The 144,179-nt window shown below is 44.4% G+C and overlaps 3 protein-coding genes and 1 pseudogene across 3 annotated transcripts; 3 read left to right on the forward strand and 1 right to left on the reverse strand.

Moving 5' to 3' along the window:
* Nucleotides 1–31,872: 31,872 nt before the first annotated feature.
* LOC115119694 (polyadenylate-binding protein 1-like) lies at nt 31,873–34,662 on the forward strand (annotated as a pseudogene).
* A 12,685-nt stretch (nt 34,663–47,347) lies between these two features.
* LOC135564695 (small G protein signaling modulator 3-like) lies at nt 47,348–73,106 on the forward strand. The gene is given in 23 exon segments (XM_065010383.1): nt 47,348–47,505; nt 56,966–57,058; nt 57,440–57,525; nt 57,816–57,879; nt 60,421–60,551; nt 60,553–60,590; nt 60,685–60,715; nt 61,831–61,950; nt 62,247–62,396; nt 64,606–64,801; nt 65,147–65,292; nt 65,527–65,790; nt 65,868–66,050; nt 67,099–67,254; nt 67,611–67,665; nt 68,097–68,146; nt 68,276–68,428; nt 68,504–68,574; nt 68,682–68,730; nt 70,271–70,356; nt 70,445–70,567; nt 70,891–70,951; nt 71,413–73,106. Coding segments are annotated over 22 exon segments (2,304 nt in total). The 5' UTR covers nt 47,348–47,505; nt 56,966–57,051; the 3' UTR covers nt 71,497–73,106.
* A 3-nt stretch (nt 73,107–73,109) lies between these two features.
* LOC115125902 (GTP-binding protein 1-like) lies at nt 73,110–85,608 on the reverse strand. The gene is made up of 14 exons (XM_065010384.1): nt 85,148–85,608; nt 80,250–80,361; nt 79,921–80,101; nt 79,415–79,598; nt 79,069–79,233; nt 78,372–78,495; nt 78,019–78,133; nt 77,769–77,913; nt 77,497–77,682; nt 76,769–76,904; nt 76,450–76,628; nt 76,008–76,172; nt 74,745–74,795; nt 73,110–74,465 (listed from the first exon to the last, which is right to left on the reverse strand). Exons 1-14 carry the CDS (start codon nt 85,346–85,348, stop codon nt 74,355–74,357), a joined length of 2,055 nt encoding a protein of 684 aa, XP_064866456.1. The 5' UTR covers nt 85,349–85,608; the 3' UTR covers nt 73,110–74,354.
* A 9,063-nt stretch (nt 85,609–94,671) lies between these two features.
* On the forward strand, nt 94,672–99,556 carry LOC115125848 (beta-galactoside-binding lectin-like). Its single transcript, XM_065010385.1, has 4 exons — nt 94,672–94,778; nt 98,344–98,423; nt 98,689–98,860; nt 99,035–99,556. Exons 1-4 carry the CDS (start codon nt 94,773–94,775, stop codon nt 99,179–99,181), a joined length of 405 nt encoding a protein of 134 aa, XP_064866457.1. The 5' UTR covers nt 94,672–94,772; the 3' UTR covers nt 99,182–99,556.
* Nucleotides 99,557–144,179: the final 44,623 nt, after the last annotated feature.

A 144,179-nucleotide genomic window follows, 5' to 3' on the forward strand; every position in this document is an offset into this window, starting at 1 on the left:
CACACACACACACACACACACACACACACACACACACACACACACACACAGTCATCAGTCATGCTGTCCCTAGAGTGTGTCCGTGTGATAGAGAATGAGTTTAGACAGGCAACCTGACTCACCATGTCTCCCTAGGGAGCCTAACATCAGACCATCACTACATCGCCAACAAACCCCATGAGACCACAGCACATAAAATGAATCTAAAGCTTTCTACTTCAACTGTCAGCACTCATCAGAGTCAGCCTGAAATCTGCTTTCATAGCTTACTCTCATTATTACTATTTTGGTTGTTTTGGTTTTGACCTGTTGTCATAGTGTATTGTTGTACTGCAGCTCTATCACAGTGTTATTGACATTGACAGGTTTGTTGGAGGGTAAATTGCGTGGTGGCAAGAGAGAGTTAATGAGGCATTTGTCATACCTGTCACACCTGTCATATACAGTATGTCACATTAGATCATGTGTGGCTCGTTTCAGGAAACTAGGACATATGTTGTGTGTCACTACTTAACAGGATCTTTTTTAGTTTGATCAAAATGCGTTTTCTTTTGGCAGAAATTCCTTCTGGAATATGTGAACTATCATGTGCCTTAATAACAAATGCGTGTGCCATCTGTAAATGTGAATAAACTTGTTAAATTTCAAGCCTAGTTGGTTTAGCCACAGAAAAAGACAGGGACCTTCCCGCTAGACATGGTTGGCTGAGATAATGGATGGGCTGGACATGCCGAGAGATGAGTTCAGTTTGGTCAGCCATGTAGCTCGCTCTTTAACGTGAGATGCTCAGTATGTGTAGGTAGTCCCTTCTAAAGCAGCGTTGTTGAAAGTTATCACAAAGAACAGCAAAAGTGTTGCTAAGGCTCTCCACCTTCTTGAGGACCAAGTTTTGAAATCAGTTGAATGCCCGGTGGAAGGAGAGTATAATAGCTAAGGAGATGGAGAAAATTCATGCGTTTGATTGCAAATGTGAAAAGAGAACACAGAAGGCTGTTGTATAAAACACCTGTCTCCAAACTAAGGGCAACCATGGCATCCGTGACATTCATCCATGTATACAGGTAAAAGACTCCATTAATGCAAGTAACCATTTCACTGTACCGTTCACACCTTCTGTATCCTGTGCATGGGACAACAAAACAAACATTTTATTTCATATGGTGTGTGTTTACCAGAGATGGTCATTTGAAGAACAACATGACCTGCATCAAAGTCAAATTAGGATGTAACGTTAGGCCAATGAGACAGTGTCCAAGTTCTACAATTATTTTGCCAACCATAAGCTATTTTCTGTAATTAGCTCGCCATTAACTTGTAAATAATGATTTTGTTGTGAGTTTATTTTCCTGTAATAATGAATACAAATGAGCTAAAGTTAAGACATTGTCAGCTATATGATATGGTCATTATTTGAACTGGCTAGCCAGCTAACTTAATGTTAACAAGCTATAAACAAACAAAAACATTGCTTAGAAAGTGGCTTTTTGTTGCCTAGTTTGCTAGACTGACATATACTAAATAAATGTTTAAACAGATGGGTTTATTGGTGTTAAAATACACCAGTTATGCTATTTTGAACCGCCAGGTTGCTGATGTCATGCAGCCTGTCGCTTTATACTTTTTCATAATGACAACAAGTTTGATGTCGGATGACAACAGAATGTTCATGATGTCACTGTGACAACTGTATACAGACCTGTCGATAGACGGAGAATAAACCAGCCTTTAGTCTTGAAATCTTTGGTTGTACATTACTGTACTCATTGTTTAGCACATGGGTGTCAAACTCTGGCCCGTGGGCCAAATTTGGCCCGCGGGGTAATTATATTTGGCCCGCGAGACAATACCAAATTCCTACTAGAGCTGGCCCGCCGGTATTATACAGCGCATTCACCACTAATACTACGAATCCCATAATGCTCTGCTGTTTTCGCGCGCCAATCAGGACAGGACCCAGAAACGCTCTCTCCTCTGTGACAGTAGTCATAGCAACATAGACGCTACAACTGTCAGCGAGCTAACCCTTCCCAAAAATGGCGAAAAGAAAGGCAGAAAACAGGAGCTTTCTGGACAAGTGGGAGGCAGAATATCTGTTTACATTTGTAAAAGACAAATCTGTTTGTCTTGTTTGTGGAGTCAACGTGGCTGTAAGTAAGGAGTACAACATTAGACGACACTATGAAACGAAACACCATGACAAATACAAGGATCTGGACATGACTCAAAGGAGCCAGAAAGTAGAGGAGATGAAAAGAAGTTTGGTTTCACAACAGAATATGTTTAAAAAAGCCACATCACAAAGCGAGGCTGCTGTAAAGGCTAGTTATATAGTGGCAGCAGAGATCGCAAAATCAGCCCGGCCCTTTAATGAGGGAGAGTTCATGAAAAAGTGCATGATGAAGGTTTGTGACCTCGTATGCCCAGAGAAAAAACAAGCATTTTCAAACGTGAGCCTGAGCAGGAACACAGTAGCTGATCGCACATGTGATCTTGCCACCAATCTGTATGACCAGCTGATGGAAAAGGGAAAAGATTTTGTTGCGTTCTCCCTCGCTGTGGATGAGAGCTGCGACGCATCTGATACTGCTCAGCTGTCAGTCTTCATCCGTGGAGTGGACTCAAATCTGTGTGTTACGGAGGAGCTATTAGGATTCAAATCAATGCATGGCACAACCACAGGAAAGGAAATCTTTGAGGAGGTTTCCAAATGTGTAACTGAAATAAAGCTGCCGTGGGATAAACTCGTTGGATTAACGACAGATGGTGCGCCAGCGATGTGCGGTAAAAAGAGTGGACTGGTGGGCATGGTTCGGGAGAAGATGCGGGAAGAGAACTGTGCAGGTGAGCTAACTGTTTACCACTGCATCATACATCAGGAAGCACTGTGTGCCAAAGCCCTAAAGATGGAACATGTTATGACCACAGTAACACAGGTAGTTAACTTTATAAGAGCCAAAGGTCTAAATCACCGCCAGTTTAAATATTTTCTGAAGGAGTTTGGTTCGGAATACGCAGACGTGCCGTATCACACAGAGGTGAGATGGCTAAGCAGAGGAAAAGTACTGAACAGATGTTTCGAGCTGCGTGAGGAAATATGTCAATTCCTGGAAACCAAAGGGAAGGATACAGCAGAGCTCCGGGAGCAAAAGTTCCTGTGTGAGCTGGCCTTTCTCTGTGACATCTCGAGCCATCTCGATGCGCTGAACCTGCAGCTTCAGGGGCGGGGCGCATCATCACAGACATGTACGCTGCAGTGAGGGCCTTCAAAACTAAACTGTGCCTGTGGGAGAATCAGATGCTGCAAGGAAACCCTTGCCATTTTCCCTGCTGCCAATCCATAAAAGCGCAGATCTCTACCGCCGTGTTCCCATGCGCACAGTTTGCTGAAAAACTCAGTGTTCTCGCCGCTGAGTTTAGCCGGCGATTTGCCGACTTCGATGCCCAGAAATGCAAGTTTGAACTGCTTAGTAATCCCTTCGCAGTTGATGTGGAAAATGCACCAACCAACATCCAAATGGAGCTGATTGAACTCCAGTGCAACGACACGCTGAAGTCAAAGTATGATGCTGTGGGCGCCGCACAGTTTCCACGGTTCATCCCTGACACAATGCCTCAGCTCCGCACCCAAGCTGCTCAGATGCTCTCCATGTTCTGCAGCACTTATCTATGCGAGCAACTTTTCTCCTCGATGAAGATGACCAAAACAACTCACAGGAGACGTCTGACTGATGAACATCTTCGCTCGATACTGAGGATTTCTTCAGCTCAGAGCTTGAGCCCAGACATTGATGAACTAGCATCCAATAAGAGATGCCAGGTATCTGGCTTGGGCACATCAGATTAGACCAGTGTGCAATAATTAACGTTTTCTTTATGCACTTTTTCTTGCTACAAGGCATGGACTTGAATGGTTGATTGATTTATTATCATTTTATTTGTAAAATTATTAGCCAGTGGAAAAAGTTTATTTTGGTATTTAAATCAGAAGGCTGCAAATAGAAAAGAGGCATACAATTTTTATTTAAATTTTATTTATTTAATAAATGAATGCCATTGATGTGTTTTTTCATTTGAAATTCGATTTTGCATGTCTCCACTATTTTTATTTTGTATTTTTTTATTTTACCTTTATTTTACTAGGCAAGTCAGTTAAGAACAAATTCTTATTTTCAATGGACGGCCTAGGAACAGTGGGTTAACTGCCTGTTCAGGGGCAGAACGACAGATTTGTACCTTGTCAGCTCGGGGATTTGAACTTGCAACCTTTCGGTTACTAGTCCAACGCTCTAACCACTAGGCTACCCCTTAAATTATATATTGTATGGTAATAAGCGATGCTTGTTCCATATTCAATGTTAAAGCAAAACTTGTTTGGGTCCATATTAAAAGGTTCATTTGTTCAATGTTGGCCCGTGACTTTGTTCAGGTTTTACATTTTGGCCCACTGGGTATTTGAGTTTGACACCCCTGGTTTAGCACATGGCCTTAAAGACATGGGTGGGGCTAAGGCTTAAGAGGGTGTGAACGAAGCTGCATGGGGGTCGACAAAGAAGAGCTCTCCAGTAGGTGTACCAAAACATTCAAGGGCCATTTTCTCAAAAGTGGGCGGCAATAGCTTTACACCAATATTTTATTGATCAACACAGTGTCCATATTAGGACAGCCTCAGTCTTAGGCTGAGTGCCCCTATGTTTTTATATTCCATTGACATGACATCTCTTTGACAACAGAGACCCACAGGGCTTCTAAGTGGAACATGTAATAGCTGCTGTAAAGAAACGCTATAGCCAGGTAATAGTCTAGAGAGCAGGGGATTTCTGGTTTACATATCCCAGGTCAATACAATAGTGGTGGAGATTGGGCAATGTAAGTGGAAGGGTGACTAACTTAATGAAGGAGTAAATAGACGATCAAATAAAGAGAGAGAGTCTGGGCTATAGTCAGGGGAGAGACCATTAGAGACGTAAGGAAAGGGAGAGAGGACTGGGGGAAGAAGGAGAGCAGAAAGAGTGAGGGAAAAAGAGGATTGTTAAAGCAGAGGCAAGATCGGAGAGGAAAGAGGGAGGGAGGGAGGGGGAGATGAAAGATGAGAATGAAAGACATAACATCAGTCACAGCGACTCATGACAGCCAAGTCCCTAGAGCGATGGCATACTGATTAAAGAATACAGGCCCCTCTCACTCTTTCTCCCCTCCCCCCACCTCTCTCTCTTTTGTTCCCTCAGTCTCTACATTGCTCTACAGTAGGTTTTCTCTCTTTTCCTCTCACTCTCTCTCTCTTTCTCTCTTTATCTCGCTCTCTCTGTCTCTCAACGGTCAGTAGAAAACAGGATTTTGAGTATTAATTACACCCCAGAGCAGTCTCTCTGCCATGGTCCCTCTCCTCCCCTCTCCTCCTCTCCCCCTATCATCTCAGCTGTTGACATTCGCCTTGTTCTTCTCTCCCTCTCTTCTCCATTCTTAGCTGAAAACCATTGTCCCTTATCTCCCTTTGTGATTGTGTACACATCTTCTTAAATTCTTCCCTCCCTCTTATCGATATCCCTAGCTCCCTGATCTGTCCACTTCACATCCCCACATTACCATCATCATCCTCTCTCTGTCCCTTACCTCCCTCTGTCCTTTCTGTGTCCCTCCCTCTGTACCAGACCTAGGTTTAAATACCTTGAGCGTTTGCCTGTGTAGAGTGCCAGGGGCTTGTAATTTTGGGACTTTCTATTGGTTCTTGTGCAATAGGAAAGGTCAATCAAGCCCAGCTATTTGTCATATTATATGTTTTTCAAACAGTATTTGAACCCAGGTCTGCTCTGCCTACTCTCTTCCTGTTCTTCCTCTCTCTTTCCTTCAGTATTACATCACTCTTTTCATCTCCACTGGAGTCGTATCTACATAATGATGCCAGATACGGTGAATAAAATATGAAATGCCACTCTGGCAGCACCCCACTGAATCAGTAAAGGTATCATTATGAGGAAGAGTCATTTATCTTGTCACAGAGGAGAGACTGAAACAGCAGCTATTGAGGAGAGCATACTTTCGTTTCAATTGGACACCCATTTCACACACACGTATAAACTGATAATGACGTTTAGTGGCCAGGTCTATATCTATTATAGAAATAAAGCCTTTTAGTTTTCAGAAGAAACTAAAGTGAAAAAGTCTAACGATCCATAGTTCTAAAAGGTAAGGTCAGCCGAGGTTAGCTACCATTACTGAACACTCCATGTTAAAGGAAAGATTTAGACACCCAATCATATTTCTATAATTATGGAGGCGAACAATTCCAAGGCCAATTCTCCCATGAATTCTCTCAACACTCAACCATTCTAAACCAGTCTGCACCTCTCACTCTTAGATTCTGGGATTGTGAAAGGCTTGTGAAGGCATGGTGGGCAGGGACTACAGACAGCCACTGGGTGAGTTTTAAAGGCCAATTGATGTAAAACTCTGTGTATTTTTACAGGTCGAGTGAGGTCATTGGCTAACGATGTGGAAACTGTTGAAAGCAGCCTTGTACGGAGCTCATCATTAGAACAGTGCAGGACCGGGGTGTCTGGTGTTTGTTGCTACGACGGGTCATCAAGTGAAATCCAATCCAGAAGTGATTGGTCAAGCTCATCTTTAAGATGTGAACAGTGAGACAGTGTACAGAGTGGGGCCATTCAAAACATTCCATCACATGTTTTAATGAGATGTTTTTCACACACCAACAAACTTATATTCTCTGTTAATGTTGATGTACAACTTGAAGTCACTCACAGGTTTGATCTGTTTTATGTCCCGTTTAATGAGATGTTTGATATGCTGTCTGTATCCACAGGGAGACGTACAGTAGATAACATCACGCTGTGCGTTTCATTGGCCAATGAGACACAGTGAGAAGATTGAGACACAGTTTGGTACGATCTCAAGCCTTTAGAGAGAGCAGATATTCATGATTGAATAAAGGAGTGCTGGTGTAACAATGTCAGTGTATCTAGCCATTAGCGTAGCATGCATGTGACATGGCGTGTCACACCTAATCATGGCCTACACACCTTACCTATAGTTTACCATGGTTCCGCGGTAACACCCGTCCATTTCTATACAACATCCACTGTTACTGTGTTGTGTGTGAGACCTACCTGTCTGGTAACATCCATTCAGTCAGTCTAGTGTCACATCAGCATCTTCAGCTCATAATCATCCCATTGGGTCATGATGACATGATGGGAATATTGTTTACCTGAAGAACCTCTGAGAGCTTTTTCATTTATTTTCTATTTGCATAAACATGTGGTTTATGAAAAGGACTGTAGACAGATGGGATTGGATTGATTATGCAGCGAGAGTGAAGCATACTTTCGAAGCATACAAAAATCAAACTTTCTGCAACAACAAAAGAAGAGGATTCATTTCCTTCTTCTTCCCCGAGGTGAAACATCTTCTATCAAAAATCAAACTTTCTGCAACAACAAAAGAAGAGGATTTCACAAGGCTGAGGTATGCATGTACATTCACCAGACTGGCTGAGGTATGCATGTACATTCACCAGACTAGGCTGAGGTATGCATGTACATTCACCAGACTGGCTGAGGTATGCATGACTGGCTGACATTCACCAGACTGGCTGAGGTATGCATGTACATTCACCAGACTGGCTGAGGTATGCATGTACATTCACCAGACTGGCTGAGGTATGCATGTACATTCACCAGAAGCGTTTCTCAGATGTGTTTTAATGATTTCACAAGGCTGAGGTATGCATGTACATTCACCAGACTGGCTGAGGTATGCATGTACATTCACCAGACTGGCTGAGGTATGCATGTACATTCACCAGACTGGCTGAGGTATGCATGTACATTCACCAGACTGGCTGAGGTATGCATGTACATTCACCAGAAGCGTTTCTCAGATGTGCTTTAATGATTTTGTCGGAGCAAACGCGCACAGGCAGCACCTTCACAGCTGAAAGTTTCAGGTAGTTCTTCTGATGGAAATATGATATACTTCCTTGTCCATCGAATTTGAGATTCTTCCTGAATTCCCCAACCAATAATATTAAGCCTGACATGAATTCTGGCATTATTCATGGTGCTATCTCGCTGCTTCAGCACTCCTATTGAAAGTGAAGTTTGCCTGGGGTTGTGCACTAGGCCTTATCCCAGACTGCAGTTCTGCTTTAGCAATGTTTTATATCAGGAAATACTCAACAGCATGATGACTCAGGATAAAACACTGATTATTCTAACATGTTGAGGACATTTTCAAGGGGTATGTTTGTGTGGATTAAAGGGGAGGGGGTATTGAGTGTGTGTGTGTCTGTGTGAGCGCGTGTGCGTGTCTGTGTGCTTACAGGGGAGTAGGGGAGAGGAGGAGGAGAAGAGGAGAGGGCTAGGGTGGAACTGTTAGGCATGAGGAGAGGAAGATGGATGGAGGGAGGACAGAAAAGATGACCAGAGAGGACAAAGGGGAGGAGAGAGAGCAGAGGTTGTAAATTGCATTTAAATGGAAATCACAGAGCGGAGGAAAAGAGATGGAAGAGGGGTCTTGTCAAAGAGATGGACAACGAGGGGAGAAAGAACAGGGAGAGCAGGGAGGGAAGAAGGGAGGGAGAAGTCTAATGGGGTGAAGGGGTTTTGTCAAAGAGATGGACAACGAGGGGAGAAAGGACAGGGAGAGCAGGGAGGGAAGAAGGGAGGGAGAAGTCTAATGGGGTGAAGGGGTATTGTGTGAAGTAGTGCGGGACAGCTTGGTTATTAGTTTTATGACACTTAAGTGGAGGCGATGTGGCACACAAACACAGACACTGAGTGCACAAAACATTAGGAACCCCGTCCTAATATTGAGTTGCACCTCTTTTGCCCCCAGAACAGCCTCAATCGGTCAGGGCATGGACTCTATAAGGTGTCAAAAGCGTTCCACAGTGATGCTGGCCCATGTTGACTCCAATGCTTCCCACAGTTGTGTCAAGTTGTCTGGATGTGCTTTGGGTGGTGGACCATTCTTGATACACACAGGAAACTGTTGAACATGAATAACCTGGTACCTACTTACTATATACCCTGTTCAAAGTCACCTACATCTTCTGTCTTGCCCATTCACTCTCTGAATAGTACACCTACACAATCCATGTCTCAATTGTCTCGAAGCTGAAAAATCCTTATTCAACCTGTCTCCTCCCCTTCATCTTTACACTTATACACACAAATACACCCCCCACACACACACACATAAACACACACCCACACACACACACGTGCACACAGACAAATACACATCCCCGTCAACATGCAGACAAACACACAATTGCAAGCCTATAAACACACACACACATCAGCCATAACCTTCAGTGAAGCAGCGATGTGTGTGTTGCCTGCAGTCAGAGACAAGGTGCTGAGGTAGCATGTGGTTAACTTGGCCATTCTGCAGCACACTAAACGTACCAACCTTTAGTTCCCCTAGCATGCCTATAAATTCAAGTGGTAAAACTATTGTGACACTCTCCTGGGTATGTAAATCTAGTCAGAGAAAGCTCAAACATTAATATGGATGATGGAGATCAATTATTTAAAATGACATTAGCATGCTAAGCATGTTTGTTCCTATAATGGCGCCGAAGGAGATGGCTGCCATTTTACGGTCTCCTAACCAATTGTGCTATTGTGTGTGTTTTTTCACGTTATTTGTAACTTATTTTGTACATAATGTTTCTACCACCGTCTCTTATGACCGAAAATAGCTTCTAGATATCAGGACAGCGATTAATCACCTCTATTGGATGAAGACTTTTTCATTAACGAGTCGGACGCCTAGAATTTACTTCAGACAGCCAAAGCAAAGGCCCAAATCCTTGTGATTCACATGAGAAAGAGACAGAGATGTCAAGGAGGTAGGACTGGGTGCCTTGTAAGGATTTGATGGCGAGTGGGTAATCTGCCTCTACCATCAGTCTTATTAGCCAACGTACAATCATTGGATAACAAAATAGACGAACTACGATCACGTATATCCTACCAACTGGACAATTAAAACAGTGATATCTTATGTTTCACCGAGTTGTGGCTGAACAAAGACATGAATAACATACAGCTGGCGGGGTTTACGCTGCATCAGTCTGTGTATATTTGTAAACAACAGCTGGTGCACTAAATCTAATAGTAAGGAAGTCTCTAGGTTTTTCTCGCCTGAGGTAGAGTATTTCACGATAAGCTGAAGAGCATAATATTTACCAAGAGAGTTTTCATCTATATATTTTGTAACTGTCTATTTACCACCACTAAACAGTAGAGCTGCCGCTTTCAAGGAGACGGATTCTAACACGGATGCTTATTTTTATTTTTAAATTTTTTTATTTCACCTTTATTTAAGCAGGTAGGCCAGCTGAGAAAAGTTTTCATTTACAACTGCGACCTGGCCAAGATAAAGCAAAGCAGTGTGACAAAAATAACAACACAGAGTTACACATGGGATAAACAAACGTACAGTCAATAACACAATAGAAAAATCTGTATGCAGTGTGTGCAAATGAAGTAAGGAGTTAAGGCAATAAATAGGCCAATAGTGGCAAAGTAATAACTAATCTAGCTATTTACACTGGTGTGATATATGTGTAGGTGAGGATGTGCAAGTAGAAAAACTGGTGTGCAAAGAGCAGAAAAACAAAAACAAATATGGGGATGAGGTCGGTAGTTGGTTGGATGGGCTATTTACAGATGGGTTGTTCCCTCTGCTCAAACCTTCTCCAACCTATCTCCTGATTCTGCCTCCTCAACCCTCCTCTCCTCCCTTTCTGCATCCCTTGATTCTCTATGTCCCCTATCCTCCAGGCCGGCTCGGTCCTCCCCTCCTGCTCCGTGGCTCGACGACTCATTGCGAGCTCACAGAACAGGGCTCCGGGCAGCCGAGCGGAAATGGAGGAAAACTCGCCTCCCTGCGGACCTGGCATCCTTTCACTCCCTCCTCTCTACATTTTCCTCTTCTGTCTCTGCTTCTAAAGCCACTTTCTACCACTCTAAAGTCCAAGCATCTGCCTCTAACCCTAGGAAGCTCTTTGCCACCTTCTCCTCCCTCCTGAATCCTCCTCCCCCCCCCCCTCCTCCCTCTCTGCAGATGACTTCGTCAACCATTTTGAAAAGAAGGTCGACGACATCCGATCCTCGTTTGCTAAGTCAAACGACACCGCTGGTTCTGCTCACACTGCCCTACCCTGTGCTCTGACCTCTTTCTCCCCTCTCTCTCCAGATGAAATCTCGCGTCTTGTGACGGCCGACCGCCCAACAACCTGCCCGCTTGACCCTATTCCCTCCTCTCTTCTCCAGACCATTTCCGGAGACCTTCTCCCTTACCTCACCTCCCTCATCAACTCATCCCTGACCGCTGGCTACGTCCCTTCTGTCTTCAAGAGAGCGAGAGTTGCACCCCTTCTGAAAAAACCTACACTTGATCCCTCCGATGTCAACAACTACAGACCAGTATCCCTTCTTTCTTTTCTCTCCAAAACTCTTGAACGTGCCGTCCTTGGCCAGCTCTCCCGCTATCTCTCTCAGAATGACCTTCTTGATCCAAATCAGTCAGGTTTCAAGACTAGTCATTCAACTGAGACTGCTCTTCTCTGTATCACGGAGGCCCTCCGCACTGCTAAAGCTAACTCTCTCTCCTCTGCTCTCATCCTTCTAGACCTATCGGCTGCCTTCGATACTGTGAACCATCAGATCCTCCTCTCCACCCTCTCCGAGTTGGGCATCTCCGGCGCGGCCCACGCTTGATTGCGTCCTACCTGACAGGTCGCTCCTACCAGGTGGCGTGGCGAGAATCTGTCTCCTCACCACGCGCTCTCACCACTGGCGTCCCCAGGGCTCTGTTCTAGGCCCTCTCCTATTCTCGCTATACACCAAGTCACTTGGCTCTGTCATAACCTCTCACATGGTCTCTCCTATCATTGCTATGCAGACGACACACAATTAATCTTCTCCTTTCCCCCTTCTGATGACCAGGTGGCGAATCGCATCTCTGCATGTCTGGCAGACATATCAGTGTGGATGACGGATCACCACCTCAAGCTGAACCTCGGCAAGACGGAGCTGCTCTTCCTCCCGGGAAGGACTGCCCGTTCCATGATCTCGCCATCACGGTTGACAACTCCATTGTGTCCTCCTCCCAGAGCGCTAAGAACCTTGGCGTGATCCTGGACAACACCCTGTCGTTCTCAACTAACATCAAGGCGGTGGCCCGTTCCTGTAGGTTCATGCTCTACAACATCCGCAGAGTACGACCCTGCCTCACACAGGAAGCGGCGCAGGTCCTAATCCAGGCACTTGTCATCTCCCGTCTGGATTACTGCAACTCGCTGTTGGCTGGGCTCCTGCCTGTGCCATTAAACCCCTACAACTCATCCAGAACGCCGCAGCCCGTCTGGTGTTCAACCTTCCCAAGTTCTCTCACGTCACCCCGCTCCTCCGCTCTCTCCACTGGCTTCCAGTTGAAGCTCGCATCCGCTACAAGACCATGGTGCTTGCCTACGGAGCTGTGAGGGGAACGGCACCTCAGTACCTCCAGGCTCTGATCAGGCCCTACACCCAAACAAGGGCACTGCGTTCATCCACCTCTGGCCTGCTCGCCTCCCTACCACTGAGGAAGTACAGTTCCCGCGCAGCCCAGTCAAAACTGTTCGCTGCTCTGGCCCCCAATGGTGGAACAAACTCCCTCACGACGCCAGGACAGCGGAGTCAATCACCACCTTCCGGAGACACCTGAAACCCCACCTCTTTCAGGAATACCTAGGATAGGATAAAGTAATCCTTCTCACCCCCTTAAAAGATTTAGATGCACTATTGTAAAGTGGCTGTTCCACTGGATGTCTTAAGGTGAACGCACCAATTTGTAAGTCGCTCTGGATAAGAGCGTCTGCTAAATGACTTAAATGTAAATGTAAATGTAAATTGTGTACAGCTGCAGCGATCGGTAAGCTGCTCTGACAGCTGATGCTTAAAGTTAGTGAGGGAGATATTAGTCTCCAACTTCAATGATTTTTGCAATTCATTCCAGTTATTGGCAGCAGAGAACTGGAAGGAAAGATGGCCAAATGTCATGTTGGCTTTAGGGATGACCAGTAAAATATACATGCTGGAGCGCGTGCTATGGGTGGGTGTTGACCAGTGAGCTGAGATAAGGCGGAGCTATACCTAGCAAAGGCTTATAAATGACCTGGAGACAGTGGGTTTGGCGACGAATATGTAGCGAGGACCAGCCAACGAGAGCATACAGGTCGCAGTGGTGAGTAGTATTTGGGGCTTTGGTGACAAAATGGATGGCACTGTGATAGACTGCATCCAATTTGCTGAGTAGAGTGTTGGAGGCTAATTTGTAAAGGACAGGGACTATTGTAGTCTGCTTACAAGGAATCCCTCCGACAAACCGTCAAACAGGCAAAGCAGGACTAAGACTGAATCGTGCTACACAGACGCTCGTTGGATGTGGCAGGGCATGCAAACTATTACAGACTACCAAGGGAATCACAGCTGCGAGCTGCCCAGTCACACAGGCCGACCAGACAAACTAAATTACTTCTATGCTCGCTTCGAGGCAAGCAACACTGAAGCATGCATGAGAGCACCAGCTCTTCCGGATGACTGTGTGCCCACGCTCTCCGTATCCGATGTGAGGCCCTGGGACAGACAGATTACCAGGAGGTGTACTCTGAGCATGTGCTGACCAACTGGCAAGTGTCTTCACTGACATTTTGAACCTGTCCCTGACTGAGTCTGTAATACCAACATGTTTCAAGCAGACCACAATAGTCCCTGTGCCCAAGAACACTAAGGTAACTTGCCTAAATGACTACCGACCCGTAGCACTCACGTCTGTATCCATGAGGTACTTTGAAAGGCTGGGCATGGCTCACATCAACACCATTATCCCAGAAACCCTAGACCCACTCCAATTTGCATACTGCCCCAAGACATCCACAGATGATGAAATCTCTATTACACTCCACACTGCTCTTTCCCACCTGGACAAAAGGAACACCTATGTGAGAATGCTATTCATTGACTACAGCTCTGCGTTCAACACCATAGTGTCCTCAAAGCTCATCACTAAGCTAAGGACCCTGGGACTAAACACCTCCCTTTGCAGTTGGATCCTGGACTTCCTGATGGGCTGCCCCAAGGTCGTAAAGGTAGGTAACAACACATCTGCTACACTGATCCTCAACACGGTGGCCCCTCAGGGGTGCGTGCTCAGTCCCTTCCTGTCCTCTCTGTTCACTCATGACTGCATGGCCTGGCACAACTCCAACACCATCAATAAATTTGCAGATGACACAAAAGTGGTAGGCCTGATCACAGACAACGATGAGACAGCTTATAGGGAGGAGGTCAGAGACCTGGTCGTGTGGTGCCAGGATAACAATCTCTCCCTCAACGTGATCAAGACAAAGGAGATGATTGTAGACTACAGGAAAAGGAGGACCGAGCACACCCCCATTCTCATCCATGGGGATGTATTGGAGCAGGTTGAGACCTTCACGTTCTTTGGTGTCCACATCACCAACAAACTATCATGGTCCAAACACACCAAGACAGTCATGATGAGGGCACAACAAAGCCTATTCCTCCTCAGAAGTCTGAAAAGATTTGGCATGGGTCCCCAGATCCTCAAACGTTATACAGCTGCACCATTGAGAGCATGCTGACTGGTTGCATCACTGCCTGGTATGGCAACTGCTCGGCCTCCGACCGCAAGGCACTACAGAGGGTAGTCCGTATGGCCTGGGGCAAAGCTTCCTGCCATCTAGGACCTCTATGCCAGGCGGTATCAGAGGAAGGCCGAGATACCCTAGTCATGGAAGGTCTCTCTGCTATCGCACGGGAAGCAGTATTGGAGTGCCAAGTCTAGGTCCAAAAGGCCCCTTACCAGCTTCTACCCCCAAGACTCCTGAACATCTAATCAAATGGCTACCCAGACTCTTTTCATTATCGCCCCCCCCCCTCTCTTTTTACGCTTCTTGCACTTTCTGTTAATTATCTACTTTCACTCTACCTACATGTACTGTACAGTTGTGGCCAAAAGTTTTGAGAATGACACAAATATGAATTTCCACAAAGTTTGCTGCTTCAGTGTCTTTAGATATTTTTGTCATATGTTACTATGGAATACTGAAGTATAATTACAAGCATTTCATAAGTGTCAAAGGCTTTTATTGACAATTACATGAGGTTGATGCAAAGAGTCAACATTTGCAGTGTTGACCCTTCTTTTTCAAGACCTCTACAATCCGTGCTGTCAATTAACTTCTGGGCCACATCCTGACTGATGGCAGCCAATTCTTGCGTAATCAATGCTTGGAGTTTGTCAGAATTTGTGGGGTTTTGTTTGTCCACCCGCCTCTTGAGGATTGACCACAAGTTCTCAATGGAATTAAGGTCTGGGGAGTTTCCTGGCCATGGACCCAAAATATCGATGTTTTGTTCCCCGAGCCACTTAATTATCACTTTTGCCTTATGGCAAGGTTCTCCATCATGCTGGAAAAGGCATTGTTCTTTGCTGCCCTTCTTGACACCTCCAAAAGTCCTTGCCTCACTGTGCGTGCAGATGCACTCACACCTGCCTGCTGCCATTCCTGAGCAAGCTCTGTACTGGTGGTGCCCCGATCCCGCAGCTGAATCAACTTTAGGAGACGGTCCTGGCACTTGCTGGACTTTCTTGGGTACCCTGAAGCCTTCTTCACAACAATTGACCCGCTCTCCTTGAAGTTCTTTATGATCCGATAAATGGTTGATTTAGGTTGCAATCTTACTGGCAGCAATATCCTAGCCTGTGAAGCCTTTTTGTGCAAAGCAATGATGACGGCACGTGTTTCCTTGCAGGTAACCATGGCTGACAGAGGAAGAACAATGATTCCAAGCACCACCCTCCCTTTGAAGCTTCCAGTCTGTTATTCAAACTCGATCAGCATGACAGAGTGATCTCCAGCCTTGTCCTCGTCAACACTCACACCTGTGTTAACGAGAGAATCACTGACATCATGTCAGCTGATCCTTTTGTGGCAGGGCTGTAAATGGAGTGGAAATGTTTTGGGGGATTCAGTTAATTTGCATGGCAATTAATTGCAATTAATCTGATCACTCTTCATAACATTCTGGAGTATATGCAAATTGCCATCATACAAACTGAGGCAGCAGACTTTGTGAAAATTAATATTTGTGTCATTCTCAAAACTTTTGGCCACAACTGTACATATTATCTAAATGACCTGTGCCCCCACACATTGACTCTATACCCCCTGTATTTAGCCTTGTACTGTTATTTACTGCTGTACTTTAATTATTTGTTATTTTGCTTTTTTTACTTATCTATTTTTCACTTAACACTTTTTTTAAAACTGCGTTGTTGGTTAATACTTGTTGTATTTGGCACATGTCACAAATAACATTTGATTTAATACACAGGCTTTCAGTATGTGGTGTTAGCACATGCAGGTTTTTTTTTATTTTACCCCTTTTTCTCCCCAATTTCATGGTATCCAATTGTTTTAGTAGCTACTATCTTGTCTCATCACTACAACTCCCATACAGGCTCGGGAGAGACGAAGGTTGAAAGTCATGCGTCCTCCGATACACAACCCAACCAAGCCGCACTGCTTCTTAACACAGGGCGCATCCAACCCGGTAGCCAGCCGCACCAATGTGTCGGAGGAAACACCGTGCACCTGGCAACCTTGGTTAGCGCGCACTGCGCCCGGCCCGCCACAGGAGTCGCTGTTGCGCGATGAGACAAGGACACCCCTACCTGCCAAGCCCTCCCTAACCCGGACGGCGCTAGGCCAATTGTGCGTCGCCCCACGGACCTCCCGGTCGCGGCCGGTTACGACAGAGCCTGGGCGCGAACCCAGAGTCTCTGATGGCACAGCTGGCGCTGCAGTACAGCTCCCTTAACCACTGCGCCACCCACATGCAGGTTTTGACTTCCAGGTTTCGGAGTGGAGGGAAACAGTGAATGCTCTTTTTATACAAGTCTTTGATTTTGAGTATGGATGAAAGCTGCTATTGGAAGCTTGGGGAGACTTTGAAAGGGGGTTCACTCTCACAACTGGGAAAAATCTTTTGCAGGTGCAATTGATGTACAACATAATACATGCCAACCTTTTAGGTCGCAGTAAGCAGAGGCTCTCATCCCACCCATAGGAGTGTTGAACGTTACAGTATGCAAGCTATTTGTCCCTTGATTTATCCTAAGCTAATGCATAACGCAGTTAACCTAAACAGAAGTGTATCCACTTTCAACTGCATTTATTTGTAATGGGATATTTGATGTATAGTGATTGGATCTTATAGGGTGGCATGTATTTGCAATCAAATCAGTCTTTGTATTAAATCTACAGACTGTACAGATCATACACAAGGCTTTAATATAATGAGCTCAATTCCTGCTGAGCAGAATGATATCAACAATCCCAGTGTGAAGCAAACCTGGGTTCAAATAGTATTTAAAATGCTTTGATAGTTTGCTTTAGCCTGCCTGGAGTGCCTGATGGGTGGGGTTTATACTTCGTAGACATTTCTATTGGTTACATTACAACAGGAAAGCTCAATTAAGCACAGATACAGTGTTTGAAATGATTTCCGAATAGTATTTGAACCCATGTCTGGTGTGAACGAACAAGCAGGGTGAGGCTGGCTATCCTGTGGGACTCTAACCCTCCTGAAAGGTAATGACTTTGACTGTATCGACTGCTGCCAGTGATGCTGTAAGGCTAGATGAATGGATGGACAGACACTCACCAGCACTGTGATCGTTACAGCACTAATCCCCTAATTGCTTTTGGAAATTTGATTTGAAGGCACATACCCAAGCACACACACACACATACACACACACATGGCTGTGTGCATGCACACACACACACACACACACACACACACACACACACACACACACACATAGACACACAAACATATCTTGATTCATATTGTGGAGGTGGGAGGGAATTTGAAGTGGCAGACTGAAGTGGCAGACCCTCATGTTGCTTTTTCAATTAGCGCCCACTCAGTCAAGCGGCTGTGTGGCCGTACATTTTGCACTGCCATACATATGCGTAAGGAGACAGGCTGGGACGCTCTCTGTTTTGTTCAAAAAAGATGAGTAACAGACTAACTGTTGTCTTATTCAATAGCACGGGTGTTAAATACTGTGGCATACATGCAACACACACAGAAACACACACAAATATAAACTCTCTCTCTCTCTTTCTCTCGTCGTCTCTCGACCTCTCTCGCGCTCTCTCTGTCTATTAGTGAATAACATAGACTGTGAGAGCCTCACCCTGAATGAGGAGAAGAAGGAATTGAAGGAGGAGCTGAAGAACGGCCACAAGCACATTCTCCCCTGCAGCTCCATGTTTGTGATTGGACAGATGCACCCATAAGTCAGGCCCTGAAACAAGGAACCTGTTGGCACAAGGAACCTGTTGGCTCTCATTTGTCTTGCTTATATTATATGCAGTATAACAATGCTAGGATTCACCCTCTGTACACTACTGTAACAAGTCTTATCAATTCTGGAGTCTAGAGACATTATGTAAGTGAGTAACATGAATATATGATAACAGCCATATTTGGTGAGGTTGTCCCAGACAGCCAGGGAACTTCACTGACATTAATACCAGAGCCTGTCTTCTCCACAAGTTAGTCAGACAATCTCCCAGGGTCTCTATCTCCCACCATTTGAGGATCCATGAAATCCATGAAATGATTGACTGTCTGTCAAATTTGCCGCTAAGGGCCTTGCTGGCTTCGACTGGTGCTTGTGTGTGTGTGTGTGTGTGTGTGTGTGTGTGTGTGTGTGTGTGTGTGTGTGTGTGTGTGTGTGTGTGTGTGTGTGTGTGTGTGTGTGTGTGTGTGTGTGTGTGTGTGTGTGTGTGTGTGTGTGTGTGTGTGTGTGTGTGTGTGTGTGTGTGTATCATGAGCATCCGTCAGTGTATCTGTTCGGAGGTGTGGTGTGTGTGCATTCATGTGCGTTTATTCAAGCATGGGTGTGTGTTCCCCTGACAGATTGAACTATTGGAAAGTTGGAGAGGTTCCTGTTGCTAGTCAATGGAGCCTGCTGTCAAGACTATTTACTGAAAACCAAGGATTAGGAAAGTCTCAAAGGAACATTGCCTGGTTTAAGCCAATACAGGCATTCACATGGCTGAAAATGTATGCAAGATTTAAAGTGAGAACTTGGATCAGGGGCCATAGCGCTGGGGGGGTAGAAGCCGCTGAACCCAGGAATTAGCACTTGTTCTGGGCATCACAATCGACCACACAGACTGATGAGGTGCTGCAGCCTCAGAGCTCTGAATTAGACTGGAGTCTTTCTTATTCTACAACATACTCCATGAGCAGGGTATTCCATGAGCAAGATACTCCATGAGCAGGGTATTCCATGAGCAGGATACTCCATGAGCAGGATACTCCATGATCAGGATACTCCATGAGCAGGATACTCCATGAGCAGGATATTCCATGAGCAGGATACTCCATGAGCAGGATATTCCATGAGCAGGATACTCCATGAGCAGGATACTCCATGAGCAAGATACTCCATGAGCAGGGTATTCCATGAGCAGGATACTCCATGAGCAGGATATTCCATGAGCAGGATACTCCATGAGCAGGATACTCCATGAGCAGGGTATTCCATGAGCAGGATACTCCATGAGCAGGATATTCCATGAGCAGGATACTCAATGAGCAGGATACTCCATGAGCAGGATACTCCATGAGCAGGATACTCCATGAGCAGGATATTCCATGCTACATTGCATCTTGCAAAATCCCCCACATTCATCAGGAAGCAATATCCCGGTCTGGGACCTCTGTTGTACCTTTTGCCTGGAGAGGTTTCATTCCTTTCATTATGGCTTGGTGACCTTAACACTTTAATTCTTCATTATCTCTCCTTATCTTCCCTCTCTCACCATTCTCTCTCTATTTTTGTCCACTTTTTTGCTAGTTATATTGTTAATTTCTCTCTCTCTCTCTCTCTCTCTCTACCTTATTTGCTCATTATCTTGTCAAGGTTTTTTTAAGGTTTTGATCAGTAACCATGGTCAAATAGTTAGCCACAGTGGACTGTCGATTTAGGGCCAGATAGCACTGCATTTTGCTTTGTGTTTGTGCTTGTGTTTTGCAATAAGCAATGTAGTTTTGTTTTGACTCTGTTGTAATTTGGTTTATTCTGATTGATTGGATGTTCTGGTCCTGAGGCTTCAGTGTGTTATTAGAACAGGTTTGTGAACTCAGCCTCGGGACCAGCTCTTGGCATTACAGGCTCTCCCTCTCTCCCCATTCTCTCCCCATTCTCGCTCTCTCTCTCTGTCCACCTTATTTACTCATTATTTTGCTAATTTCTCCCTCTCTTTATCCCTCTCCTCCCGTTATTCATATATTTCTCCTCTCTCTCTCTGTCCACCTTATTTGCTCATTATCTTGTTAATTTCTCTCTCTCTCCCTCTATCTCAAACTCAATCTCTCTCCCTCTCTCCATTCTTTCTCTCTCTCTCTCTCCCCATTCTCTCTCTCTCTCCCCATTCTCTCTCTCTCTCTCTCTCTCGCGCTGTCCTCGATTTCCACTTGGAGTCACATAATAGCATCATGTCTGATCAATGATATTGATATACTAGTCTTCCTCTAGTCTTCCATTCTCCACTCTCAGGATGCGCTATGGTGTAAATGCACTGAGGTATGCAGTCAAACACCAGCTAATCTCTCTCTGCCTCTACTGAAAATCAAATCAAATCAAATTTTATTTGTCACATACACATGGTTAGCAGATGTTAATGCGAGTGTAGCGAAATGCTTGTGCTTCTAGTTCCGACAATGCAGTGATAACCAACAAGTAATCTAACTAACAATTCCAAAACTACTGTCTTATACACAGTGTAAGGGGATAAGGAATATGTACATAAGGATATATGAATGAGTGATGGTACAGAGCAGCATACAGTAGATGGTATCGAGTACAGTATATACATATGAGATGAGTATGTAGACAAAGTAAACAAAGTGGCATAGTTAAAGTGGCTAGTGACATAAGAATGCAGTCGATGATCTAGAGTACAGTATATACATATGCATATGAGATGAATAATGTAGGGTAAGTAACATTATATAAGGTAGCATTGTTTAAAGTGGCTAGTGATATATTTACATCATTTCCCATTATTAAAGTGGCTGGAGTTGGGTCAGTGTCAATGACAGTGTGTTGGCAGCAGCCACTCAATGTTAGTGGTGGCTGTTTAACAGTCTGATGGCCTTGAGATTAGTGGTGGCTGTTTTTCAGTCTCTCGGTCCCAGCTTTGATGCACCTGTACTGACCTCGCCTTCTGGATGATAGCGGGGTGAACAGGCAGTGGTTCGGGTGGTTGATGTCCTTGATGATCTTTATGGCCTTCCTGTAACATCGGGTGGTGTAGGTGTCCTGGAGGGCAGGTAGTTTGCCCCCGGTGATGCGTTGTGCAGACCTCACTACCCTCTGGAGAGCCTTACGGTTGAGGGCGGAGCAGTTGCCGTACCAGGCGGTGATACAGCCCGCCAGGATGCTCTCGATTGTGCATCTGTAGAAGTTTGTGAGTGCTTTTGGTGACAAGCCGAATTTCTTCAGCCTCCTGAGGTTGAAGAGGCGCTGCTGCGCCTTCTTCACGAACGCTGTCAGTGTGAGTGGACCAATTCAGTTTGTCTGTGATGTGTATGCCGAGGAACTTAAAACTTGCTACCCTCTCCACTACTGATCCATCGATGTGGATAGGGGTGTTCCCTCTGCTGTTTCCTGAAGTCCACAATCATCTCCTTAGTTTTGTTGACGTTGAGTGTGAGGTTATTTTCCTGACACCACACTCCGAGGGCCCTCACCTCCTCCCTGTAGGCCGTCTCGTCGTTGTTGGTAATCAAGCCTACCACTGTTGTGTCGTCCCAAACTTGATGATTGAGTTGGAGCGTGCATGGCCACGCAGTCATGGGTGAACAGGGAGTACAGGAGAGGGCTCAGAACGCACCCTTGTGGGGCCCCGTGTTGAGGATCAGCGGGGAGGAGATGTTGTTGCCTACCCTCACCACCTGGGGTGAGTCAGAACCCAGTTGCACAGGGCGGGGTCGAGACCCAGGGTCTCCTCTGATGAGAGCTTGGAGGGTCACTATGGTGTTGAATGCCGAGCTGTAGTCGATGAACAGCATTCTCACATAGGTATTCCTCTTGTCCAGGTGGGTTAGGGCAGTGTGCAGTGTGGTTGAGATTGCATCGTCTGTGGACCTATTTGGGCGGTAAGCAAATTGGAGTGGGTCTAGGGTGTCAGGTAGGGTGGAGGTGATATGGTCCTTGACTAGTCTCTCAAGCACTTCATGATGACGGAAGTGAGTGCTACGGGCGGTATCGTTTAGCTCAGTTACCTTAGCTTTCTTGGGAACAGGAACAATGGTGGCCCTCTTGAAGCATGTGGGAACAGCAGACTGGTATAGGGATTGATTGAATATGTCCGTAAACACACCGGCCAGCTGGTCTGCGCATGCTCTGAGGGCGCGGCTGGGGATGCCGTGTGGGCCTGCAGCCTTGCGAGGTTAACACGTTTAAATGTCTTACTCACCTCGGCTGCAGTGAAGGAGAGACCGCATGTTTTCGTTGCAGGCCGTGTCAGTGGCAATGTATTGTCCTCAAAGCGGGCAAAAAAGTTATTTAGTCTGCCTGGGAGCAAGACATCCTGGTCCGTGACTGGGCTGGGTTTCTTCTTGTAGTCCGTGATTGACTGTAGACCCTGCCACATGCCTCTTGTGTCTGAGCCATTGAATTGAGATTCCACTTTGTCTCTGTACTGACGCTTAGCTTGTTTAATAGCCTTGCGGAGGGAATAGCTGCATTGTTTATATTCGGACATATTACCAGACACCTTGCCCTGATTAAAAGCAGTGGTTCGCGCTTTCAGTTTCACGCGAATGCTGCCATCAATCCACGGTTTCTGGTTTGGGAATGTTTTTATCGTTGCTATGGGAACGACATCTTCGGCAGGGGTTCTAATGAACTCGCACACCGAATCAGCGTATTCGTCAATATTTCCATCTGACCTTGAGATCGAAACATGTCCCAGTCCACGTGATGGAAGCAGTCTTGGAGTGTGGAGTCAGCTTGGTCTGACCAGCGTTGGACAGACCTCAGCGTGGGAGCCTCTTGTTTTAGTTTCTGCCTGTAGGCAGGGATCAGCAAAATGGAGTCGTGGTCAGCTTTTCCGAAGGGGGGGGGCAGGGCCTTATATGCGTCGCGGAAGTTAGAGTAACAATGATCCAAGGTTTTACCACCCCTGGTTGCGCAATCGATATGCTGGTAAAATTTAGGAGTCTTGTTTTCAGATTAGCTTTGTTAAAATCCCCAGCTACAATGAATGCAGCCTCCGGATAAATGGTTTCCAGTTTGCAAAGAGTTAAATAAAGTTCGTTCAGAGCCATCGATGTGTCTGCTTGGGGGGATATATACGGCTGTGATTATAATCGAGGAGAATTCTCTTGGAAGATAATGCGGTCTACATTTGATTGTGAGGAATTCTAAATCAGGTGAACAGAAGGATTTGAGTTCCTGTATGTTTCCTTCATCACACCATGTCTCGTTAGTCATGAGGCATACGCCCCCGCCACTCTTCTTACCAGAAAGATGTTTGTTTCTGTTGGCGCGATGCGTGGAGAAACCCGTTGGCTGCACCGCGTCGGATAGCGTCTTCCCAGTAAGCCATGTTTCTGTGAAGCAGAGAACGTTGCAGTCTCTGATGTCCCTCTGGAATGCTACCCTTGCTCGGATTTCGTCAACCTTGTTGTCAAGAGACTGGACATTGGCAAGAAGAATGCTGGGGAGTGGTGCGCGATGTGCCCTTTTTCGGAGTCTGACCAGAACACCGCCTCGTTTCCCTCTTTTTCGGAGTCGTTTCCTTGGGTCGCTGCATGCGATCCATTCCGTTGTCCTGTTTGTAAGGCAGAACACCGGATCCGGGTGCTGGAAAACATATTCTTGGTCGTACTGATGGTGAGTTGGTGCTGATCTTATATTCAGTAGTTCTTCTCGACTGTATGTAATGAAACCTAAGATGACCTGGGGTACTAATGTAAGAAATAACACGTAAAAAAACAAAAAACTGCATAGTTTCCTAGGAACGCGAAGCGAGGCGGCCATCTCAGTCGGCGCCGGAAGTCGATGTATTAGCTGGTGTGTGTGTGTGTGTGTGTGTGTGTGTGTGTGTGTGTGTGTGTGTGGATTTCAACAACAAGTGCTTGATATCCTAGCACTCTCATGTCCCTGTTTTTATTGGATAATCTGGGACAGAAGTACAGTGATAAGAAGCAACTGATTGAACATGCAACGCTTTTTAAAAACAAGATTCTAGTGATGACATCACAAACACAACTCTTAAAGGAATAATGGAGCAATTATTTAAAAAGGAAATTGAGTTTACTATAAATAGAGTAATGGTGTCCATTATCCAACATGACTGAAGAGGTTAAAGAAAAGGTTTCCCTGTAGTCATATTCCAGTAATGTCACATTGTTTAATCACAGGAAGGAAGGAAGAATTCTTCCCATCCCTCAGTGCAGTATGACATCTTTATGTATCCATAGAAGCAGACAGACAGTGGGAGTTTGTGTCTTCATTGTGTGACATTAAAAAACATGAGCTGGCGCACACCCAGAATAATAGTTTGTGTGAAGGTGCTGACTAACGGCGAATAAACTATACACTATCAAAATAAAGACAGTAGCACACTCCATGTATAAACTCCCAGCAATGTAATGGGTATTTATTCATGTTTTGGCATCACTGTGCAGGGTGAAGAAGGCACATTGTTGCCGAAACGTTGGTAAATACCCATTACATTTCTGGGAGTTTAGACATGGAGTGTGCTACTTTCTTTATTTTGATAGTTCATTATGTGACATGACACATCTCCTTTGTCTTCCCCTTCTCCCTCTGTAGCTGATGGTCATTAGTCGGGATGTGGGACATGACACATCTCCTTTGTCTTCCCCTTCTCCCTCTGTAGCTGATGGTCATTAGTCGGGATGTGGGACATGACACATCTCCTTTGTCTTCCCCTTCTCCCTCTGTAGCTGATGGTCATTAGTCGGGATGTGGGACATGACACATCTCCTTTGTCTTCCCCTTCTCCCTCTGTAGCTGATGGTCATTAGTCGGGATGTGGGACATGACACATCTCCTTTGTCTTCCCCTTCTCCCTCTGTAGCTGATGGTCATTAGTCGGGATGTGGGACATGACACATCTCCTTTGTCTTCCCCTTCTCCCTCTGTAGCTGATGGTCATTAGTCGGGATGTGGGACATGACACATCTCCTTTGTCTTCCCCTTCTCCCTCAGTAGCTGATGGTCATTAGTCGGGATGTGGGACATGACACATCTCCTTTGTCTTCCCCTTCTCCCTCAGTAGCTGATGGTCATTAGTCGGGATGTGGGACATGACACATCTCCTTTGTCTTCCCCTTCTCCCTCAGTAGCTGATGGTCATTAGTCGGGATGTGGGACATGAAACATCTTCCCTCTCTCTCAATCTCTCTTATCTCTCCCCATCCCTTTGTTTTTAACGTTCGTTAGCTGATGCCATGACGGGTCGTTAGCAATGTCGGCTAACGGTTACAGCTCTACCCGGAGGGGATGCAGGCAGGGGGTATGGAGATGAAACAAGCCATCGGAAGCTAACACTAGGCTAGCGTTACCGCTGTGGCTAATTACATCAGACAGCTGCCTGACAAAACAGAGACGGAAAACAGCACGTCTGTCTGTCTGTCTGTCTGCTACAGCACCTCTCTTTTTCTTCCAGACTTGTCCTCTTTTCTCTCTGCTCCTGGCCTCTCACATCTCTCTATCTGAAACACCTCTGTCGTCTACTGTAGCAATCTCCAATAGAATCCATTTCATGTTTCTCCATCTGTCTTTTCACAATCTGTCTGCTCCTTATTGAGGCCGCAGTTTCACCTTGTTTTAATGCTGGCCTTGAGATCAATAATTCAGACCTCCCTGCAGTGAAGGCAGCTTGACAGACTGATTAAGCATGAGAGGGAGAGAGATGGAGTGTGGGAGGGGCAGGAAGAGGAAGCGCAGGGTGCTGTAGAAACAGGGGATATAGAGAGAGATGGAGTGTGGGAGGGGCAGGAAGAGGAAGCGCAGGGTGCTGTAGAAACAGGGGATATAGAGAGAGAAGGAGTGTGGGAGGGGCAGGAAGAGGAAGCGCAGGGTGCTGTAGAAACAGGGGATATAGAGAGAGATGGAGTGTGGGAGGGGCAGGAAGAGGAAGCGCAGGGTGCTGTAGAAACAGGGGATATAGAGAGAGAAGGAGTGTGGGAGGGGCAGGAAGAGGAAGCGCAGGGTGCTGTAGAAACAGGGGATATAGAGAGAGAAGGAGTGTGGGAGGGGCAGGAAGAGGAAGCGCAGGGTGCTGTAGAAACAGGGGATATAGAGAGAGATGGAGTGTGGGAGGGGCAGGAAGAGGAAGCGCAGGGTGCTGTAGAAACAGGGGATATAGAGAGAGAAGGAGTGTGGGAGGGGCAGGAAGAGGAAGCGCGGGTGCTGTAGAAACAGGGGATATAGAGAGAGAAGGAGTGTGGGAGGGGCAGGAAGAGGAAGCGCGGGGTGCTGTAGAAACAGGGGATATAGAGAGAGAAGGAGTGTGGGAGGGGCAGAAAGAGGAAGCGCGGGGTGCTGTAGAAACAGGGGATATAGAGAGAGATGGAGTGTGGGAGGGGCAGAAAGAGGAAGCGCGGGGTGCTGTAGAAACAGGGGATATAGAGAGAGATGGAGTGTGGGAGGGGCAGGAAGAGGAAGCGCAGGGTGCTGTAGAAACAGGGGATATAGAGAGAGATGGAGTGTGGGAGGGGCAGAAAGAGGAAGCGCAGGGTGCTGTAGAAACAGGGGATATAGAGAGAGAAGGAAAGAACAGTGGGAGTGTTAGAGTGAAACTGGAGGGATATACACTGAGTGTACAAAACATTAGGAACACCTTAATAATATTCAGTTGCACCCCCTTGTGCCCTTAGAACAGCCTTAATTCATCGGGCATGGACTCTACAAGGTGTCAAAAGTGTTCCACATGGATGCTGGCCCATGTTGACTGTAATGCTTTCCTCAGTTGTGTCAAGTTGGCTGGATGTCCTTTGGGTGGTGGACCATTCTTGATACACACGAGGAACTATTGAGTGTGGAAAACCCCAGAAGCGTTGCAGTTCTTGACACAAACTGGTGCGCCTGGCACCTACTACCATACCCCGTTCAAAGGCACTTAATTATTTTGTCTTGCCCATTCACCCTCTGAAAGGTCCACATACACAATCCATATCTCAATTGTCTCAAGTCTTAAAAATCCTTCTTTAACCGGTCTCCCCCTTCATATACACTAATTTGAAGTGGATTTAAAAAGTGAGGGATCGTAGCTTTCACCTGGATTCAGCTGGTCAGCCTATGTCATGGAAAGAGCAGTGTTTTGTCCACTCAGTGTAAAACAAGGTACAGAAAGAGAGAAAGAGAGAAAAAGAGAGAAAGAGAGAAAAAGAGAGAGAAAGAGAGAAAAATAGAGAGAAAGAGAGGACAAGAAAATGGGCAGAGGGAACTGGGAGTGAAAACGTAAATGTTAAGAATGGAGAGAGAGGAGGTAATGAGGAAGAGAGGGAGAGAAGGAGAGTGACTAAGGGGAAGGCCGAGGGAATTCCGCAGAGAAAAGATGAAAGACGGTGAGAGCGACAGAGAGAGAAAAAGAAAGAGCTATAGAGAACAGGTTGATGAGGGATGGTGAGAGCGATGGAGGGAGTGAGGGAGAGAGGTGGGGGAGAGGAGCTATAGAGAACAGGTTGATGAGGGATGGTGAGAGTGATGGAGGGAGTGAGGGAGAGAGGTGGGGGAGAGGAGCTATAGAGAACAGGTTGATGAGGGATGGTGAGAGTGATGGAGGGAGTGAGGGAGAGAGGTGGGGGAGAGGAGCTATAGAGAACAGGTTGATGAGGGATGGTGAGAGTGATGGAGGGAGTGAGGGAGAGAGGTGGGGGAGAGGAGCTATAGAGAACAGGTTGATGAGGGATGGTGAGAGTGATGGAGGGAGTGAGGAGAGAGAGGTGGGGGAGAGGAGCTATAGAGAACAGGTTGATGAGGGATGGTGAGAGTGATGGAGGGAGTGAGGGAGAGGTGGGGAGAGGAGCTATAGAGAACAGGTTGATGAGGGATGGTGAGCGTGATGGAGGGAGTGAGGGAGAGAGGTGGGGGAGAGGAGCTATAGAGAACAGGTTGATGAGGGATGGTGAGAGTGATGGAGGGAGTGAGGGAGAGAGGTGGGGGAGAGGAGCTATAGAGAACAGGTTGATGAGGGATGGTGAGAGTGATGGAGGGAGTGAGGGAGAGAGGTGGGGGAGAGGAGCTATAGAGAACAGGTTGATGAGGGATGGTGAGAGTGATGGAGGGAGTGAGGGAGAGAGGTGGGGGAGAGGAGCTATAGAGAACAGGTTGATGAGGGATGGTGAGAGTGATGGAGGGAGTGAGGGAGAGAGGTGGGGAGAGGAGCTATAGAGAACAGGTTGATGAGGGATGGTGAGAGTGATGGAGGGAGTGAGAGAGAGAGGTGGGGGAGAGGAGCTATAGAGAACAGGTTGATGAGGGATGGTGAGAGTGATGGAGGGAGTGAGGGAGAGAGGTGGGGGAGAGGAGCTATAGAGAACAGGTTGATGAGGGATGGTGAGAGTGAGGGAGAGAGGTGGGGGAGAGGAGCGTTTGTGGGGATGATTTACAGTAACAGGGTAAAAGCTTATCTTGGTCTATAATGGCCACATATGACACTGACCTTTCCAGAGGTCCCAGTGGGGAGTTGTGTTATTATCAACAGCAAGAGTTGTAGAAAACACCTGTGTTTACCAATTAAATTCTTACAGTGACACACACACACATACACACACGCACGCATGCACCATACTAATACACACACATTGTGACCAACAAGCCGCTATACATGTGAATGTTATCTTTCATCTTTCATTTCTCATAGCCTCACAGTCCTTTCTGTACAACACACTCACAAATGAACTAAGAGTAATTCTAGACTGTAGAATCTAGACCTTCTCAAAGAACCCTGGCAGGACTGATACACCACTGACACTCACAGATGTTCTGTGAGTGTCTCATATGAAACTCAACTGGGCTGAATTACAATGGCAGAGAGATTATAAGGCAGATAGAAGGCAGAGAGAATAGAAGGCAGAGAGAATAGAAGGCAGAGAGAATAGAAGGCAGAGAGAATAGAAGGCAGAGAGAATAGCAGAGAGAAGGCAGAGAGAAGGCAGAGAGAAGGCAGAGAGAAGGCAGAGAGAAGGCAGAGAGAATAGAAGGCAGAGAGAAGGCAGAGAAAATAAAATTATGAAACAGTAAACCGGGTGTCCCATTCAGAACTAACAAACAGTTCATCATCATGGCCAGATTTGAAATGAGATAAACTGATCAAACAAACACAAATACAATCAGACCACAGGAGGTTGGTGACACCTTAATTGGGGAGGACGGGCTTGTGGTAATGGCTGGAGCGGAATGAGTGGAATGGTATGAAACAGATGGTTTTCAGGTGTCTGATGCCATCCGTTCCAGACATTATTAGAATTCGTCCTCCCCTCAGAAGCCTCCACTGAATCAGATACGCTGTGTGTAACAGTGCAACTATTGGACTGTGACAGCGTTTAAATAACTGAACACTCCATCCTCTCTGAATCCATTCACCCCCCTAGGGTATGTTTCTGACAATATACAATCTAATCAATAATTCATAATGAATTGTGTGAAGGGATGGATGGAGAGAAGCAGCATTCCCAGCAGCATTCCCCAAGTGAGGATGGCTTTCACTTCAGCAGTAATAAATTCATGAACTTCTTTGAGGAAAAGATAATAATTATTAGAAAGCAAATTACTGACTCCTCTTTAAATCTGCGTATTCCTTCAAAGCTCAGTTGTCCTGAGTCTGCACAACTCTGCCAGGACCTAGGATCAAGAGAAACACTCAAGTGTTTTAGTACTATTTCTCTTGACACAATGATGAAAATAATCATGGCCTCTAAACCTTCAAGCTGCATACTGGACCCTATTCCAACTAAACTACTGAAAGAGCTGCTTCCTGTGCTTGGCTCTCCTATGTTGAACATAATAAACGGCTCTCTATCCACCGGATGTGTACCAAACTCACTAAAAGTGGCAGTAATAAAGCCTCTCTTGAAAAATCCCAAAAACTATCGGCCTATATTGAATCTTCCATTTCTCTCAAAATGTTTTGAAAAGGCTGTTGAGCAGCAACTCACTGCCTTCCTGAAGACGAGAGGCGGACCAATACGCAGCGTCGTTGAAGTTCATGTTTTTTTAAATAAGAAAAACTATACATGAACAAACTACAAAACAATAAATGTGAAAACCCGAAACCAGTCCTGTGTGGTACAAACACTGACACAGGAGACAATCACACACAAAACCCAACACCAAACAGGCTACCTAAATATGGTTCCCAATCAGAGACAATGACTAACACCTGCCTCTGATTGAGAACCATATCAGGCCAAACACAGAAACAGACAAACTAGACACACAACATTAAATGCCCACTCAGATCACACCCTGACCAAACAAAACATAGAAACATACAAAGCAAACTATGGTCAGGGTGTGACACTACCTGGCATGATGACTCCTTGCTGTCCCCAGTCCACCTGGCCGTGCTGCTGCTCCAGTTTCAACTGTTCTGCCTGCGGCTATGGAATCTTGACCTGTTCACCGGACGTGCTACCTGTCCCAGACCTATTATTTGACCCTGCTGGTCATTTATGAACATTTGAACATCTTGGCCATGTTCTGTTATAATCTCCACCCGGCACAGCCAGAAGAGGACTGGCCACCCCTCATAGCCTGGTTCCTCTCTAGGTTTCTTCCTAGGTTTTGGCCTTTCTAGGGAGTTTTTCAACATGCTTCAACACCTGCATTGCTTGCTGTTTGGGGTTTTAGGCTGGGTTTCTGTACAGCACTGAGATATCAGCTGATGTACAAAGGGCTATATAAATACATTTGATTTGATTTTGATTTGAGAGAAGTTCCCTCAAGGGAAAAATCTAGTTATTCTATGTGATTCTGTAAAATTAAATTATATTTTAATATATTCTATTAATTTCTCTTCTATCCTATTCTATTGCGTATATGGATGTGATTGAAAGATTTACAGTAGCTAGAATGTGTAATGGCGTAGCTGACTTAACTATGGATTTTTAGAATGTTGAAGAAATAACATTGGAGAGGATGGGATGTTCTTGGGAGAACAAAAACCGGTGCAGTTTTAAAAGTATAGAAATGGTATCAGAAAGCTATATGTTAGTACTTTTGTTAGTTACCTTGCTGATGGAAGCACACTAATAAAGTGGAAGGAGAAACAAATGTAAAATGTTGTTTTGATAGATGACATTCTTGACACACTCTTTATGACATCACAAAGTGCCTGTGACATAGGGGTTCCAGAATCATACTTGTTGACATCTCATGTGCTGGAACACTCATTTGTCTTGCATGCAAGGTATCTATCAAACTGTTCTACTGAGAAGATATTAGACTGTCAAATTTGTTAACCCTTGTATGGTCGTCATGGACATGAGGGTACCTTTGGTCTCCTTATATGTAGGTCATTTACATATTCTTACGAATGAACATACTTTATTCCATAAATTCAGTCCAAAAGGGACAATCCATTCAATTAAGGTCTACGAAGATAGGAAGACCCAACGATCCTTGGGATATACTGTAGATATATAAACTTTTACCAAAAGGATGTTGAGTCTGCCTTGGACAGTATGAAATGGAATGTGACTCATGTGGAATCAACAAGATCCTTCTCTGAAGAAGAGCATCGATGTGAATATTATCGTCAAGAATATGGATAAGCCAAGCATTAGGGGACACATTTTATATTCTGTCCTCTAAGGTTGTTTGTGATACTAAGGGCATACCCGAGGGTACGGTTATGTAGATTGCACAACCCAGGACGCTGTTGAATGAGCCAAGAGATTGAATGGTAAGATGTTGGCTGATGAAATAGTGAGCATTGAACCATTTAAATCATGTAAACAGAGAGAGGCTGAATTTGGATCCAGGGCCAAGGAGTTCACCTATTTGTACAGGTACATCAAGAACGTTGGCATCAACATGGACGATGACAAACTGTGAGATATGGTTGACATGATGAGTGTTTGGCAGATGTGTCTTGTGTAGCCTACTGTTGTATATTCTCTTGTTGTTTCGTGTCTGTTTAGTTGACCTTTTTATTGAGTTGAGGACGATTCTGTCCTTTTCAGCTCCAGGGAGTGTCATGGTTGATCACAGCATGAAATCTAGAGGATTCGGCTTCCTCAGTTTCAAAAGGGAGGAGGATGCACAGAAGGTGAGAGATGTCATCCATTATTGTCACTGTCTAGATGTGTTACGGAGCTCAGTGTCTGGGAGACCAGTGTGTCATTGGAGTGCATCTGATTTTGTCAGGCTGTGGATCAGATAAATGAGAAGCAGGTGAACAGGAGGTGGATCTATGTGGGCCACGGCCAGAAGAAATGGGCAACAAGCTCTCACAATCTCATGTCACAATTAGACGTTTATCCATGATTCTCAAACGTCAGATTTAGAAGTTGTTCCAAACTTAACATTTAGACGTGTTTAAGGTTAAGTTTAGGCATTAACTCTGAATTTTTAAGTTTAGGCATTAACTCTGAATGTTTAAGTTTAGGCATTAACTCTGAATGTTTAATTTTAGGCATTAACTCTGAATGTTTAAGTTTAGGCATTAACTCTGAATGTTTAAGTTTAGGCATTAACTCTGAATGTTTAAGTTTAGGCATTAACTCTGAATGTTTAAGTTTAGGCATTAACTCTGAATGTTTAAGTTTAGGCATTAACTCTGAATGTTTAAGTTTAGGCATTAACTCTGAATGTTTAAGTTTAGGCATTAACTCTGAATTTTTAAGTTTAGGCATTAACTCTGAATGTTTAAGTTTAGGCATTAACTCTGAATTTTTAAGGATAGGCATTAACTGTGAATGGTTAAGGTAAGTGTTAAGGTTTGAGATAGGCGTAAAACAAAAATCCAAAAAGTGGCCAGTTTCTACATCATCTCCCGACATCCTCAGATATGGATGGACATCTAATCCTTGTATCACCGGTGACCTGGCTGGAAATGCAAGTGCCAGACGTTGCTAAAATACAGGATTCAGCTGAGGAAGAAGGCCGCATTAACGGAGTCAATCTGTACATGAATAATATGGATGATAGCTGGGACGGTCATCATCTCCAGAAAGAGTTTTGCCACTTCGGAACAATCACAAGCACCAAGGTGATGATGGAGCACGGTTCAGAACAATCACAAGCACCAAGGTGATGATGGAGCATGGTTCGGAACAATCACAAGCACCAAGGTGATGATGGAGCACGGTTCAGAACAATCACAAGCACCAAGGTGATGATGGAGCACGGTTCGGAACAATCACAAGCACCAAGGTGATGATGGAGAACGGTTCAGAACAATCACAAGCACCAAGGTGATGATGGAGCACGGTTCGGAACAATCACAAGCACCAAGGTGATGATGGAGCACGTTTCGGAACAATCACAAGCACCAAGGTGATGATGGAGCACGGTTCAGAACAATCACAAGCACCAAGGTGATGATGGAGCACGGTTCAGAACAATCACAAGCACCAAGGTGATGATGGAGCACGGTTCAGAACAATCACAAGCACCAAGGTGATGATGGAGCACGGTTCAGAACAATCACAAGCACCAAGGTGATGATGGAGCACGGTTCAGAACAATCACAAGCACCAAGGTGATGATGGAGCACGGTTCAGAACAATCACAAGCACCAAGGTGATGATGGAGCACGGTTCAGAACAATCACAAGCACCAAGGTGATGATGGAGCACGGTTCAGAACAATCACAAGCACCAAGGTGATGATGGAGCACGGTTCAGAACAATCATAAGCACCAAGGTGATGATGGAGCACGGTTCGGAACAATCACAAGCACCAAGGTGATGATGGAGCACGGTTCAGAACAATCACAAGCACCAAGGTGATGATGGAGCACGGTTCGGAACAATCACAAGCACCAAGGTGATGATGGAGCACGGTTCAGAACAATCACAAGCACCAAGGTGATGATGGAGCACGGTTCAGAACAATCACAAGCACCAAGGTGATGATGGAGCACGGTTCAGAACAATCACAAGCACCAAGGTGATGATGGAGCACGGTTCAGAACAATCACAAGCACCAAGGTGATGATGGCGCACGGTTCAGAACAATCACAAGCACCAAGGTGATGATGGAGCACGGTTCAGAACAATCACAAGCACCAAGGTGATGATGGAGCACGGTTGAAGCAAAGGCTTTGGATTTGTTACGCCACCAAGGCTTTGACGGAGATGAAGAGTCGCAGAGTGACCAACAAGCCGCTATCTGTGGCTCCAGACCCAGCACAAGACCCTACATCAGGCGTATCTGAAGAACCACTGCCTGCAGAGGATGGCTAGCGTCATGGCCGTCCCAAACCCAACCATCATCAACCACAACCAGCCTGCATCCGCCATTATGCATCCATGCACCATGAGATGAGGGAGTATATCTGATGATGCAGCATATATGTAAATGATGGAGTCAATGTTGATACCACTCCCATAGCATTTAGCTTGAATGTCTTTAGTTGGAAGAATACTGGCTATTGTCATCATCAAATCTCTGATCATAAATATATTCTCCCCATCTTCCCAGGCAGCCATAGTGAGCATGCCTCAGAAAACCTCTCAGTAGGAAATGAATGCCATGCTTCAGGTCCACATGCAAAAGCCTGCTGTCCATGTCCAGGAGCCTCTGACTGCTTCCATGCTGTCAACCTTATCCCTTGAGAACCCAAAATAAAGTCTGTGTGAGTCTGGCATCCATCTCTCTTTTCAATTCACTTCCTCATTCAAGAACTTGTGACCATCCATTCCATGGTCCTTTCTGATGGTTTATTTTATTCTCCCTCCCTCCAAGTCAGACACTTTACCTCCTGATCCACCCCCCCCCAATCTGGCTCCAGAAATCACATGCATGCTTGTGGAGCTGGAAAACTTTGAGCTGCTCCACATGCTGGAGTCCCCACAGACCCTGCACGCCAACCTAGACTGAGGCACAGACACGGTCTCAATGGGGATAGTCAGCTCAGCCTCGATCTATGTTGAGCAAAACAAAACATTGTGGTGTTTGCTTTAGCAATCTTACTGGAATAAACACCTCCTCAATTCCTGTCATTATTGAAAGAGATTGTGATATCTCACATCTCAAAATAGGGTTACTTAATGTTAGATCCCTCACGTCCAAGGCAGTCATAGTCAATTAACTAATCACTGATCATAATGTTGATGTGATTAGCTTGACAGAAACATGGCTCAAGCCTGATGAATGAACTGTGTTAAATGAGGATTCTCCTGGTTACACTAGTGACCATATCCCCTGGGCATCCCGCAAAGGTAGTGGTGAGGCTTACATTTATGACAGCAAATTTCAATTGACAAAATATTAAATACATTTTTATTTTGAGCTTCTAGTCATGAAATCTATGCAGTCTATTCAATCACTTTGAAGAGCTACCATTCCTCACGGAGTTCCCATAATTTCTATCTGACCTTGTAGTCATGGCAGATAACATTAACATTTTTGGTGACATTAAATATTCACATGGAAAAGTCCACAGACCCACTACAAAAGGCTTTCGGAGCCATAGTCGACTCGGTTGGTTTCGTCCAACATTTCTCCGGATGTACTCATTGCCACAGTCATACCCTGGATCTAGTTTTGTACCGTGGAGTAATTATTGTGGATGAAATGTTCTTCATCATAATCCCTGACAATCGGACCACGATTTTATTATATTTTCAATAACAACAAATAATCAGCTCAGACCCCAAACAAGGATCATCAAAACCGTGCTATAAATGATCAAATTCTGGGACAACCCAAAGATTCCTAGATGCCCTTCCAGACTCCCTCCACCTACCCAAGGACATCGGAGTACAAAAATCGGTTCACCACCAATCTGAGGATTTTAATTGAAAATTCCGTAATACCTTAGATGCAGTCGCACCCCTAAAAATCTGGACCCTGATCTCTCTTTTGATGAACATATCAAGAATATCTTCGTAACATTTCAAAAAATCATAAACTTTTTGTAACAAAATTATACAGAAAAGCTAATCCATGCTTTTGTCACTTCTAGATTAGACTACTGCAATGCTCTATTCTCAGGCTACCCAGATAAAGCACTAGATAAACTTAAGTTAGTGCTAAACACGGCTGCTAGAATCCTGACTAGAACAATTTATAATTTTACTCCAGTGCTAGCCTCTCTACATTGGCTTCCTGTTCAGAACGGATTTCAAGGTTTTACTGCTAACCTACAAAGCATTACATGGGCTTGCTCCTACCTATCTCTCCGATTTGGTCCTGCCATACATACCTACACGTACGGTCACAAGACGCAGGCCTCCTTATTGTCCCTAGGATCTCTAAGCAAACAGCTGGAGGCAGGGCTTTCTCCTATAGAGCTCCATTTTATGGAATGGTCTGCTTATCCATGTGAGAGACGTAGACTCAGTCTCGACCCTTTAAGTCTTTACTGAAGACTCATCTCTTCATTAGGTGCTATGATTGAGTGGAGTCTGGCCCAGGGGTGCGAAGGTGAACGGAAAGGCACCGGAGCGATGAACTGCCCTTGCTGTCTCTGCCTGGCAGGCTCCCCTCTCTCCACTGGGAGTCTCTGCCTCTGACCCTATTACAGGGGCTGAGTCACTGGCTTACTAGTGCTCTTACATGCCATCCCTAGGAGTGGTGCGTCACTTGAGTGGGTTGAGTCATTGAAGTGATCTTCCTGTCTGTTGATATCCCTCTAGTGGTGTGGGGCTGTGCTTTGGCAAAGTGGGTGGGGTTATATCCTGCTTGGCCCTGTCCGGGAGTATCGTCAGATGGGTTGACAGTGTCCCCTGACTCACCCCTGTCTCAGTCTCCAGTATATGTCCTGCAATAGTCTATCTGCCGGGGGGCTAGGATCATTCTGTTATATCTGTTGTAATTCTCCTGTCTTATCTGGTGTCCTGTGTGAATTTAAGTATTATCACTCTAATTCAATTCAATCCCAGGGCTTTATTGACATGGGAAACATATGTTAACATTGCCAAAGCAAGTGAAGTTGATAATAAAGAAAAGAGAAATAAACAATAAAAATGTACAGTAAACATTACACTCACAGAAGTTACAAAAGAATAGAGACATTTCAAATGTCACATTATGTCTATATACAGTGTTGTAACGATGTACAAATAGTTAAAGTACAAAAGGGAAAATAAATAAACATAAATATGGGTTGTATTTACAATGGTGTTTGTTCTTCACTGGATGCCCTTTTCCTCTGGCAACAGGTCACACATCTTGGTACCGTGATGACACACTGTGGTATTTCACCCAGTAGATATGGGAGTTCATCAAAATTGGGTTTGATTTCAATTTTTTTGTGGATCTGTGTAATATGAGGGAAGTATGTGTCTATATTATGGTCAGACATTTGGCAGGAGGTTAGGAAGTGCTGCTCAGTTTCCACCTCATTTTGTGGGCAGTGTGCCACAGTAAAAGTCTTCTCTCGAGAGCCATGTCTGCCTACGGCAGCCTTTCTCAACAGCAAGGCTATGCTCACTGAGTCTCTAAATAGTCAAAGTTTTCCTTAAGTTTGGGTCAGTCACAGTGGTCAGGTATTCTGCCGCTGTGTACTCTCTGTTTAGGGCCAAATAGCATTCTAGTTTGCTCTGTTTTTTTGTTAATTCTTTCCAATGTGTCAAGTAATTATCTTTTTGTTTTCTCATGATTTGGTTGGGTCTAATTGTGTTGCTGTTCTGGGGCTCTGTGGGGTCTGTTTGTGTTTGTGAACAGAGCCCCAGGGCCAGCTTGCTTAGGGGACTCTTCTCCAGGTTCATCTCTCTGTAGGTGATCCTGGACAACACCCTGTCGTTCTCAACTAACATCAAGGCGGTGGCCCGTTCCTGTAGGTTCATGCTCTACAACATCCGCAGAGTACGACCCTGCCTCACACAGGAAGCGGCGCAGGTCCTAATCCAGGCACTTGTCATCTCCCGTCTGGATTACTGCAACTCGCTGTTGGCTGGGCTCCCTGCCTGTGCCATTAAACCCCTACAACTCATCCAGAACGCCGCAGCCCGTCTGGTGTTCAACCTTCCCAAGTTCTCTCACGTCACCCCGCTCCTCCGCTCTCTCCACTGGCTTCCAGTTGAAGCTCGCATCCGCTACAAGACCATGGTGCTTGCCTACGGAGCTGTGAGGGGAACGGCACCTCAGTACCTCCAGGCTCTGATCAGGCCCTACACCCAAACAAGGGCACTGCGTTCATCCACCTCTGGCCTGCTCGCCTCCCTACCACTGAGGAAGTACAGTTCCCGCTCAGCCCAGTCAAAACTGTTCGCTGCTCTGGCCCCCCAATGGTGGAACAAACTCCCTCACGACGCCAGGACAGCGGACTCAATCACCACCTTCCGGAGACACCTGAAACCCCACCTCTTTAAGGAATACCTAGGATAGGATAAAGTAATCCTTCTCACCCCCCTTAAAAGATTTAGATGCACTATTGTAAAGTGGCTGTTCCACTGGATGTCATAAGGTGAATGCACCAATTTGTAAGTCGCTCTGGATAAGAGCGTCTGCTAAATGACTTAAATGTAAATGTAAATGCCTTTGTTATGGAAGGTTTGGGAATCGCTTCCTTTTAGGTTGTTGTAGAATTTAACGGGTGAAATTTGTTGCAGAATTCTGCATGCAGTCTCAATTTTGGCGACTGGACCTTTTTTGGAACACCATTATTTTTGTCTAACTGAGATTTACTCCAGGGGCCCAGATCTGGCAGAATCTGTGCAGAAGATCTAGGTGCTGCTGAAGGCCCTCCATGGTTGGTGACAGAAGCACCAGATCATCAGCAAATGTTAGACATTTGACTTCAGATTCTAGCAGGGTGAGGCCGGGTGCTCCCTCCCTCCCCTCCCGGAGGAACTGAGCCTTAGGATCATGCCTCAGGACTACCTGGCCTCATGACTCCTGGCTTCCCCCAGTCCACTTGGTCATGCTGCTGCTCCAGTTTCAACTGTTCTGCCTGTGGCTAGGGAACTTGACCTGTTCACCTGGCGTGTTACTTTGTCCTAGACCTGCTGTTTTCGTCTCTCTCTCTCTCTCTCTCTCTACCGCACCCTCTGTCTTGACCTCTGAATGCTTGGTTATAAAAAGCCAACTGACATTTACTCCTGAGGTAATGGCCTGTTGCACCCTCTACAACCCCTGGGATTATTATTTGACCTTGCTGGTCAACTATGAACGTTTGAAGAACAATCTGGACTTAAACGGCAATGTGCTCTTATAATCTTCACCTGGCACAGCCAGAAGAGGACTGGCCACTCCGCAGAGCCTGGTTCATATTTAGGATTCTTCCTAGGTTCCTGCCTTTCTAGAGTTTTTCCTAGCCACCGTGCTTCCACATCTGCATTGCTTGCTGTTTGGAGTTTTAGGCTGGGTTTCTGTTTAGCACTTTGTGACATCTGCTGATGTAAAAATGCTTTTATAAATATATTTGATTGATTGAAGGTGGAGGATGCATCCGCTGTCTACGAAGCGTGGCCCAAGCCAAAACACCTGCCCCAGTGGCTTGAACATTCAATATGGCATTTCATTTTGCAAACATGACAGCAAACATGACAAGCATTGGACAATAAACAATGTATTTTAAGTGAATACATGATTGACTTTGCCTTGTCTAGATGAGGTTAAGTTGAAGTTTAGCTTAAAACGTTGAAGAGTAGTAGGAGCCAGAATAAGAATGTGTGTGTGTGTGTGTTTGCTTTCCTGTGTGCATGGTGCCATAGCCCTTCTCTGCCAGCCCTGTGGCCCTGTATCCACTCCTCCAGTTCCTGGGACAGATGTAACTGCCTCCAGCCTCCAGCACTATTCTCTATTACAGAAGATCTAATTAGCCGTCCGTATCAAAGGAGATGTCAGAGTGACGTTGCCGGCTGTTCTGTCAGACCAGAACCGGGGCCTGAACTGTTGCCCTGTCGCCGTGGTACATAGCTAGCTATAGCTCTATAGTGGGTGAACATCCAGCTTCATAGTGGCATGGGATTTGTCCCAAATGGGCCCTGGTAGTGCACTAAACAGGGAATAGGGTGCCATTTGGGCCACCATGCACAATGATGTATCTGGGAGGGCTAAAGGAGTGGTTTAGTCTACAGTTTCATTGTGTGTCCCAGCCAGGCCTAATCTCTGTTAACCCAGAAGTCAACTCTTGAGTCATTTGTCCCCCCCTTAGGGGACAAAAACCCTCAAAACAGTGACGAAAACCCTCAAAACTGAACTAATTGAACAGATAATGCTATATTCTACAGGCAGATGATGGATCAAGTTATTCTGGTCATATTTTGTGGTTGTTCTGCAGACTGGATAACACACTTGTATGACATACACACACGTGAAAAGATAGAAGCACACACACACACGAATGAATGCGAGTGCACAGACACATGCATACACGAACGGACACACACACACACGAGACACAGAGAAAAGGGTTTGAGGGGAGAGAGAATTACATCACACACATCCATGATTTATGTTCTCCACAGACACATAATGTAAGGAATGGAGGCACTGAGCTGTAAATCTCCCTGAAGGCTATGATAATCACTTGGTAATGGGGTGGTTCAGAGGTTGGTAACACAGCCTGACCCAGCCGCTAACCCAGGACCCAACTTAAGCAAAGTCTGGAGAAAAAATATTACAACAAAACAAAAGATATTTTGATTTATTGTGGCGTTAAGTTGCCTTTTGCTTTAACCAGTCAGCCCTTTTTATGAAAATATGAATTCAAAAATATATTCATGCTGGGCAAGAAGAATTACGTTTTGATTTAATTGAGTATCCCATTTTTAGCTTAGAAACCCTACTGTTTCTGCACAAAGTCATACTGCTGCATTGAATTATTCCAGACTGTTTGGCAAGATTCTGTTTGGCAGAAACAAATACACAGGCTATAGAACCGCAGTTACCAAGATTGATTGAAGAAACACTCTGTGGTGTTGACAGAACTAAGGGTCTGGGGGTTGAAGCAATAAGGCCGAAGCACTGAACTGCTTCTCACCTCAATATCCACATTACTATGATAACAGCAATACAGTACAGTCCCAGCACATGGCATGATAAACATGAATTATAGAGACATATGATGGATCGGTTGCTACAGCTGTTACCATAGTGACCTGATGTGGCAACCGGACTGGAGAGTGTCTCTGTCTATCTGTTGGTCTCTCTTTACCTCTCTCGCTGTCTCACTCTCTCTCTTTTGGTTCCTCTCTCCCTCTACATCATTCTCCGCCTGCCTATCTGTCTCTGTCCTGAACATTACTCTCTTTCTCTCTGTAAATCTCTGCAGTTGTATATCACTCCACACCTTCTCCCTTTCCTTCTCTCGTCTCGTTCTGTCAATCATTTTAGCTCTCCCTTTTTATTTTGTGCCTGTCTGTCACTCCTTGCACTCCCTCTCCTGCATGTGCCCCCCCTACCCTCTCTTACGCTCCTTCCCTTCTGTCCTGCTCCCCTCCATCCCGGTCTCTCCCTCGCTCTCCTTTATCCCACTCTCTCTCTCTCTCTCTCTCTCTCCTCCATCTATCTCTATGACAGATAGTGTCTCTACACACCAGTAGAACTGAGAGAGAGAAAGAGAGCAAAAAAGAGAGAAAGAGAGGGGTTTGACTTACATGAGCCTGTTAAAGTAAAATAGATACCCCCCCCCCACACCCCCAGAGATCAACCCGCATCAAAAGCCATCACCATTTAAAACACAGTAACACTGCTTTATTTGAACATGTTTTACCTCTTTTACAATAATGGTGAAATAAACATGATGTTATACTAGACACTTGCCCAGCCTTGTGTACCTTCCTTGTCCAAACACCAAGTCAACCACTGGGCAGGATCATAGAACCATAGCATCTTACAGCAGCCCCTTACATTCAGCCTTCATACCAAAGGAGAGGGTCTTCAGAGTGGGGCAACAGAAGAATTAAAGGCCCCTGGAGACTGGAGCTAGCAATGCCTGCATGTGAATGATGTAACGTGGCCTCCAGGCAAGACTTCATCATGCATGTTACACAACTCCGAACTATTTGTCCCTCCTGGGATCTGGTCTCTGGGCTTGGTGGGGGGTCCAGTGGATATGTGAAATCATTAGCCTATGATGTCCTGTCTATGGAAATCTTCAATGGTACTGTGCTGGTTTCTGTGGAGTGAAGATCAAAGATAAAGATACACAGTGAACAGTGTTGAAGTCGGAGGTTTACATACACTGAGCCAAATACATTCAAACTCAGTTTTTCATAATTCCTGACATTTAATCCAAGTAAAAAATACCCAGTTAGGATCACCACTTTATTTTAAGAATGTGAAATGTCAGAATAATAGTAGAGAGAATGATTTATTTCAGCTTTTATTTCTTTCATCACATTCCCAGTGGGTCAGAATTTTACATACACTCAATTAGTATTTGGTAGCATTGCCTTTAAATTGTTTAACTTGGTTCAAATATTTTGGGTAGCCTTCCACAAGCTTCCCACAACAAGTTGGGTGATTTCTGACCCATTCCTCCTGACAGAGCTGGTGTAACTGAGTCAGGTTTTTAGGCCTCCTTGCTCACACACACTTTTTCAGTTCGGCCCATAAATGTTCTATAGGATTGAGGTCAGGGTGTTGTGATGGCCACTCCAATACCTATACTTTGTTGACCTTAAGCCATTTTGCCACAACATGATGCTGCCACCCCCGTGCTTCACAGTTGGGATGGTATTCTTCGGCTTGCAAGCCTCCCCCTTTTTGCTCCAAACATAATGATGGTCATTATGGCCAAACAGTTATATTTGGTTTCATCAGACCAGAGGACATTTCTCCAAAAAGTACGATCTGGTGGTTGAAAAACAAGTGGTTGAAAAACGAGTTCTAATGACTCCAACCTAAGTGTATGTAAACTTCTGACTTCAACTGTATACACAAACATACACATGCACATATTTACACACACACACACACACACACACACACACACACACACACACACACACACACACACACACACACGCACACACACACACACACACACACAACCTAATAATCTCTCTTTCTCAACTACAGACTCACAGATTCGTCACACATTTCCTCATTTATCCAAAGGCGCTCTCTTCTGTCCAGTAAAATAACTGCATGACTGCAGCGAATTGAATCTGTGAGAGAACTGAACACTAAGATGTTCTTCTCCCCTCTGTTATTTCATGTGAAAATAACCTGCTGATTCATCCTAATGAATGGGATCTATTATGACCATGGTCAATATGACCGTAATCAATACGACCATGGTCAGTGTCAGTGTGCGTGTTCCCACAGCCCTCTCACGTCCACAAGTTGACATGGTACCCTGCACATCGACTCTGTACAGGTAGACATGTTCTTTTTTACTCCTTATTGTTATTTGTTATTCCTCGTGTCTACTTCTCAATTTAAAAAAAAAAAAAAGATATACAGTATATCTTTAACTCTGCATTGTTGGAACAGGTAAGCTTTTCACTCCACACCTCTTGTTTACGAAGCATGTGACAAATACATTTTGATTTGTTCTATTAGAATGGAAAATATCCCAAAACAAACCCTGTGAACCCTGTCAGCCTGACTCTTCCCTTCCTCACCTCTCTTCTCTCCCCCTCTCTCTAGCACCGCCGTCTGCCCCTCTCTGACGTCATAGCAACTGCAGTCGAATAGAACACAGAGCAGAACATCATACATCTCTCCATCTGTCTGGGGGCTAGTTATGGACAAAGGGGGATCGGAGAACGGAATGAGGAGGGGGAGGCGGAGGAGAGAGAGAGAGAGAGAGAGAAGAGAGAGAGAGAGAGAGAGAGAGAGAGAGAGAGAGAGAGAGAGAGAGAGAGAGAGAGAGAGAGAGAGAGAGAGAGAGAGAGAAGGAGGGGGGTGCAGGTGGAGAGAAACGCTAAGTGATTAGCATTCCAAAGGGATTGGCTGCTGACTCAGGAGACTGTGCAACGCTGCTCTTTTGCAGCCACACACACACACACAGGCACACACACATTCATATCCTTATCCATGCGCATTGCACATATACATTAACAATTACAATGTGTAAACAAACACGGACCTGCACATTTACAATCCAGCTAATCCTTTACAAATCACACTCTCTTGATCATACTTTGTTTCATTTACTTACAGGACTCCCTTCCACCCTCACACAGATAACCCCTGCTAGATTCATACACACCTACACACACGTGCACAGACGCATGCAGGCACACACACGCACACACACGCACTAACTCACAATCTCAATCACTCACGCATGCACAAATACACTCACTCACACACACACACACACACACACACACACACACACACACACACACACACACACACACACACACACACACACACACACACACACACACACAGCAATAACCAATGCTATATGCAGCTGGAGGTACTGAGATGAAATACGACCTCCCACTGTGCAGATTTCCAGCCGTATCATTAAAACATATATAAAGGTTGTGCCTGGAACTTCCATGACAGAATAAACTGCTGATAGGATCATTTGGCTTCAAAACCCCTCTTGACGCCTTCCATTTCCTTACAGACATGTAAAACACCAAAAAAACTTCCTGAAAATACAGATAGAAATGTAATGAATAGAGATGATTCCTTACTCTACATATGCGCTTTGAGAATATTTTCTCAAATGAAAAGTTCTACACAAGTTAAATAAATTATTATTATTTTTGGAGAGGCAAGTCAACTTTCCATAAAGACCAGCAAGGGACCACTAGGGGACATTGTAAATGTCCTGAGGACATCCCCAACCTGGTCTTAGAGCATTTGCTATTATTTTGTATGTAAATCCGAGATGCTCTATTGAGTAAGGTATGTTACGTTTAGTGTGATATGTATTCATTTGTGGATATCCATCTCCCATTTTGCATGATATGTTGATGAATTACAAACTGTACAAAATATTACGGCTTTGCGAAAGGTACAATATGATACGAATTTGCGTGCTCTGTATGATACAAAGTGGCGACCCTTCACTCAGCCCCACCTTTTTAGTCTGTTACCACATTGCCAGTGGGTCAGAAGTTTACATACACTCAATTAGTATTTAGTAGCATTTCCTTTCAATTGTTTAACTTGAGTCAAACGTTTCGGGTAGCCTTCCACAAGGAACGTGGTACCTTCAGGCATATGGAAAAAGGAGGAACCAAACATTTTTTTCTGAGGTCTTGGCTGATTTCTTTTGATTTTCCCATGATGTCAAGTAACCATCTGTCTTATGTAACCATACCAACATAACATATTATCAGTGGTGTAAAGTACTTAAGTACTATTTAAGTAGTTTTTGTGTATATCTGTACTTTACTTTACTATTTATATTTTTGACAACTTTTACTTTTACTCCACTACATTCCTAAATAAAATAATGTACTTTTTACTCCTTACATTTTCCCTGACACCCAAAAGTACTCGTTACATTTTGAGTGCTTAGCAGGACAGGAAAATTGTCTAATTCACACATTTATCAAGAGAACATCCCTGGTCATCTCTACTGCATCTGATCTGGCAGACTCACTAAACACAAATGCTTCGTTTGTAAATTATGTCTGAGTGTTGAACTGTGCCCCTGGCTATCCGTGATTTAAAACAACTAGAAAATCATGTCGTCTGGTTTGCTTATCATAAGGAATTTTAAATTACTTATACTTTTGATACTTAAGTACATTTAAAACCAAATAAGTTTAGACTTTTACTCCAGTGGTATTTTACTAGGTAACTTTTACTTTTTTATTGAGTCATTTTCTTTTAAGGTATCTTTACTCTTACCGAAGTATGAAAATGTGGGTATTTTTCCACCACTGCATATTATACCATTTTTTATATCTAACGTGTTGAGTCTAGTCTATGAGACCAGGCTGACGTTCCCGGTCCCAAGGTCTATTCTACACGATATTTACATCTGAAGGAGGGCTTGTTCGCCTCCAGGCTCCCCTTGCTCAGCTCTAATACCTGCCTCCACATTAAGTTCCATTCTGAGGCTGTCCCTTACCGTGATGAACCATAGAGAGTTTCGTCTTTGAGGGCAGGCAGCCAGATCTGGCATTGACATGCAGGGGGGGAAATATAGGGAAGAGCGACACCGTGTGGTGATGAAGATAAGTGCTTTATTGAAATATGTTATAAATCCAGCTCTAGCCACAGATTTATGTTAATTTTATGTGTTTTTATGTAACCTTTATTTAACTAGGCAAGTCAGTTAAGAACAACTTCGTAGTTACAATGATGGCCTCTCAGAAGGCAATATATATATGGATAGTATATGGATAGAATATATAGTATAGCTGAAGAATACATAGGATAGAATAGTATATGTACAGCAATAGTTAAATTAGGATAGGCCTTGAGTAGAATACAGTATATACATATGATGTGGGTACAATAGTATGTAAACATTATTAAAGTGACTAGTGTCAATTAAAGTGATCAGTGTTCCATGTCTGTGCACAAGGTAAGTACACACACACACACACACAAACACACTCCCTCTCTCTTCCCACTCTTGTGCTCCCATTGTTTATTCTATGTCAAGGGCCAGGCACTCTGTCTGACAACAGCTGAGAATAACACAAACAATAGATGAATAGGAGAGTGCTAGAGGGAGAAATGGGGGGGAGTGGTGGAGCTGGAGAAAAAGAAAGAGGGAGGAGTATATATATCTGAACAACCTCATCAATCAGCCATTATCTATCATCCATCCAATAGTTAGCTAATCACTCACTGGTAATGGGCTGTATTTGCCATTGCAAGGTCAGTGGATTGACAGGCAAAGAGCAATCCGCTAATGCGTCTGTTTACATTGAGCAGGAATTTCAATGCCTATTCTTTCGATACTCACTTTATTTCTCTCAAATATCGACATTCTTCATCTTTAAATTTATTAATATATGTTCTTGGACTGAATCACTTTCAAAGTATACATTATATCATTTAAATAAAGAAATTGATCCATATTCATTCATATCAATCCACACCACGTCATTAATCGAGTCCAAGGCGGAAGGATATGGAAACAGAAGTTCCGGGATCTGGGACTACTTTTCACATTGGAAAACATTGGAGAAGCGCAGTGATACCAAAGAGAAACGCACCGCAGACAGGTGCATGACGCAAAACAGAAACCCCCAGTAGTAGCAGATTTAGCTATTTTTAAAACTAAGAAACGCCGTCGGAAAACATTGGACAGCCTTTGCAATTGTACAGAATGACAAGAAGGTAAGATACTAGCTATTGTAATGTAGTCACTGACACTGCACTTGTTGTAGCCAGAGCCATATTTAACATATGGTTAGCTACCTAGCTAGCTATTAGTTCGCCAGTTAGGTAACATTAGCGTTGTTATCGAGCAAACTTACCAGCCAGGCTTCATGCATGTTCATTGAATCTATCTATCATGATTGGCAATGTAGCTAGCTAGCTAGCTAGCTAGCATGTTCTGAACAGCATATTAGTAAACTGAAGTTTAGCTTGTTAGGTAGCCAATACAATCACGAATCAAATAATATGTTCATGTCAAGTGATGACGAACGATACAGGTTTCCATCCATCCAAGTCGTGAAATATGCTTGGACTGTTGGCATCAATATAACGTTAATGTGTTGCTGCTACAATGGAATATGATCATGTTATTTATAACCGACAAGTTAAAGTTAACTAACGTTAGTATGGCGAGTTCATTGATGAGGATTTGTGATCGGTGCCATGGCATGGATGATGGTGGTTACTAGGTTTTTCCACACATGCGCAGTGTACACTTGTTTGTAGACCCGCGGATATTTTATTTGTTATTGTTTTTAGGAACTCAGTTGGTCTTAACTTACTGAGTTAGCATAGTAGAAACACAAGGTGCAATTTCGAAATGTGGTTGTGCATCAGTAGTTTTATCTTATGGCTGTCACAGATGGTCACTCAATTAGCCCATGTCAGCAAAACATTTTTAGATTGGTTAATTTGTCTACCCAGCTATCTAAACTTGTTGTAATCATGGTCAAATGAGCGACCAGGGGCCCTTATTCAGATATCACTCAGATATCATATTAACTTCAAACATTTCTCTACATCCTATGGCAACGTGTAGAATTGCAGGAAATTAGCTGAAAAACTGCTAGTGCTTAGTGGTGGGGAGTCGACTCCAAAATAATCGATTCCTTGACTATCTGCCCCATTCTCTGACATCTGCTCCGCTTGGAATCAACTCCAAAGATTCATTATTTTTGCAAAGGTGGAAACTATTTGCCATAGTCTACTTCGAGAACACAAACTCTTGCATCTTTCACAGTAAAGAAAGAGCCAACTCCAAGGGAGAGAGTGATGGGTGGGAGCACAGCCAGGCACAGGTAGGTGTGTCGGCTACTAGGCTTGACAGCCAGAACCGTGCATCAGTAATCACTAGATGTAGGCTATCGCAATGCTGTATTTGGCTATTTCTTGTCTTGCAATGTCTCGCGCAAATTCATTGAGGTAAGAGCTATCAGTGAGTAGGCTGAGCTATTCCACACTCAACATACCGAAGACCAAACACATACTAACATTTTTCATAGCGAAGAGAAAGAGTAACAGGCAAGACAGCAAGGGACAGAGAGGATCGGGGCAAACAGTCAGAACCATGTGCATAGGTTATATTTTGGTCATCTGTATTCAGCAATGTCTTGTCTATTAATGCCTCGAAAAATTCATCAAATGTATATAAAAGTATAGGGTGAGTATTGTTAAGCAGGACACCTGGCAAAGTGGGAGATTTAAGCTTTGTAATGGATATCCTATACATTTGTACAATAACAATCAATGCCTGTGTGTTATTGTGAAAATATGAGACTATGAGACTGATTAAAAAATGGGTTCAATGGGCATCATTGTGGGTGTGGCATCCCGTGTAATGACATGTCTCTAGAGGCATAATGGTAAGTCAAATGACATAGGGTTTCTGGGGTAATTGATGTTAAGGTTCCATTGTTTGTTTTTTCACTAAGAAAGGATATTCATGACATATTTAGTAATGGGATGTAAATCTAAATGACTGTGCACAGCCTTGATGGGCCCCATGGTGGACCCCAGCTTTTTAGAATAGTGACATTTTGACAGTATCCCCATCACCTACTGTCAAACTGGGACACTCCTCTAGGCCATGGTAATGCAGACAAAATATTTAGTTGATTATGAAATGCATGTTTCATTTAATTTTCCTTAAGTCTGCTAACTTGCTATCCTTATCAGGGTAGATTGCGCCACGTCCTTCCATGGGGTCCATCAAGGCTGCACACAGCAGATATATCACAGAAATATTCTTGCTCCTACACATCACCTAGTCCTTTTATAGGCTAAGTTGATGAGCAAAGGGGCAGCATCATGCTCATGTCAGTCCTCTAGAATGCAAATGCAGTCTTCCTAGTAGGACTCAGCAATAATGAGGTGGTGTGTGTGTGCGCATCCGTTTTAGCGTATTTTGGAGTCGAGCAAGAGGCGACTCCAACCACAGGAGTCGCACACCACTACTAGTGCTTAGGGATTTAACCGAAGTGTCGGTTGTTTTTTTTTCTGTTTTTAAACAACTAGCTAATTATTTGAAAATCCTTTTTGTTTCTTTTTTTTCTGTCAATGTACTGCAGTTTCTGTAGAGAAATTGGATCATGTCTGAAATGTACGATGTTTTAGTTTCCAACTGGCCAATGTTCTACATAGTTTAGTGCAGAAAACATGATAATTAACTACATTGACCTATATTCCATTGCTTGGCTGCTTGTCCGTTCTGTTTCTTTTATGCCTGCTACTAAGCTACAGATGAATGCAAGAGCAAGAGGGGATACACGGAGAGCAGTTGCATTAAGGTATTGGTATTCAGCAGTCATAAGTCTGCCTTATTTACTCTGAACTACTAAAATAGTGATTTTTGGCAGACAGCGTAGGCAGCAGCTCTATAGAGCTAATGACTTGGAATCAAATGATAGTAATCAAATAAAACAAATGTAATGTACACAACTGAAATGTTAAAGTCATGTGAGTCATGTGGTTAAAGACCACAGTGTGACGGATGCTGTTGGATACTGTGTTCGTTTGGATCAGAGGCAGAGCCTGTTTCCTCAGTAGGGAGTGATGTGATGACATTTAAGTTCCCTCTAAGCTCCTTGGAAGGCTGTGGATTTATGGAGCTTTCCCCAGAATAGTATTTGGGATTTCAGAGAAAGTGGCATTTCTCGTTACCGTGTCTTACATGTCTGTGTGTTGGAATAGGTGTGGGAACCTGTGATGAGGCGTGTATGCCACTGTTTGTGTGCGGTGTGACGCCAGCATGCCAAAGAGAATGGGGCCTGCTGATCATAATTTAGCTGTTGAGCAGAGTGGTGTTCGTGGCAGCTAGTCTCTTGCATTGTGTGTGTGTCCAATGATATATCCTGCTGTGACTCACCATTTGCTGACGTGACTGTCTGGCTCTGAGGGGACCTGCTGGAAGGAGAGCCAGGGAGTAAGGGGATGGATTAAGGATTTTGAGCAGAGAACAGGTCACTTTCACCAGAGTCTACAGCAGCAGAGAGGGAGAGGGCCCATCGCAGCACTTCCTTTAAGAGCATTGGGCCAGTAACTGAAAGGCAGCTGGTTCAAATCCCAGAGCCGACTAGGTGAAAAAATCTGTCTGTACCCTTGAGCTAGGCACTTAACCCTAATTGCTCCTGTAAGTTGCTCTGGATAAGAACATCTGCTAAATGACTCAAATGTCAAATGTAGCTGCCATTTAATAATAATACATTTAAAAAATATTTTATATAGCACCTTTCAATACAAGCAACAGTGCTTCACATCATAAAACACAAAATATAAGTACTAACAACGACAGGAGGAAGGACAAAGAAACTAGATGGATAATTAAAAACATGCATTAAACACATTGTTGTAAAAATAAAAAGGCACTGAATCTGCAAGCCAGATCTCCTGCTCTGGTGACTCAGAGGGCTCACACACACAGGCCACTCCCAGCCCACACAGCAGGATCTTCATTGTGTAAAGTGTAGGTAAACACAGGATAGCCTCGCCTTAAAATCTGCCCATCCATCTCTCTTTTATCTTGCTTTCTTCCAGAATTGTCTTTAAGAATGTAGAAAAGGGATACATTTGCGCTATAAATGTGTAATACCAATCCAACAAATGACTTTGTAGCCTACATGTTGCCCTGTACCCCCGAAGCAGGAGAAACACAAGGACTAGTCTAAGACTGCTCTGGCCATCCTCCAAACCACCAATTGATTTCTCAAGTCCCAAATATCCTCCTCATATGCTGATACTCCCTGTCTGGATGAATGACTGCTTTGTTGCCATGGTGGTTGGCCTGATATGCTTGGCTGGCTGGCTATAGCTATTATGCTAATGTAGTCTGTTTATGAGGAGGTGATAGTGGGGCTGTTTACTGTGAATGAATGGTCTCTAGGAAGTTGTATCAGAAGAGCGAGCCTCCTGCCGTTTAATCATTTCAAGGTGGTCGTGTTGTTGCCGCAACGTTTGTTTTCCCGACAGTGTCTGTTTCCATGAAGCTGTCGTTGGTTACCATGGTATAGTTGCCGGGAGTGATTGTCACAGTTCAGCAAGCTAAACAGGTTTGTAAAAGGTCTCCTGGTGTTGTAAAATGCATCTGGAAAACTTAAAGTTGTGTGTGCGAGCGTGTGTGCTTTTTAAAATGTTTCTGTGTGACCTGTCCCCACATCACTTCCGGTCAACAAGTCTGGCTGTCGCTGATTACAACTTCAATAGGCTAAGTACTGTTTGTTAACATGGACACTGTGTTACTAGGGCCCAGGGGCGCTGTAATGTGTTTTTGTCATAGTGATTAGAGAACATGACTTGTTGGCTCAAAGGAATGGCAAACAAACATCTTCTAGGCTACACAGCTCATAAGACTTGAGTGAGCTTTCCTCCCAATCCAAGATTAAGAGACGACACTGTCTCCGGGGGAAACTGTCTCCATGGGTAATCAACTAGGTGTTCTTTAGGCCTGTGATGGGGTAACTGTGTTTGTCTGTAAGCTCTATCTATACTCGCTGTGATATGAGTCTGGGTATGAACTGATAGGGACACTACTGTGTGTGAGTTGTGTGTTATCGAGTGGGGATTTTCTACTGACTGCATTGGCTGCAGAAGGGTTTCTCTCTCACTCACACACATGATTTTAGGCTTCGTTATTCATTCACCAGATAGGCTAACGCCTGTTGATTTGTCCTCGCAAACGCACAAACATGCACACAAGCATACACACAAGCATACACACAAACATACACACAAGCATGGGTAATTCTCACACAACTGACATTTGACCCAAAGAATGTCGTGTTATTTTTCATGACATTTCCTCTTGGATCACTGAGATATTTATATTATTATTAGGATACATGTTTTGATCAGATACGCATTTTACCACAATTTCCACAACTACCAATTCAAAACTTTCCTTATTGCAACCGTTTTAAAAGTCCCAAAAAGTTGTACGCAAATCTATTTCTAATACTTTGTAACATTGCTCCCCTAATGACAAGGCCTGAGTTAAACATCACACTGAAAATAAAAATATTACAAATGTAACTTTTTTGTAATTTCTCATTCCAGTAACAAAACTTTTAAAAGGTTTTTGTCATCACTTATATATACAGTGTTATTTATGAGTTGTATTTATGCACATATATCTGGATGAAGATTAAGACGAAATTGCTTAAAGTATACATTTTATTTTTCCTAATCTCAATATCGGTGCATTACGGTAATGATACGCAGGTTACGGAGATGAGACTACATGTTTCGCTAGTGAATAGTTTAACTGTATTGATTTCTATCAGAGATTCAGTAACTCAACAAATCATCAGTGTCATTTGTTAATCCCAAATTACTTGCATAATACTAAAATCACTGATCGTAATGCAATTAACTAAAATACCATTTATTTCAGAGTAAGTATAAGTACTTGTATGCATGTATTTTCAAAAGCGGACTTAAAAGTAACAGTGAAAGGTAATATTGGTGTATTAGGTTGTGGATATGTGTGACTCACCATCTGGATTCGGTCCTATGGAGAAACATTTTGAAACGTTTAAAAAAAATATATTGGGATAAAGGTAGAGACTCTGAGCCTGAACAATAGTATATGATACCCATTGTTCCTCAACTGCAGGGTAAGTAATTCTGCTTTGAAAGTTAAACTTGTAACCCCACTTTTGAGAAAATTGCCCTTTTTAGTGTTTTGGTTCACTTACTGGAGAGCTCTTCTTTGTCGACACCCATTCAGCATCATTCACATCCTCTTAAGCCTTAGCCCCACCCGTCACTTTCATGATTCACATGTGAGGCCATGTGCGAAACAGAGTAGTGTAGTAAACAACCAAAGATTTCAAGACTAAAAGTAGTAGCCTTCAATAAGGAAACTCCAGGTAAAAATACAGTCTTGGCCTATATCCTAATCTGACTTTGGTGCAGGTCTTCACATTACCGTCTGTAGTAAACACACACTATATAAAATCTGGTTTTGTCACATGCACAGGATACAGAAGGTGGAAATGATACAGTGAAATGGTTACTTGCATATTTGTATAGTAGCAATATCAAAAACAAACTGTCCCCAAAAATATGTTTTAATAATTAGATAATGCTTACCCAGACTAGAGGTCGACCGATTATGATTTTACAACACCGATACCCGATTATTGGAGGACCAAAAAAGCCAATACCAATTAATCGGTCGATTTTTAATGAATTAATTAATTTGTAATAATGACAATTACAACAATACTGAATGAACACTTATTTTAACTTGATATAATACATCAATAAAATCAATTTAGCCTCAAATAAATAATGAAACATGTTCAAATTGGTTTAAATAATGCAAAAACAAAGTGTTGGAGAAGAAAGTAAAAGTGCAATATGTGCAATGTAAGAAAGCTAACGTTTAAGTTCCTTGCTTAGAACATATGAAAGCTGGTGGTTCCTTTTAACATGAGTCTTCAATATTCCCAGGTAAGAAGTTTTAGGTTGTAGTTATTATAGGACTATTTTCTCTATACCATTTGTATTTCATTAACCTTTGACTATTGGATGTTCTTATAGGCACTTTAGTATTGCCAGTGTAACAGTATAGCCTCCGTCCCTCTCCCTCCCTGCTCCTCGCTCCAGCAAAAGGGGAATAACTACTCCAAGTTTCAGAGCCTTGAGGTCATTAATTTCATGGTTACATAAGCCTAATCCGGAGTTGATAGGCTATCATCTCGAAAACAAAAAAACGTTTATTCTTTCAGTGAAAATCACTTAGGAAATACCGTTCCGTATTTTTATCTTTCAGTGAAATACGGAACCTTTCCGTGGCATCCATTAGTCTAAATATTCCTGTTACATTGCACAACCTTCAATGTTATGTCATAATTACGTAAAATTCTGGCAAATTAGGCGGCCCAAACTTTTGCATATACACTGACTCTGCGTGCAATGAACGCAAGAGAAGTGACACAATTTCACCTGGTTAATATTGCCTGCTAACCTGGTTTTCATTTAGCTAAATATTCAGGTTTAAAAATATATACTTCTGTGTATTGATTTTAAGAAAGACATTGATGTTTATGGTTAGGTACACATTGGAGCAACAATATGCACCGCATCGATTATATGCAACACAGGACACGCTGGATAATATCTAGTAATATCATCAACCATGTGTAGTTAACTAGTGATTATGATTGTTTTTTACAAGTTAAGTTTAATGCTAGCTAGCAACTTACCTTGACTTACTTCATTCGCGTAACACTCCTCGTGGAGTGCAATGAGAGGCAGGTGGTTAGAGCGTTGGACTAGTTAACTGTAAGGTTGCAAGATTGGATCCCGAGCTGACAAGGTGAAAATCTGTCGTTCTGCCCCTGAACGAGGCAGTTAACCCACTGTTCCTAGGCAGTCATTGAAAATAAGAACATGTTCTTAACTGACTTGCCTCGTTAAATAAAGATGAAATAAAGGTGTAAAAAAAAGAACTTGAAATCGGCCCTAATTAATCGGCCATTCCGATCGGTCAACCGGTCAACCTCTAATTTGTAATAATGACAATACTGAATGAACAATGAACACTTTATTTGAACTTAATACATAAATCAAATAAATTTAGTCTCAAATAAAGAATGAAACATGTTCAATTTGGTTTAAATAATGCAAAAACAAAGTGTTGGAGAAGAAAGTAAAAGTGCAATATGTTTAACTTGTTAAGGCTGGGGGCAGTATTGAGTAGCTTGAATGAATAAAGTGCCCAGAGTAAACTGTCTGCTACTCAGGCTTGATTACCAACAACGACGAGACGGCCTACAGGGAGGAGGTCCGTTCCCTCTGAGTGTGGTGTCCGGAAAGTTCAATAACCTCTCACTCAATGTCAACAAAACAAAGGACAGTAATGGAGAAGGTTTTTTAAAATGTTCCTCGTCGTACACATCACGGACAAACTGAACTAGTCCACCCACACAGACAGCGTGGTGAAGAAGGCGCAACAGTCCTATCGGACTGTATCACCACCTGGTACGGCAACTGCACAAAGGGAGGAGGGTGGTGCGGTCTGCACAAAGAATCACCGGGGGCAAACTACCTTCCCTCCAGGACACCTACAGCACCCGATGTCACAGGAAGGCCAAAAAGATCATCAAGGACAACAACCACCTGAGCCACTCCTGTTCACCCTGCTATCATCCAGAAGATGAGGTCAGTGCAGATGCATCAAAGCTGGGACCGAGAGACAGAAGCTGTTTTTCAATCTCAAGGCCATCAGACTGTTAAACAGCCATCACTAACAAAGAGAGGCTTAGAATAACTGGTTGAAACATTAAATAGCAGAACATTTTTCTTTTTCTACTTTGAATCCAAAGATGGAAGTGGTCTTAATGGGTACACTTAACTGCTGCTCATTCAAATTCACCAGGTTGAAATGCTGCTGCCAGCCCCCCCTTCTGCTCCCTGAGGAGCTAGGCATGTCATGGGTTTACTTTCATGACAATAACACTCTTCTAGTGTGTGTGTTTGTGAGAGAAGTCAAGGAAGGGCAATATTTACAGTATGTAGAGCAGCAGCCATGGTCACGTTGCCATGATTATTGCATGAGAACAGTTGGTGCTTCAGAGTTTTATCCCTCTTTCTTCCTCCTTCACACACCCCCAGTTCTTTCTTTCTCCCACTCGCTCCCTCTCTTGCTCTGATGATCTGTTCTTCATCTCTCACTTCAATCTCTTTCCTCATTGTATCTCTCTCCATCCTGACCTCCCTCTCTTGTTCTATCAGTTTTGATCCAGCATGGTGCAAGAATAGGTCATGTGAGTGTCTTCTGTTTTGTTTGATTTCTATAAGGAAGAGGTGTGTTCATGAGAGAGAGGCTGTTGCTCCAGTAGTTCTACTGCTTCACATGGAGAAGGGTTAAGCTCTTATTGTGTGCTCTGTCTAGTGTCTGTAAATGTGTTTGAACTGACCCCTCCTTACTAGGGGAGGGAAAGACTGATTACGAAAGGATGTACTGATGCTGGCTACCTTGCTACATGGAATTGAAGACCAAACTGAACATGCAGGAGCTCTTCTGCCACTCTTGGATTCAAAAAGGAGTTAACTAAAGGGGGACTAATCTTTGGGACATTAGTGTGAGTGAGTTACAAATTTCCTGTCTGACCCAGTATGTGTTTTCTCCTTCCAGAGTCGGTGCTAGTATCTGATCTCCCTCCTTTCCCAGAGTGATTGTCTACACCAACACACACCTTATTCATTCTGCTCTCCTCCGGCATGTCAGGTAAGGGCTCCCATCCCTCTCTTCCCCTCCTCCCTCCCTCAATCCCTCCGTCCTCTCCCTTTTCTTTCCCTTACGCTTCCCCTTTCTGATAGTGCTTTTGATTATCCTTCTGCCAGTTTCTGCTCTCACCCCCCCATCATTTTCCATTCCGTCTTTCTCTCAATCTTCTCTGTCGGGGTTTGATTTTCCTCCTGTCCGTCTATTCTCATTCAGTCCTCTGTCATCCCACCTTGCCCCTTTCCCTTCATGTTTCCTCTCTTGTCCTTCTATTTTCTTTATGTCCCTCACATTATTTGACTCACAATCAGTTTATCTTCACAGTACCTCATTTTCCTCTTCTATCTCCCTCTTCTCTCATTCCTTCCCCCCTCTGTGTTCCAGGTGGTTACACTCCAGCCCCTGGAGGCCCCTTCTCAGCCCTGACCTCCAGTATGTGGCCCCAGGACATCCTGGCCAAGTACTATCAGGTACAGACTGACCTAACATCTTTGTACTGCTAGGTAAACACTGAGGAGAGGGAGCCTCTAGCTTAGTACTGTGGTTTTCTAGGCTATTTCTGGATTTATTGAATGTGAATGTTTTTACCACACCTGCCCATACTCATATTTTTTGCCATTAATTCTTGTAGCTTCTTGTTTGCACTCATTGACCTATAAAGGTACCTGCTTAACCCTTAGTGTTTACTGTGATTTATCTTGTACTTTAATATAATATGTCATGGGACTTGTTGTATGGCTCTTATTGTCTCCGTTTACAGAAGGACCCAACAGAGGAGGCAGAACTGCAGTATGATGAGTTTGGCTTCAGGCTGGACAGTGATGGTAAGAAGAAAACATAGGACTCAAACCTTCAACATCACAGATATATCACTCATTGCATGCATCAATTTGAATGTGATTTGCTTCTTTTAAATGATATCGGTCTTTACTCACCCAGCAATATGTTAGCAGTCATTCAGTAGATTAAGAGTTGACTACCGTGGTGGGTTGTGCTCAGCCCTCTTTCTTTTCCCTGGATCAAAACACAGTTGAGTTGCACCAAGTCATAAGCATTGATTTAGGGAAAGCTACTCCACAGATGGTAACCACTGGCCTGTCTTTGACTTCACCATCTATTTTTATCTCCATAGTTGTGGCATCTTCCCTAAATTGCGTCCACGAATCCACCATTGAAATTGTTAGAAAAAATATGACGCTCCAGTAATATAGATGACTATTGAAATAAAGCTGAAATGTGTTTTTCTCCATTGTAATGGACACAGTGCAACCTTTGGGAGGTAGGCTGCTGGCAGGCTGCTGGTAGGCTGCTGGCAGGCTGCTGACAGGCTGATGGCAGGTTGCTGGTAGGCTGCTGGTAGGCTGCTGGCAGGCTGCTGGCATGCTGCTGGTAGGCTTCGGCTGCGGTACAACAAAGCCAAGTCAGCCTGTGCTCATAGTTCTCACGGGAAGTGATATGATGGGCAACACAATGACTTACCTCATGATCAATCACGCCGCAAATGATGTGACGAAGTTCCTTGAATGTTCTTTCACGGGTGCTTTTCATTATCTTGATAGACGGTTGTGGTTTCTAGCTAACGTTACACCAATCAAAGCAGTGGAACGCGTAGAGAAGCAACGTTGGTTTTGACCACTATACGGCTGCGCGTTTGCAAAATATTATCATATCACGCAATTATTCCATTTATAAAATGGTCATATACATTTTTATTTTTAGCTAGTCTTTCTTAAAAATATATTATCCAATGGATGATTCATTTCTGGTAAAAAAAAAAAAAAAAAAAAAGTGGAGGTGCAAAATCCCATTTCCACGCCCCATTTTAATTTGCTCCATGGCTCAGGTTGACAAGTGGACACAAGGCTGTTTGGCTCATCTCAGTCATGAAAATGAATAACACTGCACCTGTTTCTGATGAATAAACAGTGGCATGCTGGTTGGTGGTAACATCCAAATAAAACCCAGCCCTGAAATGTAACGTAGGCTGAACATAATGTGTATGTCATATATCATAGGAAAACACACCACATTTGCACAAAGTGGGCACTTCGGATTTGTCATTTCCCAACTATTCCATGCGTTGACTAAAACTGACTTATTGAATGAAATCGTTACGCAACATCATGGGTAAGCTCTGGCCATCGTCTTTCAGATTTTTTCAGCCATAGCTGTACAGTTACAGTATGCAACGTGTGACCGATCAATTCAATACCTGTGATCAATTCACAGGCATTGAATTGGGACCTCCCGAGTGGCACAGCGGTCTAAGACACTGCATCTCAGTGCTAGAGGTGTCACTACAGATCCTGGTTCGATTTCAGGCTGTATCACAACCGGTCGTGATTGGGAGTCCCATAGGATGGCGCACAATTGGACAGTGTCATCCAGGTTAGGGTTTAGCTGGGGGAAAGGCAGTCATTGTAAATAAGAATTTGTTCTTAACTGACTTGCCTAGTTAAATAAAGGTAAAGTAACTTGCACTGCTTGCTGAAATCCTATTGACCTGTTGCTGATACTGTAGACATAGTCCACTGTAAAGGAACTGAGACACAGCTGAACACTGGGGCTGTTGTTGGGCCCATGTCTAATGGGTTAAAACGGGGGAAGCAGACCTTAGTGGTGGAGGAGGAGAAATCATTAAAACAGGGGAAGCAGACCTTAGTGGTGGAGGAGGAGAAATCATTCAAACAGGGGAAGCAGACCTTAGTGGTGGAGGAGGAGAAATCATTAAAATAGGGGAAGCAGACCTTAGTGGTGGAGGAGGAGAAATCATTAAAACAGTGGAAGCAGACCTTAGTGGTGGAGGAGGAGAAATCATTAAAATAGGGGAAGCAGACCTTAGTGGTGGAGGAGGAGAAATCATTAAAATAGGGGAAGCAGACCTTAGTGGTGGAGGAGGAGAAATCATTAAAATAGGGGAAGCAGACCTTAGTGGTGGAGGAGGAGAAATCATTAAAATAGGGGAAGCAGACCTTAGTGGTGGAGGAGGAGAAATCATTCAAACAGGGGAAGCAGACCTTAGTGGTGGAGGAGGAGAAATCATTAAAATAGGGGAAGCAGACCTTAGTGGTGGAGGAGGAGAAATCATTCAAATAGGGGAAGCAGACCTTAGTGGTGGAGGAGAAATCATTCAAATAGGGGAAGCAGACCTTAGTGGTGGAGGAGGAGAAATCATTAAAACAGGGGAAGCAGACCTTAGTGGTGGAGGAGGAGAAATCATTAAAACAGGGGAAGCAGACCTTAGTGGTGGAGGAGGAGAAATCATTAAAACAGGGGAAGCAGACAGTGCCAAAGTAACAGGAATGCAGGAGTATAACCCTGAACAATGATAACTGCAGTTGAACACCATCTCTCTCCCCTTCCAGATGGAGTAGAGCCAGAGCCGAGGCCAGAGCCCCAGAGAGAGGACCCCCAGCAGAGGCTGCGCTGGCAGGCCCACCTGGAGTTCACCCACAACCACACCGTAGGAGACCTGACCTGGGACCTCATCTCCCCAGACCCTGCCCCACTCTGAACGCCTCCGGGAAGCCCTGGTGCTGGGGGGATACCACAAACAGCATGAGACCACAGGTAAGGGGGCCTAGAGGGGGAGATACCACACAACATGAGACCACAGGTAGGGGGCCTAGAGGGGGCATAAAACACAGCATGAGACCACAGGTAAGGGGTGGAGGAAAACACAGTAGTAGAGGTTTTAACAAAGGAAAAGGCAGAATGAGACCACAGACCAGTAAGGGGAGATAAAGTGGTCAATCCATTCTAAAATACGGTGTATAACCTGATTCAGAGATGTCTGTTGTAGAGGAGGAAGCGATTAATCGGAATGGCTGATTTAATTAGGGGACGATTTTCAAGTTTTCATAATCTGTAATCCGCATTTTTGGACATCGATTATAGGGGAACATTGCACTCCACAAGGAGACTGCGTTGCAGGCTGACTACCTGTTATGGTGCAGCAAGGAGCCAAGGTAAGATGCTAGCTAGCATTAAACTTATCTTATAAAATACAATCAATCTTAACATAATCATTAGTTAACTACACATGGTTGTTGATATTACTAGTTTATCTAGCTTGTCCTGGAGTTGCATATAATCAATGCAGTGCCTGTTCATTTATCATTGAATCACAGCCTACTTAGTGGTGGAGGGGTGATTTAACAAGCGCATTCACGAAAAAGCACAATAGTTGCACCAATGTGTACCTAACCATCAACATCAATGCCTTTCTTAAAATCAATACACAAGTATATATTTTTAAACCTGCATATTTAGTTAATACTGTCTGCTAACAAGAATTTATTTTAACTAGGGAAATTGTGTCACTTCTCTTGCATTCTGTGCAACAGAGTCAGGGTAATGCAGCAGTTTGGGCTGCAAAACAGGGGAAGCAGACCTTAGTGGTGGAGGAGGAGAAATGGCTCGTTGCGGGGAACTGTGTGAAGACCATTTCTTCCTAACAAAGACCGAATTAATTTGCCAGAATTGTACATAATTTTGACATAACATTGAAGGTTGTGCAATGTAACAGGAATATTTAGACTTTGGGATGCCACCCATTAGATAAAATACCATCTTCCCCTTTTCACTGAAAGAATAAACATTTTGTATTTTCGAAATGATAGTTTCCAGATTTTACCATATTAATGACCTAAGGCTCGTATTTCTGTGTGTTTTTACATTATAATTATGTCTGATTTTATATATAAACGTTATTTTTTTGGTCCTCCAATCGGATCATCTCCCCGTTGAACCCCCCTCCCCCTCTCTGGTGCTAGTTGTGGATGCGTCTGTCTGGAGCTCTGCAGAAGAAAAGGACTACAGAGATCTCCTACAAAGAGATCAAGAACAGCACCAACGACGAGACCACTGCTGCCAAACAGGTACTGGATGCTGAGGTACTGTACATCCAGAGACCACAGGTGACTCCAGGTGGAGGGGTGGAATGGTACTGATGATGTAAGATGTTTCTCTCCTTGATGAAAATCTGTGATTGAGGATCAAACATTGTTAACCTGTTTAAAAAAATATAAGTGATTTATTAATGGTCGATTATTCATTTATAGATGCTAATAAATCTGTAAACTCTTACAACACATTGGTTGAAAAACAATATTTCCCCCTCTCTTTGTCTTCCCTCTATCTCTCCACCTCTTCTCATCCCAGACTCGTCCATCTCTTCCCCCTCTCTCAGATAGAGAAGGACCTGTTGCCAAGGACCATGCCCTCCAACGCGTGTTTAAAATGCAGCCTGCAGAGTGTGGGTGTTCCCAGGCTGAGGCGGGTACTGCGGGGCCTGGCATGGCTCTACCCAGACATCGGCTACTGCCAGGGCACAGGCATGGTAAGGAGGACGTTCACTGTGCTCTATTGTGTAGTTACGGTCTATACACTTTCCTCTGTCTGGTAACGACCTGGCATATTACCATCCAGAATTTATTTTAACTAGGAAATTGTTAATACACTTTCCTCTGTCTGGTAACGACCTGGCATATTACCATCCAGGTTAATACACTTTCCTCTGTCTGGTAACGACCTGGCATATTACCATCCAGGTTAATACACTTTCCTCTGGCTGGTAACGACCTGGCATATTACCATCCAGGTTAATACACTTTCCTCTGTCTGGTAAAGACCTTTATATTACCATCCAGGTTAATACACTTTCCTCTGTCTGGTAACGACCTGGCATATTACCATCCAGGTCTATACACTTTCCTCTGGCTGGTAACGACCTGGCATATTACCATCCAGGTCAATACACTTTCCTCTGGCTGGTAACGACCTGGCATATTACCATCCAGGTTAATACACTTTCCTCTGTCTGGTAAAGACCTGGCATATTACCATCCAGGTTAAAATGGTCTGCATATTACCATCCAGGTTAATACACTTTCCTCTGGCTGGTAAAGACCTGGCATATTACCATCCAGGTTAATACACTTTCCTCTGTGCAGATCTGGTAACGACCTGGCATATTACCATCCAGGTTAATACACTTTCCTCTGTCTGGTAAAGACCTGGCATATTACCATCCAGGTTAATACACTTTCCTCTGGCTGGTAACGACCTGGCATATTACCATCCAGGTTAATACACTTTCTTCTGTCTGGTAACGACCTGGCATATTACCATCCAGGTTAATACACTTTCCTCTGGCTGGTAAAGACCTGGCATATTACCATCCAGGTGAATACACTTTCCTCTGTCTGGTAAAGACCTGGCATATTACCATCCAGGTTAATACACTTTCCTCTGTCTGGTAAAGACCTGGCATATTACCATCCAGGTTAATACACTTTCCTCTGTCTGGTAAAGACCTGGCATATTACCATCCAGGTTAATACACTTTCCTCTGGCTGGTAAAGACCTGGCATATTACCATCCAGGTTAATACACTTTCCTCTGGCTGGTAACGACCTGGCATATTACCATCCAGGTTAATACACTTTCCTCTGTCTGGTAACGACCTGGCATATTACCATCCAGGTTAATACACTTTCCTCTGGCTGGTAAAGACCTGGCATATTACCATCCAGGTGAATACACTTTCCTCTGGCTGGTAAAGACCTGGCATATTACCATCCAGGTTAATACACTTTCCTCTGGCTGGTAAAGTCCTGGCATATTACCATCCAGGTGAATACACTTTCCTCTGGCTGGTAAAGACCTGGCATATTACCATCCAGGTTAATACACTTTCCTCTGGCTGGTAACGACCTGGCATATTACCATCCAGGTTAATACACTTTCCTCTGTCTGGTAACGACCTGGCATATTACCATCCAGGTGAATACACTTTCCTCTGTCTGGTAAAGACCTGGCATATTACCATCCAGGTTAATACACTTTCCTCTGTCTGGTAAAGACCTGGCATATTACCATCCAGGTTAATACACTTTCCTCTGGCTGGTAAAGACCTGGCATATTACCATCCAGGTTAATACACTTTCCTCTGTCTGGTAAAGACCTGGCATATTACCATCCAGGTTAATACACTTTCCTCTGGCTGGTAACGACCTGGCATATTACCATCCAGGTTAATACACTTTCCTCTGGCTGGTAAAGACCTGGCATATTACCATCCAGGTGAATACACTTTCCTCTGGCTGGTAAAGACCTGGCATATTACCATCCAGGTTAATACACTTTCCTCTGTCTGGTAAAGACCTGGCATATTACCATCCAGGTTAATACACTTTCCTCTGGCTGGTAAAGACCTGGCATATTACCATCCAGGTTAATACACTTTCCTCTGGCTGGTAAAGACCTGGCATATTACCATCCAGGTTAATACACTTTCCTCTGTCTGGTAAAGACCTGGCATATGATCCAGGTCCCTTTCTGCACGTTTTAAATAGTATTTTAAATATTACTTTGATCTTGTGTTCTTGATGAACTCTTTAATCTAGGGAGTTTGTAATACCTCTACTGTAATTTCTATATGTTTGTATCTGCCCAGACTGTATTTTCGCTGCAACCGAATTGCCCAACGGGGACAATAAAGATCTAATCTCTTCTGTTTATTTTCTCCACGCTCTCCCCATCCCCAGGTGGTGTCATGTCTGTTGCTGTTCCTGGAGGAGGAGGACGTGCTGTGGATGATGTGTGCCCTGATCGAGGACCTGCTGCCACCCTCCTACTTCTCCTCCACCCTGCTGGGGGTCCAGACAGACCAGAGGGTCCTCAGACAGCTCATAGTCCAGTATCTACCAAGCCTGGACAGGCTTCTGCAGGAGCACGACATCGGTGAGAGAGATGGGGGGGGTTCTTTACACTTTAACACTCGTCTTATCCTACTTTGCTGGTAACTACTTTATGAAGGAAAAGGAACTGTGGTTGTCTCACACATAGCTAACTTAAGATTGAATGCACTAGTGTAAGTCACTCTGGATAAAAGCGTCTGCTAAATGACTAAGATGTTAATGTAAAAATGTGAATAGGGATCTAGGGGAGCTACAGGGAAACTGCAACAAGGCTTTTAAAGTCTGGTGTTTAGAGGCCACAAACATTGCTAAGAATGTCAGGTGTAGTGTAGGAGACCAACCTGCCTGTGTGTCCTAACCCTTCCCTTCGTCTCCTCTCCTCCCCCAGAGTTGTCTCTGATCACGCTGCACTGGTTCCTGACATCGTTTGCCAGTGTGGTGGACATCCGCATCCTGCTGAGGATCTGGGACCTTCTGTTCTACCAGGGCTCTGTGGTCCTCTTCCAGGTCACACTGGGCATGCTCAAGATCAAGGTGGGATAGTTGTTTCTCATTGGCTGGCTGGTTTGGTTTGCTTTTAAACCAACCCCTACTCCCTAGACCTGTGTAGATCAGAAAGGATTGGATTGGTATTGAAAATCATACAGTAATAACTCCACCTCTTTTTCTTACATCTATCCAACCCTTTCAGATCTAGAGGCCTACAAGTGTCCTGGGGATTTGGGATTGGTCGTTCCCCTGTTTAACCCTCTCCTCTCCCCCCTACAGGAGGTTGACCTTCTCCTCTCTCCCCTACAGGAGGAGGAGCTGGTGTCCTCTGAGAACTCTGCGTCCATCTTCAACACGCTGTCCGATCTGCCCAGCCAGCTGGGTGACGGGGCTGCTGTACTGGGGGAGGCCATGAGGCTGGCGGGGGCGCTGTCCCAGGACACACTGGAGGCCCAGAGGAACAAACACCTGGCTTACATCCTCAATGAGCAGGCCCAGCTCAACACAAACAACTCCCACACACTCAACAACAACCTCAATAAAGTGAGTGGTCTGATAGAAGTGTGTGTGTGTGTGTGTGTGTGTGTGTGATAGCATGTCTAACCAGAGTGTGTCTATAGGTTGTGAGGAGACAGTCGCTACGTAGGAAGTCCACTCTGAGCTCTCTGTTGTGGGGTGAGGACGAGGCGGAGGCTCTCAAGTCTAAGAACATCAAGCAGACAGAGCTGGTAGCAGCGCTCCGAGAGGCCATCACCCGCACCGCTGAACACTTCCACTGTCTGGACCCCCGACACACAAGCACTGTGAGTCTCACTACTGAATCATATAGCTGTTTGGACCACCAAAACACACCAGCACTGTGAGTCTCACTACTGAATCAGATTACTGAATCATATAGCTGTTTGGACACACCAGCACTGTGAGTCTCACATTTACATTTACATTTAAGTCATTTAGCAGACGCTCTCACTACTGAAAATCATACATCCAGTGGAACAGCCACTGTCTGGACCCCCAACACACCAGCACTGAATCTCGTTACTGAATCATATAGCTGTCTGGACCCCCAACACACCAGCACTGAATCTCGTTACTGAATCATATAGCTGTCTGGACCCCCAACACACCAGCACTGTGAGTCTCACTACTGAATCGACTCAGTTTCACTGACCCCGCGTTTAAGAGAAGCTGCCTTGTAGTAAGAAGTAGCTGAGCTCTCCCTAAATACCATGCACAATGTCACCTTAGCCTATTTGGCATGGTGACAATGCTAGGTAGGGTTATCCTGGTTATCTTGTGGTCGCCTTGCTGATAATTAGCAGAAATGTGTGACTTTCTGGTCTCTGAGCTCAGTCGCTGGCCGTTAAGTCGCTGAATGTATGAATCTCTTGTCCTCCCCCATGCTGGTGCTGAAGACCTGGATGCCAATTTAAGGCCGCCCTCTGCCCCTCTGATTCAGAGGGGTTGGGTTAAATGCAAAGACACATTTCAGTTGAATGCATGGTTGTACAACTGACTAGGTTATCCCCCTTTCCCATGACTGATCTCCAGTAGATGGCTTTAGGTAGTGCCTGGTGTAATCGTGGCATGAGTCATATAATTGAATTCTTCCCCTGACACAGCAGCGCCGTGAGTCATGTTACCCAACAATGAGTCACTCGGTCATTAAATCAATGGTTCTTCACACTGCGACACAGTTAGGAAATAGTGGAGTCATTCTGATTGACATGTTTGATGCACAAGTCACTAGCACATTCTGAGCTAATTTGATTAGATTAATCTATGTCCCTCCCCCTCTCGCCTTCTCTTCATCTTTCTCTCTCTCCCTCCCGCTGTCCCTCCTCCTCTCAGGACCTGACTCCAGACTACTCCATGGAGAGCCACCAGAGAGACCACGAGAACTTCCTGGTTGTGTCTCGTAACCGACGGAGACGGGCCAAAGCCCTGTTGGACTTTGAGCGCCATGACGACGACGAACTGGGCTTCAGGAAGAACGACATCATCACAGTGAGTGGACAGAACACATACATGTAATGGAGTTAAGTGCTGTAATTTCACTCCACAGCTTGCTTTAAATGTTGCCATGTATTTGTGTAGCTCAATCCGTTGGTACGTTGTCAAGGAAGTTGGTCACGTGTGTTTGTGAGCAGAGTAGCACTAGTTGGAGCCCGGTATGGTACAGGGACAGTGGGAAAGCTATACTGTTAACAGCACACTGACTTTGTTTTTGCAAACACAGCGTGTGAAATGTATGTGAAAACATGCATGTTAAAAAAAAATATTTAAAAAAAATAAAAACGTTTTACAAAAGTGACTAACTCACTCCTCCATCTCATCCCTCTGTTTTTCTCTTTCTCCCTCAGATTTTTTCCCAGAAAGATGAGCACTGTTGGGTGGGAGAGCTCAACGGGCTGAGAGGTGAATGAAAACACCCCATCTCTGTCCCAATCTCCCCTCCACACGTCCTGTAGAATGTCCATCTCTGTCCCAATCTCCCCTCCACACGTCCTGTAGAATGTCCATCTCTGTCCCAATCTCCCCTCCACACGTCCTGTAGAATGTCCATCTCTGTCCCAATCTCCCCTCCACACGTCCTGTAGAATGTCCATCTCTGTCCCAATCTCCCCTCCACACGTCCTCTCTGTCCCAGAATGTCCATCTCTGTTCCAATCTCCCCTCCACACGTCCTGTAGAATGTCCATCTCTGTCCCAATCTCCCCTCCACACGTCCTGTAGAATGTCCATCTCTGTCCCAATCTCCCCTCCACACGTCCTGTAGAATGTTGTAGTCTATGTTTTCCTAACACTTTGGGGAACCTTCTATCTCATGATCTGTTCTCTTACTCAAGGTTGGTTTCCAGCCAAGTTCGTAGAAATCCTCGATGAGCGGAGCAAAGAGGTTTGTCAGTGAATTATTGTGTAGTCAGTCTAGTAAAAACAGACTTAAATTTGTCAGTGTTCTTTTAGTGGATATATCCAGTCTATGGGTTTGTCAGTATTGTATGTATAACTGGTCTGCTGTCCCCAGTACTCTCTGGCGGGTGATGACTCGGTGACTGAGGCGGTGACAGACCTGGTTAGAGGGACGTTGTGTCCTGCCCTGAAGGCCATCTTCCAACACGGTTTGAAGAAACCCTCCATACTGGGAGGACCCTGCCACCCCTGGCTCTTCATAGAGGAGGTAGGAGACCGAGGGCTGGGTTCAGTGTCTGTCTGTCGGTGCCTTCCCTGACTGTTCTCTCTGTTTTCTCCTCAGGCAGCCAGTAGAGAGGTGGAGAGGGACTTTAACTCGGTCTACTCCAGACTGGTGCTGTGTAAGACCTACAGGTAACTTAGACACACACAGACCTCTGTACCATATGAACAACTAGGATTCCTACACAGTTGTCTTAGTTGTGTGGTGCAGTCCATCAGTTCTCTCTTTCTCCCCCCAGATTAGATGAGGATGGCAAGGTTCTCACACCGGAGGAGCTGCTCTATAGAGTGAGTCCTTTTGTAAATGTTATCCTATAACAAGCCTGTTTACTTCCTCACACCCCGCCACTAAAGACTTCCTCACACCCCGCCACTAAAGACTTCCTCACACCCCGCCACTAAAGACTTCCTCACACCCCGCCACTAAAGACTTCCTCACACCCCGCCACTAAAGACTTCCTCACACCCCGCCACTAAAGACTTCCTCACACCCCGCCACTAAAGACTTCCTCACACCCCGCCACTAAAGACTTCCTCACACCCCGCCACTAAAGACTTCCTCACACCCTGCCACTAAAGACTTCCTCACACCCTGCCACTAAAGACTTCCTCACACCCTGCCACTAAAGACTTCCTCACACCCCGCCACTAAAGACTTCCTCACACCCCGCCACTAAAGACTTCCTCACACCCCGCCACTAAAGACTTCCTCACACCCCACTAAAGACTTCCTCACACCCCGCCACTAAAGACTTCCTCACACCCCGCCACTAAAGACTTCCTCACACCCCGCCACTAAAGACTTCCTCACCCCCGCCACTAAAGACTTCCTCACACCCCGCCACTGACTTCCTCACACCCCGCCACTAAAGACTTCCTCAACTAAAGACTTCCTCACACCCCGCCACTAAAGACTTCCTCACACCCCGCCACTAAAGACTTCCTCACACCCCGCCACTAAAGACTTCCTCACACCCTGCCACTAAAGACTTCCTCACACCCTGCCACTAAAGACTTCCTCACACCCTGCCACTAAAGACTTCCTCACACCCTGCCACTAAAGACTGCCACTAAAGACTCCCCGCCACTAAAGACTTCTTCATTCCATCTCCAAGATCTGAAAGAACTGTGTAATATGGGACCTAGTTCTCTATTGAATTTACAGTATCTGGGCCTCCTGAGTGGTGCAGCGGACTAAGGCACTCCATCACAATGTTAGAGGCGTCACTACAGACCCAGGTTGAATCCCGGGCTAGACTGACTATACAATAATTCACTGACAAACCTCTGGGAGGCCCATGAGGCTGCGCACAATTGACCCAGTGCCGTCCAGGTTAGGGGAGGGTTTGGCTGGCTGGGATGTCCCAGGCCATGCGTCTGCACGCTGACTTCAGTCGCCAGGTGTACGGTGTTTCCTCCGACACATTGGTGCAGCTGGCTTTTGGGTTAAGCGAGCAATGTGTCAACAAGCAGTGTGGCTTGGCGGGGTCGTGTTTCAGAGTATGCATGGCTCTCGACCTTCAACTCTCCTGAGTCCGTACAGGAGTTGGAGCGATGGGACAAGACTGTAACTACCAATTGGATATCACGAAATTAGGGAGATAAAGGAGGAAAAAAGTACAATTTAAAAAATGATGATACTTAGTATCTGCATTTCAGGTGCTTTCAAAGGGGGAATGAGGAACTGCCTAGTGGTAGGGGCCGATGGGCTGTGAAGGTTGACTGTTAGAAACATAGGCCTTAGGCTACAGACAGTTTTACACTGAATGTTTTGTTCATAAGCATTTGTTTCAGTGATGCTTCAGCGCCCTCCGTCTGTCTCTTTCAGGCGGTGCAGTCTGTAAATATGAGCCACGACTCTGCACACGCTCAGATGGACGTCAAGTTCCGCTCGCTCCTCTGCGTGGGCCTCAAGTGAGTCACACAGATTCTCTCACTCAGAGATCCTGGCTGTCCCTCTTATCAGTGAACACTCCCTAACCACATCTCTCTCACCCCACAGTGAGCAGGTGTTACACCTGTGGTTGGAGGTGTTGTGTTCCAGTATGCCTGCAGTGGAGAAGTGGTACCAGCCCTGGTCCTTCCTACGCAGCCCAGGATGGGTCCAGATCAAGTGTGAGCTCAGGTAAAAGATGGAGACAGATGTTCACGAGAGAGACAGAGTGGGAGAGATTAAGAGAGAATGAGAAGAGATTGGAACGAATGATTGAGAAATAAAACAAAGAGATTTGAGTGAAACTGTGAGATCACAAGTGAAAATGAATGCGAGAGCGACGCACACAGACGGTGCCAGCAGACTATTACAAGATTAAATCACGCCATTCAAGCGTATTAACAGCTAGATTATTTTTGAAAGACTTAGAGGCCAGGATGAAGTGAAATTGATATAAAATGGTGTATGTGTGGAAAGGATGGTGGTGTGTTTTTAAAAAGGTGATGTTTCCTTAGGGTTCTCTCAAAGTTTGCCTTCAGTCTCTCTCAGGACTGTGAGCTGCCTGCCAAGAAAGAGGTATGTATGTATGTATGTGTGTATGTGTGTAAAACACACCCACCCACCCTGTGAACTCATACCTGTGTGTGGCTGAATTCTGCAAAACCATTCTCAAAGAAGGGGTTGCAGATGCGTTGGTTGACCATTACCTCTTTAGTTGGGATCTCTAGGTAAACTCTGATCTCTGGTCAATGTAGTTGGTCTAGTTACTCATCTATGGGTTTAGGGACTCGAATAGGAAACTAGAGTTATCTAAACAACAAGCTGTTCCTGGTTCAGTTGTTGGAGAACGTAGCTGGTGGTGGCTAGTGATAGTAGAATATTGAACATTGGTGAAAACCATCCCAATGCGCACACCTCACCCATAACCCTTTGACCTCCATTGTGGACATTTTAAACTGCACCCAGCAACTGCTGTTCCTTATACACTCCCTTTAAACAAACAGCCTCTTTCTTTCACTCTTTATTCCCCCCTCCAGGAGAAAGATCAGAGGCCACTGAAGGAAGGAGTCCAAGACATGTTGGTGAAGCATCATCTCTTCAGCTGGGACATTGATGGCTAGAGACACACCCAAAGCCTGCAAAGAACTCCCCTGCCCAACACATGCTGTGTGTCTACCAGAGTGATCTTTCTGTTTCTTTCATATTGACTGCTATGTCAGAACCCACTACTAGTGTTTCCATCACTACCTCTCACTAGGAAGTATTGTATTGTTCAGACATTTGATCATCATTCTACAAACACATCGATATGCATCGTGGTTTCCCTTCCTCGTCTCAACTAAACTGCATCCGAAGCCTTTCTACTGAGGATAGTACACTATAGGGGGCGCGTTCAGCAAGACGCAACTTTTTGGAATGTTCAGATAGAAATAAGCATTGTAGAACAAACATGCCTCTGACATGTAGAATAAGGAATAACATCAGCTCTATTCATGGCATTTCTATCTGCAATGTTTGGCAACTTAACGTGGCCAGGGTATCATTTGAGACACCAAAAGACTTTCCATGTCTATCAACTAATTACATTTACTTTCTGAACTTGCTAACAAATCAAAGGTCTTTTGATGTGTCTATTAAGGAAGCAATTAGTATGTAACCAAGGTTGATAGTCCTGGCTGTCACCATGGCTGTTAGTTCTTGGGTGAAGCTACTGTGTATGTTGTCCACACCAGTGTTTGTGATACTTTAGATCAGGTGCAGAAGACTAGGAATATACAGAAAGTGCTGATTGTAGCATTCCTTAGGTACAGAGTAGTCAACTCTACTGTGCCATATGAAGTATTTCCTCAGACTCAAGGACTGGTGTGTATCACTAAGAACCAAACCGGGAGGAATGTACCTGAATTTGTCCCAGAGAAACTTGTTTTTGTTGTGAAACGTTTTGCTACAGTGGGCACTGATCTGATGTCGTAGTACCACCTGTGTCCGTGTGTCCTGCTACCAGTACTGTAGTAGGATGTGCTGATTGAGAAGTGGAACGTACTCCTGTGTTCCTGCTACCAGTACTGTAGTAGGATGTGCTGATTGAGAAGTGGAACGTACTCCTGTGTTCCTGCTACCAGTACTGTAGTAGGGTGTGCTGATTGAGAAGTGGAACGTACTCCAACCACCCTGTCGATCTGTGTTGGTACCCAACAATCCAATTCTACTCTGCATTCCATCCACTATTGTCCCCAAATGTTTAGTGCCAACATGGCTCTCCGTTGTGGGCTACTAAACAGTGTATCTGTAGTAGTCACTTTGCTGACTGGGAAGAACTACTGTACTATGTAAACTTTTATTTCAGTTAATTTCTTTATTACAATGGATGTGTCCATCCGCCATCAAACTAACCTCCATCTTGGTGTGTAATTACTGAAGAAAAGCCACTTGACTTTCACACATCACCTTGCAGTAATATTACACTATATACATCAGAAAATCAACTCAATCTCCCTGTTGTGCTCTGATATGATATGAAAGGCAGTGTATTTAACCATCAGAAAATGGTGGTATATTATCCCAGTAACTTGTATTCATTCCCCTCATCTTAACCCGTAGCAATAGACTGCGTTGTGCTGACTTCTGTCATACTGCACAGAGACAAATGGTATCAGTTCAGACTCACTAACCTCACTGAAACTGTACACAACGTTTTCACTGTTTAAATAAATTCATTTCATGTACAACACAGTTGACCAATCACAGATCAATAAAGCCTGTTTTTATTGGTGAATGTCAGAAGCAAATGGAATTCCACAACTAAGTAAACAGTGATGGTCCAAACAGCACTGCGACTATTATTACAATCAATGTCTTACTTAAACAGTTGCTAATCAAGTGTACATTATATTCTTAAATAAACCTAATTTTCAGTGTAAATGGAATCATGTATTTTAGACAGGACAAGTGGCCTTCAACTCCTCTCGCCTCCTGAAAAATGACGAGAACGTGGATAAATGCGCTTGTATGAAATGACGACTCCTCTGCTCAGGCAAATTACATTTACAGGTGTGATCCCAAAATAAGTGTCAAGTGATAAATGCGTGTTTTTGTCAGACAACAGCTGATCCACAGGGGGTGTTGTAAACTCTTCAGAGAAGAGGAGGATACACATGACTGTCCTCCATGAAAGGTGGCTATCGAGGAGGGGAGGATATTTTTCCATTTCGCCCACAAACACAATCCCTTTCTGGGCCATGGAGGATGGACTTGAGAAAGGGTGTGATGATAGTCAGACAAACCCTGGCTTTCCTTTTGGTCATAAATGGCCAATAAAACATCTTATCTACAATATTTCACTCATAATGAAGGCCCACTAAAATGTACCATTCACTATGTCAGTTGTGACCTTACTTCCTTTCATTAATCTTCACATTTTAGTATAAAATTAAATAGAAAACATGCTTCATTATCATATTGGGGGATTCTAGTGGTAAATAGGAAATGAGAGAAACTAGTATGCCTGCTAAACAGTGAAACAATGAGCTAAAGTGCATGGAGCTGGGTTACTCTACTGTAAGGGAATAGCTGCTCATGTGGCTTCGGGCCCATGATTACCTATACACAGTATTACAGTGATTCTCACCGTACACCCAATGAAAGAAGGCATATCAGGTTCATATACTGTAAATATAAGGATGCTTTCTAAACTAATCGGAGATAAGATGAGAGTGAGGAGGCAGAGGTAACCATCTACAAGCACAGAGCTGGGAGCTGCTTTTCACCTAGACTTTCTCTGGTGTGAGTGATAAAGACACTTGATAAGGCGATAGATAGCCGGGTGGTATAGAGGGAGAGAGGTGGGGAAAGGGACATTTTATGACCCCATTTTTTCGACGGGTTTGTAGTAGAGTAGTTTTGGGAAGGGGGGGTAGTTGTCTGCTGAAACAGCTGGATGGAGGAAGTACTGTAGTTTGGGGGCTGAGAGGGGTGTAGTTTAGGAACCTCCTGTGCCTGCTGATGACGGGGCTGCTGTGGTGGAGCTGCTCTGGTTTGATTTGCCTTTATGTCTCTGTCCTCCTCGTCTCCTGCTCCCTCCTGACTTTGTCTGTAGAGAACAGATCCCAATCAGACAGACGGAGAACAGAAACAACTGGGTTAACAGAGGTTACCATTCAAAATCACTTCCAGCTAAGACTGATGTTATCAAACGGAACTACATGCTGTGGACACATCTCTAGAAGATTCATGTTTGGTTCACATCAGTTGAGGCATGCATTGTTTCAGGATATTTACAGAAGTTACTGGACAAGACTCATTTGACCTAATTATCTTGTTTACCTGCCTGGTTCCCATTGTTTATCTTGCTCTGTTTGTTTCTGTTTACCTTGCTCTCTTTGTTTCCCTCATTACTCTGAGGGTCATCCTCCCCCTCTGTCTGAGGAAGCAAGCAAAGCACCAACACAGAGAGAGGAGGAATGGAGGGAAAATCAAGGATGTAGTAACATTGTAATGCACAAAGAGAATGAAGAGCAAATGAATGTTGAGAAAAAGAATGCAGAGAATGAAACAGGGTGAGAGGAAAAGAGAGACAGGGTGACAATGAAAAGAAGGAAACAGGGTAATGACAGTAAATGAATAGAATAGCAATGAAAAGAGGAAAAGGAAGGGTGACAGGAGGAAATCAGGGTGAGAGGAAAAGAGACAGGGTGACAGGAGGAGTGAGAATAGGAAAAGAGGGGTGAGAGGAAAAGAGACAGGGTGACAGGAGGAGTAATCAGTAAATGAGAATAGAATGAAAAGGAAGGAAACAGGGTGAAAAAAGAGACAGGGTGACAGGAGAATAGCAATGAAAAGGAAGGAAACAGGGTAATGGCAGTGAATGAGAATAGCAATGAAAAGGAAGGAAACAGGGTGAGAGGAAAAGAGACAGGGTGACAGGAGGAGTAATCAGTAAATGAGAATAGCAATGAAAAGGAAGGAAACAGGGTGAAAGACAGGGTGGCAGGAGGAGTAATCAGTAAATGAGAATAGAATGAAAAGGAAGGAAACAGAGAGGAAAAGAGACAGGGTGAAGTAATCAGTAAATGAGAATAGCAATGAAAAGGAAGGAAACAGGGTGAGGAAAAAGAGACAGGGTGGCAGGAGGAGTAATCAGTAAATGAGAATAGCAATGAAAAGGAAGGAAACAGGGTGAGAGGAAAAGAGACAGGGTGGCAGGAGGAGTAAATAGAATGAAAAGGAAGGAAACAGGGTGAAAAAAGAGACAGGGTGGCAGGTGGAGTAATCAGTAAATGAGAATAGCAATGAAAAGGAAGGAAACAGGGTGAAAATCAGTAAATGAGAATAGCAATGAAAAGAAGGAAACAGGGTGAGAAATGAAAAGGAAGGAAACAGTAAAACATGGAAAGAATAGAGAAAGGAGAGGTGTTAGGCAGATCAGACAGACACAGCTACAGAAGAAAACATTCTAGAAGCAGTAAAGCAAGTTAAGAAGAAAGCTTACGCACCACACACACACACATAAGTTAAACACTTACACCTATTCAACTGCCCTGAAACTATTACTTTCACACCTATTCAACCCGCCATCTAACCATCCCCTCCACTCCCTTCCTTTCAATTTGTTACTTCACTTTCTCTCTCTCACCAGTTGTTGTGATTGGTGCGGACTGTCTGGTCGGGCTGTGCTCGCTTCGTCCTCATTGGCAGGCGTGGTTCCATCCTCTCTGCGGTACGGGGCCTTTTTCGTAGACTGCATTTTGATTTGCGGGGGTTTGAAGTTTGACGGCAGATTATTGGTCGACTGCAGCAGCTGTAAACACCCACCCACCAATAAGATTAATGCATGAGGGAAGTACTCTGCATGCAGGTACTCTGGTGTCTTTATGACCTTTCGTAAACCATTCAGAACCATTCATAAGCCTTTAAGTCCAGACCTTGGTGATGATACCCACAGCCTTGGTGTATCCCTCTGAACACCAGTCTACTCTCTGGTATGTGGAGGAACTCTGGGGTCTTCATGAGCATGATCCTTCATAAACCCTTTCCAACCCTTCATAAACAATTCATAAGCCTTTCTAACCCCTGACCTTGGTGATGGTGCCCACAGCCTTGGTGCGTCCCTCTCTGAACACCAGTCTCTGGTCTGTGTGGAGGTACTCGGGGGTCTTGATGAAGCGGAAGTGGACCGATGCCTTGTCCCCTGTTCGTAGACAGTCTCTGTTCATGGTCAGGATAGTGGCTGTCTGCCTGATGCTGCCACAGTGCACTGCGAAGGGGGAGAAAGAGGAATGACGAGAGAAGGAGAGATATATAGTGAGACATGAGACAGCTGTGTGTGTGTGTGTGTGTGTGTGTGTGTGTGTGTGTGTGTGTGTGTGTGTGTGTGTGTGTGTGTGTGAGTCTCACCCATGGCCTGGTAGCGGGGTGATATCGTAGTTGGGTGGTGCAGAACCAGAATCTCAGCCATAAATTCCCATGATGCCTGTGGGTTTAACCTGGGGGACACCATCACCATGCCTTTCCTTATGGATGAACGCTTGATCTAAGGAGGGAATGAGAGCGGGAGGGGAGGGAGAGGAGGGAGAGGGAGGGGGAGGGAGAGAGAGGAGCGGGGGGGGGAGGGGAGGGAGAGAGAGCGGGGGGAGGGGAGGGAGGGGAGGGAGAGAGAGCGGGAGGGGGAGGGAGAGAGGGAGGGGGAGGGAGAGAGGGATGAGGGAGAGAGAGAACAGGAGAGAGAGAGGGAGCGGGAGGGGAGCGGGAGAGGGGAGGGGGGGATAGGGGGAGGGGGGAGAGAATGGGGAGGGAGAGAGATGGGGGGGAAGGAAGGGGAGGGATTCACTGGGGAAAAGAGGGATTCAGGGAGAGAGGGATGAGGTAAACATTTAGGGATGAGGTAGAGAGAACATGGAGAGAGGGAGTTGGGGGGAGGGGGTAGGGGGAGGGAGCCAAAGGAAGAGAAGGATGGGGAAGGAGAGAGGGATGGGGAAGAGAGGGATGGGGAAGAGAAAACAACATGGAGAGGGCGAAAGGAGGCAGAGAGACTGTCCACTCTCACTGCAAAAACATTCAGTTCAACTAAACATTTATCTATCTATGCATCAGAAAAGTGTTGTGAAACATCTCCAGCAGGGAACACTAAAGAGAAAACATACCTTTTGAGGGAGGCAACCTCTCACCTCCTTGACTGGCATCCTCTTCCTGTGGATAGATTTGACTGCAATGGGGAGGAAACTGCCCAGTGGGTCTGGGCCTAACAACATTGTGTCATTCAGACGTATCAATCCACGTAAAGTAGTCCCTGAAACGACTGTGCCTACACCCTGACGGAGAAGGAAAACATGGTTAGAGAGGTGTGTGTGTGGCATCAATATGCATGTGTAGCAGCTGCTTTGTGTGTGTGACTAACCGGTACTGAGTAGGTGTCATCTATCTGGAACTCTGCAGGTTCGTCTTCTCTGAAGGAGGTTTTAGAAGACAGCAGGTTGAGGAACATCTTCAGCAGGTCCATGTTCTCTCCTGTCACATTGGAGATCTGGAAGATTGGACACATCCTACACACACAAACACACTGAATTATGGTCCCCTATAATTGAAGCAAAATCCAGTTTCTAAAGAGTGTGTGATTGTGGCTACAAAGTGTGTGCCTTAACGTTTACCTCTCAGAGCTGAAGTTGGAGGCTGTGACGATGACGTCATCTTTGTTTTGGACCAGAACAGGGATCTTTCTGCAGCCTGGGGACTTTAGTAACCTCTGGAGCAGCTTTAACGTCTCTGTTACAATAACACAACCAGTAAAGTCAGGTTTTGTGATGACTGTCAATATTGTAACCAAAAAAAGGGGGAGGGGTCCTCATCACTAAATTTAAGAGAAAACAGTATGGTGGGGTAGAGGGAATATGGTTTCACCTGTATAATTATTTCATATCAGTGCAGATGTGGGGAAGGAGTCCAGGAAAGGAAGCAGATTTAGACTTGAGATGCACCCAGAAAGAGAAAGAAAGGAACTGACCTTGTAGGATGTTGGCAGGACACATGTCTATCTTGGTGACCACTACGAACACAGGCACATTGAGGGCCAGGGCCAGACCTAGATGCTCCTTAGTCATCCCTACGATACCTGCATTACTGCCCACCTAGAGAGAAGATGGGAGAGATAGACAGGGAGAGGGGGTAAAGAGAGTGAAGGGGTAAAGAGAATGGGAGGAAGGAGGGAGAGAGGAGGGAAGGAGGAGAGTGAGAGCGAGAGAAGGAGGGAGGGAGAGAGGGAAGGAAGGAGGGAGGGAGGGGAAGGAAGGAGGGAGAGAGCGAGGGGAAGGAGGGAGAGGGAAGGAGGGAGGAGGGAGAGAAAGGGGAATGAGGGAGAGAGCGAGGGAAGGAGGGAGGGAGAGAGAGGGAAGGAGGGAGGGAGAGAAGGAAGGAAGGAGGGGAGGGAGGGAGAGAGCGAGGGAGGGAGGGAGAGAGAAGGGAGGGGGAGGGAGAGAGGAAGGAGGGAGGGAGAGAGGGGGATGGAAGGAGGGAGAGAGGATGGAAGGAGGGAGGGAGAGAGGATGGAAGGAGGGAGGGAGAGAGGATGGAAGGAGGGAGAGAGGATGGAAGGAGGGAGAGAGAGAGCAAAAGAACATGGTGAAATATTCATCAGTGGTGCTGTTGATGGATAGTAAAAGTCAGAAAAAGCACCAACGCCCACACACTACCCCCTCACTCACCATGAGCATGCAGAAGTCAGGCAGGTGTCCAGTCATTCCAAACACTGTGGTCTTGAGATACTTCTCATGTCCAGCTAGGTCTATGAAGGTGATGACCTTAGAGGACCTCTCACAGATCTTAGTCCAGTCTAGACTTCCACCATGGCTGTCTGGCTTATTCACCACCTAGGATACAGGGACAGAGATTACACACAACAACAACTTCATGTCTCCATCTAGAAAACCAATTAATCAACTAAATGATCAATGAAGCAGGCCTTACATTGTCATCTCTCAAGTGTCATGTCAATGTTATCCCAGTGTAATCTCCATCACCTATAAGCCCCTCCTATGTCATCTCCCTCACCTGTCCCTTCTGGTCGAAGCCCAGGATGTCGTTCCCCACACTGCTGGTCCTGCCACTCTCCATTTCATGTTTGTGTCTGAAGAGTTTCTGGCGGGCGAACCCCCTGCCGTTGTCCAGTTCTCCGTGGGTCAACACCCCCAGCAGGGTGCTCTTACCTGCATCTACGTTACCCACCACCGCTACCCTGAGAGAGGGGGAGAGAGAGGGAGAGAGGAGAGAGGGCGGAGGGGAGAGAGGGCGGTAGGGAAGGAGAGATTTGACATTTGGGACACAAGATCAGATCAAGATGAAGAGAAGAGGGATGAAAACAGAGTATTGCTCGTGTGTTGCTTTGACAACACTGGATCTCCCCCCCTTTATGTCAACGTCCCCTTAAGCTTTTTTGAATTTAAATTGCATTTGAGAGACATGCTTGTCCTCGTCAGCCCAGGTCTAATGTCAAAACACATCTAATTGTTGATCAAGTCAGCCTTTGACCCCTGACACTTGACCTTCCCCCAACTCACCTGACCTCCAAGAAGTCTTGATCACCCACGCGTCGGCGGATGAGGTAGTCGCGTACCTGCCCCCCAGCTTCGATACGCTCCCTCAGCAGGATCAGCTCTGACTCGGTCTGCTCACACAGGGACTGAACTGTGGCTACAGACGCCTCCATGTCTCCCTCATCCAGACCATAGTCACCTCCGTCTGATAGAAAGGGATGAGGGGTTGGGGGGGGTTTATCGGTGTAAAAATGTCACTCGCTACAGTAAGTGACTGATTCTCTGAGCTAGTAAATGTAGGAGCAAATCAGTGCATACTGTATAGCCTCATTAAGTGAGTGAGGCTGACTTACCTGAGCCCATCCCAACAACGTAGATGGTCTCCCCACAACCCTCGTCCATCCTCTCCCGGAGTTGTCGTAGTAACGAGTCATACTGCTCTCCATTAGGGCTGACCAGGGCCAACTGACAAGGGAGGGAAGGAGAGAGACAGAAAATGGTTGATGTAGGCCTGGGTATCCTATAACATGGCCATGGTGGAAAGCCTACACATATTTCCATTGATATAGGCCTAATTGTACTTTATCAAAAGCTATAGGGCTATTCATCTTGTATTGTCCTCTATCTGGGTAGAGTTGTGAATGCTACACCATTTCTGTGAAAAATGGATTATTCATCTCGTCTAAAAACATTTGACTATCTGGGTACTCAGATTTGGCTGTAGATTTACCTTACAAGCTTGCTTTCAGTCCAAATCCATCTCTATACAAGCTTAGGGAACCCTGATAAAGACAATTTAGAGTTGTGAATAACCCACTATTTATGTGAAAATAGATTAATCCAAACAGTGAGGGAGTTCGTTTTGCATCACTCGGGCCCCGGTGGGCGGGGTTTGCACATTTAAGACCATTCCATTGGTCCTAAACTGAAATCTCTACCCACCCAGAGCACCCAGCCACGGAAAAAAGAAATCGCCCAATTATTTTTTTTTCACCTTTATTTAACCAGGTAGGCTAGTTGAGAACAAGTTCTCATTTGCAACTGCGACCTGGCCAAGATAAAGCATAGAAGTGTGAACAGACAACACAGAGTTACACATGGAGTAAACAATTAACAAGTCAATAACACAGTAGGAAAAAAAAGGGAGTCTATATACATTGTGTGCAAAAGGCATGAGGAGGTAGGCGAATAATTACAATTTTGCAGATTAACACTGGAGTGATAAATGATCAGATGGTCATGTACAGGTAGAGATATTCGTGTGCAAAAGAGCAGAAAAGTAAATAAATTAAAACAGTATGGGGATGAGGTAGGTAAAAATGGGTGGGCTATTTACCGATAGACTATGTACAGCTGCAGCGATCGGTTAGCTGCTCAGATAGCAGATGTTTGAAGTTGGTGAGGGAGATAAAAGTCTCCAACTTCAGCGATTTTTGCAATTAGTTCCAGTCACAGGCAGCAGAGAACTGGAACGAAAGGCGGCCAAATGAGGTGTTGGCTTTAGGGATGATCAGTGAGATACACCTGCTGGAGCGCGTGCTACGGGTGGGTGTTGCCATCGTGACCAGTGAACTGAGATAAGGCGGAGCTTTACCTAGCATGGACTTGTAGATGACCTGGAGCCAGTGGGTCTGGCGACGAATATGTAGCGAGGGCCAGCCGACTAGAGCATACAGGTCGCAGTGGTGGGTGGTATAAGGTGCTTTAGTGACAAAACGGATGGCACTGTGATAAACTGCATCCAGTTTGCTGAGTAGAGTGTTGGAAGCAATTTTGTAGATGACATCGCCGAAGTCGAGGATCGGTAGGATAGTCAGTTTTACTAGGGTAAGTTTGGCGGCATGAGTGAAGGAAACTTTGTTGCGGAATAGAAAGCAGACTCTAGATTAGATTTTCGATTGGAGATGTTTGATATGAGTCTGGAAGGAGAGTTTACAGTCTAGCCAGACACCTAGGTACTTATAGATGTCCACATATTCAAGGTCGGAACCATCCAGGGTGGTGATGCTAGTCAGGCGTGCGGGTGCAGGCAGCGAACGGTTGAAAAGCATGCATTTGGTTTTACTAGCGTTTAAAAGCAGTTGGAGGCCACGGAAGGAGTGTTGTATGGCATTGAAGCTCGTTTGGAGGTTAGATAGCACAGTGTCCAAGGACGGGCCGGAAGTATATAGAATGGTGTCGTCTGCGTAGAGGTGGATCAGGGAATCGCCCGCAGCAAGAGCAACATCATTGACATATACAGAGAAAAGAGTCGGCCCGAGAATTGAACCCTGTGGCACCCCCATAGAGACTGCCAGAGGACCGGACAGCATGCCCTCCGATTTGACACACTGAACTCTGTCTGCAAAGTAGTTGGTGAACCAGGCAAGGCAGTCATCAGAAAAACCGAGGCTACTGAGTCTGCCGATAAGAATATGGTGATTGACAGAGTCGAAAGCCTTGGCAAGGTCAATGAAGACGGCTGCACAGTACTGTCTTTTATCGATGGCGGTTATGATGTCGTTTAGTACCTTGAGCGTGGCTGAGGTGCACCCGTGACCGGCTCGGAAACCAGATTGCACAGCGGAGAAGGTACGGTGGGATTCGAGATGGTCAGTGACCTGTTTGTTGACTTGGCTTTCGAAGACCTTAGATAGGCAGGGCAGGATGGACATAGGTCTGTAACAGTTTGGGTCCAGGGTGTCTCCGCCTTTGAAGAGGGGGATGACTGCGGCAGCTTTCCAATCCTTGGGGATCTCAGACGATATGAAAGAGAGGTTGAACAGGCTGGTAATAGGGGTTGCGACAATGGCGGCGGATAGTTTCAGAAATAGAGGGTCCAGATTGTCAAGCCCAGCTGATTTGTACAGGTCCAGGTTTTGCAGCTCTTTCAGAACATCTGCTATCTGGATTTGGGTAAAGGAGAACCTGGAGAGGCTTGGGCGAGTAGCTGCGGGGGGTTGGAGTAGCCAGGCGGAAGGGCATGGCCAGCCGTTGAGAAATGCTTGTTGAAGTTTTTGATAATCATGGATTTATCGGTGGTGACCGTGTTACCTAGCCTCAGTGCAGTGGGCAGCTGGGAGGAGGTGCTCTTGTTCTCCATGGACTTCACAGTGTCCCAGAACTTTTTGGAGTTAGAGCTACAGGATGCAAATTTCTGCCTGAAGAAGCTGGCCTTAGCTTTCCTGACTGACTGTGTGTATTGGTTCCTGACTTCCCTGAACAGTTGCATATCGCGGGGACTATTCGATGCCATTGCAGTCCGCCACAGGATGTTTTTGTGCTGGTCGAGGGCAGTCAGGTCTGGAGTGAACCAAGGGCTATATCTGTTCTTAGTTCTGCATTTTTTGAACGGAGCATGCTTATCTAAAATGGTGAGGAAGTTACTTTTAAAGAATGACCAGGCATCCTCAACTGACGGGATGAGGTCAATGCAGGTGAATTGCCTGACAGCTTTCTGTTACCGAGTGTTGCATCAGAAGAAGACTTATTTGGCTTTTTCGAGACATACATTGATGGCAGATTTTTAAATCATCACAGTGGTTTCATAATAATGATTTAAAGTCATTATTACTCAAAGCTGCAGGCTAAAGTTAAATCTAGACTTGGTTTCCTCTATCATAATCGCTCCTCTTTCACCCCAGCTGCCAATCTAACCCTGATTCAGATGACCATCCTTCCCATACTAGATTACAGAGACATAATTTATAGATCAGCAGGTAAGGGTTCTCTCGAGCGGCTAGATGTTCTTTACCATTCGTCCATCAGATTTGCCACCAATGCTCCTTATAAGACATCTCTGCACTCTATACTCCTCTGTAAACTGGTCATCTCTGTATACCCATCGCAAGACCCACTGGTTGATGCTTATTTATAAAACCCTCTTAGGCCTCACTTCCCCCTATCTGAGATATCTACTGCAGCCCTCATCCTCCACATACAACACCCGTTCTGCCAGTCATATTCTGTTAAAGGTCTCCAAAGTACACACATCCCTGGGTCGCTCGTCTTTTCAGTTCGCTACAGCTAGCGACTGGAACGAGCTGCAACAAAACACTCAATCTGGACAGTTTAATCTCAATCTCTTCATTCAAAGACTCAATCATGGACACTCTTACTGATAGCTGTGGCTGCTTTGTGTCATGTTGTCTCTAGTATTGTTGTCTCTACCTTCTTGCCCTTTGTGCTGTTTTCTGCCCAATAATGTTTGGACCATATTTTGTGCTGCTACCATGCTGTTGTCATGTTGTGTTGCTACCATGCTGTTGTTTTGTTGTGTTGCTAGCATGCGGCATTGTCATGTGTTGCTGCCTTGCTATGTTGTTGTCTTAGGTTTCTCTTTATGTAGTGTTGTCTGTGTTTTGTCCTATATTTATATTTGAATTATTTTTATCCCAACCCCCGTCCAGGTGTAGGCCATCATTGTAAATAAGAATTTGTTCTTAACTGACTTGCCTAGTTAAATAAAGTTTCATAAAAAATAAACACACACCTAGCCTATTTGTTCTGTAGTATTGACACCAAAACGTCCTAGAAGTATTGCATCTTTCTGTTTATTCTAGTTCGTTTCTCTCTGTTGATACTGATCTTGATATGGATAAGTGCCAAAGATGGAGGGAGATGAGTTTCCTGTCAGTCAACAACACACTGATCATTGTTCAGCACTGTAAGTTGAGCCTGGCCCATTTGCCAGAAACACTTCCTTCTGACACACACCATTTCCCTATTGCCCTGTGTTTCATCAGGCCAAGTGGTGGCACAGTATGGATAAGGACTCATCAACCAGAGAAAGAGTCATGCCCATGGCTGTGGTTTGTGAGTCACACTGCTGCTGGAGTGTCCTCTCTCTAGCCAGGAGTTACATCACCCATAACACATTCAATACCCATTCAAACCACATCTGATATGCTTGCTAAAGCCTCTTAAGGATCCGCACCTTTATTTCAATTTTCTTGTTACTTACAACCTTCATGCTAATTGCATTAGCCTACGTTAGCTCAACCGAAGCTTAAGGTGACAGATTCAGTAGGACATTTAAAACTACAAACTTTTGCCACAAATATAGTTCTGAACTTTTAGATATGCAATTCTGCATAACATTTTAAGCAAGATGGGCACCCAGCTAGATTGATTAGTATATAGCACAATCGTTATTCTAACTAGCTAACTTAGCTTGCAATACAGCAGCCAGAATGACAGCAAGTTTAGGCATAATAAATGCCCATTTGAAGATGATAAACACAGCCCCGACTAGCGCGGCCAGGCTAACTACCTTGCTAGTAAAGTCAATCCCGAGATCCCCGGTCTCGCCGTTGAAGAGGTCGCCGTTCTCGAGGCACTCTTCCCCGGCGTCATGATCTCCACAACCTCCTCCATCCGGAGCAAAAATGCTCGCGGGCATCAGAGCGTCTGCGAGGACCGGTATGGAATTTGGGCTTATATTCGGCTCGTGTGCAGCCAACGATGCCATCATTTCAGCTTTGCAGTAACGATTGCTATATTGTCTTCTTGCTGTCTCTTGTGTTGATTATTATGACAGCTAGCTAGCTTCAGACCACTAAACAGCTGATATATGTGCAGTTATTACACAGAACTGAGAAACAAAGCAATTGTATGATACAGGCAGAATACAAAAATTATCTCGTACGTTTTGGCTTTCTGTGTAGCTAGCAATAAAACATATGTTTACAATCCTCCAAGTGGCAACAGAAAATTGCGGTGACGTAAATTTAAAAAAACATAAGGGGGTTGGTTCATAGTGTTTTTTTGCTGACACACCTTCTTATCAAAAATCTAACCAATTGCGCGCCGAATACCCAAATAATATTCCAGAATAAACCAATCAGAGCAAGTGAGTGCTTCACATATAATTAGAAAAAACGTCCAGTGTGGTTAAAATATCGGCGTGGTTGATATCAGCAATGCGTCAACTCATTGTATCAGGATTGGTTCCTGCTCATTCATTGAATAAAGATAAAGTCGCTTTAACGGAATGATGCAAAGAGGTGCAAAACATGCCTGACATGCCTAACGTTATTCCCAAACAAGCCATAGGTCAATTGTAACCAAGTAATAACCAGTCATCGAGGGGAAATCTGCAAACAGGGGAGACTTCCTTGTGAGATGCCAATGTGATATGTTGATGATAAAGGGGAAACAGCAAGAGCTGTGACGTAGTTAGCTTCAACCGCATTTGAGGATTCTGATGGGACATTGGTATAACTATAAACAGACCACGAAGCTATGATGTAGCCTGCCAGCGAGTCAGCCAGTGTGCAATCATGGGGCAGGCACACTACCAACTGTGACACAAAGGCATAGACCTCTTGGCAGCGGCGGTAGTAACGTTAGTCTATGACACATATAGAGAATGAGTGAGCGTAATGTTTACTGTTCATTTTTGTTTATTTCACTTTTGTATATTTTCTACTTCACTTGCTTTGGCAATGTTAACATATGTTTCCCATGTCAATAAAGCCCATTGAATTGAATTGAAATGAGTGAGTTTCATACAGGAAGGTACAGGGGCTAAATACAGTCCAGGGAGGTTTCATACCCAAGATAATATTTTTTTCAATGGAAATTAAATACAATTTTCTCCCTACTCAAGTCTACATACTTAATATGATTTAGTAATGATCATTGCCGCTCAGTCTGACTGACTGATATGTAGGCTGGATTATGGCCTATGATGTGTATGTTGGCAACGATTTCCTTTTTAATTCGGCACATTTGTTTTTACTTTTTAACTCTACATTTTTAGGAAAGGGCTCGTTTCACGGTAAAGTCTGCACCTGTTGTATTCGGCGCGAGTGGCAAATAATATGTGATGTGAACTTGGCATATATTGTAGGCCGATATTATGGTTTCTATTGCAAGTGTACTACCCAGTGGCAACACACGAGGGCAGTATAGATGAGGGAGGAATGGTTTATGTGGATAACGTTATTCAGATGCCATGTGCACAGTTTCCAGTAACTGGGTGTGCCCAAGCCTGAGAAATAGTGTGCTGGTGACCAACATAGATATTACGAATGATAGTGGGCAAATCCCCCAACCGACAAGGTGAAACATTTGTCGATGTGCCCATGAGCAAGGCACTTAACCGTAACTGCCCCATGGTCGCCACTGATAATGGCAGACCCTGGCCATGACCCCACTCTCTGAGGGTTTCTCAGGAAGAGAAGGATATGCAAAAAAACACATTTCCAATAACCACATGTGTAAAATACACACTTGTACATGACAAATATAAGCAGAAACCAAATTATTATAATAAAATGATGTTGTGTAAAGATCTGTTGGACTACTTTACGTGACTGGAACATTGTCCTCTATATCTAACCCAGTGTACAGTTTGCTGTAGAAGAAGTATCAGTTATGCAGCTGTTTCCTCTGTCCATCCAGCTCTGGTTTCTGTTGTAATTGAGTCTTATGACTGTCTCAAGACCAGCCCAGGGGAACTGAGTCTGTGCTGCACATTGAACTCTTACACCACATTTAGCAACACACAATGTCATCTGAATTTGGCCTGATACTGTGCTGGTATGTGGGTATGTGTGCATGGAACCACAGAACCATAGAATGATCATGGAAAACTACTCATTCTCTGGAGGGTGTGTGTGTGCTACTGAATGGACGATATGTTTTTGTAAAGAGTAGCAATGCAGTCCAGAGTATATTAAATGTGGGCTATCCTGACTTCAGTAGCAATGCAGTCCAGAGTATATTAAATGTGGGCTATCCTGACTTCAGTAGCAATGCGGTCCAGAGTATATTAAATGTGGGCTATCCTGACTTCAGCAGCAATGCAGTCCAGAGTATATTAAATGTGGGCTATCCTGACTTCAGCAGCAATGCAGTCCAGAGTATATTAAATGTGGGCTATCCTGACTTCAGTAGCAATGCAGTCCAGAGTATATTAAATGTGGGCTATCCTGACTTCAGTAGCAATGCAGTCCAAAGTATATTAAATGTGGGCTATCCTGACTTCAGTAGCAATGAGGTCCAAAGTATATTAAATGTGGGCTATCCTGACTTCAGTAGCAATGCAGTCCAGAGTATATTAAATGTGGGCTATCCTGACTTCAGTAGCAATGGAGTCCAACGTATATTAAATGTGGGCTATCCTGACTTCAGTAGCAATGGAGTCCAAACTATATTAAATGTGGGCTATCCTGACTTCAATAGCAATGCAGTCCAGAGTATATTAAATGTGGGCTATCCTGACTTCAGTAGCAATGCGGTCCAAAGTATATTAAATGTGGGCTATCCTGACTTCAATAGCAATGCGGTCCAGAGTATATTAAATGTGGGCTGTCCTCACTTCAATAGCAATGCAGTCCAAAGTATATTAAATGTGGGCTATCCTGACTTCAGTGGCAATGCAGTCCAGAGTATATTAAATGTGGGCTATCCTGACTTCAGTAGCAATGCAGTCCAAAGTATGTTAAATGTGGGCTATCCTGACTTCAATAGCAATGCAGTCCAGAGTATATTAAATGTGGGCTGTCCTCACTTCAATAGCAATGCAGTCCAAAGTATATTAAATGTGGGCTATCCTGACTTCAGTAGCAATGAGGTCCAAAGTATATTAAATGTGGGCTATCCTGACTTCAGTAGCAATGCAGTCCAGAGTATATTAAATGTGGGCTATCCTGACTTCAGTAGCAATGCAGTCCAAAGTATATTAAATGTGGGCTATCCTGACTTCAGGATAGCACAAAGACACTGGAGCATATTGGGGATAGTTTAGAGATATGGAATAGATTTTAAGGCCGGTAGGTATGCTTGTGTGATACAAGTTGTGGTTTTTAGTCAGGTCACGCACAAAAAAGGAAATGCAAAATAATTGGGCCACCCCATAGACGGGTTGGTTATTTCTAGCAACAAAATGGACGCATGCCCAATCATAGCCGCGAGAAGTCATTTGGGGTGGGGGTGCTGCAATTTTTGGGCCAGTATATCGGTCTGCTAATACAAAACTTTTGTGAAAAAACTAAATGTATTTGAGAGTTTACCAGCATTTGTATATTGAGTCTGATAATTATCTGCACAAAACAGTTGATCTGAAAATAGTTGCTTGATGTAGTGAGCGCATACATTTTCATAATGGCCCCCTGTGGGAATCAAACCCACAACCCTGGCATTGCACGGGCCATGCTCTACCAACTGAGGCACATTATCACATCACATAATCACAAGCCACTTGATGTCTCGATGTACTCAATTACTGTATTGTGCATTTTTTTCTTCATGTTTATGGAAAGTCTACAGGTACAAACCTAGATGACCAGCCTAGGTACAATACAGTAATGTACATTTACATTAAGTGGTCTGTAAGGATGTTAAATTAATACTGCACAAAAAAGTGTTTATTTGATCAAGAAAAATATTTTATTTGATGTGAATGTTTTGTGTCGTTGTCCATAACTTTGCACCTTTTGATGTCAATGTTTGAGAACAGGGTTTAGCTCTTTCTAGAAACCATTAGAATGACAATAGCAGAGAAGATGAAGGGACTGGGCAACAACTCTTACAATTCCAACTATTGAAACCTGCAAGATACTGTAATTATACAACTACCTTTCTTGAGCAAAGCAGAGATGCTGAAAAAAATGTTTGCCCCCACTACAGACATCTATATCAGTCCGATAATACTAGTAAAGGCCCAGTGCTGTCACGCCCTGACCGTAGAGATCCTTTAATTCTCTATGTTTGTTTGGTCAGGGCGTGACTCGGGTGGGAAACTCTATGTTCTGTGTTTCTATGTTTTGGCCGGGTATGGTTCTCAATCAGGGACAGCTGTCTATCGTTGTCTCTGATTGGGAATCATACTTAGGCAGCCTTTTTTCCTTTTTGTATTTGTGGGAAGTTGTCTTTGTTAGTGGCCTGTATAGCCCTAGTAAGCGTCGCGGTCGGTTTTGTTGTTTCTTGTTTTGTTGGCGACATTTATAATAAAGAAAAATATATGCTCACCACGCTGCCCCTTGGTCCGGTCATTTCCACGAACGACAGCGATCGTGACAAGTGCGCTACTTTTATGAAAAAGATTAGATTTTTCAGGGGGTGCTGCAGCACCCTCAGCACCCCTACTTTCCATGGCTATGAGTGTAAATATGGGGCAAAACAGACAAGGTTGGATTAGATTGTTGACAACATGTAAACTATATTTAATCTCCAATGTTTATTGAAAACAAACACATTTGTACAATCAACAATTGTTGTCTCTCAAATACATTGTTACAGTTGTTAGCTAGCTAGCCATTTATTTGCCACATTAGCACAGACATGACATCAGTCAAAAAAAACTCAAAACAACATAAAACTAGCCTACGATTCCCCATAAGGCAATTTCTTGTCATTATCACTAGTTATCTGGCCAATCAGAATCACAACAACTCATGGACTTCTGCCCCATTGAAGCTTGCACATCATTTATGTGACATTGTCTGTTAAATGGTCTATGTTGCCACAAACACTCAACTAATACTGAGGTAAAACAAGCTGCTTTATATACCAGAGGAAGGGAGAGGAATGGTGATTAGCAGTGAGTTCAGAGGTAAGTTCAGTTCGCTTGAACGTTTGCTACATTGTGGAGCAGTTTGCACGATGCCTACAGTGAAAAGCCTACAAGAGGAATATCCTCTGTGTGGACACGTTTTCACATTGTATTGGACTAAGATGAGAAGAACTTTGGAGTGGCCAAATGCAGGCTACTGTGAAACTCACTATTCAGGTAGATTGCAATTTTGGAACTTACATTTATTTATTTTTGTATTTGTAATTTGTTTTATCATTATTGTTATTGTATATCATGGTTATTATTGTTAGCCTATTTATTAATCAAAATAAGTTATTTAAATATGCCAAATTTTGACATTTTCATTGGCTAAATTTAGTTGGATCTGTCTTTTTAATTGTGTGATCCGTATTTAGTTTAAGATAGATTATAAGTAGGCCTGTTGTAAAATAAATAACAGTAGGCTATTGCTGTCACGTGTTGGGTATGGTAGGCACTAGCGTTTTGGGGTAATTGCTGCAATATAGCCTGTTGAAAACATTTGTGGTGTCATGACTCTCCTGTGAGGATCTGACGGCTCAGGGTACAGTGGGTCCGCTCTACAGCTCCCTCTCTCTCCCACAGAGGTGGAGGGGGCCGCTTTATGGCGGTCGTAAAGTTCTCTGCTTCTGGGCTCTGTAGTATCGAGATTGGAATGTCTGTGGAACACAGAGAGACACTTGGTCATCAAAAGGTTGAATAATTTAACAGTATTTCTGTATTCCAAGCAGTTGGAGTGGTCCGTGGACACTTAAGGACAGTCATGTCTAGTTTGTTTCATTTGGTGACCTCATGAAGGACAGGAGACACATATTACTGTTTCTTTGTTTGTATACACTTCTCAATTATGGGGGATGCATCTGAATATTGTATCAAATAAATGATTGAGTATAGAAATACTTTTGGAAAGATAACAATGTGATCTTAGTCTTCTAAATGAGAATTGTTTTTCATAGCGGCAGCTCCATGTCAGTCAGTGGCCACGCCCCCATGAGCACAGACATTACATGGCGTCATGGAACGCCCCCTTTTCTACTAAGTATAAAACCCACTACCGACAATGACGGCCTAGGAACAGTGGGTTAACTGCCTGTTCAGGGGCAGAACAACAGATTTGTACCTTGTCAGCTCGGGGGTTTGAACTTGCAACCTTCCGGTTACTAGTCCTGACTAGTAAATGTTTAAGCAATCTACAAACTAAAGACCAATTATTCAGGCTGCAGCTGTTTAAATTCTTTAGTCTGGTAAACACAACCGGTCGAACGACCAAATGGTACTCTGACATATCCATTATAACAAACTACAACTACGAAAGACTTTGATCTCTGGTGGACCATCCAGAGACTTTCTGTCGATTGACTATCCAGCAGACAGACCGGCATCGCAGAAAGGGACAACAAAGGCATACACTCATAAATATGTGAATTGCAATTTATTTTCAAATGAGCGGTTGTTCATGTTCAAAGTATAAGCATTCCCATGAGTGTAGTGTAGTCGACGTAGGTCCACTCTGAGTTTCCCGCTCTTGAGCTGACCCCACCCCTTTCCTTTGTCTACCAAGCCATCATATCGGCATAGCCCACTAGGGACTTTTAAGTGTATCATGTCAGTGTATATCAAACCATGTATAACTATTGTGTGTGTTTATGTATTTCTGTGATTGATTAGTTAGTTAGTAAATAAGTAATTAAACCAATTTTTATATCACTGATTCATGATTTCAGATGCTAGGGTTTGTGCAGATATCCAAGGGTTTGCGGCATTCAGAAATGAGACTGATGAGGTAATAATACATTAATAGAAGACTGTAATTGATAAGATAATAAAATATCTGTAGAGTTATATTTGGGAAATTGCAACTCTATAAACAACATTTTCCCGTGGTGCCCCGACTTCCTAGTTAATTACTTGATTTGATAATATAACAGTCTTCACATTTAACGATAGCAAACGTTACGACAGTGGCTAAAACCAGTTTGCAAGTGTTCTGTTTCATTCTGTTGAGACATTTTCTTTGGACAATTTAAGTTCTAACTGTAATTCAGTGTTTGCGGCAACATAATAGTGTACTCATATTTTCCCTATAAACAATGGCCTGACTTAGTTTTGATATTACCTTAATAAGTTTAGAAGCATTTCTGAAGGTTTGGTGTGGCTATAATGAAGCTTTAGCTAATACAGGCCTATGATAAGAAGGCAGTGAGCACCTGGGCTCCAACTGTCTCTGACATTTGAACTTGAGGTCAGGAAGACGTTTAAGGCCTACCAGAGTTACTCCGATAATCTAACAATATAATGCTTATCTTCATACAAAATATTTGGATCGAAAATGAACGAAGTAGCCTCCTTCTGTAGGTCTTTATCTGTATATTAGACGTAGTAGCTGTCTGACATAAAGACATGCATGTTGGTGTTGCAGCATGCCGCTGGCATCTCTTTCTCTCTCTCTCTCTCTCTCTCTATCTCTCTCTCTCTCTATCTCTCGGGGCGAGTCCTAAGCTTCTCTTCCTTTGTATATATTTTATGTTATTCTTTTTTTGTAACATCATACAGTGGACATCTAAGCCTATAGGCCTTTGCATGCAATGCCCTGATGTATTTAGTGGTCAAAACTCTGACAGCTGAACCATGAGATGGACAATTATTGTTTTAAGAAAGTAAAAAATAAAACAAAAAATAAGCTATAAAACCCTGGCACATACCCTGGCACATACCCTGGCACATACCCTGGCAAATATGTTCTGTAAGGCAGGCCGACACTGGAATAAGTTGCTGAATGATACTATGAGGGCTTTGCAAAGGGGCTTTGTTGCATTATTTGTGTGACAAAAACAAAATTCTGGGATTTTTAACCTGTTCCCATGATTTTAAAATAAAGGTTCTGTTCTGGAACAGTATAGATCACGTTAGTTTGCGGTTCTGATTCTGTTCCTCAAAAAAAAAAAAAATTCTTTATCGGTTCTGTTCCCTGAACCGGTTCCAACCGCTGGTTTGTACTGAACATCACATTTCCCCAAAACGTTCTTGTAAGTTCTTGAACAGACTTTGAGGTATGTTTGCTCCCGTTTGGTGGGTGTGGCGAATCGTGGCTTGAAACTTGACAGCGTTCCCCAACCCCCAACCAAACCCCTCCCCATTTTTCAACTGGTCGTTCAGTACAGCACCGTTTCCGTTCAATTGAACATTCCAGAACGTAAAAACGTACTGAACACAGCCCATATTTTCTGATAACTGTGGACTCACAGTGACATTGTCAAAATTATATATATGATCATTGTGTGTTGAGTAGGGAATATGAGTATTATTTGATTAGATTTGTATTACGTGTGTTCTGGGTTGATTATTTGTGTGTGCCCGCGTGCATGAGGTCAGTGTGTCTGCAAGAGAGAGAGTCTTGTTGATTATTTATATGAGTGATGTGTAAACAGAGCCCATTGCTGAGATACGGCCTAATTAATCAGTCTAGTGCTCAGTCCACCTATACTCACATAAACAAACCAATGGTCCCACCTCTCTCTCCCTGCGTCCTACACACACGCCAGAGCATTCTCACACACACCTCACAGATGCCCCACCACCGCTGGCCAAAGTCACAGATACACCACTTTACCCCCAACAAGCTAGTCCAGGAAATGTACTCTGTGTTGGGGAAATATCATGCCACCTTTTGACTAATAATAAGCATTTCTGCTTTATTGCTGGTCTTAAAATGTGGTCCTGGGAAAGAGAGGCAGAGGCAGTCATAAGAGTCCGTTTCTTCTTTGATGGGGGCCTGCTTCCAAAATGCAATACTGTAAGAAGATGTCAGCTTGTGACTACACTTTTTTCTTCCATATCGTCCTACATAAAACTTGATCAATGATTTAAAACCAATTTTCAACTAAAAGCTACAATTTTATTTCCCCTAGTCAAAAGCTACAAAGTTTGTCTGAAACCAAATATTTTGCTGTCTCCCAGGCAACAAGAAAGTGATCTATACTTGTGTCTCTGGTCTTGTGGTCATCTACATCCTTTCCTCTGACTCACCCAAATATATTGTTATTATAAATAGATCATAAATAAACTTTCATTAATTATCTTCTCACCCTCAATCACCTTCAACTATGGACGTTTTATTTTCGTCCTCTCTTGCGTGCTAAATAGTTTATATCGCTTTTTAAAACTTACCTGTGATTGGTCCGTTTTTTGAGCGCCTATACTCCTATTGGTTTATCATAGCGTCACTCACATTTGGCTAGTGCACTTGACCATATAAGCTCGCCTGCTTGGTTCTACTGCAGTCTGAAGCCAGCTAAGCATTCTTCAGCTGTGAACATTTGCTGTTTGTGCTGTCAAGATGAGTGTAAGTACAACATTTTATTTTACTGGTTTACAATGTCTGATATGTTAGTCCATTTGATTGTTATCTGAAAAGTAGCCTACATGCAGTGCAAGTTCATAACGGTTCATGTTGGCGCTTTTAAACAGCTGTTGGGTAAATAATTATCCGATTTTAATAGCCTATGTTCTGTAGCCCAATGTAATAAAGCAATGTCCTCTCTAACAATGCCCTTTTCTAGTCAACCTTGTTGTCGATGCGTCTAAGAAGACTAATCAGACTTCTGGCACGGTAGATGGCTCGACTGTCTTGTTCAGGCTAGGTTTTATGACAGCACTTTATTTTTCTGCAGTGACTACAGATGAGAAGGGTGTCTCATTGCAATATCATTTGTAGTTCTATCATTTGCAAAAGTACATTTGATTCTCTCAATGAATGATTGAAACTTATTGAAACTACTACTGATAACAGAGGTTGTGGACATAGGGCCTGGTGGGGCAGGCATGTAGAAGACAGACAGACAGCAGTGATATGTTTGTTTTGGGGATTAATAAGATCCACGTGTCTTCTAAATAGTTCCTTATACTCTTAATACCTTCCATGTGATCTTTAGATATGATGATCTAATCAGTATGTACTAGTAGGGTTTGAATGGGTTGAACTATGGGGGTGCTTGGTACACCCTTAACAAATCAGGGAACCCATAAGCATAAGTATAGGCTATCAATGTCTGCACCCCCAGCAGTGTTGATAAGATCGACTTTGGTCCGGACCACTTTTTAGGGTGTTTAATCTGAACCCATATCAAATCAAATGTATTTATATAGCCCTTCGTACATCAGCTGATATCTCAAAGTGCTGTACAGAAACCCAGCCTAAAACCCCAAACAGCAAGCAATGCAAGTGTAGAAGCACGGTGGCTAGGAAAAACTCCCTAGAAAGGCCAAAACCTAGAGAGGAACCAGGCTATGTGGGGTGGCCAGTCCTCTTCTGGCTGTGCCGGGTGGAGATTATAACAGAACATGGCCAAGATGTTCAAATGTTCATAAATGACCAGCATATGTATTTAGTTGTGTGGGTACAGTTTGCTGGGTGGGAGTTATATGGGTACAGTAGGCAATGTGGGATAGACTGCCTCTGATCAGAGTATGATCATGAACAGCATCACTGTGGGTTCAACCTGGGCCACACCCTACTGTTCCTGGACATTACAATCCACATTTAGCCAATAATATTACTTACTCCCTCACTTTTAACAGGAACTCAATGTGCAGCATAGTGTCTTGGACGTGACTAACAATGACTCTCCTTGGTCTTGTAATACAGTTAACTGTGTGTGTGTGTGTGTGTGTGTGTGTGTGTGTGTGTGAACACTCTCTGAGGTCTCTGGCTGTGTATAATAGTAAAGGCTTTGTTTCACCGTGGCTGTTTTGTGGTTACCATGGTAATCATAGATGTGTTGAGAGCAACAGGGTTAATTCTATTCAGATCTAAATGAATTCAACTTACCGTAAACAGAAGTCAGAATAGATAGAGTAGCAGAATGATCTTCCCCAAGCGGAGCTATAGGATGTACCTACAGTAAACATCAGGTTAACAAGGGTTAGATTGGCTGTCATGTCCTGAGCTCAGTTGGTAGAGCATTGTGCTTGCAACTCCAATGTTGTTGGTTCGATTCCCACAGGACCAGTGTGAAAAATGTGTGCAGTTGTTCTGGATAAGATTGTCTGCTATTTAATGACTATAATGTAAATGTCAGTCAGGTAAGCTTGATAGTAAGTAACGTATACAGCCAGGTGTTATCATGTGGATTTCCAAACTATGTATATCCATTCTACCCATTCTATTTCTGCATTGCCTGCAGCCCCAGCTGTCCTGTGTCTCTCAAACAGTGTGGGGAGGTATGTCTCACACTGGGATGGGAACTGCAGTCTGAAGTAGCACTGGGCTGCATGTAGCCAAGTCCAGCTAGCGCCATAGATTTTGCACACAGTTTACATTAAAGAGGGAGGACTAACACGGAAAGAATGCAACACTTCACTATCGCCCCCCCTCTTTCCTCCCCTCTCTCCCACTCTCTCTCTCTGAACTTTATACCACTTTCCCTATTTCTCATTTGTGTAACTTTTCTTTCTCTGTTGGTATTTTCCACCCTCTACCCCTCCCTTTCTGCTCCTCTCTCTTTATTTCTCTCTCCTCTCTTTATTTATCTCTCCTCTCTTTCTCTCTCTCTCATTTCTCATTTCTCTCTCTCTCTTATTTCTCTCTCTCTCATTTCTCTCTCCTCTACATTCTCTCTCTCTCTCTCTCTCTCTCTCATTTCTCTCTCTCTCTACATTCTCTCTTGTCAGAATGTAGTCTTCTAGTCTGTGCCACACTAATAGAGCTCTAATGTTATATTATCCTGTTCTATTTCTGGATTGGATGTCAATGGGTTTGTGTCTGGCTCTGGACTGTTAAAGGCCTAATACTGTGTCCTACTGTGTATGTCTTGTAAGCAATGATTTGGCACTTACTGTACGTTCAAAGTTACACGGAAATCATTAAGTACACACTCCTATCCCCCAGTGACTTACAAGAAGTGCATTCAAGTAAGAAAGCTAAAACACATGTTCAGGGGCAAGGTGTGACAGTTGTTCTTGTCCAATGCCCACTGTTATGCTGACAGAAACAACAAGTACAAATATTGATGTCATTTCCCTTTGAGGTTCCTGATTGATTAGCTGCTGTTGTCCAGGGTTATACAGTATATTATCGACCTGGTCTCTAGCTCAACTGGTTAACTATGTCTTCTGTCAGAGAAGGAACAGGGAGTTGCCAAGTGACAGAAATGGGTAACATTTACTACACACCACGGCTAATAGATGTCATATGGAAAGAAGGGCAACAATAATGCAGCTCATTAAGAGGACTGTATATGTGCAGACAAACATCATCTAAACACCATTTCCCCTGCCACATGTAAAGATCACTCAGTACTTTGATCCTGTGCCGTGCCCAACCTCCATCGGTCCCATGTTGGCTGCCCACCATAATATGGACCCTGCGGAAAATGTGACTTCACTTAAACCTTACTGAGTGTAACCCAGCCTTCCTTCCTCCATCATTTATGGACAGATGTAGCCTCCCCCTCCAAATTCCAATTCACTGCATGGAAAATGGGAACGCTGTCCAGGACTGGGATTTATAAAAAATCTTTGGGCCGTTCCATAGATGGAAAAGCTTTAATTAGAGACAGATGTTGTATTTGTTAGACTGATGGGTCTAGGATAAAAGTACAGGAAAGGGTTTAGCAAAGTGTAGCCGTACTCTACAGCTCTCTACACCAGAGCCACGTCCATCTACATTACCCACTGAACACACTGGTTGACTCAACGTTGTTCCACATCATTTTAATGTGGATTATACATTGAATTGACGTCTGGGTACTTACTATAACAATGGTTTGATAGAACCGTCTTTGTTTCAGAAGTTATAGGCCATAACTTATAGTTAATACGTAATTGGCTATCAGCTAATTGCACCTTTTAATGTTTTTCAATAGATGTATTCCTCTCTCTCGGTCTCTCCCTTCTCTCTCTCCCTACAGGGTGTTGTGGTAAAGAACATGTCCTTCAAGGTGGGCCAGACCCTGACCATCACAGGGATCCCTAACTCTGAGGCAACACAGTGAGTAGCTAACCACCATTCAGACACAATTCATTGTCACTCCACTTCTCAGTCAGCAGCCTAGAGACCTCCTAGAGAAACTAGTCACTGTATCACGAGAATGATCCGTTCATATTCACAACATATATTATCAAACTACAATGACAAGTTGATTATAGCTATAAGCTGTTTCTGTGTAATTATCAATCCAGACCCTCTTGTCCTGTAGGTTAAAGGAGGTTCCTTATCCCTTCTGTCTGTGTGCTCTCCTCTTCCTTTCCTGTAGTTTTGTCATCAACGTGGGCAACAGCGAGGATGACCTCGCCTTGCACATGAACCCTCGCTTCGACGCCCACGGAGACACCCGGGCCGTGGTGTGTAATTCCTACCATGGAGGCAAGTGGTGTGAGGAGCACAGAGAGGGAGGATTCCCCTTCAACCAGGGAGAGGAGTTTAAGGTGAGACATGACACTGTGTGTTTCCAATTTAACCCATGCTGATGTGAATGTCCTCCTCTCTTCCCATATGTATAAGGGAGTTCTACTAGGGACCTCTGGTGGCAATCAATCACTGCATCCCAAATACCTAAGCACCTCTTTGGATAAAAATGTGTAATTACTTCTCTGTCTCAGATAAATATCACCTTCACCAAGGAGCAGTTCCTAGTTTCTTTTCCCGACGGCTCTGAGATCCACTTCCCCAATCGCCAAGGAGACGAGAAGTATAAATACATGCACTTCGAGGGCGACGTCAGGATCCAGGGCGTCGAGATCAAGTAGACCAGTCGGAGTGGAGAAGAATCCTCCATTAGGCACTCAATTGGATCTTTAGCTTTCTTGTCTGGCTACTCATTGGCTTTCCAGAGGTCCACACACAAGCCTTATTCTCTGTTTTTTACTCACTCACCATAGTTTTAAGTTAGTTTTAATGCTGCCATTCCTAACCAATGGATGGAGCCACTAACAGTGAAACCTGCAAGTAAAATAGACATTTTACAATAGCAGCACATTACAAGCTTGGAAGTGTTGAAATGGTTTTATTTAAGATCAATGTGTCTTTCATTAATGTGGAACAATCATTCCAGATCATTCCAGAAGTGGGTTAAGAAAAGTGCAAAGTATTTGTTCATTAAAATGATCTTTTTATGAACCATTTCAGATTGTTTCTTCCTTTGTGAGAATTTGATTTTTAATCAGCAGGTTTTCTTTTTGTAAATGTCTGTGTAGCTATCAATGTTAGAGATCGTTTCTGCATAATAGCACTTTGGATAGGCTAGTATTCTTCAGTGACTTTATTACATGCATTACAAGATGTCAGGCTACAGATTCATTCATGCAGCCTAATTACTAATGAATTAAATCAGCGATGCAACTCCTGTGCAGTTGAAGTGGGAAGTTTACATACACCTGAGCCAAAGACATTTAAACTCAGTTTTCACAATTCCAGAAATGTAATCATTGTAAAAAAAAAAAATCCCTGTCTTAGGTCAGTTAGAATCACCACTTTATTTTAAGAATGTGAAATGTCAGGGAATTTTCTCCTGCAGGAGGGACTGGTGCATTTCACAAAATAGATGGCATCATGAGGCCGGGAAAATTATGTGGATATACTGAAGCAACATCAAGACATGAGTCAGGAAGTTAAAGCTTGGTCGCAAATGGGTCTTCAAAATGGACAATGACCCCAAGCATACTTCCAAAGTTGTGGCAAAATGGCTTAAGGACAACAAAGTCAATGTATTGGAGTGGCCATCACAAAGCCCCGACCTTAATCCCATAGAATATTTGCTGGCAGAACTGAAAAAGTGTGTGCGAGCAAGGAGGCCTACAAACCTGACTCAGTTACATCAGCTCTGTCAGGAGGAATGGGCCAAAATTCACCCAACTTATTGTGGGAAGCTTGTGGAAGGCTACCTGAAACGTTTGACCCAAGTTAAACAGTTTAAAGGCAATGCTACCAAATACTAATTGAGTGTACGTAAACTTCTGACCCACTGGGAATGTGGTGAAAGAAATAATAGCTTAAATAAATCCTTCTCTCTACTATTATTCTGACGTTTCACATTCTTAAAATAAAGTGGTGATCCTAACTGACCTAAAACAGGGAATGTTTACAAGGATTAAATGTCAGGAATTGTGAAAAACGGAGTTTAAATGTATTTGGCTAAGGTGTATGTAAATGTCTGACTTCAACTGTAGATACTTTTGTACCCGTTTCCTCCATTATCGTCACAAGATCTGTTGCCGTTTTCTGGGATTGATTTGCACTTTTTGCACCAAAGTTCGTTCTTCTCTAGGAGACATAACGCGTCTCCTTCCTGAGCGGTATGACGGCTGTGTGGTGTTTATACTTGCGTACTATTGTTTGTAAAAATGAACGTGGTACCTTGAGGCGTTTGGAAATTGCTCCCAAGGATGGACCAGACTTGTGGAGGTCTACTATTATTTTTCTGAGGTCTTGACTGATTTCTTTTGATTTTCCCATGTCAAGCAAAGAGGCACTGAGTTTGAAGGTAGGCCTTGAAATATATCCACAGGTACACCTCCAATTGACTCAAATTATGTCAATTAGCCTATCAGAAGCTTCTAAAGCCAAGACATTTCTGGAATTTTCCAAGCTGTTTAAAGGCACAGTCAATTTATGGAAATGTAAACTTCTGACCCACTGGAATTGTGATACAATGAATTATAAGTGAAATAATCTGTAAACAATTGTTGGAAATATTACTTGTGTCTGGCACAAAGTAGATGTCCTAACTGACTTGCCAAAACTAGTTTGTTTAACAAGAAATTTGTGGAGTGGTTGAAAAATGAGTTTTAATGACTCAAACCTAAGTGTATGTAAACTTCCGACATCAACTGTATATAGTCATTTGTAACTAATTGTCAAACCCATCCTGGTCCTCAATACACATTTACTGGTTAAACAGCCAGCTGTTATTTGATTATGATACTGAGAATAACCATGTTTTAGCATTGCAGCAATACCTTTCTATGCTAGTTAATTAAACCACATGGTAGATGAATTATTGACCTCTTCAGCCTATGACGATGAGCTCATGCCTATCTTAAGAGGTGTTGAGTCATGTCACATTTAATGCATGTATGTAAATACAGTAAGATATGTGAAAGAAATCCACTGCAAATTGCACTGTTCAATAGAAAAATATACATTAATCAAATGAGTTCACCTGTATTTGATTGGTCGAGCAGTGGTGAGTGAATTGGCTCATGATCCAATCACAGTTCGTGTCAATAAAGTTGGAAAATCGCAACACTTAGAGTGAAAACACTGCCTGTACCAAGCATTGTGTTTGACCTGCAGTTTCGAAAGATTTCTATTGAAATGCCTAGCAAATAAAAGCTTTAGTAACAAGACATTCATCCTTCCGTTCTTAGAGTGCCTGGATGAGAAAAGTAAGCCCAAGGATCAATGTTGCTTTTTGCTTTACTAAGTGGTGGCCATTATCCCCTTAGGTTTTCTGCCAGTCCATAGACTACCCTTTTCCAAAGAGCACTATACCCCATGGCCTATTGGCCTTATGGTTTTAACCCATTTGACCGCACCAGCACATCGTTTTTTCCTAAAGACTAACTTCAGTTTTAGGCACAAGATATAGCCAGTATACAGGTATATACACACTTTTCAACACATATGGCTAACATAGGAACGACAATGGGGCATCAGGAACATTGTTTTTTTTGTCTTACAGTGCATTTCCACAAAATGATGAATCGGATAGCCACCCTTATTTTTGTTTAACCCTTGTGTGGTGTTCGGTTCTGTGGAACCCATTTTCAATATTTACTCAAAGAAAAATTATACAATTCATTATTTTTTCAACCTGAGACTCATTGGCCTTGGCTCATTTTCATTGAGTGCACACTGTGCACCCCCCTACACATTATTATTACATATGTGGTGTTCGGGTCCACCTGCACAATGTTACTACAAGAAATTATTTTGATACATTGTATTTAAAAAAAAAGTATTTTCCCACACTCTACCCCAGCCTGGGGCAAATTGGGGGAAGGACACAACAAATAAACAGCTGTGCATGTGTCTCCTGAGCACAATCAATCAGTATGGCAAAAAATAATCTCTGCTCAGAGGGTCTTAGAAATACTTTTTGCAGAAAGAGAAGCTAGTGTGGAAGGAGCGATATGAAGATCATGTCTCTGTCAATTCAGAATCTGACAGCGAGTTGGAAAAAGAGGATGAGATTGACCCTCAGCCAGGACCAGCCCGTCAACAGCCAACCCCAGGATCAGCCCGTCAACAACCAACCCCAGGATCAGCCTGTCAACAACCAACCCCATGATCAGCCCGTCAACAGCCAACCCCAGGATCAGCCTGTCAACAACCAACCCCAGGATCAGCCCGTCAGCAGCCAACCCCAGGATCAAATCAAAATCAAATCAAATTTATTTATATAGCCCTTCGTACATCAGCTGATATCTCAAAGTGCTGTACAGAAACCCAGCCTAAAACCCCAAACAGCAAACAATGCAGGTGTAAAAGCACGGTGGCTAGGAAAAACTCCCTAGAAAGGCCAAAACCTAGGAAGAAACCTAGAGAGGAACCAGGCTATGTGGGGTGGCCAGTCCTCTTCTGGCTGTGCCGGGTAGAGATTATAACAGAACATGACCAAGATGTTCAAATGTTCATAAATGACCAGCATGGTCGAATAATAATAAGGCAGAACAGTTGAAACTGGAGCAGCAGCACAGTCAGGTGGACTGGGGACAGCAAGGTCATCATGTCAGGTAGTCCTGGGGCACGGTCCTAGGGCTCAGGTCCTCCAGAGAGAAAAGAAAGAGAGATTAGAGAGAGCATATGTGGGGTGGCCAGTCCTCTTCTGGCTGTGCCGGGTGGAGATTATAACAGAACGTGGCCAAGATGTTCAAATGTTCATAAATGACCAGCATGGTTGAATAATAGTAAGGCAGAACAGTTGAAACTGGAGCAGCAGCATGGCCAGGTGGACTGGGGACAGCAAGGAGTCATCATGTCAGGTAGTCCTGGGACATGGTCCTAGGGCCCAGGCCAGTTGAAACTGGAGCAGCAGCATGGCCAGGTGGACTGGGGACAGCAAGGAGTCATCATGTCAGGTAGTCCTGGGGCATGGTCCTAGGGCTCAGGTCCTCCGAGAGAGAGAAAGAAAGAGAGAAGGATTAGAGAACGCCACTTAGATTCACACAGGACACCCCCAGGAGAAGTACTCCAGATATAACAAACTGACCCTAGCCCCCCGACACATAAACTAATGCAGCATAAATACTGGAGGCTGAGACAGGAGGGGTCAGGAGACACTGTGGCCCCATCCGAGGACACCCCGGACAGGGCCAAACAGGAAGGATATAACCCCACCCACTTTGCCAAAGCACAGCCCCCACACCACTAGAGGGATATCTTCAACCACCAACTTACCATCCTGAGACAAGGCAGAGTATAGCCCACAAAGATCTCCGCCACGGCACAACCCAGGATCCAACCCAGACAGGCCGACCACAACAGTGAATCAACCCACCCAGGTGACGCACCCCCCCAGGACGGCATGAGAGAGCCCCAGTAAGCCAGTGACTCAGCCCCGTAACAGGGTAGAGGCAGAGAATCCCAGTGGAAAGAGGGGAATCGGCCAGGCAGAGACAGCAAGGGCGGTTCGTTGCTCCAGAGCCTTTCAACCTTCCCACTCCTGGGCCAGACAACACTCAATCATATGACCCACTGAAGAGATAAGTCTTCAGTAAAGACTTAAAGGTTGAGACCGAGTTTGCGTCTCTGACATGGGTAGGCAGACCGTTCCATAAAAATGGAGCTCTATAGGAGAAAGCCCTGCCTCCAGCTGTTTGCTTAGAAATTCTAGGGACAATTAGGAGGCCTGCGTCTTGTGACCGTAGCGTACGTGTAGGTATGTACGGCAGGACCAAATCAGAGAGATAGGTAGGAGCAAGCCCATGTAATGCTTTGTAGGTTAGCAGTAAAACCTTGAAATCAGCCCTTGCTTTGACAGGAAGCCAGTGTAGAGAGGCTAGCACTGGAGTAATATGATCAAATTTTTTGGTTTTTGGATCAGCCCGTCAACAGCCAACCCCAGGATCAGCCCGTCAGCAGCCAACCCCAGGATCAGCCCGTCAACAGCCAACCCCAGGATCAGCCCGTCAGCAGCCAACCCCAGGATCAGCCCGTCAACAACCAACCCCTGGATCAGCCCGTCAACAACCAACCCCAGGATCAGCCCGTCAACAACCAACTCCAGGATCAGCCCGTCAACAACCAACCCCAGGATCAGCCCATCAACAACCAACCCCAGGATCAGCCTGTCAACAACCAACCCCATGATCAGCCCGTCAACAGCCAACCCCAGGATCAGCCCGTCAACAACCAACCCCAGGATCAGCCCGTCAGCAGCCAACCCCAGGATCAGCCCGTCAACAGCCAACCCCAGGATCAGCCCGTCAGCAGCCAACCCCAGGATCAGCCCGTCAACAGCCAACCCCAGGATCAGCCCGTCAGCAGCCAACCCCAGGATCAGCCCGTCAACAGCCAACCCCAGGATCAGCCCGTCAACAACCAAACCCTGGACCAGCCCGTCAGCAGCCAACCCCAGTATCAGCCCATCAACAGCCAACCCCAGGATCAGCCCGTCAACAGCCAACCCCAGGACCAGCCTGTCAGCAACCGGCTCATCAGCAGCCTGCAGGAGGAGAAATATGGATGTCAAAACATTTAGAAAATGAATGGTCTTCTTGCCCAAGGAATGAGCCACCCCTCATGGCTGCCAATATGATAAGGATGCAACCAGGGATGACACAGATGATGGTTACTCATGTTCAGGACATCAAGTCTTCTTTTGAACTGTTCATCCCAGACACCACCCAGGAAATTATTCTGGACTGCACTAATTTGGAGGGAAGGTGTGTTTTTGGAGAGAGATGGAAGGAGATGGATCAAACTCACTTACATGCATACTTTGCTGGTGTTTTCAGATCCAATGGGGAATCCACATAATCCCTATTGGATGCAGAAACTGGCAGAGAACTTTTCAGTGCAACAATGTCTCTGGAAAACTTCCACGTTATTTCCAGGATTATCTGCTTTGATAACCGAGACACCAGACCAGCTCGGCGGCAGAGAGACCAGCTAGCTGCAATCAGGTCAGTGCAGAGACCAGCTAGCTGAAATCAGGTCAGTGCAGAGAGACAAGCTAGCTGCAATCAGATCAGTGTAGAGACCAGCTAGCTGAAATCAGGTCAGTGCAGAGAGACAAGCTAGCTGCTATCAGGTCAGTGCAGAGAGACAAGCTAGCTGCAATCAGGTCAGTGTAGAGACCAGCTAGCTGAAATCAGGTCAGTGCAGAGAGACAAGCTAGCTGTAATCAGGTCAGTGCAGAGAGACAAGCTAGCTGCAATCAGGTCAGTGTAGAGACCAGCTAGCTGAAATCAGGTCAGTGCAGAGAGACCAGCTAGCTGAAATCAGGTCAGTGCAGAGAGACAAGCTAGCTGTAATCAGGTCAGTGCAGAGAGACAAGCTAGCTGCTATCAGGTCAGTGCAGAGAGACAAACTAGCTGCAATCAGGTCAGTGCAGAGAGACAAGCTAGCTGTAATCAGGTCAGTGCAGAGAGACAAGCTAGCTGCAATCAGGTCAGTGCAGAGAGACAAGCTAGCTGTAATCAGGTCAGTGCAGAGAGACAAGCTAGCTGTAATCAGGTCAGTGTGGGACAAGCTAGCTGTAATCAGGTCAGTGTGGGACAAGCTAGCTGGTATCAGGTCAGTGTAGGACAAGTGGGTGACCCAACTTCCCCTGTTTTACAACCCTGGGCCCACCGTTACTGTTGATGAGCAGTTTATGCCATTTAGGGTCCGCTGCCTCTTCAGGCAGTACATACCGTCTACACCCGCAACATATGGAATCAAGATCTGGGCTGCCTGTGATGCTGCTTCATCATATGCATGGAAAAATATATTTTTTCATGGTACGTAATTGCTTTTTTGTTATTACACTTACTGATAATTTCAAAATAATATTTCAATTCTCCACCCATTTCATTTTATGGATAAAGAATCTTCCATGAAAGATAAACAAATTAACAATGAAAGATAAATCAGGGTCAATATCATTTGGATCAAAATAAAACATAATATCAGAGTCTCTCAGATTAACATTAATAGTTGTTTATTTTCAAATAAAATCTTACTCACTCCAAAATCTTCTGACATAAGAACAGTGCCAAAATAAATGGTCAAGCAGAGGGAATAGTAACATATTGACCTAGTTCTTATATACATGTTATAGTAGTTATAGTTTAAAATGTACATGTCTTCTAGCTGTATTGAGGCTACAAACTCCTCAACAGTTGCACCTGGAGTCCTGTTATTTTCTCCTAAAAGAAGAATAGCACCTTTAGGGACAGCTCTAACAACTATTAGAAACTCCTCAACAGTTGCACCTGGAGTCATGTTATTTTCTCCTAAAAGAAGAATAGCACCTTTAGGGACAGCTCTAACAACTATTAGAAACTCCTCAACAGTTGCACCTGGAGTCATGTTATTTTCTCCTAAAAGAAGAATAGCACCTTTAGGGACAGCTCTAACAACTATTAGAAACTCAACAGTTGCACCTGGAGTCATGTTATTTTCTCCTAAAAGAAGAATAGCAGAGGGACAGCTCTAACAACTATTGAAACTCCTTAACAGTTGCATGGAGTCCTTTATTTTCTCCTAAAAGAAGAATAGCACCTTTAGGGACAGCTCTAACAACTATTAGAAACTCCTCAACAGTTGCACCTGGAGTCCTGTTATTTTCTCCTAAAAGAAGAATAGCACCTTTAGGGACAGCTCTAACAACTATTAGAAACTCCTCAACAGTTGCACCTGGAGTCCTGTTATTTTCTCCTAAAAGAAGAATAGCACCTTTAGGGACAGCTCTAACAACTATTAGAAACTCCTCAACAGTTGCACCTGGAGTCATGTTATTTTCTCCTAAAAGAAGAATAGCACCTTTAGGGACAGCTCTAACAACTATTAGAAACTCCTCAACAGTTGCACCTGGAGTCATGTTATTTTCTCCTAAAAGAAGAATAGCATCTTTAGGGACAGCTCTAACAACTATTAGAAACTCCTCAACAGTTGCACCTGGAGTCATGTTATTTTCTCCTAAAAGAAGAATAGCACCTTTAGGGACAGCTCTAACAACTATTAGAAACTCCTCAGGAGTGAATGTAACATTGTGTGTTCTCATACATTCTGAATAATCATATTGTTGTCCATCATCAATCATTTTTTAACTCAAATAAATGCTGTTGTCAAACCAGTTCTGGTGTGTTGTATTTATGTCTTTATTATTCCAGATTGTATATCTATGTTGGGAAAAAACATGTTTGTACATGAAGTTCCAAGTTAGAAGTACCTGTTAATGAAAGTTAGCAAGCTTAATAGGCATCCATGTCAAAGTTGCATTTGAGTAAGAATTCTAGACCACCAATCTGTTGAAATATTAAATGAGGGATTATATTCCAAATGCAATTCTTATTTCTCAAATAGTTTTGTATCCATTTGATCTTAAAGATGATATTATTGGTTTTAATATCCAGAGCATTCAACCCTCCCTCACTTTGGGTGTTACATATTACCGCTTCTCTGAAATAATGAGCTTTATTCCTCCATATGAAGTTAAATCATTTAGTATCAACCATTTTAGTTACTGACAGAGGAACAGCCAAGGCAAGGGAGGTATAAACTAATCTGGACCTTCAGATTGTGATAAAAGTACACGTCCAGATAAAGAAAGATCTCTTTATACCCAGGAGTTAAATCTCTTTCCAATGTTCTCTACAATAGGAGAGAAATGTAAGTTGGCCCTTTCTTTCTGATCTTTGCTAACTGTAATACCAAGATATGTGATCACATCTTTTACAGGGATATCATTTAAAAGAAAAAAAAAATTTAACTAGACAAGTCAGTTAAGAACAAATTCTTATATACAATGATGGCCTACACCGGCCAAACACTAACCCAGACGACGCTGGGCCAGTTGTGCTCCGTCCTAGGGAACTCCCAATCCCAATCCAACTCCAACTCCCAAGGCCGGGTTATGACACAGCCTCAAATTTAACCAGGGTCTGTAGTGACACCTCTAGCACTGAAATGCAGTGCCTTAGACCTCTGCGCCACTCGGGAGCCCCAATATTACATAATGAGTTTAAGTCACATCTTTTCAACGCAAATAATTCACATTTACTAATATTCAGAGATAAACAAGATACATGTGAGAAGGCATTAATACAGTCTCTTGTAGAAAGTAAAAGTCTGCATTAAACTATTTGCAATATATGAAAATAGCCTTACGTTTGTGTAAATGACGAATACCCCTGACATGAATTGAACAAAGAGATAAAGACATGAACTTCAACAAACATCCTTGTTATGCTAATGTAAGCTTTTCCTAAGGATATGTAACTCAAAAGGATTTCCATCCCATTATTAACCCCTCCAACATAAAACTAAGAAATACTGGTCATAAAGTGATCAAATTATTCTTACACCCACATGAGGGAGACATTGTGTAGATCTTACAATAAGCAGTTATTCACCCATAGTTCGTGTTTGGTTTACCAGTCAGCCTTTCCTCATTCAAGTGTTTGTGTAAATTCTTTTCAATAAAAGGCTGTTTTTCACCTGCAATGAGGCAGTGTTTAGGCAGTGTTTAGGCCTACCAGTTCTGTCCGAGTTAGACTCTGTCTCTCAAATGTTCTGGTTTGGCCGCATTTCTTTCCCGTCGATGGTCACTCTTGCACTGACAAAAAAATTCAGTTTCGAGCTGCAGCTGCCATCGGCCACAGTCCCTCCCGTGTCACTTTGACCGCTGAGGTCAGATCCTCTGTGAACCTCCATTTTTGCGTGATGAGGAACTGACAGTTCTTCGCTCGCCTACAGAGAAGATCCCGTGTAGATCTGTTGGTGAACCAGATGATGGCTTGTCATGATTCCTGAGTCCCCAAACGATGAACGATGTCCACATTCTCCTGAAGTTTGGCTTTTGATTCGGGAATGACAGCTTCTCAGATGTCAACAACTCCTCATTTGATGTCCTCACCCACCTGCTCTGGAATTCCATGGAGCCTCAGGTTTCACCAGGCCTGGTATCTCTCCTCCTCATTCACCTTTTGCTCGAGTTCAGCCACCTTCTTTTCATTTTCCTGTCAGATAACTTCCGTTTTCTTCACGTCACTTTTGATAGTTTTCACTTCTCCAGAGATAGTCAACACATTTTTTTTTAGCATCAATTTTCATCGTATTCACCCCAACCATGTCCTCCAAGCCATTTGCCCTTTCATCTATCTTTGCTGTCAACAGCATCACAACATTGCTTTGTGTCTCAAGAAGTGACACACGCTCTTGTCCTCTCATCTTTTCCCCCTGGGGTTGGACTGGAGTGTTGGGGTATTGAGGTAATGGCCTGAGCTGGGGACTGGATGGGTGCAACTTGTCAGCATTGTGCACACCAAATTTTCATCACCCACAGCAGTATTTCCCCCCACAGAGGAGTACCTAAAACCATACCATATTTTGCTGTTAATTGTACATCTGATGATTTCTCAATATCTTTTCTTCTGCTTCTGGTAGTGGAAGTTTCCATGTAGACAAGCAATTTTTTGAGCTAGCTAACTTAATCGTTTTAGAGGTGAATAACTTGCAGAAAGTAATCAATTACTTTGACAAACACGCGAAACCATATTCACACAGTGTTTTATGACCTTAGAAATAACCAAATGGTTATATTTGGGTGAGGAAATCCAATAATTCCTTCAGCTACCAAAACAATACATCTGCACTGTTTGTACAAGCAGGCTAAGTAGGGCTTGGTATCAACAGCCAATCCAGTAGGGTCCTGGAAACTATAATGAGCTTTGATTGGTCAATAGCACAGCAATGTCGCTGAATATTTACAAAAAGTTCAACTTTATCCAACTTTGTTCACGTTCCCTAGCCCATGCTGGCATAGCCCACTGGTTCCCCGCCCTCATAAAGCCACATAGAATGGAATTCATGCAGGACAATGTGGGAACTGGAGATCCACATCGACATTAAAGAGAGAAGTAGTAAGAAGATGGCGAGGTTTCTCAGGTGAGCAATCATTTTAAACCGAATTTGAAATTATGGATTTATTGGTGATTCATCAACTATTGTCGATAAAACCACTAGGAGGAGCCACGCGACCAATAATGAAAACAAATACACCAAAAATAGTTTTTCTCATAGTTCGGTGCTATCAGCTATTTCTTAAAATGGATGTTTGGACTAATTTGCAGAAATTAAACAAACAGATATCCGTCTAAATTATCAAGGTAGTAAATAAATATTGCTATTTGATTGAAAATCACATCTAGTACATTGTCTGCTACCTCATTCAGGGGATGAACCGTTTTAGTTTCAGTGACCCAATATTTTGGGTAAAATATTTACTCAATATTTTTGCTATTTTTTAAATTATCAACACATCTGACCACACATTATACAGACTGTCTGGTTTTGGAATGGGTATTATTATAAGCCTAATTCAGAAATGTTTTTCCCAACACTAATACTATCTATGTTGTGACTGTTTTATGTACTGTAACACTACAGTATGTGATTCGGGGCTTTGTCAGTACGACAGACAAGTCAACGTATAGCAAAGGGCTGTTTTGGTTTTATCACAAACTGTCACATTCCTGTAGGCTGTCCGTGGTGCTGATCACTAATCCTCTGTTTGCCACTCCAGTAAGAGGAAGTGAGAGACTGTGACAAGTGAGTGTGTGTGTCTCTCACCTCTTTTCTTCCCCTCTCTGTCCCCTCTTTCTTCTTCCCTCTCTCCACCTGTGTACACACACACACACACACACACACACACACACACACACACACACACACACACACACACACAGCCATAGGAAATGGTTAACCACACAGGAATGTCACACGGAATAGTATTGTGTGTTATTCAAATTTGATCTGATGTAATATAATGTGATTGGTCTGAAAGAGTTCTGAGGAGAGATAAGGAGAGGAGTGGAAAGCAACCCTGTCTTTCAGATGTCATCTTTGGCAAGACTGTAGCAGGCTATGAGATCATTTAAGGTGACCTGTCACTTTCCTGACAGAAATCCTGTGTGTGTTCTCTCTACTTGATTGATGTATTGTTTGAGAGTGTGTGTCTGTGTGTTTTAAAGTGTGTGTGTGTGTGTGTGTGTGTGTGTGTGTGTGTGTGTGTGTGTGTGTGTGTGTGTGTGTGTGTGTGTGTGTGTGTGTGTGTGAGCAAGAAAGGGACATAGTGAGTTTTCTGAAGTTGATTAACGGTATATATAATTTGGGATTTTAGGGCTGGTGTATGTGACTGTGTTTACTTCTCTAGCTGATTGGCAGTATTGTTTGGGAGTGTATGCATGCATGTGCATATGATTGTAGTGTATGTGTGTGTGAGATTGCTGTGGTGGACACAGGCTCTGCCTGAACTGTTGTTTATCCCTCTGCTCTAGAGTCCCAGGTGTGTATCTGTGTATGAGAGTGTGTGTGGTAATCAGCTCTCAGTCGGCACCAGCGCTGTCAGAGGTTGTTTCCCTGGAGAGGAGAGAGCAAAGATTTGGATACCATGACGACCAGTTTCATGTCAGACTCAGTCTCGGCTCTCCCTCCGCCTCTCCCCCCTCAATCTCTCTCTCTCTCTTTGATTTCTCTCTGCTCTTCCTCTTCTTATCTTTAATTGAATTGGTGTGTGCGTGTGTTTTTCTATATGTTTCTGCCCATGTGTATGTGTGTGTGTGTGTGTGTGTGCATGTTTGCCTACATGTGTTTTTATGCGTCTGTGTCTTGTGAATGCGTCTGATGGTTCGGCGTCCATGTGGATATTTTTAGCAGGGCTGTGTAGACCTGCCCTCCCCTCAGCTTCATTGATCCCTCTCTCTCTCCCTCTTTCTCTCTCATTCAGTTGGTTTCTCTCCTTCAATTAGCTTCCCTGCACTATGCACTTAGAGAGAGAGTTGACCATCCCCCTCAAGTTAGAGGAAGAGCGCTATAAATGACCTGAAGATAGACGCTTTCCACACATAGACTGAGTGAGGGAGGGAAGGATGACCACAGCAGTGAGTGGTCCCTCTGGGAAATGGATGATAGGTTCTCAGAGACAAACCACCCCTTTCATTGGACTGATGAGGCTGATGTCTGAGTGCATTGCAGTTCACACAATCATGGTGAGTGTTGGGGGGTGGGAGTGTGTGTGTGGTGAGGGGGTTTAAGCATGCAAAACACACACGCTCACACGCACCTGTCTAATCTATTTTGTTAGGGCTTTGATTAACACCCTCTAATTACCCTCATCAGAGTAGTCTCTGAGGAATACACACAAGTGCGCGCGCACACACATATACACTTGTTATGTTCTTCTATCCTCGTGGGGACCTAACATGTCATTTCCATAAAAAATCCTATTTTCCCTAACGCTTACCCTAATTGTAACCCTAACCCTAAACCCTAACCCTAATTCTAACCCTAACCCTAATTGTAACCCTAACCCTAATTCTAACCCTATTTGTAACCCAAACGCTAAACCTAACCACTAAGTTTAAAATAGCCTTTGTTTTTTTCCTTGCTTTACTATCCTTGTGGGGACTTTTGGTGATTTTAGGTGAGTAAAAATCAGAGAATAAGGTGTGTGTATATGTGTGTGTCTGTGTCCTGCCTGGTGTGTATACAGTCTAAGTTAGATGTCCATCCAGGTCCCATGAACGTCTAGAATTGCCTTCAAAACCGGCCACGGTGATTGTTACTACTTTCAAGTAGGCTGGCTGATTGTAAGGGGCTTGTAGATGGGGATGGTGGATAAGTGGTAAAGCCACTCTCCGGCGCCAAGGTTTGCATGTTCAATCCCAGAGCTAGGGGATAATGTTTTGTTTTTCTGTTTTCAGCCTTTCCTAAACTTTAACCCTTAACTTAATCACGCTGAATTCATTTCTAAACCTAACCCTATTTGAATCCTATCCCAAACCTTAATCCTTAATTTAACAAGAAGTGAAACCCCTAGCCCAATGCAAGTGTTTTTGGTTAGGTGAGTGTCTCAACTTAAACATCAAAAACCAACGTTTACCTTGAGATCACCCATAGACGTTTGGAAAAACGTGGACAAATGTCAAATTTCGAAGTCGAACTGTGATACATTGTTGGTGTATATACATGAATAATTCATCTCATCATGTGAGTGTTTACTCAGACCGTTATGTGATTCCCCATAGTGTTGTTATTTTGGCATGTCATATGTCATCATTAAGTGTGTGTGTGTGTCTGTGTGTACACTATACAGTATACAATATGCTGTATGTGTGAGTGAGTGAGAGAGGAGGAATGTGTGATTCACCTAGCCTTACATAAAGCTGATCTCTAAATATAGCAGCAGGCAGCATGCATGACTCCAGATTTCTGCACCAAAGCTATCGGCTACATTGATATGTGCGTGGGCCCCACACAGCTGACTGCTCTCCTGGCTCACTGGCTTAACACACTGCACCATCCCCTTAGCTTACCTCAGCTGGAGACACTAGCATTAGTTTAGCTTAAACCAGTATCTTCCCCATACCATACCTTAGCTAGAGGCTAAAGTTAGCTTAGCGTCATCCTCCTACTTTACATCATGTAGAGCAGGGGTGTCAAACTCTTTCCATGGAGGGCCTAGTGTCTGCTGTTTTTTTTCTCCTTTCAGTTAAGACCTAGACAATCAGGTGAGGGAGTTCCTTACTAATCAGCTGACCTTAATTTGACAATGAAATAAAAGGGAGGAGAGAACCCACAGACACACGGCCCTCTGTGGAACTAGTTTGACACGTGATGTAGAGACACTAGCGTTAGCATTCATTAGCTTAGCTTAAGTCATTCATCATCCCAATGCTTTCCCAATGCTTTAGTTTAGTATCTGTATCTAGTTGTATTGTTGAAGTGTGTCATGGTTAAGATGAGAAGCTGCTCTCCTAGCATCCTTCCAAACTGTCTGCTGTGAGATGTATGCTACTAGAAGTGTGCAGAGAGAACATAACGTAGCCGAAGCCACAGTAAGTGTAACTAATGTAAAAACTAAACATTTGAATAGCTGGTGACTTACGAGACCTGCGCCGGTAACAAGTCTAGTGAATCTGAACGGGCCTTTTTAATGGGGCTTTAACCACAAGATGGGGTCTGCTGGGTCTCTGTGAGAGTGGTGATGGAACTGCTGTCAAATTGGCTTTAATTGGCAATTACTGGTGAGTGTGTTTTTATGTGTGTGTGTGTGTGTGTGTGAGCGTGCGTGCGTGTGTGTGCGCGCAGGGGCAGACTGGGACACCATGTGTTTGATGTACAGTGCATTTGGAAAGTATTCAGACCCTTTCACTTTTTCCACATTTCGTCATGTTACAGAAAGAAAACAGTTTTATAGGAGAGAAAAAAACAGGTTTTTAAGAGAAACGGAAGTATCACATTTACATAATTATTCAGACCCTTTATTCAGTACTTTGTTGATGCACCTTTGGTAGCAACTACAGCCTCAAGTCTTCTTGGGTATGACGCTACAAGCTTGGCACACTTGTATTTGGGAGTTTCTACCATTCTTCTGTGCAGATCCTCTCAAGTCCTGTCAGGTTGGATGGGGAGTGTTGCTGCACAGCTTTTTTCAGGTCTCCAGAGATATTAGATCGGGTTCAAGTCCGGGCTCTGGCTGGGCCACTCAAGGACATTCAGAGACTTGTCCCGAAGCCACTCCTGCATTGTGCTTAGGGTTGTTGTGCTTAGGGTCATTGTCCTGTTGGAAGATTAATCTTTCCCCAGTCTGAGGCCCTGAGCACTCTGGAGCAGGTCTTCATCAAGGATCTCTCCGTACTTTGCACCGTTCATCTTTCTCTCGATCCTGACTAGTCTCCAAGTCCCTGCCGCTGAAAACATCCCCACAGCATGATGCTGCCACCACCTTGCTTCACTGTAGGGATCTACACTCTAAAAAATAAAAAGGTTCCTGGAGTATCCTTTAGGGGTTCTTCAAATTGATACTGTGGGGGAAACCCTAAGTTCTTTGAAGAACCCCTTCAAAACGTTCTTCAAAGAACCCCTTTCAATGGATCCTTGAGTAACCTTTGGGGGTTAATTTTTTAACTACCCCCCTCACCTATTATTACTCATAATATGCAGAGCAACACAATATTTCAGTTCAGTGTTTATTGTGATTTTAGTGGCAAAGTAGCATAAAGAAATCCAAATATGAGGTAAACTCCCAGCAGAGCCCCAAGTCCTCTGGCCTGTTGATGTTAATGTGTTTCCATAGCCAGAATGATTTTGCAGTGCATGGTAATCAAACAGGTTCTCTGTTATATTCATAGGTGTAGGGAGGGTGAAGTCTTTGCATTTCCAAAATAGTAATTATACAGATGTTTAACAAAACATGCACACGACAGTATGCATATCTTGGTTTTTGTGGTAAATGTGAATGAAAAAAACTTTTGATGATGGTTTTCCTGCACATACTGTACCTTGTCTATAATGTAGAGGGAGGAGGATGGTACATATGATCTGTATAACATACCAATAGACATACCTTTGTATGCCTCCTCGTCTGTATACCTACAGACACAAAAGTGAGCAGTTCAGTCATCTGCACCCAATACAGCCAGCCTTCAACATATTATAGCCTACAAATTCTTACCTCTTTGTTGATTGATATCCATTGAATTGTGTCCATTTTCTGTTTTAGAAAGATTGCACAAATATGAAAAGAGAGATGGTATCATTACAAAACAATATCCATTTAGATCATATAAGGGACCAACCTTAAATTGAGGAGATCTTTACATTTTTCAGTTAAGTGCCTGCACCTGCTGTCCTTTCAAATTCAAATCCAAATGTTTCTAGTTGGGCAGTTATGTTCCTTTTTTGTGCCATTGTCAGTGTCAAGAACCTTAAGGTTCTTAAGGTTTGATCAAACCAGAGAACTGTGTTTCTCATGGTCTGAGAGTCCTTTAGGTGCTGTGTTGCAAACTCCAAGCGGGCTGTCATTTGCCTTTTACTGAGGAGTGGCTTCCGTCTGGCCACTGTACCATAAATACCTGGTTGCTGGAGTGCTGCAGAGATTGTTGTTCTTACATCTCCACAGAGGAACTCTCAAGCTCTTTCAGTGACCATCAGGTTCTTGGTCACCTCCATGATCATGGCCCTTCTCCCCCAATTGCTCAGTTTGGTTGTTCCAAACGTATTCCATGTTAGAATGATGGAGGCCACTGTGTTCTTGGGGACCTTCAATGCTGCTGAAATGTTTTAGTACTCTTCCCCAGATCTATGCCTCAACACAATCTTATCTCGGAGCTCTACGGACAATTCCTTCCACCTCATACCTTGGATTTTGCTCTGACATGCACTATCAATGGTGGGACCTTATATAGACAGGTGTGTGCCTTTCCAAATCATGTCAAATCAATTGTATTTACCACAAGTGGACTCTAATCAAGTTGTAGAAAGGATGATTCATTGAAACAGGATGCACCTGAGCTCAATTCCGAGTCTCATAGCAAAGGGTCTGAATACTTATGTAAATAAGGTATTTTTAAAATGTATATTTTATACATGTCTACAATTTTTTTTTTTACTAAATAATTTGTCATTATGGGGTATTGTGTGTAGATTAATAAGGAACCAATGTAATAATCCATTTTAGAGTAAGGCTGTAACGTAACAAAATGTGGAAAAAGTAAAACAAAAATTAGTAACAAAAATGACAAAATATATATATTAGTGTGTTTCAATTCCAATCAGCCCACCAAACTAAAAAATGGCACCTGCCAGAATTGCCAGATGGCCAATCCGCTCCCGTGTTTTTTTAATGTTCATATACTGTATGTATGTCTGTCCTTGTTTGTGTGCCGGTCAATCTGTGATGATGTGTGCATGTCTGTGTGTGTTAGGGCTGGGCAGTTATATCACTGGGACAGTTAGGGCAGTTGTATCACTGGGACAGTTGGGCAGTTATATCACTGGGACAGTTGGGGCAGTTATATCACTGGGACAGTTGGGGCAGTTATATCACTGGGGCAGTTATATCACTGGGACAGTTAGGGCAGTTGTATCACTGGGACAGTTGGGCAGTTATATCACTGGGACAGTTAGGGCAGTTGTATCACTGGGACAGTTGGGCAGTTATATCACTGGGACAGTTGGGGCAGTTATATCACTGGGACAGTTGGGGCAGTTATATCACTGGGACAGTTGGGGCAGTTATATCACTGGGACAGTTGGGGCAGTTATATCACTGGGGCAGTTATATCACTGGGACAGTTGGGCAGTTATATCACTGGGACAGTTAGGGCAGTTGTATCACTGGGACAGTTGGGCAGTTATATCACTGGGACAGTTGGGGCAGTTATATCACTGGGACAGTTGGGGCAGTTATATCACTGGGGCAGTTATATCACTGGGACAGTTAGGGCAGTTATATCACTGGGACAGTTGGGCAGTTATATCACTGGGACAGTTAGGGCAGTTGTATCACTGGGACAGTTGGGCAGTTATATCACTGGGACAGTTGGGCAGTTATATCACTGGGACAGTTGGGGCAGTTATATCACTGGGACAGTTGGGGCAGTTATATCACTGGGACAGTTGGGGCAGTTATATCACTGGGACAGTTGGGGCAGTTATATCACTGGGACAGTTGGGGCAGTTATATCACTGGGACAGTTGGGGCAGTTATATCACTGGGACAGTTGGGGCAGTTATATCACTGGGACAGTTGGGGCAGTTATATCACTGGGACAGTTGGGGCAGTTGTATCACTGGGACAGTTGGGCAGTTATATCACTGGGGCAGTTATATCACTGGGACAGTTAGGGCAGTTATATCACTGGGACAGTTGGGACAGTTATATCACTGGGACAGTTAGTTATATCACTGGAACAGTTGGGGCAGTTATATCACTGGGACAGTTGGGGCAGTTATATCACTGGGGCAGTTATATCACTGGGGCAGTTAGGGCAGTTATATCACTGGGACAGTTGGGGCAGTTATATCACTGGGAGAGTTGGGGCAGTTATATCACTGGGACAGTTGGGGCAGTTATATCACTGGGGCAGTTATATCACTGGGACAGTTAGGGCAGTTATATCACTGGGACAGTTAGGGCAGTTATATCACTGGGACAGTTGGGGCAGTTATATCACTGGGACAGTTGGAACAGTTATATCACTGGGGCAGTTATATCACTGGGACAGTTGGGGCAGTTATATCACTGGGGCAGTTATATCACTGGGACAGTTGGGGCAGTTATATCACTGGGGCAGTTATATCATTGTATTTTTTTCTTCATTTTTGGCGATATGACGGTATATGACGGTATATGACGGTATTTGACGGTATATGACGGTATTTGACGGTATATGACGGTATATGACGGTATTTGACGGTATTTGATGGTATTTGACGGTATTTGACGGTATATGACGGTATATGACGGTATTTGATGGTATATGACGGTATATGACGGTATATGACGGTATATGACGGTATAGAATATCTGCAACATCGTAAACTATCCTATTTAAAAAAGATCCTATTTGGGGTTTTCTAAGCACTCCATCAGGGTGGCTTCACCCCAAGAAATGGCTTTGCTCTTGTTAGCCTCCATGTATGAGTAGCCAGCCTCACCAGACCTCCCGAAGATGTTGACTTGTTATGCTACAAATGTTAGCAGCAGTTTCTAACTTGATTGCCATCAGTTTACTGTTTGTAAATGAATACCGGTATATAGTTTTTGACAGTTTTACAGCCCAGCCCAGCTTGCCTACGGAGCTGTGAGGGGAACGGCACCTCAGTACCTCCAGGCTCTGATCAGGCCCTACACCCAAACAAGGGCACTGCGTTCATCCACCTCTGGCCTGCTCGCCTCCCTACCACTGAGGAAGTACAGTTCCCGCTCAGCCCAGTCAAAACTGTTCGCTGCTCTGGCCCCCCAATGGTGGAACAAACTCCCTCACGACGCCAGGACAGGGGAGTCAATCACCACCTTCCGGAGACACCTGAAACCCCACCTCTTTAAGGAATACCTAGGATAGGATAAAGTAATCCCTCTCACCCCCCCCTTAAAAGATTTAGATGCACTACTGTTCCACTGGATGTCATAAGGTGAATGCACCAATTTGTAAGTCGCTCTGGATAAGAGCGTCTGCTAAATGACTTAAATGTAAAATGTAAATGTGTGTGTTTGTGACCTCAGTAACAGTAAGACCAGAGATACTCATGGGAAATCTGCTCTGAAGTGTCCCTACAGAGGAATAACCTTGGCAGCTTGGAGAGGAGATCCCTGCTGACATGCCCTGTGTGTGTGTGTGTGTGTGTGTGTGTGTGTGTGTGTGTGTGTGTGTGTGTGTGTGTGTGTGTGTGTGTGTGTGTGTGTGTGTGTGTGTGTGCATCAAACGCATGTCAAATGTGGACTCTTGGCTGCTTGAGAAAGGGTACTCCCCAGGTCCTTACCATGCTCCTCATACACTCTGTGTGAAGGTCACTGTGCCCAGTGTCAAATGTTTTCTAGTACCAGCCTAGTGACACACATATGTCGGATGGAATTGCCCCTGTAAGCACTAATGAGTTCTGCCTGTTAATTCTTCATGGATAAGAAAACTATAGGATTGGTTCAAGTAAGGATAGCATTGGGCAAACTGCCCAAACTGCCCTGTGGCTTTAAATTACCATGAGGCACAAATCAATGAGTTCTACCTTTTTACCTCCTTTTGGATAACACTACACTAAGATTAGATCAAGTGAGCTATGATAGGGAAGGGAATGGCAAGCTGCCCAGTCAGGGTTTCAATGAACACTAAGCGCAGCTTTCCAAACTGTTTCACTTTTGAACCTCCTACATTGAATACGGCGATATAGGACTGGGTGAAGAGAGGGATGTGATAGGGCAAGCTGCCCAGATCCTGTTCCATAAAACCCTGTAATAGATCAGTAGATCAGTAGGACAGGGGTCATCCCCGGGGCCAGTGGTGTGTTAGACTGTGGCTCTCATCCAAAGTTGACTCACTCTGTTGTTCATCCCCACTACTTCAGTCATCATTCATTTTCAATGCTTTTTCATTTAGGTCAAAATAAATCCAAGTTGTCTTTTTAGTAACAAACATTATCCTCTTTTAGGGAGTTCTGGTTTGTAACAAACCTGTGTTGTTATAAACTGACAACAAGACACTGCACATGAAACCTTTTGAATGTGATACAAACGACAGCATCAGCAACTCCATTGTAAACAGAGCACTTTGGGTAACTGAACAGGGCCAGAACTCCCAACCCTTTTAAAATGTATTCTGGTCCATATTCAGCTCTGCTTTGTCTCTTCCACAATGTCAACCTGATTGGCTCCTATTGAGAAGCTACAGTACTTCAGTTCATTAGCAACACTCTATTAAAATGGACCACTGTAAGGCTAACACTGTAGCCATATGCTAGCATGACATCATTGAGCCTTCACTAACTCTCTGCATGCATACCAACCATCTCCTCTCTCCTCTCCTTGTATCCTCTCCTTATCTCATCTTTTTGTCTCCTCACCTTCATTCACACTGATTGGGAAAAATAGACCATGGAAGAAAGTCCACAGCCATATTGTCTTTACCTATCGTATGGTTTAAGATCAGTGCAGCTGAAGGAGAGGTGAGGGGAGGAAGCCACTTGAGATAAAGATGCACCCCCAGACTCAGTATAGTAAACTCCCTGGAGATAAAGTCACTACAGTTCATTACTCTTCAGCAGCTGTTTTATTTACCCAATGTGATTAAATGACAGCAGGGGAATCAGCATTACCAGTCTTGTCTGTTGTTATGGCTGCTTATAATAAGGCATTCTGATCAAGGTCATGATGGAGAAACTTCAAAGGGTTTTTATATACTGAACAAAAATATAAACACAACATTTAAAGTGTCGGTCACATGTTTCATGAGCTGAAATAAAAGATCACAGAAATGTTCCATACTCACAAAAAGCTTATTTCTCTCATATATATCTCTCATATATAAAAGCTTATTTCTCTCATATAAACAAATTTGTTTACATCCCTGTTTGTGAGCATTTATCCTTTGCCAAGATACCCCATCTGCCTGACAGGTGTGGCATATCAAGAACCTGATTAAACAGAATGATCACTACACAGGTGAACCTTGTGCTGGGACAATAAAAGGCCACTCTAAAATGTGCAGTTTTGTCACACAACACAATGCCACAGATGTCTGAAGTTTTGAGGGCTCGTGCAATTGGCATGCTGAATGTCCACCAAAGCTGTTGCCAGAGAATTTAATGTTAATTTCTCTGCCATAAGCTGCCTCCAACTTCGTTTTAGAGAATTTGGCAGCACATCCAAACGGCTATACGACAGCAGACCACGTGTATGCACTCCAGCCCAGGACCTCCACATCTGGCTTCTTCACCTGCGGGATCATTTGAGACCAGCCACCAGGACAGCTGATGAAACTGAGGAGTATTTCTGTCTGTAATAAAACCCTTTTGTGGGGAAGAATTCATTCAGATTGGCTGGACCTGGCTCCCAATTGGGTGGGCCTATGTCCTCCCAGGCCCACCAATGGCTACACCCTGCCCAGCCATGTGAAATCCATAGTTTAGGGCCTAATTCATTTATTTAAATTTACTGATTTACTTTTATGTACTGTAACTAAGTAAAATAGTTGAAATTGTTGCATGTTGCTCTTATATTTTTCTTCAGTATATTTCAGTCAGAAGTTAACTCAAGTTCCAGTGCCTTTATCTTTCAAAATGTTCTTGTAGCTTTCTGCTCGACCTCAATTTTGTGCTAGTTGATACGCTACTGTTCTCCTGCTGAATGATGGCATCCTGCTCCATGGTGTGATCACACGCTCCCATGTTCCTGTGAAACATGCTGCGAGCGTGTCTCTAACTCTGCGGTCACTGACACACACTACACTCTTAGAAAACAAGGTTCCAAAAGTGTTCTTCGGCTGTCCCCAGAGGAGAACCCTTTTTGGTTCCAGGTAGAGTCCTTTTTTGGTTCCAGGTAGAACTATTTTGGGTTCCATATAGAACCCACTGGGGAAGGGTTTTACATGGAACCCAATAAGGTTCTACCTGGAACCGAAAAGGGTTCTTCAACGGGTTCTCCTATGGGGACTGCCGAAGAACCCAGGGGTTTCTCCTGGGGTGGCAGGTAGCTTAGTGATTAGAGCGTTGGACTAGTAACCAAAAGGTTTCAAGATCAAATCCCTGAGCTGACAAGGTAAAAATCTGTTGTTCTGCCTCTGTTCCTAGACCATCATTAAAAATAAGAATTTGTTCTTAACTAACTTGCCTAGGTAAAAAAAAAAGGTTCAAGACAGCAGTTTTTTAAATATTCTCATTGACTACTGTGACTGCCACACCAGGGGTATCTCCTGTTGTTATTTATTCTCATTGACTACTGTGACTGCCACACCAGGGGTATCTCCTGTTGTTATTTATTCTCATCGACTACTGTGACTGCCACACCAGGGGTATCTCCTGTTGTTATTTATTCTCATCGACTACTGTGACTGTCACACCAGGGGTATCTCCTGTTGTTATTTATTCTCATCGACTACTGTGACTGCCACACCAGGGGTATCTCCTGTTGTTATTTATTCTCATCGACTACTGTGACTGCCACACCAGGGGTATCTCCTGTTGTTATTATTCTCATCGACTACTGTGACTGCCACACCAGGGGTATCTCCTGTTGTTATTTATTCTCATCGACTACTGTGACTGCCACACCAGGGGTATCTCCTGTTGTTATTTATTCTCATCGACTACTGTGACTGCCACACCAGGGGGTATCTCCTGTTGTTATTTATTCTCATCGACTACTGTGACTGCCACACCAGGGGTATCTCCTGTTGTTATTTATTCTCATCGACTACTGTGACTGCCACACCAGGGGTATCTCCTGTTGTTATGTATTCTCATCGACTACTGTGACTGCCACACCAGGGGTATCTCCTGTTGTTATTTATTCTCATCGACTACTGTGACTGTCACACCAGGGGTATCTCCTGTTGTTATTTATTCTCATCGACTACTGTGACTGCCACACCAGGGGTATCTCCTGTTGTTATTTATTCTCATCGACTACTGTGACTGCCACACCAGGGGTATCTCCTGTTGTTATTTATTCTCATCGACTACTGTGACTGCCACACCAGGGGTATCTCCTGTTGTTATTTATTCTCATCGACTACTGTGACTGCCACACCAGGGGTATCTCCTGTTGTTATGTATTCTCATCGACTACTGTGACTGCCACACCAGGGGTATCTCATGTTGTTATTTATTCTCATCGACTACTGTGACTGCCACACCAGGGGTATCTCCTGTTGTTATGTATTCTCATCGACTACTGTGACTGCCACACCAGGGGTATCTCCTGTTGTTATTTATTCTCATCGACTACTGTGACTGTCACACCAGGGGTATCTCCTGTTGTTATTTATTCTCATCGACTACTGTGACTGCCACACCAGGGGTATCTCCTGTTGTTATGTATTCTCATCGACTACTGTGACAGCCACACCAGGGGTATCTCCTGTTGTTATGTATTCTCATCGACTACTGTGACTGCCACACCAGGGGTATCTCCTGTTGTTATTTATTCTCATCGACTACTGTGACTGTCACACCAGGGGTATCTCCTGTTGTTATTTATTCTCATCGACTACTGTGACTGCCACACCAGGGGAATCTCCTGTTGTTATTTATTCTCATCGACTACTGTGACTGCCACACCAGGGGTATCTCCTGTTGTTATTTATTCTCATCGACTACTGTGACTGCCACACCAGGGGTATCTCCTGTTGTTATTTATTCTCATCGACTACTGTGACTGTCACACCAGGGGTATCTCCTGTTGTTATTTATTCTCCACTCTTCATTTTTAGACCTTGGTGACCTGATGTTCCACCATCTTCTCTACTCAGCTATATACTGTATTTGTCCTCAGACCAGCTCTTCTCTACTCAGCTATATACTGTATCTGTCCTCAGACCAGCTCTTCTCTACTCAGCTATATACTATATCTGTCCTCAGCCCAGCTCTTCTCTACTCAGCTATATACTGTATCTGTCCTCAGCCCAGCTCTTCTCTACTCAGCTATATACTGTATCTGTCCTCAGCCCAGCTCTTCTCTACTCAGCTATATACTATATCTGTCCTCAGCCCAGCTCTTCTCTACTCAGCTATATACTGTATCTGTCCTCAGCCCAGCTCTTCTCTACTCAGCTATATACTGTATCTGTTCTCAGCCCAGCTCTTCTCTACTCAGCTATATACTGTATCTGTCCTCAGCCCAGCCCTTCTCTACTCAGCTATATACTGTATCTGTCCACAGCCCAGCCCTTCTCTACTCAGCTATATACTGTATCTGTCCACAGCCCAGCTCTTCTCTACTCAGCTATATACTGTATCTGTCCTCAGCCCAGCTCTTCTCTACTCAGCTATATACTGTATCTGTCCTCAGCCCAGCTCTTCTCTACTCAGCTATATACTGTATCTGTCCACAGCCCAGCTCTTCTCTACTCAGCTATATACTGTATCTGTCCTCAGCCCAGCTCTTCTCTACTCAGCTATATACTGTATCTGTCCTCAGCCCAGCTCTTCTAAAGCATGTTTGAGTCTCACTCAAAATGGCTCAGTTTTTAAAGTTTTTAAAGCTATCACTTAATAACAGTGGAGTTTTTTGTATCTGTGTTGAACACTTTCAGGTCACAGTTTACATCCCAAACGTCCATTTGAATTTGTACAGAACTCTAGACTCAGGACTACAAATCACACACACACACACACACACACACACATCCTATCTTTAACCTTCTGCTTGCTCTCTCTCTATTTCTCTTGCCCTATCTCTCTCTTTCACACACATACACACCATGTCACTCTTTGAGATATTTAGTCATGGCTCAGTGTCTAGGAGGACTAGGGCCAGAGATGCCCATCTCTACCCAGCCATGGTGGCCTCTGCTCGGGGGAACTTAAGCTCTTGCTGCCCCCTCTTCGCTGGATCTCTGGATCAATAGCACCACAGAGTAGTGTAATAGAATGCGATCTTAATGGAAGTACAAACTAGCTTCTATTACTGTCTCTTCAAATCCCCTCCCATGGGACCCTAAGGGGGCAGGGGAGATTGAGGTTTCATAACAAATTGTACCCTATTTTCTACATAGTTCACCAAATAGTGAATATGTAATAGACTTAAGAATGACAATCTGGCGCCAGGCAGGTAAACACAACCATGTTTGTTAAAGAGAATAAAGCCAAACGGATTGGAGGATTTAACATCTCTGTAGATGCAAACCGATGGCTGGTACAGAGGGTTCTGACTGACGTCTTGAACAGCCAGCTGGGGGGAGTTTACACTGTCTTACAGTCTCAAGCTGGGCTTGGACCCCTGCCAGATCACTTCCATTAGCGGACTGTAGCTCATACTACTTTAGCTGCAGTCAGCAGATTTCTGCAAACTCAGTTGGATTCGGATTGGACACCATATTGACACCAAAAGTTCCCATTACATTGCAGTTTGGCATATGAGACTATTATTGTATTTGAACACTTTGGTGGTGAATTAAGGATAGTTGGCAAACCTTTGTGTGTGAATGGCTCTGTGCCAAAGTCATTGAAACCACTGTGGCTGGTGTTAAGTGAAACACAAACCAGAGAAGCACACTGACCCTCCCACTAACTGTGTCTTGTAGCTAATAGAGCCACTGTGTGTAACTCAGCCACACTAGCCTTGTCTTGTCAGTGTCTTGTCACTCTCTCTGTTCCTCAGTCACTTTCTCCTCCAGAGAGAGGCTATGGACTGATATGATCACAGTGGGAAAGACAGGACAGGACAGCTCAGAAAGGACAGGACAGACACGAAAGGACAGTTCATACAGGACCAACAGAACAGGACAGTTCAGACAGGACAGTTCAGACAGGACCAACAGAACAGGACAGCTCAGAAAGGACAGGACAGTTCATACAGGACCAACAGGACAGGACAGCTCAGAAAGGACAGGACAGACAGGAAAGGACAGTTCATACAGGACCAACAGGACAGGACAGCTCAGAAAGGACAGGACAGACAGGAAAGGACAGTTCATACAGGACCAACAGGACAGGACAGCTCAGAAAGGACAGGACAGACAGGAAAGGACAGTTCATACAGGACCAACAGAACAGGACAGCTCAGAAAGGACAGGACAGACAGGAAAGGACAGTTCATACAGGACCAACAGGACAGGACAGCTCAGAAAGGACAGGACAGACACGAAAGGACAGTTCATACAGGACCAACAGGACAGGACAGCTCAGACAGGACCAACAGAACAGGACAGTTCAGACTGGACAGGACAGCTCAGAAAGGACAGGACAGACAGGAAAGGACAGTTCATACAGGACCAACAGGACAGGACAGCTCAGACTGGACAGGACAGCTCAGACAGGACCAACGGGACAGGACAGTTCAGCCAGGACAGCTCAGACAGGACCAACAGAACAGGACAGCTCAGAAAGGACAGGACAGACAGGAAAGGACAGTTCATACAGGACCAACAGGACAGGACAGTTCAGACAGGACCAACAGAACAGGACAGTTCAGACTGGACAGGACAGCTCAGACAGGACCAACGGGACAGGACAGTTCAGCCAGGACAGCTCAGACAGGACCAACAGAACAGGACAGTTCAGCCAGGACAGCTCAGCCAGGACCAACAGAACAGGACAGCTCAGACAGGACCAACAGAACAGGACAGCTCAGACAGGACCAACAGGACAAGACAGTTCAGCCAGGACAGCTCAGACAGGACCAACAGAACAGGACAGTTCAGACAGGACCAACAGAACAGGACAGCTCAGACAGGACCAACAGAACAGGACAGTTCAGACAGGACCAACAGAACAGGACAGCTCAGACAGGACCAACAGGACAGGACAGTTCAGCCAGGACAGACTGGGCAGACTGACAGGACAGTTTAGACAGGACCAACAGGACAGGACAGCTCAGATAGGACCAACAGGACAGGACAGCTCAGCCGGGACAGACTGGACAGGACATCTCAGCCAGGACAGACTGGACAGGACAGCTCAGATGAGACAGTGAATGATTGATGTGACGCTGAGCAGATTGGTGGAGAGGCCTCTCTCTTATCCACACAAAGCAAACACATGTACAGGCTGTAGAGACTGCTGAATGTTTCATAACCCCGAAGGCTCAGGTTACAGGTTCAGCTGTGTGTCTGTGTGTGTGTGTTGTCTCAGCTCACCCCTCTCCAGAGGGACAGGGCTGTCTGATGTTAGACTGTTACACTGAGGCAGAAGGTATCGGCTTACGTGGGTGTGGAGTGTTGGTTTTCACCCTGTTAACTTTTCTCTTTCGGGGTCAGTGGCTAGGCTCTTTGGGAGGGTAAAGTGTCTGTGTGTGTGTGTGCGTGCGTGCGTGTGTAATAGGTAGAAACATTGTGGATGGAGTTGAGGGGGTGCCAAGAGCAGGTTGTTTTAGCAGGACCTCCAAAGGCCTAGGGGATGAATCACTGTTATCTATGCTCAGGGAGAGAGAGCACCTGTGGGCACCGCTCCACTCACACCACTTCCTGGTCCCGGATCATGGCTGGCTAGAATCAGTCTGCCTGGAGATGTTGCCTACCTTAACAACAGGCCTATGGTCATACACTCTGGGGAGACACAGGTTGTGTCCCAAAATGGCACCTATTCCCTATAGTCCACACATTTCGGGGTTAAAAGTAGTGCACTATATAGGAAATAGGGTACCATTTGGGACTCAATCACAGTCCCACAGGGAGGTTAGCCAAAGTTAAAGCGTATACACTAAAAATTTTATACACCCCACCTGGGCTTCCAGCCAAGGAAGTGTCCAGGGGAATTCAGACTGTTTAGCCAAAAGGTTTCAGATTATTATGTGTTAGCAGTTACTTGTCCTTCCTTTACCTCCATGTACTGCAGATCTAACATATTGAATCTGACCCAAATTACCCACTTGTGGATTGTTGTGAGCAACCATGGTGTTTCCGTTATCCTCTAAGAGACAGGTGACGACGAAGATAAATGGTTCTTCATGAGAACATAGATTTCACACGTTTTCCTTTTGGCCCTTTATTTTCCAAGCCTGGTCCCAGATCTATTTATCAAGCCTATCCTGTCAACTCCGGAAAAACATGATGCTTGGCATGAGAAGGAGTGGCACGATGATCCAAACAGACTGGTACCCAATCTGAAGTTAAAATGTAATTCATAAACAGTTGTCATGAGTTCCACTGAAAGTAGTTCCTCTCCCTGTTCGGGCGGTGCTCGGCGCTCGGCGCTCGGAGCTCGGCGCTCGGTGCTCGGCGCTCGGCGTCGCCGGCCTACTAGCCATCACCCATCCTTTTTTCCTTTTCCGTTTGTTTTGTCTTTGGTTCTTTCACACCTGGTTTCATTTGCTTTCATTTCTGTGTGTATAATTACCCCTGTTGCCTGCTAAGGTTTGTGCGGCATTATTCGTGTCATGTTTCTTGTTGAGGTTGTGCCTTGTTTATTTTCACGTTTTATACCGAGTGTGTATCAGTTTAAGGAGCGTTGTTTTCCTCCTTCCGTGAGTAATTGGTTTTTATTTTTTGTCGAGAGCGTTTATTTTGGTATTTGTACCTGACCTACATGTTTGTGGACTTGCCTATTAAAAAGAAATGCTACTCGGAACATCTCTGCTTTCCTGCGCTTGACTCCTTCACCTACTTCTAAACACAGTCTCGTAACAACAGTGTCATTTTGTAAGTAATAGTTCAGAGTATAGGCCTAGTTGTTGTAAATATGTACTAATTGTTCGGCTCTGCCCCATATTCCAGAAGAGAAGAGAAGACATCACTTGGCGCAGAGTCAGCAAAGTCCACACCGCTGTTCAACCCGACTTGCTTACCTCAATTATTCACATCTTATGAATAACGCACATTACCAGAGATGGCGACAGGGATATTTTTATACGTAACGGCTTGAATTAGTCATGACTTTACAATGGCAAAGATATCATTTTCATATCTTCCGACTACTTTGTGTGGGGGGAAAAAAGCTAAAGAAATAATTTACTCTAGTCGTCTATAAGTGAGTTCCCTGTGCTGGTACTGAAACTGCGTCATGTGTGTTCATCACAAATGTCGTCTGAGGAGCTTTCACTGATATTCCTTCAGTCCCGATGTGAAATAATGGTGTTTCATATTTAATTGATCCCTATTCCCTGATCTCTGAATCTCCACTGCTATAAGCAATAACTCTGCATTGTACAATATTCATTTAAAGATGCCTTTAAAAAAAGGGTTGGGGCGTGGATCAGAAAACCAGTCGGTATCTGGTGTGACCACCATTTGCCTCATGCAGCACAGAGTTGATCAGGCTATTGATTGTGGCCTGTGGAAGGGAGTGAAATGTTGTCCCACTCCTTTTCAATGGCCGTGCAAAGTTGCTGTCTATTGGCAGGAACTGGGACACGCTGTTGTACACGTCGATCCAGAGCATTCCAAACATGCTCAATGTGTGACATGTCTGGTGAGTATGCAGGCCATGGAAGAACTGGGACATTTTCAGCTTCCATGAATTGTGTACAGATCCTTGCGACATGGGGCCGTGCATTATAAGCTGAAACATGAGGTGATGGAGGTGGATGAATGACACGACAATGGTCCTCAGGATGTCGTCATGGTATCTCTGTGCATTCAAATTGCCATCGTTAAAATGCAATTGTGTTCATTATCCGTAGCTTATGCCTGCCCATACCATAACCCCGCAGCCACAATGGGACACATCAACAAACCTGCCTTCTGCCCGGTACAGTTGAAACTGGGATTCATCCATGAAGAGCACACTTCTCCAGCATCCCAGTGGCCAACGAAGGTGAGCATTCGCCCTCTGAAGCCAGTTACAAAGCCAAGCTGCATTCAGGTCAAGACCCTGGTGAGGACGACTAGCACGCTGACAGATTGTGCAGAAATGATTTGTTTGTACAAAACCACAGTTTCATCAGCTGTCCAGGTTGCTGGTCTCAGACAATCCTTCAGGTGAAGAAGCCAGATGTGGAGGTCCCAGGCTGGTATAATTACAATTGAGGCGGATTGGACGTACTGCCAAATTCTCTAAAACAACATTGGAAGAGGCTTATGGTAGAGAAATGAACATTACATTATCTGACAACAGTTCTGGTGAACATTCCTGCAGTCAGCAGGCCAATTGCACACTCCCTCAAAACTTGAGACATCTATGGCATTGTGATGTGTGACAAAACTGCACATTTTAAAGCGGCCTCTTATTGTCCCTCATGTTGTTTAATTAGCTTCTTGATATGCCACACCTGTCAAGTGGATGGATTATCTTGGCAAATGAGAAATGCTCAGGGATGTAAACACATTTCTGGAGAGAAAAAAAATGTAGAGAAATAAGCTTTTTGTGCACATGGAACATTCAGCTCATGAAACATGGGACAAACACTTTACATGTTGCGTTTATATTTTTGTTCAGTGTAACTATCATTTGCAGACAATGTGAACATGTTAGTCTATGTCTGCCATGATCTAAAATACCTTTGCTCTGGACTCCGTGTTTAGATGGTGCAGTTCAGGCATGATACTTCATGCTGCGCTGGCTGTCAGCCTGTCTGACCGTGTGGAGGAATTTCACTTGATTATCTAACAGTCAGTCTGCATCCCGCAGGTTCAAATTCCGCGTGTGTGTATATGTTCGTTCATGCATGCGCCTACGCCAATTCTGCGTCTCCCTCTCTTATTTACACTATCAGGGAGTGTGAGGGAGAGCGTTGACGAGATGACACAATACTTAACGCAAAATAATATTTCCCAACTATTTCCATTTCTCAGTCTCCCCCAACTAAAATACATTCCATGTAGCGAAACCATTAGGCTACTCACTTTCCCACAAAAGAGAAATCCATGACATGGGAGAATCGCGTCGCCTCGAACGCCGAGGGAAAACCGGAAATATTCTTAACGTGTGCACATTCAGCGTTGCGCCACTACACGCAAGCCGAATCACGATGCGCTCACAGTCCCAGTCTCGTGAGATGCTGGTGAGCAGGTCGGTTGTCTCTCGACGCTCTCCAGCCTCTCCCAATAACCGCTCCTGAGCCCTTTTCACCGGCAAGATGTTTTGTTGACTTGCCACCTCAATGAATAGCCATAGGAGGCGATACGGTGAGAATATTATACCTGCTTGAGCTGTAAAGCATTTCTGAGATGCGCAAGTGAACATCAAATAAGTTCTCATTTAGTGGAAAATAGGTTCAAAGCTTTTTTCATCACAATTGAACGGAACTGTTGTGTGTTTTCTCAGTGGATCAGAAAGGGTTGGTCCATTATGCTTTATACTTCAAGTGTACGACGACAACTGGAGGAGACTCGATGTGAAGCCCAAATCCATGCGCTTCCATATACAATGTGACAATTCGATAATTGTTTTCCTACTATTGGAATATACGCCATTGAAAACGTTTTGGATGTTTTTAGGGAAGCACTCACTATTTTTCTGAGACAAGGCAGAAAGAGGGAATGTATTTCATTTGAACTGATAAAAATACTCGGACTCATACGATTATTTCTAGAATTCCTTCTCGTGGATCTACAATGCGCCGAACGTGACGGAGGAAAAATGAAATGTTCCGAACTGATCTCCTAAATGGAATTCAAACTCTGTAATAACGTTTCAGATGTTTTGGGGTTGCGAATTTCCAACTGGTATTCCTACTTTTTTACCAACTTGATATACAGCAGTTGGTGAGGTGGAATTAACATCCAACTGGAGCGCGGAAAGAACACCTTTTGCTTGCTCTGTCGAAATGTGAATCTTGCAGCCCGCTCGAGCCCAGCTCACAGAGCTCCTCTCGAACCAGCTAAACCGTATTTAGGTTCCTAAGTTATTTGGGCAATTCCTCCGCAATACATCAGTTGTGTAGCTTAGCATCTAAATATCGATCATACATCTTGATTTAACCGGAATAATGCGTCTGGAAACATTAAGACGTTTTTCGACTCGTGGATATTGATTTTTCCTCTCAGGTCTTTTTGACAAGCGAATCGCCAGACGCCGCTATTGTTCAGTGAGCCTGGACACACCTTTTTGATGTCAGCCAAGGTAAGTTTCCACAATACTTCAGACTCTTGTGATTGGTTATGTCGATACGCACAGAATTCTCATATTGCACGCATCTCAACCATTTGCATGTCGGTGGAAAGAGAATAGCGCGATCGCTTCTGTACGGATGGGAACATGGGAATTAGAAAGCTGAAAAGAGCACTGTAATATTAGCTATAGGCTACGTACTGTATACAATAAGAACATATTTATTGTAGCTAGTCTATTTCGTTTAACTGTGTGGCTCAGAAACAATAATGAAATATTCCCGAATACAATTGAGCAGGTATAATATTCTCTCTCGGAAAAAACAAAGAACATTGACTTGGATGAAAGCACCTAGGCTATTAATAATAATAATTTATTACATTTGTAAAGCGCTTTTCATTATACAGAATATTATCAAAGTGAATCAAATAAAAAAACAAATATAAATATTAGGCTGCCAATTCCTTCCCAATGCCTTTATCCAAATCCTCGACATTTGGCTTATATAAATATATCATAACCAATGCGTAGCCTGCTGAAATTGATCACTTAACTATTTCCAATGTAGGCCTATTCTTAATGGCCATCAGACTACAAGTAATGCTATAATCTGATGACGTCTGCCTTATACAGCAATGAACTCATGCATGGTCATGTTTATGCATCCATCCAAGATAATAGGCTATTAGATTGTAGTGGCTCCAAACCAGGGTGGTTGGTTTAAGGAGCCCAATCAGAGCCATTTTTCTCACAAGAGGTCACCTTTAGAAACAACGCCACAAGAAGATGGATGTTGGCATTGGCCACAATTGATCAACAATCAATGTGTCATCGTGCAAAACTCTGGCCTGAATTGATAATATGAGAAGATAGTTTTTCATACCAGGTTAGTTAGTATACCTTAGTCTGGTATCAGGTGTATGTTCAAGATAGCTTTATTTTAATGGGCATGCTACTGAACAGTGCATATAAGTCCGTGTGGCTCTGTGGTTAGATTTATACTCACTTTCTAAGGCGTTACCTTGCATTCGTCTAAAGCGCTGTCCATGGTGCTGAAATGGGAAATAGTTATGTGCTGTGTTTACAGCTGTTTCTCTCTGCACGCACACACTGTCCCGGCTGCAGCAGCCACCAAGCAATCAGCGCATGAGGGATACCAGCTGTTCTAACGTTCCATCAAGAGCGACACCTCCGCATTGTCGGATATGTCTCCCTGTTCCCCGTTTCCCGGTCCGACCTAAAGTTCAGATGTCCATCTCCGGCCGCAGTGTCTGATATTAGCGGTCTGACTGGCCGCCAACGCTCCAGCTCGCGCTCCTCCTCTGGCTAAAAAGTATGTCTTCACAGACAAAGCAGCCACACAACACAACAGCCGTCATGGCAAGCAACACTTGATGCAGGCCTATATGGCTCGTTATTGATGTGTAGATTTTCTCACCCCTCAGCTGGTTGAACTTTAAAATTGAAAGGAATCATCGATTCTGTTGCACTTTAGCTGGATTTGACATATCATGTTGATGGGGATGTCAACGATATAGATGATGATGATGATGATGATGATGATTAGCTTTTTCATTGAATTTCAATGTTAAAATGTAACACTAAATGGCTATTCAGAGCGGTTGGGTTAAATGCGGAAGACACATTTCAGTTGAATGCATTCAGTTGTACAACTGACTAGGTATCCCGTTTCCCTATTTACACTATTTGACAGAAAGAATGCATCTATAACAGCAATGCTTTCAAGCAGACTGTTAGGTATACTCTTATTATCCTAGTTCAGGGCTCATATGCATAAAGCTTCTTACAGTATAGGGGTGCTGATCTAGGATCAGTTTATCCTTTTAGATTATAATGAATGGACATGGGGACTTGATCCTAGATCAGCACTCCTACTCTGAGACATGAATATAGACCTATTCTAGTGAATGAGTATAACCCCAGACCTCACATCCTGACCTAGAATAACAACATGTGTACTGGGTCAGCACTCAAAAAGATGCTGCATGAAGCTTCATTCTCCGATGTTTGTATAATTTTCACTGCATCAGGGATAGTGTACAGAGATGTTTCGGCTTTGCAGTCTTCTACAGTGTGTAGGTACAATTTTCCTTTAACTAAAAACAGCATTTATAGGGAACAACCGATGAGCAGCAGGTGCTTCTAATCAGGGTTGCCACTCATCTGCCAATCAGATGGCTTTTCTGGTCAAACTATATACAAGTTAGCCACAGTGCGGACCAATTACACCTGTGTCTCAGTGTGCAGGTTTTACCCAGCAGCCAAGCTGCTGAGAGAGTGTGATGGTCCCCTTTTGACCTAGAATAACCACAGACCTCACAGCTTGACCTAGGCTGTGCTCTATAAGGCCTGCGTATAATAAAGTGTCTAGGAGGCCGGCTGGCGCAGGGTGTAATTGTGTTACCTGAACTCTGACCCCTAAAGCAAACACTAAATAAGCCCATTGACTGATAGCTGCCCTGTAGGGCCCCAGAGGTGCAGATGTGTTTGTGTCCCTTACAGAAAAATCACATTTTCACATGACATTTCAAGTTTTTGGAACACTTGACATGTTCACATGTAAAGTTCATGTTTTTTTTATTCGTACGTGGTGTGTCTGTGCCTGGCCTTGATGTGTGCGTTGTTTAAAAGTGCAGTTTTGTCAATATTATTTTATGAATCCGCCTGTATTAACCTTCTGAATGGGATGTCTCACCTCAGGCTGGTGTTACACAATGCAACTGGCAGGCAATCGTAGTGTTAAGCATTTGAATATACCATGTGTGATTGTTTCCATTCCTATATGCCATTGTATTGTTCTAATTGGGATAGCAATGGGGCGCTATGAGAAAGGAAAGTGGACAAGTAACACATTAAGGAAAGTGAGAGGAGGAAACAGTATAGTGCTTAGAATGATCATTGTTTATCTGTCTGCCCCCCCCACACACACACACACACACACATGTTACAATTGGTCCTCTGCAGATAGTCTTGTGTGTATATGACCCCAAACTGGCTGTGTCTCCACAGTGGGAGAAGTCATAATGCTCTGCTCTACAGGGGACCAGACAGGGCATTTGGACTGCTTTGTGCCGCTCACTCACAATAGACTAAAAGTGATGGTGGGTGGCACTGTTAGAGAGGGAAAGGGAGGGATGAAGGGAGGGAGAGAAATGGATGGATGGAAGGAAAGGGAGAGAGGGAAATGGAGGGATGGATGAAGGAAGGGAGAAAAATGGATGGAGAGGAGAGGGATGGAAGGAGGAAAAGGGAGGGAGGGAGAGAGGATGGGATTGAAGGAGGGATATGGGGAAGAGATTGAGAAAGAGAGGGAGGGAGAAAGCGGGATAGAAGAGAGGATTGAAGGAGACAAGAGGGAGAGGGAGAAAAAGAGGTGGAAGGTTAGGGTGTAAGTAAGAAATACAGGGAGAGAGAGATGAAGTGGTGGCGGCAGCATCGGGGGAAATGCTACTGATTTACTCAGTTAAACAGAACACTCTGCTTCTGGAGAGAGAGGGTAGGCCAGAGAGAGACTTGACAGAGCCCTGTAAAGGCAAAGAGTGAGCGTGCATACAACGAGAGAACCATGGAGACGGGGAGGGGGGGGAGAGAGAGAGAGAGAGAGAGAGAGGCTCTGAGGCACCGCGGAGGCAGTTGTCGATATTATGTGATGGAGAACAAAGCAAAGGGAAATATTGTGACGAGTGGAGGAGGAGAGAGAGAGAGAGGAAGAGAGAGAGAGAGAGGAGAGAGAGAGAGAGGAGAGAGAGGGGAGGAGAGAGAGGGAGGAGAGAGAGAGAGAGGAGGAGAGAGAGAGGAGGAGAGAGAGGGAGGAGAGAGAGAGAGGAGGAGAGAGAGAGGAGGAGAGAGGGAGGAGGAGAGAGAGAATAAAATACAGAGAGGGAGAGAGAATGACACAGAGTAAGAGAGAGGGTGAAGAAGAGGTAACTGAGGAGCTAGCTAGAGGACTCTCCACCTGTCCTCCAGAGCTGGGAGGGAGAGGCTGAGGTGGGAGGATTAGAGGCCAAGGAAGGGCTCTTTGTGTCCAGCCAGGTGTCCTTACAGCCCCTTACCATCCAGTCTCCTCTCCTGGAAGAAACATGACTCACTCACAATCTACCACCAGGCTAAGCTGCTGAGTCACGACCAGTGTGTATGTAAGTGTGTGTGTGTGTGTGTGTGTGTGTGTGTGTGGGTGGGGGGTAATCTAATGTTGATGTTAATGGGCTGTATCATATGGCTGGAAGGCTAAACAGAACAGTACGAGTGAGTGTGTCTTCTGACTCCTCTCTCCATCAAGGCCAGATGCTATTAGACAATGTTCTACACTAGTTTAATGCAACAGAATGCTGTTCTTGTGTTGCAGACCAGACTATCTTTCAAGTACTTTAAGCATTTGCTTTAGCCTGCCTGGAGTCCAACAGGGGCAGGTGTGGAGTTTGGCTTTAGCCTGCCAGGAGTCCAACAAGGGCAGGTGTGGAGTTTTGCTTTAGCCTGCCTGGAGTCTAACAAGGGCAGGTGTGGAGTTTGGCTTTAGCCTGCCTGGAGTCCAACAAGGGCAGGTGTGGAGTTTTGCTTTAGCCTGCCTGGAGTCTAACAAGGGCAGGTGTGGAGTTTGGCTTTAGCCTGCCTGGAGTCCAACAAGGGCAGGTGTGGAGTTTGGCTTTAGCCTGCCAGGAGTCCAACAAGGGCAGGTGTGGAGTTTGGCTTTAGCCTGCCTGGAGTCCAACAAGGGCAGGTGTGGAGTTTGGCTTTAGCCTGCCAGGAGTCCAACAAGGGCAGGTGTGGAGTTTGGCTTTAGCCTGCCAGGAGTCCAACAAGGGCAGGTGTGGAGTTTTGCTTTAGCCTGCCTGGAGTCTAACAAGGGCAGGTGTGGAGTTTGGCTTTAGCCTGCCTGGAGTCTAACAAGGGCAGGTGTGGAGTTTGGCTTTAGCCTGCCTGGAGTCCAACAAGGGCAGGTGTGGAGTTTTGCTTGAGCCTGACTTGAGTGCAACAAGGGCAGGTGTGGAGTTTGGCTTTAGCCTGCCAGGAGTCCAACAATGGCAGGTGTGGAGTTTGGCTCTAGCCTGCCAGGAGTCCAACAAGGGCAGGTGTGGAGTTTGGCTTTAGCCTGCCTGGAGTCCAACAAGGGCAGGTGTGGAGTTTGGCTTTAGCCTGCCAGGAGTCCAACAAGGGCAGGTGTGGAGTTTGGCTTTAGCCTGCCAGGAGTCCAACGAGGGCAGGTGTGGAGTTTGGCTTTAGCCTGCCAGGAGTCCAACAAGGGCAGGTGTGGAGTTTGGCTACTACTATGTTGGTTCCAGGTACCAGACAAGCTCAATCAAGGCCAGCTGTAGTATTTGAAATTATTCACAGGTCTGTTGGGTTGTGCAATGAATAACGGCAGAATATTCTGCCAATTCTGCAATGAATTACATTTCACAAAAGACTTGATTGCAACAGATTTGCCTAGTTAAATAAAGGTTTAAATATATTTTCAGATGTCATATCTCACATTGAGGATATGTGAGAACTGATTGTAGCATAGCAACATAGAGTGGGGCAAAAAAGTATTTAGTCAGCCACCAATTGTGCAAGTTCTCCCACTTAAAAAGATGAGAGAGGCCTGTAATTTTCATCATAGGTACACTTCAACTATGACAGACAAAATGAGAGGAAAAAATCCAGAAAATCACATTGTAGGATTTTTTTATGAATTTATTTGCAAATTATGGTGGAAAATAAGTATTTGGTCAATAACAAAAGTTTATCTCAATACTTTGTTATATACACTTTGTTGGCAATGACAGAGGTCCAACGTTTTCTGTAAGTCTTCACAAGGTTTTCACACACTGTTGCTGGTATTTTGGCCGATTCTTCCATTCAGATCTCCTCTAGAGCAGTGATGTTTTGGGGCTGTTGCTGGGCAACACAGACTTTCAACTCCCTCCAAAGATGTTCTATGGGGTTGAAATCTGGAGACTGGCTAGGCCACTCCAGGACCTTGAAATGCTTCTTACGAAGCCACTCCTTCGTTGCCCTGGCGGTGTGTTTGGGATCATTGTCATGCTGAAAGACCCAGCCACGTTTCATCTTCATCTTTGCTGATGGAAGGAGGTTTTCACTCAAAATCTCACGATACATGGCCCCATTCATTCTTTCCTTTACACGGATCAGTCGTCCTGGTCCCTTTGCAGAAAAACAGCCCCAAAGCATGATGTTTCCACCCCCATGCTTCACAGTAGGTATGGTGTTCTTTGGATGCAACTCAGCATTCTTTGTCCTCCAAACACGACGAGTTGAGTTTTTACCAAAAAGTTATATTTTGGTTTCATCTGACCATATGACATTCTCCCAATCTTCTGGATCATCCAAATGCTCTCTAGCAAACTTCAGACAGTCCTGGACATGTACTGGCTTAAGCAGGGGGACACGTCTGGCACTGCAGGATTTGAGTCCCTGGCGGCGTAGTGTGTTACTGATGGTAGGCTTTGTTACTTTGGTCCCAGCTCTCTGCATGTCATTCACTAGGTCCCCTGGTGTGGTTCTGGGATTTTTGCTCACCGTTCTTGTGATCATTTTGACCCCACGGGGTGAGATCTTGCGTGGAGCCCCAGATCGAGGGAGATTATCAGTGGTCTTGTATGTCTTCCATTTCCTAATAATTGCTCCCACAGTTGATTTCTTCAAACCAAGCTGCTTACCTATTGCAGATTCAGTCTTCCCAGCCTGGTGCAGGTCTACAATTTTGTTTCTGGTGTCCTTTGACAGCTCTTTGGTCTTGGCCATAGAGGAGTTTGGAGTGTGACTGTTTGAGGTTGTGGACAGGTGTCTTTTATACTGATAACAAGTTCAAACAGGTGCCATTAATACAGGTAACGAGTGGAGGACAGAGGAGCCTCTTAAAGAAGAAGTTACAGGTCTGTGAGAGCCAGAAATCTTGCTTGTTTGTAGGTGACCAAATACTTATTTTCCACCATAATTTATTTGCAAATAAATAAATAAAAAATCCTACAATGTGATTTTCTGGATTTCTTTTCTCATTTTGTCTGTCATAGTTGAAGTGTACCTGTGAAAATTACAGGCCTCTCTCATCTTTTTAAGTGGGAGAACTTGCACAATTGGTGGCTGACTAAATACTTTTTTTGCCCCACTGTAGATATCAGTCACACATCTCCTCCCCTGATACTGCGTGTGTGTCAGTGTGTCTGTGTGTGTCACCGTGTGTGTGTCACCGTGTGTGCGTCACCTCTCCCCCCTCTCTGTCACCTCCTCTGGTCATAATGGTCTGTTTGTCTACTCTAGTCATCATAATTCCTGATATTTACCCACACTCCTCTGCTCTCTGTGTGGTTCCCAGCGCTCACAGGGATTATTCCCCAGGTGTTATCACACTGAGTGCTCAGGTGTGTGTTGAAGCTAATCCCTATTGACATCCAACTGTGTTGGTTCTGACTACCTGTCAAGGTACTGCCAACATAATGCTAAGTATATCTAACACACCGTAGGAGGGCTGGTACAGGGCTGCTGTGGACTCTAGTCTTTGTGTCATGTTGCCCTGTTATGGCGTACTCTCTCTTCTTTTTGCTGCTTTAAGCCCTATTGTAGCCCAGAATTCTCATTCTCTGACAAGGAGGCTCCCACAATCAATGTGATATTCTGAATACAATATAAAGTATTCAGGAGATATAACCCATGCATGGAATTTAATCAAGAACTCGGTGCTTCTAAGTACCATGGTTTTGGTTTAAGTCCAGTTAAACTCAGCGGCATGGCACCAGTGGTATCTCATCACTGGTGCTGTGATGCCAACAGGTTCCCAGAACATCTGGTGTCAGTTTAGATGGCTCACTGAACGTGACTTCAGTGTCATAGAGATGGAACAGGGTGCCATGGTGGTGACAGTGCTGACAGGTGACAAGACAGCTGTGAGAAATGTGATCGTATCACCATTGGCCTGGGAGACACAGTGCCGACCCAGAGAGCATGACAGAGGGAAAGACTACTGTGAGAAATGTGATCATATCACCATTGGCCTGGGAGACACAGTGCCGACCCAGAGAGCATAACAGAGGGAAAGACTACTGTGTCAGGTGCAGCCTTCATAAAAAGTGGATAGCTTAGTTCTACACCGGAAATATACATTTTTTATTAAAACTAAACATTTTATTTATCCACCTGTAAGTCACGTTGGATAAAGAGTGTGGTAAATTGTAATGTTACAGCTGTACAGTATGTGTGTGTGTGTGTGTGTGTGTGTGTGTGTGTGTGTGTGTGTTTGTGTGTGTGTGCTGCATGTGTTTGCGGGGTTTGCTGTATGTGTGCTGCGTGTGTTTGCGGTGAGCGTGTGTGTTTGCGCTGTGTGTGCTGTGTGTGTTTGCGGTGAACGTGTGTGCCGCGTGTGTGTGCTGTATGTGTGCTGCGTGTGTTTGCAGTGTGTGTTTGCAGTTATGTGTGTGTGCTATGTGTGTTTGTGGTGTGTGTGTGTGTGTGTGCATGTGTTTGCGGTGTGTGTGTGTGTGCTGTATGTGTGCTGCGGGTGTGTGTGTGTTGCTTGTGTTTGCTGCGTGTGTGTGTGCTGCTTGTGTTTATGGTGTGTGTGTGTTGTGTGTGTGTGTGTTGCTTGTGTGTGTGCTGCTTGTGTTTATGGTGTGTGTGTGTGTGTGTGTGTGTGTGTGCTTGTGTTTGTGGTGTGTGTGCTGCTTGTGTTCGCTGCAGCCTCCCTCCCTTACCGATGTCAGGACTAGGGAACGCTTTAGTGTACTGTGTGAGTGTGTGAAATGGATTTGACCCCTCACTACGCATGCACACACACAGACACACACAGATAGACACACACACAAACACTGCACCAGGTTATGATGAGTGTTGCTTGTAAATTAAAGGTTGGTGCCAGGGGGGAGAGAGGGGAAGAGGAGAAGGAGGGAGAGAGGAGAGGAGGGAGAGAGGAGAGAAGGGGGAGAGGAGAGAAGGGGGAGAGGGGGAGGAGGGAAGAGCAGAGGAGGGAGAGAAGGGGGAGGAGGAGAGGAGGGGGAGAGGAGAGAGGAGGGAGAGAAGGGGGAGAGGAGAGGAGGGAGAGAAGAGGGAAGAGCAGAGAAGGGGGAAGAGGAGAGGAAGGAGGAGAGGAGAGGAGGGAGAGAGAAAGGGGGAGGAGAGGAGAGGAGGGAGAGAAGGGGGGAGGAGAGGAGAGGAGGGAGAGAAGGAGGGAAGAGGAGAGGAGGGAGGGGAGGAGGGGGAAAGAGGAGAAGAGAAGAGAAGAGGGAGAGAAGGGGGAGGAGGGAGAGAGAGAGAGAAGGGGGGAGGAGAGAAGGGGGAGGACGGAGAGAGAGAAGGGGGAGGAGAGGAGAGGAGGGAGAGAGAGAAGGGAGAGAGAGAAGGGGGGAGGAGAGAAGGGGGAGGAGAGAAGGGGGAGGAGAGGAGGGAGAGAGAGAGAGGGGGGGAGGAGAGGAGGGAGAGAGAGAGGGGGGGAGGGAGAGGAGGAGGAGGAGAGAGAGAAGGGGAGGAGGGAGAGGAGAGGGGGAGAGGAGGGGAGAGAGAGAAGGGGGGAGAGGAGAGGAGGGAGAGAAGGGGAGGAGAGAAGGGGGAGGACGGAGAGAGAGAAGGGGGAGGGAGGAGGGAGAGGAGAGGGGGAGAGAGAGAGAAGGGGGGAAGAGAGGAGGGAGAGAGGGGGAGGAGAGAAGGGGGAGGAGAGGGGGGAGAGAGAGAAGGGGGAGAAGGAGGGGGAGAGGAGAGGAGGGAGAGAGAGAAGGGGGAGGAGGAGGGAGAGGAGGGAGAGAGAGAAGGGGGAGGAGAGGAGAGGAGGGAGAGAGAGAAGTGGGGAGAGGAGAGGAGAGGAGGGAGAGAGAGAAGGGGGGAGGAGAGGAGGGGGGGAGAGGAGGGAGAGAAGGGGGGAAGAGAAGAAGCGGATGTAAAACAAACAGTCTGGCTCAAAGCCAGCTGCACTCAGACTCTGTCTGTCTCTGTCTGTCTCTCTCTTCTCTCTCTCTCTCTCTCTCTCTCTCTCTGTCTGCCTGTGTCTCTCTCTCTCTGTCTGCCTCTGTCTGCCTCTGTCACTCTGTCTCTCTCTGCATCTCTCTGTCTCTGTCTATTTGTCTCTCTCTGTCTGCCTCTGTCTCTCTCTGTCTGCCTCTGTCACTGTCTGTCTCTCTCTCTCTCTCTCTGACTCGCTGTCTCTCTCTCTGACTCGCTGTCTCTCTCTCTGACTCGCTGTCTCCTTCTCTGACTCTATGTCTCTGTTTCTGACTCTGTTTCTGACTCTATGTCTCTCTCTGTCTCTGGGTCTGTCTCCAACTCCGACTCCATCTCTGCCTCTGTCTTTCTCTCTGTCTCTTCATCTCTGACCAGGTTTGTCCCAGTACTCATACTGGACTTCTTTCCTCCTCTCCTTAACTTCACGACTGCAAAGCCAGGTGATCGCTCACAAAGCCAGGTGATCTCTCACAAAGCCAGGTCATCTCTCACAAAGCCAGGTCATCTCTCACAAAGCCATGTCATCTCTCACAAAGCCAGGTCATCTCTCACAAAGCCAGGTCATCTCTCACTGACAGGTAGATAGACACCTGACCTGCAGTGTCCTAATACTCTTTTTGGACTCCTTTTCTTGCCTCCTTTCCTTTTACAACTGCTAAGCTGGGGATCTAGCTGATTGGTAGACAGGCACCTGCAGTGTCCTATTACTCTCACAGGACTCCTTTCCTCATCTCCTTTCCTCCATAACTCAACCGTCCTTATCTCCTTCACTTCAAGACTACAGTACAAAGCCAGCTACTCTCTAACTGTCTCTTTTTCTTGGTCCCAATGGCCTGATGTGCTTCCTTTCCTTAGTGACTGATGAAATGAATGTAAAAGGCTTACTGTACACAACTGTGCTTTCAACTATCAAGCCCCAGGATCATAACCACGCATTCATTTTTACCCCCAGTCCCCTCTTTCCCCCCACTGATCTCTCTTTTCCTGCCCTGTGCTAGTTTTGTCCCTTATGGGTACCCTTACAAGCTGTGTCTGTCCTTCCAGCTTCCTAGAGACTGCCAGTCACATGATTTACCCTTAGATTCTCACACTCACACACACCCACTCAGTCAGATCCCGAGCCTCAGTGAGAGAAGGGAGAGACAGTGATGTCATGTCCAGAGTGTGGCAGATGTATAGCCCGGGTCCCTGGCTGTTGTAAATGTCAGCTCTCTGTCTGCAGCCCAATCTGATTGATCACAGTACAGGGAGATGGTCCTCTCTGCACACAGACAGACCAGACCAGACTAGACAGACTAGACAGACTAGACAGACTAGACAGACTAGACAGACAGACAGCAGACAGACAGACAGACAGCCAGACAGACAGACACAGACAGAGACAGACAGACAGACAGACAGACAGACAGACAGACAGACAGAGACCTGCCTGCCTGCCTGACAGGCACCACATGCCACATATGGACTGGGTCAGCATGTACTGTATGTATGGGCAGTTCTGCTGCTGTTCTTTTAAGAACCTGTTTGGAATTCACTAATACTTCTAACTGAAGTGTTAGGGAATGTGTAACTATATGCTCATCGGTAATCATGAGGAAATGAAGATGTGTATATATATTTAAAAATGGACTTAATCCTAACCTATCAGTTGTTATAACATTCTATGTCATG

The sequence above is a fragment of the Oncorhynchus nerka genome, linkage group LG26 (assembly GCF_034236695.1).
Source record: "Oncorhynchus nerka isolate Pitt River linkage group LG26, Oner_Uvic_2.0, whole genome shotgun sequence".
Taxonomy (NCBI): Eukaryota; Metazoa; Chordata; class Actinopteri; order Salmoniformes; family Salmonidae; genus Oncorhynchus; species Oncorhynchus nerka.

Excerpts from the sequence above, each read along its gene's own strand:
- LOC115125902 (XM_065010384.1), bottom strand. The coding sequence starts at position 85,348 with ATGATGGCATCGTTGGCTGCACACGAGCCGAATATAAGCCCAAATTCC. Across the intron at positions 80,362-85,147 it reads GGATTGACTTTACTAGCAAG|TTGGCCCTGGTCAGCCCTAA; the intron begins GTAGTTAGCCTG and ends CTCCCTTGTCAG. Across the intron at positions 76,905-77,496 it reads AGGTATGTTTTCTCTTTAGT|ATCAAGCGTTCATCCATAAG; the intron begins GTTCCCTGCTGG and ends TTCCCTCCTTAG.
- LOC115125848 (XM_065010385.1), top strand. Across the intron at positions 98,424-98,688 it reads CCTAACTCTGAGGCAACACA|TTTTGTCATCAACGTGGGCA; the intron begins GTGAGTAGCTAA and ends CCTTTCCTGTAG. Across the intron at positions 98,861-99,034 it reads ACCAGGGAGAGGAGTTTAAG|ATAAATATCACCTTCACCAA; the intron begins GTGAGACATGAC and ends TCTCTGTCTCAG.